Below are 144,179 nucleotides of genomic sequence, written 5' to 3' on the forward strand. Positions count from 1 at the left end.
GCTTTTTTCTCTCTGTACATGCATGTTTGAAAAGGAGTAGTGAGAAGCAAACCTTGAATAAATGACAACCAAGTCAAAATACCTATCTCAGTATTATATCAAGAGTCTAGACAGATCATTCAGGACAATCATGCTGTTTTGACAGGCCACTCATAAAATTATGTGATTTATACCCAATGTATTTTAATTAATTTTAGCAATGAAGCTTTGTATCAGTTCAGACTATCTGAAACATCCAAACTCAATACAGTCCAGAAGACCAAGCTTGGGGACTTCAGTGGAAGGCAGTGAGTGTCACTGGGAAAACAAGGCTGAAGATGTAGACTGGATGCTTGAGACAGTTCCACCTTCACATGCAACAGATGTCATCCACTCTCCCTCCTCAACGTAAATTCCTGTCATTGACTGTAGGCTGATCTGCACAGTGACATCTCTGCCCCAACGCTACCTTAAAATTCTCATTCAGGCTTCATCTCTAGTATAAGCTGTTGCTCCTTTCACTCCGAGCTCCAGACCTCTTACACTCCTGATTTATAGCAGGGATTGAACATATCATTTTCCTCAAAATTTCATTGACAGAGGTGGCTATTGAGCCCATTTCCCACATGCTCCCACATACAGCACATCAAGCTGTACGTGCAAGCATGGTACCCAGCCCCGCTGCAAGCCTGCTTCTGACTCACAAGTGCCAACAGCCTTGCCAGAGGCCAGCACCCAGAGCTCTGTGGCAGCAGCCCACAGGATCACACCCGCACCCCATGCCTCTCCTGCCTTGTTAGTGACCCAACAATACAGAACTAGGTGCTTTTTCCCCATCAGCTGACATCCCTCAGATGGAAAGAGCTTCATACTCCCTCTCCCTCCCCTGAAAATACTCCCCCAAAAAAATCCAAAAGGCAGGTGATTTGTATATATCTATCTAGTTATAAAGTTTCTACCAGGACAGCCAGTAATGCTTTAAAACTCAAGACACAATCCCTCCAGGACTTTTTTCAGTAGTTACTTTTATTAAAAAAATTAATGAGAACCAAAGTACTCTTCAGGCTTCCAGAGAGCTTTGTTAGGGCAGAATCAAAATTAACATGTTAGATAAACATGCTGCAGCAGTCATGTAAGCTTATAAGAAAAAAACCCACACATTTCCCCACACCGAGGTCTTTATTCTTCCTGCTGTACCAACCTGGTTTCTGCAACAGAAAACATCCCAGCCACAGACATTCACCCAGAAAGCAACCCACTAAGGTCAGCTAACATCAAGCTATGTTTCAGGAGACATGGATTCCAGGTAAATGGAAGGTAGATTTAAGTCTTTCTCTCTAAGAGTGGGAAGATTTAGCTGCATTAGATGGGATGTAAAACACAACTAAGAACTGAGGGTCAGAGAAATCGCAACAAAATGGCATTAATATATTTGAGCCACAGAGCAAGCAGGTTCAACAAGCTCTAGGTATCACTAACTATTTCCAAAAGGCTCACTTCTTCCAAGCTTATAAGAAACAACCCTCTAGGTTTAAAGAATTTAAAGTCAGTAGTCACTGGGTCAGTCCCAAATCTTCAATGCAGTATTTTTAGTCCAGGGATATATTAACAGCTTATGAGATGGTTAGAAATAATAGGCAAAAGTCCTATGCTTCTGAAAGCAGTAATGTGACACTGTGGAGAAAGCCTTAGATAAGGACTTCTGTACCCTGGGTTCTATTCCTGGCCCTGTTAATAGCCTGCAAATGCTCCTGGGCAAGTCATTTCAGCCCTTTTTGCTTCACTTTCATCTGTAAGGAGAGGGATAGACACATGGCTCCTTTGCAAAGCCGTTTGAACCGATTAAAAAGCATGATAAAAACTGACTTATATTTCTTGTTCAAACCCACGAGCTGTAGCTAAAGGCTCTGCGGTGGGCTTTGTGCAACAAACTGCAACACTGCTCTCAAAATATTTCTTGTGTTCTCACATATATTAGGAAGCAAAAGCTAGTGAGAATATTGTGCATTTTCCAGTTAATTGCAAGCCAGCAATTCAGTGGTTTTTTTTTCCAATTTGCAGTTTCTGAACAACTTTTAAATAGAGCTTTAGGCCATCATATACAAGTTGAAGTCTGTTCTTACTTATCTTTTGTGAACCCCTTAGTTCTAATCCACAGATCACCACTCATTGAAATCTATTATCCTAGACTTGTTTTGATCAACTGTTAAAGCAATACTCACATCCTCAGGGCAAGGAAGGATCATAACAACTTTCATGAATCTGTCCCACATTCAAAGCATTTCTAACAGTCTCTGAAGCAAGGCTTTTCAGGTTGCTAGTAGATGTACACATTAAAGGGCATAAAATAGTGGCGATTCCTGCAGATTGCCCTGGCCTGAATCAGCTTTGCTGACTTAACAGTTTACGCTGCCCCACACCCATTTCCCAATCCTGCTTATTCTGTGGCTCCACCATCTCTAGTCTCTCATCTATTCTCTACTGAGATTCTAGAAAAGGAATACTGTTCCATTACCTTGATCAGATCTTCAAGTTGTTTTAACTGTCATCTTCACTTTAGAAGAAGTCAGGGGAATCAAAGTCACTCTTCTGTCTCTGGACATCACCCTCACAAACAAACAGGAAGCCCTATATCAGTATTTCCTTCGCTACAACTTGCACCTCTCTAAGAAGCTGCCTCATTAGCTACAAAGCTCTATTCTGTGTTAACACATAATTAACAAGTTACTGTTATTATCACTAAGCACTCTGTGGCATCCCTTCCTCCATGCAGGAAGGTGATCTCTTCAAAGCAGCAGCCAACTCTTCATGTACATACAGAGAACTAAATATCATTAACGTTTAAACACATAATACATTTGAAATTCAGAGCAGCTTAGAAGATAGTCTCATATGATGAGCTAGCACTTGACAACTCTGCCTAAATTGCTTATGCTGTAAATGGTCCAAGTAAACTCTTCACCCAGGTCTTATGCCTTTCTGTTCATAATGTGAAGTTGTTCGTGGGTCACCAAGAGGTGATCTGTGGCCAACACAACCAGTCTAGCAAGCATTTATATTGTAGACAATTATGCAAAAGAAAAATCACAATATAGTTTAGTTCCACTTTCCATTCCTTCTCTTCCCAATTTAAATAAAGAAAAAGCTGTCTTGACAAAGGCAAAACTATCTTGGCAGTATAAATTGCAGCCACATTAGGAATACAAGATGGCTTAAAGCACCTCCACAGTGGTCAACACAATGAAGCCTTAATATTAGTTTGGACTTTCAGTCTCATTTTCATCACAGAACAGTGTTTTTCTTCTCAGAGGCTATACAGCAGCAACGGAGGCACAGGATGGCTAAGTATAACATTTTAAAGATTGACCTACAAAACTGAAATTATAGTGATCAAGTCCCAGTTGTCACAAATCAGATAGGATAGATTTAATTTTGTTATGAGAAGAGATATAGAGTTCTAGTCAAAACTGTTTTGATGAGTTTTCAGGCTTTCTAGTGTCTGGCCTTCTAAAGCGCAGCCAATATTAGATGAGAGCACTTTTAACTATTTTTCTACTCCATGCCTTGAAAGCTACCAACAAATGCTTACAGGTATCACTTTTTGCACCAGTAATTTATTTAGTAACCTCATCAAGTTTGTCTTACTCAGCATATGAAGTTCTCATCGTATCAACTCAGAGCATTTTTCACAAACTTCCACATAACCTTCTATAGGTTGCCCTCAATACATTTTGGCTAAGTCAGTGAGACTACATATTGGAACTGCTTATACACACACTCACATTCTTCCCATTTACACTAAGTTTTGCCAGACTCCCACCACTATGTCCTTAACATAAGCTACCACCTTAAGAAGCCGATTACAAAAAGTGGTTTTTAGGCCAAGAGATCATTGTGTTTCAAACTAGTTCAAGTTCAAGACTTTCTTAAAAAGTCTAGAGCCTGCTGATTCAAGTTTTCAATAAAGTTTTATTCTACTATCAGAAGCTTTAGATTCTTACATGCTTTAGGTGAAAACTAGTTCGTCATCCATCTTGACCCTTGAACAGGTTTTCAAACATTTAGACAGAGTACTAAAAGTTTGGAATATACCAGTATTGAGCAATTTCAGGTAACCTTGCAACACTAAGAATTCATCTGCTAGATCTTGGTGAAGAGAGAACAACTAGAGCAGTTGAACAGAAATGCAGTTAAACTATTAAAATACTACATTTTAAAGATTATAGATTTTCCATGATGTAAAAAATCTGTAACCATGTCACAGTAAATTCAGCACTGTTCTTGGATATGGTCATTCTTCCCATTCAAGAGTTAAAGCACAGTTCCACAATGATGCTATCAGAAGAAAAAATATTTTTATGATATGTACATGTAACTGTGTAGCTCTACAGAATGTTTAGTACACTAGCCTGGCAATTGTTGTGACAGCAACTGGCCCCAAACAGAGTAGCATTAATTCTCTTTCCCTAGGAAGTTCTTTCCACAAGAGCTTAACTTTAGTGTTTCTTCCCCTACTATTAGAGAAGGTGGCAAGAATTACTTTTCTCAGGCACGGAAAACAATCCTCCAACTGTTTGTCCAGCCATTCCTCATGGTAACAAAATGCCAAGTCTAAGAAGTGCTCTTTAACAGCTACTGTAAGATTTCTCATCCAATACGAACTTAAAAAGTACAATTTCACTGTCATTTACTTTAGAAGCACAAGTATAAACGTTTTTAAAGCTTTTTTTTTTTTTAAAGCTGTCACTTCCCGAAGTTACATTATACCTTCATTTGTCAGCTTTGAACAAGCTCCTGCCTAATGTGTTTTTAATTACAACCATTTATTTACATTTTATACCAGATAACACACTTCTGCTTTTCAGACACAGACATGGGCCCTGGTTCTGCAGGCTCCAAGTGCTCAGTTTAAGTAGGACTACGCACAAACCCACCTTTGCAGCATTAGAAGACTCCTGAGCGACCCTGCAAAGAGAAGGTATCTTCCTTACTGCTTGGATTTTGCCATCCATTTTATTAAGTGATTTCTGAAAAGGAAAAAAAGCACAACTAACTTCAATAATTTTTTTTTTTCCTGTTCTCAGGCTACCGGCTGAGCACCAATATGGCAAATATAATAAAGCAGAAGCCTCACACACTGCCTAAAACGCCAGCCCCAGGCAAACAGCATATTGGTGCATGAGCAAAAGGCAGTGCAAACGCGAGGGTGCCCACTCGCCAGGGACGACAAGCGTTCCCCGAGTGAGGGAGTTGCTAACGGGGGTGAGGAAGCAGGCAGCCAGGACATGGAAGCCGAGCCGAGCGGGCACCCCGGGCCAGGCCCGCCGCCAGGGCAGGGTTACCAGGGCACACCGTACACACAACCGGGCGCCCTCGCCAGCCGCCGCCCGCCTCCCCCGCCGCGCACGGCCTCGGCGGAGGGCTGCGGGCGCCGGGCCGCCTCCCGGCTCCCTCTCCTGCGGCGCTCCCCCCCGGCTGCCCGCCGGCAGGCTCCGCGGAGGTCCCGGCGGCACCCGTGATGCGGGCCGGCCGCTGACGGGCACCCGGGCTGCCCTCACAGAGCCCGCTCCCGCCGGCCCGCCCCTTCCCTGACCCACCGGCCTCAGGCGGGTCCGGCGGGACGGGGCGGCGCAAGGCGGCCCTACCAGGCCCGGCTCCCGCGCCCCCTCCTCACGCCGCGGCGGCGCCCGCCGCTGCCGGGCCTGCGCCTCGGCCCCGCCATCGCCGCTCGGCCCGGCCCCCGGGCGGCCGCCACCCCCCTGCGCCCGCCGCCCCGACCCTTATATCCCGCTCCGCCACCCCACCCCGCGCCGCGCCGCTCGCCCGCCCCTCCCCACCCCGCGCCCCATAGAAGCGGCGCGGTGATTGGCCGCGCCGCCGCCGGCCGGCTGTGTGGGAGGCGGCGATTGGCGGAGCGCGGCCGCCAGCGGCCGCCTCCCCGCGAGTGTGTGTCTCTGGCAGTGTCAATGGCTCCTCCTGCCACGGAGCAGCGACGGGCTTGAGACGGGCAGGACCGCGGGGCTCCTTTAAGAGAGGGATTTTCGGGGGGGCCGGGAGGGGGCCGCGGCGCGAACGTCCCCCACAGCCAGCGCTCGGGAGAGCCAGCGGCCGGCGGCTCCTCTGCCTCTCCAGCGAGCCGGCGAGGAGGCGGCAGCGGCGGCGGGACCCGCGCCTGGAGACCCCCCCCCCCCTTCCCTGCTGCCCGCTGCTGCGAGGCGGCCGCCCCGGGGCTCCCTCCTTCCCCCCCTCCCCGACGAGGCACCGGTTGCCGGAGGATTTCCCCCCCTCCCCTCCCGCCACCCACACGAGTCGGCAAATGAACTCGGTCCGAGCCGCCAACAGGAGACCCAGGCGAGTGTCCAGGCCGCGCCCGGTGCAGCAGCAGCAGGAGAGGAACAACGCCGCCGCCGCCGCCGGGGATCGGGGTAAGCCAGGCGCCGCCGCGCCGAGCGGGGGCCTGCGCGGGGTTCGCCGGCGGCGCTGGGCCCCGCCGCGCCCGGCCGGGCACCGGCAGGAAAAGCCCAGGCTGCTTCACCCTTGGCTCCCGCTCAGGCCGCGCTTTGTTTGGCTTGGGCTCTGCCCCGACTCGGGGCCGCTGGGCCCTGCCGCCGAGCGGGAGGGAGGGAGGCGGGGGCTCGGCCCCTTCCCCGGCCGCGCTCCCACGCCCGCCGGGGAGGGGGGGAGCCGATCGCCGCCGGCCCCTCGGGACGGAACGGGGCGAACGGCCCCCCCCCCCCCGAACCCCCCCGCCCCGTCCCCGGGGGCTGCGGGGCGGCGAGCCGCCTTCGCCCGGGAGGGCCGGTGCCTCCCCGCGGCGAGCGGCGGGCTGGGCCCCCGGGCCGGCGGAGGGGAGAGGTGACGCGGGAAGCGGCGGGGCGCGGGGGGAGCGGCGCCCGGGGGGCTGCGGGGCGGGGTGGGGGGGGCGGTGGTGCCGGGCAACTTGCGCCGACACCTTCCCCGCCGCCGTCGGCGAAATGGTGTCCGGGGGCGGCGGCCCGGGTCTCGCCGAGCCTCCGCGGCCCGCCGCGCCGCGCAATGTTTGCTGCGCAGTTCGGCGCCCGGCCTTCGGTTACAGCGCCCGGCGGGGGGGCGCGGGCCGCGGCCGATCGGCCATTTATTTACCTCAGCCACACCGCCCCCGCCCGCCCCCGCCGCGGCGCCCGGCGGCCCCGAGCCGGCCGGAACGGAACGGGGGGCTCCGGCCCCCCGCGCCTCAGCCCTGCCCGGCGGGTCCGCCCGCCGCGGTGGGGCCGGGGCCTAGCGTAAAAATGTTGACAATTTGGAGCTAATGGGGGAAAGCACCATTGTTTGAGGGGATGGGGAAGCGGCGAGGGGGGATTCCTCCCCTCGTGGAGCCCGGAGCGGGGTCGGGAGCGCTGGGGTGCGGGGGTGGGGGCGAGGGGGTGGCGGGCCCTGGGCCCTGGCACCGTCGCCCCGGCGATGGCTCTCGGGGGTGCGAGTGTGCGTGTGCTCCGTATGTGCAGGGCTGGTTTTTTTTTTTTTTTTTTTGAAGGCGAGATGGGGGTGGGATTGGAGGAGACATTTTGCATGTCTTATCTGGTGGATTGGATTTTAATTTTTTATGCATTGGCTGTCACAACTCTGGTATGATAAAGGAGACTGATCCGTGGTGCAGTTTTAGATGTACAAATGTCTTTTTAAAATAAAAAAAAAAGCCTTCATTGTCATCCGAATGTCTTTTGTTTGAGTATCTAGGATATCACATCGAGAACAAGGTATTTTAACTACGGAGACGCATCGTGATAAATATTTTAGTGCGTTTTATGCAATCAAAACATTTTAAGCAAATGAAGTAAAGAAAATTTAATCTGAGGAAGTATTTTTAATTCTCCATTCCTCCCCCCTCCCCTCCCTCCCCTTCCTTCCCCCGCCCCCCCTCGCACACATTGGTCAGAGCAAAGAATGTTACCCAGACCAGATTGCTGTGTATATAACCAGAGGATGTGATGTCTTATGCCCAATTATGGGTCTTGTGTAAACCTTCCAAAATCTTCGGTAATTATATAATTAAAATGACTTCTCTGGTATACTGACATTTAAAAAAAAACAAAAACAAAAAAAAAAAAACCCAACGAGAAGAACTTCCTCCTCTCAATGACATGCACCGAGGATTTTCATCATCAGTGTTCCATATGCAGAATATAGAATTTTTTCAACCCCGCAGTTTTCTTTTTCTTTTAAATGGATGAAAATATGATTTCTGAAAGGCATCCGGAAAGGTGTGCTTGTGGATTAAACGCTGTGATTATTCAGTTTTACATTGGACAACCTGTCTCAAACTGTTTGTATGTTATTTATTTGCTAAAGATACAAGCAGAAACTTTTTCTGTTAAAATATGAGGCTATAATTTGTTTGTATTACTCGGACGTTTTGTGGAACTCTACATTAACCTTTTTTTTTTTTACCACTCAGTGGTGATAAAATTGTAACAAAATCAAGTTCCACCGTTTGTTGAAATTACTGTTCCATATGGATCACCGCTAGCTTTTTCCTTCCATTTTTGAAGGTCAGTTGTGCTAGGTCTGACTTGCCCCAAAATGTGTCAACAGCGTTAGGGTCTTTTGTTACCGTTTTTTTATATCTACATTTGGGGTGTCTCTAGTGCAGTTCCTATTCCTATCTCAGAAGTTGCAAGGTCTGATCCACTATCTCTGGAAGCTCATGCCAGTTTTACCTGTGACTTTGATCGCTTTGTGCAGGGCTGTTACTGTAAAGGATGATGAATAATGCTACTAAATTATAAGCCAATGTACTAGGGTTAGACTATACCACACAAGACAGTGGTGACTTTTTTCACCTTTATTCCCAAGCAATGTAGGTCATCTTAAAAAAGGCTGTACAAAAGCAGCAGCGTAAGTTATTAGGAAAGGGTTTCTATTAAACTCAGATTTAAATTTGTTTAAAAAAATTGTTATTAGGTAATGTGCAGCTGTGATTAAATGAAAATTATTCTTTGTTATTATTAATTTGTTTCCTCCTTCATATTAGAGCACAGTAGTTATAAGTACAAATATCACGGAACAGAGTTGGTAATGTAGCACGTAGTTAATCTTTGGAACTTCTTGTTGTTTCATATCATTAAAGTAGATTGCTTAGTAAAACGTGTACTAGATCTTGAGCTTTATTTATTATTTAACGCTGCATAAGTAGACAGTGTTTTGCAGCTGTGTAACAGCTGTTACATTTTCACCACTGGGTAAAAATCAAGTTGTGACTCCTGTTATTAATAAATAGATTACCAGGAAAAAATGGTTTTATAAAAATCCTCCATCAAAGGTTCCTCGTAAGGGTTTAAAAATCATACAAATCTATGTTTTATACTGTGAAGCGATTCTTATTTTAATATATTTTGTATATGTAGTATGAATATATCCAATGAATGCAGAATCATGCTATCTATATTATACATTGAAAAACAATGATTGTGTACCTGTATTCTGATTGGTGTGGAAGGGAGATCATAAATGACTGCAGAAAAAAAATTTTTCTCCCCCAGACTCCCTGTGTTGTACAGCCAAGATAAGATGTCATCAGGATATACTTCCCAAGATGTTTTGCCTTATGTTCTGCTGTTCACACCTCCCTCCATCTAAATTAGCCACTCTGGCTACACTATGCTACTTCTGTTTTACCTTCTCCCTCCTGATCTCTCCCCAGTCACCAGTGGGGCTGCCAGTGGTTTATTCTGTGGGTTTGGAATTCTGCATGAAGGTTACAGAATAGATGGGCCCTTTCATTTTCTTTAGGACAATGGTCTACCCAAAAGGAAATCTGGACTGGGTGATGTCTGTGTTTAAATATTCCTGTGTTTGCTTATAGTGCTATTTTTTTTTACTTGAGGCTATAGGTTTGGCTACAGTTTTAGGAACAAGACAAGGTTAGACACTTACTTGAAAAAAATAAAATCTTGTCCAGAATGCAGCTGAAACTGTCAACCTCAGAGCTATCACATGATTTGTTTTTCCTTGTTTTTGTTCTTCTCAAAATAATAACTACATTAGTGCGTATGTGCTTCTTTATAACATCAGCACGTTACTGGATATGGTTCTAAAGAGGTTCTGAGCTTTATGTCCAGTATTACGTGCTTTTAGGACTGGATCCTGTATACTGTGAAGTACCAAACGTGTAGCACCATGGCAGCTGCGTCTGCCACAATCCTGCGCGTTCCTTTTACGTGGTAGCGGTGTCCATGTGACAAGGCAGTGAGCTGGCTCCGGAGCTGCCTGCGCCAGACGCTAACTGCTTTTCTTTTTTTTTCCCCCCAGGTTGATTTTTGGCACAAGTGCTGGTATGAGGGAAGGGATAACACTGAATGCCTGTGGGTGTGGTGGGACTGTGGCAGCTCCGATTTAGATTGGGTTAAGCTGGGTCAATACTGTTGGAGTTGGAGCACATTTAATACATACATCCTGTAAACCTCCCTTGCAAGTTTGCTTACTCCCCTCCCCCCCAGTTTATTTTCCAAAGAGAACAAGGCTTATACACCCGTACAGTCTGTCTGTCACTCTGCAACTTCTGAACTTGTTAGCTCCTTTCAGCCAGATTTGACAAAGGGGTGTGAGGTTCCTAAGTTTTGTGGAAATTATTGACTGGGCAGAGGAAGAAGACAATGAGGGAAAGACATTTATAACTTACCCTCTCTACCCATGCCAAGAAGCAGCAACCAGCTGGCCTGTCAGCACACAAGGTAATTGAATTAGTCATTTGTCTGTATAGGGGACATGAGGGTTTGAAGTACTGGGAGAAAGAGTAGGTTAGGCTGTGTAAGACACAAACATGTAGAAACTAAGCTCCAGTAGATTTCTTGCTCACAAAGCTTGAATTTTGTAATGCTGAGATAAATATCTCAGGAAAGTTAAGGAGTCTCTATTTGGCCCTGTTTCAAGTGCATGTGTGTAATATTTTTTTTTTATATATATGAGGACCAAAAGGCTTATATTGGTGTGTGCTGGGCTGTAACAGTAACTGCATTAAATGACTCTTATTCTGAAGCAAATGCCCAGACTTGCATCAAAATAACTAAATTGGTTTCAGTTTTTGTAGGATCATCCCTTATGGCAACAAGTCAAGAAGTCAGGCATCAGTTGTGCCAGGTGGAAAGAAATCTAATACAGGGTTTTCCGTATTCCTTAAAAGAGAGTTCTAGGCTGTGAAAAGACATATTTACATATAGATGTGTAATCCTTGTTTCTGCAATGACAAGTTTCCAAAGTCTACCTTAGAGATAAAAGGTTAGAATCTATAAACTTGGTACTTCAAGTACAACTTCTGTTTCCCAAAGCCTGATTCTGCATCATGAGTACAAAGGAGTGTCTGGGTACCTCTGTTGTCCTTCATGTAGGACAAGTGCCTAAATTTAAGCTAAAGCTTTCTATCTGTTTTGGAGCGATCAAAATCAAGCGTGTTTGTTCTTGGTACACGCAATAATGTTCATTGCCCATAGTTTTGGTATATTTTGGCCATTTGTAAGACCATTAACATCTGTTATAGTATCTCAGAAATAGCAAATCTTTTTTTATTTAGTTTCTGTGTTAGAAAAACTTTGAGCCCGATGGTTTAAGTGAAGAAGTAATGAAGTCTCCGACATCTATCTATTTGGTATCTTTCTGCTTTGGGGGAAGGTTATGCTCTGTGCCCCCCTCCTGCTCTGGTGCTTCCTGGGAGAATCACAGTTACGGAGTAGACCAAAGCTGTCCAACGTGTGTCGGGCTTTTACTGCAGGTGTGCAGGGCATTAAGCATAATAAACAGTATGTGCACTGGATATGGAAGATTTAATGTATATGCATAGAGTTGGAGCACTGAACGCTTTCTTAGCCCAGCAGCTGCCTGGGAACATCAGGCTTGCAGCTTGCTTTACATCGGCAGTTTCCTCACCAGCGTGGTAAATCTGGTGTGCCCAGCAAGCGCTGAATTTGCAGTGTCTGTCCAGAGGGACTGCCCTGCGTGTGTGTTTATTTGGCACATTAAGCACGCTTAACTCTGCACATGCACAGTGGTATCATGGGGGAGGCCAGGTGGCAGCCAGAGGGGGCTGCCGCTATGGCGAGGACGACTTGTTCGGCCCACCCTCTGGTCTGGGTCGCTTCTGTGAAAGGAGTGAGTACGCCCCAGGTGTGTTGTAATGTGGGTCACCTGTGGCAGAGCTTAAACTTCCTCTTGCAGCTTGTGGCTGGGATGTGTTTGGTCTGCTTGGAGGAGGAGATACTGTGTTTCTCAAATATTTCTAAATTGTGCTGATTGAATATATTTAGCCTTATATATTATAACAGAAGGGGTAGGAAGAGTAAATCAGAACTGCTCAATGTGTGGACAATAAAAGCAAAGAAGAGAAGAAAACATGACTGAGCTCACAGGAATAGAGAAAATGAAAGGTTTGTTCAGTTGACTTTGTCATTACCTAATCCTCTCATGTTTTCTGGTTGTTAAGTACTTCTGTTTGTTTTTTGCTTATGTGGTGGTTCTCCGTTCAGCACTTGAATAGGAGGGGAAGCATACTTGGTGATTTTTATTATTGTTCATGGTATTAAACTGTAGTATCTGAATATAGCCCAGGATTTTAGTCTGAGTCCTTCAGTTCTTGATGAAATGGGGTGGGGAAGAAAGCAAACTAAAACATACAGTGACATTACAGAACATCTATCAAAATTCTGCTTTTATAATATATTGCTACTTTTAAAAAAGACTTTTAAATTGTTGTAAAGGGGGAGAGCAAGACCTAGATGTAGATTCTGAAGTAACGAAGACACTCTAGAAAAATCTCCTATCATTTAAATTGTACTTCCTATTAGAAAGTTTAATGAACTTTTTTTGAGGTGATAAAAATCTCTGAATCTGAAATAGTTCTTAAAAGAGAACTTGCATAGTGGTTATTGTGGTTCTTCTCAATAACTAAGTGTTGCTGGTTATACTGCTGCCTGTTCTTAAAATGTTGTTCATCCACATGTAGAAGCTGGGAGGATGCAGACAAGCAACAAATGAACACTTTTAAAACATCCAGTTCTTTCAGTAGGCTTTTAGGGACTATTTTTTTTATGTTCTCCTCTGAGATACTTCCTCTAGTTGCATTTTGACAAGATAACAAAGTAATTTTAGAGCCTGGTTGCTAGAGGAAGGGGTCATCACCATATTATGCCTGCTTCTGGCCCCGTGTTCTTCTTCCCTGCCTTGCATTGGCACTTGTAGCTCCCTGAACCAGATCACCACAGAAACTAAGCCTCCAAAACACCCCGAATGGTTGTCAGCCGGTTTAGCTCTTTGAACTAACCGCAGAGATTGGTGCGTGTGTAAGAGAAGTGGTGGTCAGGTACGGAGTTGGGAGTGGGAGGAAGGAAGCGGGACTGCCCCCCATCCTCGCAGCTAACCCTTCGATGGGTTTAGCTGTCACGTGAGGCTGGAGCCTTGCGCGGTGACTGGCGATGGTCCTGGCCATTTGAGAGGAGCTGGGGAAATGCTGCTGCGGCTCTGTTCTATGATGTGTGCTGTGATACATACAATGAAACCTACTGTTCGTTGTACCAGAAACCTGCAGTTTCCACTCCGTTGTCAGGTCCCTCCTGATGTCTTAAATCTTAGAGTTCAGGCACTACTTTGTTCTAGGAGCGCGAACTGCAGCATAGTTGTTTTCTGCCTAGAAACATCGTCGCTGAGGCTAGGTTTGTTTCTGATAAGCAGCTATGCTTTCTTGATTCTACTTAGTTTACTCAGCAAAAGTGTATAGGAATATCATTCCAATACATACCAGATATTACTGGTATTCCAATATCAAAATAATAGTAGTGTTTATCTTCTTGCGCAACTGGTTCTGTGTTCCAAAAAACTGATTCAGCTGTATAGATCTACCATGTGAGTGCCAGTCTAGTGTTGATAGAGTATGCAAAGTTTTTCCTCAGTTTTTCTGTCCTGCTTGACTTCACTGAGCTTGGTGGGTGTTTGGATTTGGGTTGGTTGGTTGATGATGGTTTTTGCAATTATTAGTGAAAACTGGTTTAAAAAATGAACTAAACTTTTTATCAGACATTGCCCTTGGGCTAATGAAACACTGGGGGTGAACACCTGGGTTATTCTAGCTGTAGGCCACTGCAAGAATAGTCCTCCTTATGTCTAGAGAACTCTTCAGTTCCTAGCTCCCAAACGCAGCATGGAGAAACAAGCACTCCTGGGAATGAGGTTGGGAAGCAAAAGCTTGGTTTTTGTCCTACTGTGAATTGCCATTACAAGGCAAAATTAACAGCCATACTTGGAATTATTCCGCTTGTTTTAAATAACCACTGTCCAGCAGTTTTAAATAACCAGACGAGCAGAAGAGCTGAATTTGCAGTCTCATGGTCATCATGCTGTGTGCATGCTCTTCTACCAAAGGACTGGTTAGTATGAATAGGTCATGTTACAGTAACTATTTCCTTTTGGTGATCCCAGTTTGTAGTGTTTGGAAACAGCCTGTTTGCCTTAAGGGATCTGATTTGTGGGTTCTCTTCTGTTGCTTGTTTTCAGCTTGTACACCTAGAAGCAAAGGTTCAAGGGTTTAGTCTCTTGCTTTCTGAATAGAGGTGAGTTGTAGCTCTACAGCCAGTCTAAATTTCAAGCTATCTTTGTATTTGGACAGGTTATTGTGGGATGACAGGTTATCGTATGTCAGCTGATCTGTGGTATCTGATTCACAGTAATTGTTCACGTGTATGCTCTTAGCCTGTGGCAAATGGAAGGTAATTTGAGTTAGCTTGACCCTCTTTCATTACGCTCTTTCAAGGCACTCCCTTCTCCACGTGGATTGTTAGACTTGCTGGAGTGCCTTGGCTAAAACAATAATGCAGTTTCTGTCCCCAAGCTAGTTTGGGTGTATCTGTACAGCAGTAAGGTGAGGGCTTCACCACAGTTTCCTGTATTGTTGCTGTTTTGAGACCATACCTTGCTGAAGGAGTGAATAGCATGAAGAGGCTACCCTGAAAAGCAGTCAGATGTTATAATTACCGGGTGTGTTTTTCTTTAGCAAAACTTAGGAAAGCTTTATTAGTGCATTTTAAACTACCACAAATAAGTCATTTATTTCACAGTGTCTTGGTATACTTATTTCTTGTTTTTAAAGAAGTAGGTTTTACTTTGAGTTCTTTCAGAAGATGCTTGGTAATTGAAGTCATTCCAACACTGCGATAATGCTTTTGGATGTTCTAATTCAAAGCCCGCTGAAATTCTGGCTAGCTGAAAGATTCCCATTGACCACAACTGGCACTTGAATTTGATCTGAAATGACATGAAAGGTAAAACAATTGATTTTCTTTTTAGTGCTTAGTTCTTATTTGAAACTTGATTTTGCAACAGTAAATACATAGCTGTCCAGTCTGGTTCATCAATAATTATTAAAAATCTAAAATACTACTTAAATGCATATGGAAAAATACTTTTCAGTAGTCAGGTGTTGCCACCCTGTCTTGCTGCCTTACTGAATTTCTAAGACTCCCAAAGAGGAACTCAGAACTGCCTCTTGAATCTACTTCATTTCCCCTTCCCCCACAGATGAATCTGGTTAGTTAATTACTGCACTACTGATCCTATGTGTATATGACAAATAAATAAAGCTTCTTCCCCATTTTTCATTCTTATTTGGCCAATGAGAGGTTTTTTTAGGAGCTATTGGGTAATGCTTACAGTTCCCAAGCTTCTTTTACTTGGGAAAGTGAGTGGAAAAGTGTGGTGGGTTTTTTTTTTGGTTTTTTTTTTTTTTTTTTCCCCTTGGAATTCAGTCGTCTTAAGAAGACAGGCCTTGGTGCAGACTTGCTGTAGTCCTCTGAGAAATAAACAGTTGTGAAAGTTTGACGACATACTTGTAGAGAAAACTTTGTGCTGCAGAAGCACAGGAAAACTTTAGATTCTAATCACTTTTCTAAGAGCTGAGGACAAAATGGATGCTTTTTGGCTAAATAAGCCTTTCCTGACTGTTGGGAAAGCAAGAGACCAGAAATATGATCCAAATGCTAGCTGCTCAAATTAATGTTTGCTACTTCCTTAAATTGTTGCTGTCTTGAAGGAGGAAGGACAGCAACTTTGTTAAGATGGTTGTTGTATTAGTCTTTGGCAAGATGTGACACTTCACCTTTCTCTGAAGATGGTAGGATCTGTGACCATCTTTTTTGGCAGAAAAGTTCTGCCCCTCCATCTTCTTCAACAGTCATTGAAGATCAGTTATTCAAAATAAACCAGAGTTTACTCTGGAATTTCACTTGCTCTATTTTGACCTGTATTGACTGCAACTGCCCAAGCTGAGGTCATGGATAGGGACAGGACATAACTGAGCTCCATCCTTCGTGACCTTGGAAGTTGCAAGACTGAAGGTCTAGGGTGGTTGCAGTATATGAAAATGTGTAGCAGGTTTTCCATCACAGAAGAACCGTTTTGTTGAGATCCATTTGGAGCTTCCTCTCTGGTTCCATTTTTAACTCTCTCCAAAGCTATATAGTGATTGAGCCTCTAAGGCAGATGTTTCAGATCCATTGTTGAGAGAACCTCCTTCAACACAAGTTGTGCAGTCATTTGGCTAGCTAAGCATCAGTGGGAAGGCAGGAGATAAATGCTTTGGGCTGCTGTTGCTGTCTGGATGATTAGAAGAAGAATGGGTGTGATTGTGATAATGGGTAGTATCTGAATGACTTCAGGTGGTGTTTGATAACGACTTTGAACCCTTTCATATCTTGCCAAATTTCTTACCAGCAGCTGCTGATTGATCAGCAGCTTGTGATCAATAATCTGCTGATAGACTTGACAGTATCAGTATGGATGCTTGCCATTGTCAAATTTTACCTTAATTTAAAAGGTTTAAGTGACTGAAAAAGGCATGCCTGAGTAGGTTCAGTGGATGTCTAATGAAGCTCTGTTCTGAAGATAAAGTCGTCATAGTACATGTCAATGTGATGCTGGATTTCCCATTTTGTCTAATGGTTGAACATCTGAGCTTGTTAACATTAAAACTGTTAACAGGAAATAATGTTTTCTGACAGTTCCGTCTCATCTAAATCTATTTTTTAAATGCCAGAGAAGAAGAGGTGAAATTCTTCTGATTTTCAGTTATAGACAAAATAACCTCAATATGTAATTTTAAAGGAAAATATATTGGTCATGCTAACGTTGAAATAAGCACTTTATCTTTTAGGGGCTTCTTGCTTTAGTATAGTTGTTAGCTATGGTTTCCATAATTGGGCTGAAAATAAAACGTGAGTATAAAAAAAGTGTTAACTTACTTGTAAAAATGTGGATAATATGGGAAAAAGAAGAATGGAAAATTAATTTTAAACAAAATTTTATTTGAACTTTTCAATATTGATATTACGTGGTAGTCCAGCTTAAGATCAGTTTTCACATTCACTTCATGAATATTTCAGCCTATGCTTTTCTGCATAACTTTTTCACGAAACCAAAGATTTGAGCATGCACTCTGCTGTAGGTTGCTCTTACACTGATTAATATGGTGGAAGTTTAAAAATAGGTAGTGTATGGAAAAATCATGATTTCTAACTTCTCTGTTTGAAAGGCCTACCAAGCAATGCCTGCTATCCACTGATGCTCTAAGAGTGGATTCATTACCATGTTCTTGGGTACATCCCAACAGACTGACTGCATCGTTTGTTTCATTTATTTCAGTCGTCTTAATGACTAAGATCACAAAGAGTGCTATGAGCTGCCAATGTATCTTTTTCTTGTTTGTAAGATTTAGAAATGTTATACAGTTGTGGGAAATGAAGAACAGCAGCTGAAACACCGAGCGTGCTGAAATGCTAGTGAGTTGGGCACAGTCGTTTTCAGACTAAATATACTTTGGGTGCCACCCCAATGTTTTTTCTTTAGCAGCGAGGTTGGACTTCCTTGGACTGCCACTATTAGCAAACAGATAGAGTCTGTTGAAGTAGTACTGTAATGGCCGGGGAAGGCAGAAATTTTCGACTGTTTCTGTCACTTGAGTGGTGGAAATAATTACCACTTTCATAATGAGCAAGTTTAATGGGCAAGTTTTAAATAGTAAGAAAAACTGAAGAAGTGGTCTGTTTTAGAATCTCTGTGATGTTTTGATGCAGATATAGTCACTAAAATTATGTGTATATACTGTGTGTTAAACATTCATTATGATTTTTCTTAATATTTGCGTGTAGGGTCCTGTTGGCAGAAAGGTTATATTTTTCAGTAACATAAATACTGTGTGTGGATGATGGTGGCTGGGGGAACTGCTTGAGCCTGGTTAAGTTTTCTTTTGTAAGATTTCTGGGATATATGCTTTGTCTTTCCCCCAAATTTTTTAGTACTTCAGAAGTGGCTGAATATAATACAGAAAATGAATTTTAATTCCTCTAGTTTGTGAAATCAAAATACGGTTTGACAAAGGGGCAAAGCAGGATAGATCAGAATAGCAAGATTTGAGAACTTGGTATCCACAAATCCTACTTGTGTTGGTTTTGTAGATCAGTTTAAAAAAAAAAAAAAAAAAAATCGACCTGCTCCTTTTTTTATTAATACAGATAAGTAATACATTTCCTCCCAGGGCATGCCTCTTCCTCCCCCCATCAGATATTTTTCCACATATGTGGATACAAAATTCTTAAGTATCCCTTTCTCCAAACCTAGCAGTCAAAGTCTCCCCACCTAGATAAAATTTCTGTTAGTGAGAGTCTCTGTAAAAGACTTAATGATCTTAGGGATTTAAATTAAATAAGAAATTACTTTAAGTGACTTTTTTATTTTAAGAATAGACATATATATGTGTGCATATTTAATTTTTTTCTTTAAAGTGAGAGGAGTAATGGGGTGGTTCTTTGTTTCCTCTTTCAGTATTTCTAGTAATAGTAATGCAGTGGGTGGAGTGAGGCTAAGGAGCAGTTTCTAGTCCAGAAGGTTCCTGACTTACTGATCTCTTCGCAGAAATCCTTATTTTTGTATATGCGAAGAATTTACTTGGGAAAGAGCTGTTCAAGCATTCAGTGACGTAAAAAGATACTAATCAGTGCATTCAACTTTAATCCTTCCCTTCTGCCTGAAGGTCTTGTGTTGGGTTGCAGTAAATGTTGGGAAATGTCTCTTATCCCACCGTTTCTTATAGTGATTCTAGTGATGGTCTAGAGTAATTTCAGGTACTGGTAAAGGATCCCCTTTGTTTTACTAATTTGGATATTTGTCGTGCAGTACTCTTGTGTCTCGTAGGCTTTTCAGTCGTGTCTGTAGCTGTCCTCATCACGCACCTGGGATGTAGTGAAATACCATTGTTCTGACCTCAGCAGTGGGAAACGAAAGCATAAAGAAACAACATAACTTGTCCAAAGTGACCAGGGAAGTCTGTAAGCGTGGTTTCACTGTTGGTTTAAGCAGTGTAATTGCAGATGGCCACCAAAAGGGATTTTCTCAGTGGTGCTTTGCTTCTTCCTTCCTTTTGTTGTTTTTAGTGACAGTGCACCTGCACAGTCACTGGCCATTGTGTGCGGGCGCTGGTGGAATGAGGTCTGTACTCTCCTTTCTGGCAGTATTTATACTCTTAAATTGGTTTAACTTTGCCACAGATGTGGTTCCATGATAAAGCGCAGAATTGACCATGATGCTTTTGGGTTCCTGTGGTTGGTAGTCTAGTTTTGAACTATAGTCTCTCTTGGTACAATACCTGTCTTCTTTCTGGACTTACTTTACTGCTCAGCTTGTCCCAGGATAAAAACTGGATAGTTGAACTGGGAGTCGTTGCTCTCAGTTGTCACTTGTCCCGTGCTCCCAGCTGATCCCTGTTCAAGGCAGGGATCACTGAACGGCTCAAAATATGGTTGCAGTGGTGCTTTAATCTTTCAGGGCAGCATATTAAGGTAAACGGGAATTGCAGTTGGCTGGCTTAATTATGCTAGGCTGAAAACTGGAGCTGCTCTTGAATTGCCACGTGAGCTGTATGGCCATCTGTCATTGGGGCAACAACTTGTATTCTGAGGGGCAGCTGGCAGGGTTGAGGCTTGCTTCAGCTGGCAGGCTGCTTTTTTTTTTTTTTTTTTCTTTTAATTTGCCACTGTGTGTCAGTCAGAGCCCTTATTTGTGGGTAAGGAAGAAAGTAGGAGTTGCCTTAATTGTTTGTGCAATTAACTTAAAAAATCCCAATAGGAACAGTAGGCATTTCTGTGAGAATAAATTATGTTCATGTAACTTGTATTCTGTGTCCTTCTAGACTCTTTCTTGCAGTTTTGAGATATAACAATGATGTGACAGTTGTGAAGCCATAGGTGTGCCTGTGGGTGCACTGAACCATACATATGGCACAAGAAAATTATGCATTCTTACTAAAATACAGTGTTATATTGTGAAAGCACAAATACTGAAGGAAATACGTTGAGAGACAACCTACAGAAAGGATCACGTGGAAGATTCAAACATTTGGATTTTGCACTAGTTCTTTAGAAACTTTATCTTACAGGCTCCTGAATAAGGACGTGGGAACTCTTAATGGTATTGATCGTGTGGACATATTGCTGTGAGCAGAGAGAGGGAAAAAAAAACACTAATAACATCACTATCTGAGGAAGACTACGTGGTTATGAAAGGTAATGGTTGGGAAAACAAGTAGTTGGAGAAAACACTGCAGTTGGCAGTCAAACAATATATGGCTTTTAATTTGAAATGCTCTGAATATTTTTATTGGAAGAGGGGGTACTGTTCCCTCTCTTTGTTTGGTTGGTTGGCTTTTTTGTTTTTCTTTTTTCAAGACCAGGAATGGGTTGATAGTTGCTGAGTTTTGGAAAGTCTCAGGGACCCCAGGGTAGCATTTTACATCGGCTCTTGCTTAAGTCTAACTGCTATTACTTGTTCAACCCATACAGCCAGCTGATATGCTGGGGGTAGAGGGTAGGAAACAGCATAACTTTACTAATGGATTTTTAGTTCTCTGTCATAATCTGGACTAGTGCGGATGATATTCTGCTCTAATTTAAACTAGCTGCTGGCTGCTCTAAAAGGACCTTTATAAAGATGATGATAGCTGGTATATGTGTGTACTCTGTCCACTTCTCCCCGCTTCTCTAGCATATCCAGTAGACTAGAGACCATTAAAGGGAATACGTGCAACATGAATTTATTGACTTTGTGCTGGTAAGAGACACTGGTTTGGTCTCGGAATCTGTCTCAGTGTTGATTGTGCCTTTCCAATGTTTAGAAATAACTGGCAGGGCCCCCAGGCTGTTCAGGTTGGAGTCTTATGAACATGCAGTAGGATGTGTCTGAAGCATCTCTTCATTGCTACGTGTAGCTCAGAGAGCAGTCTGGAGTTAAAATTTTCTGTAGAGCTGTCCTGCTAAATTATGTCGTTTGCTAGGTGAAAGCAAATTTTTGATGGGAAACTTTTTTTTCTTTCAGATGTGGTGGAAGCATTTGTCTTTAATAATTGCTTCGGATTTCCAGGAAATTATATTTAGTTCTCTGTACTTTTCAATCTGAAAAATATAGTTGATTTAAAAGAAAAAATTTATAATGACTTGGAATAAAAAGTTACAATTGTAAGTACCAGAAAGGGCACTGACAAACTGTTGTACTCATTTATACTGGCAAAACGAAGTTCAGTGGCACTTCCAAAATTATTTCTAATGTAATTATTTCTGATAAAGGATTTTCCTGATATTGTCTGTATTTTGAGATTTTCAAGTCCATGACTTAGTTGCCTTGATTTTGATCTTTACTCTGGCACCGTGCTTCCTAATAGATACATTAGAGACAGCTTTATTTTGGCAGCCATGCTGTCTTGTCTGAGGCTGTCCCATTGCAGGGGGGCGAGGCTGTGGAGTCCTGGTATTACTTTTTTTTTTTAATGGTTTTTAACTTGTGTTTTGATACATATTGGTCTCCTGTCTCGTGTGTCATTTGTGGTGATGAGTGGGGAGAATGTGGTGGTGGTACACCTTTTTCCTTCCTTTCTTTTTATCTCAAGTCTCTTCTTTGTTGGGAATGCAGAACTCTCTGTGTTTACAGTGAGCAACTAGTTCACAGTAAGGTTTGGCTTTATAGAAGATGAAAATTCATTTTAAATTGCTCTTTACTCAAGGTGTCTGCAGCGCTCTATTTGCCCACTAAGGGCACCAAACCAATCTTTTTTGGCACTTGTGTCATTGGCAATTTTGTTGCTGTGCTGGTTCTAGAAGTTTTCCCTTTGTATGAGTTTTCTTCTATTCCCAACACTGTCATAGCTGAAGGTTTCCAGATCTCCAGCCGCAATCCATTACTTCTCATTAAAGGAAAGCTTCTCTCCTTTCCCATTTGTTTTTAAAGAACACAAAAGATATTTTAAAAAGGCTTTTTTCTTTTGCCTAAAAATCTAAGCTGAAGTAGCCAAACTGGTTTTTGTTTTTGAAATGCACGACTTCTTTTATTTTACTTTTTAAGTTTGAGGTCACTAGCTCTCAAGTGTGAAACGTGATTAACAAATTTTTCAAAACCTGTTACGTTATCTCACAGCTCTTCACTTTGTTTGCAGGAATGCTGACATTAATTAATGTCATTCATGACATTAAATTAATGCCATTTAATAGGTGGCACCACGTATAGCGTAAATGGTTCTCACCCTTGGAATATAGAAGATTTTCCTGCAATGAAAGATGGTTTTAGTCTTTTACCTACCTGCTGCTCTTAAAGTCTTGTTAGCATAATACTGTTTTGTGTATGCTTAATTATATGTATTCAACAGTTTACTGCCTGGCAGTAAATTGAGTCTGAGCTCTAAATATGACTCTTACTCTCCCAGTCTAGGTTGTTATAAATGTTTAATTTTTTTTCATTCTGGTAACTGCATTTGACTAGTGCACTTGATCCAGAAAGTATCTAATACGTTATTGCTGTACGCTTTACTTAGTACCAGATGGGAGCCCCAATATATATGAATTGCTTCTTTATATGTTTGTTTAAAAGTAATAGGCGTATATTGCTTAAAGGAGCTGTCAGCTTCTTCCCTGTACACAAGGCCTAGAGTTGCTTGTGGACTGTTTTGCATACATGGTGCCCATGTATGTACTTTGAGTGGTATGGGCTGCTATATTGTCCACGTCTCAGTTAAGATATTAGTATGACATATAGCTGTTACCTAGCACCAGTAGAGCTCTTTCTTTGGGGGTGGGAGAGTTGGTGTTGGGAAGAAGGTAGGAATAGCAGTTTATTCAGCTGAAACTACAGGAGAAGTTACTAGAAAATAGGAATTTATAAGTTTGTATTGCACAATTCCTCTCCTTCCACCTCCCCTTCAGGAGAATTGCAGGGTGTACTAAACAAGGAAAAGTGATTTTTTTCTTTTTTTTTTTTTCCCCCTCCCTTCCTTAGAGACCTTTATTTTTAGTTGCAATAGGTATAGAGGTCCAATATAATTCTTTCTTCCTTTTTTTTTTTTATTATAACCTAAACTCTGAATGGTTACTGGTTGGTTGTTTTTTGGGGTGGGTTTTTTGTGTTGTTGTTTTTTCTTTTCCTCCTCCATTTCCAAATTATTATGTCTGGTATTAGTCTTGCACAAGAATTTAGGTCTCGCTTGCTCCTCAGTAGGAGAAGAAATGCCACAGTACTCGTATTGATGACGATTCCCTTGACTGTGTTGGGTTGTTTACTTGGTTGGTGTCTCTCCTGTTTCATGTTCCACCCCCATGCTATTGTGTTTGGTTTTGTTGTCTTTACTGTTATAGCTGCCTTATTTTTCATGTACCATACGTGCACACTCAGATAATAAAAAGTAGGTGGATGAAGATATTTGGAAACTCAAAATTTTGAATACTCCATGCAAGTGAGGCAGATGATTTTTCTGCTGAAAAAAGACTTTATGGTATGTATTCCCAGCTGTGTCTACAGAGACTAGTTGGCTACTGCAAGGGGGGAGAGGTTTATAATTTTGCAATTAAGGATGGTAGGAGTAGAGGAGAATCAAGTGCAGGTAAGTGTCCTGACTCAGGGCAGGTGTCTTGTCCTGAAGCCTCTTTTAGTCCTTAAAAACTGAATGACCAAACGTAGGAATCCCAACCTCACTTGAAGAAGTCTGCTTTGTGGTCAAAAAGTGGAGGTAACTCAGTGGTTGGGTGCATCCCAGTGGGGGACAGAGATGCAAACGCAATTTGATGAAGAGGAAGAGGCAGAGAAGATCTTAACTAACAGTGTTTTATATTGTTGTCACTGATGAGTGGGTGAAGGCTAAATGTATCAAGCTTCCACTAGAAGGAACTGAAGGGAGAGAATCTTAGAAATGGGTGGATGTATTCTGGAGTGCGTTTATTTCTTTGCCTAAATGATTATAAAAGCAAGTCATATTTTAAGAAGTAGCATATACTGGAGAATTGTGCTGTGAAGGCTTCATCCTCTTTATTTGTGCTTTATGCCTTAAACTTTTTGAAATATTTGAGAACCAGCCACATTATTTAAAGATCAGATGGAAAAAATATTTCAGATTTCTGAAACAAAGGACAGGTTGCTTCTCACAGCTTTCTGTTAGGGTATGTGAGGAGAAAGTAAGCAAAAGATGAAGAGAATGTGGAAGAGGTGAGATGGTTTGGGAATTCTTTGTTTTTCATGTTGCAAAACATGATGATACTTCTGGAAAGGGATTTATGGTTCTTGGTAAATTAATACTAGCCATCTCTCCTTAACAGAGGTAGAAAGTTCTTAGAAGAAATACTTGTTCCTACTAATATACTAGTTTTTGAAGTTAGGAACAAAAAACCTGGTAATCAACTAAACCCCATAAAGCTAACCCAAATGGCATATTTATAGCATCTGGATATAGGATGGATATTGATATATGTGGAGGAAGAAGAGTAAAGATTGCTGTAGAAAACTTCTAGATTAACTTCAGAATGGTGCGACATGATGCGTGCTGAAGGTTAATATTGTAAAGAATTATTCTTAAAAATCTGTATTCTGTGTAAAATAGTAATAAAAATTACATGTGAACAAATTACTTCAATAACTATACTGGCATTTTTAATATAAAATGTTCAGTCTATAGAGTATGAACAGTTTGTTTTTTAAATTAGCCATAGTTTGAAAATAAACACTTCAAGAATTCAATCTGACACTTGTTTAGAATACATCTTAAGACAATTTCTGTGGCTATGTTGAGCACGAATATAACAAAGATGGCCAATATTCCATGTGCTCAACCAAAGTACAGGGAGAAACACGGCAAAGCTCAATGCACTTGTAAAATATCCTTGATACATAACTAGAACACTTAAAATATCCCAGTTTTGCTGGTGAAAAAAACAAACAATGAACAGCGATCTAAGGATGCTGTTCTGTATGGAGTGTAATTAATAGTTGGCAATTATTGTATATTTTAGTTCAGTGGAGGAAAATGTCCACTTATTTAGTAGGCTGGATTTCACTGTTCCTGACCCATGTGGCATACTTTGAGTGCACAAAATGTATTTTACTTGCTAAAAATGTTTTGAATGCTCGCGATTTAAGAACAACTCATGAAGGATTCTTTTCTTTTGAGTATTTAGTGATACTGAATCTGCTTGTGGCTATGCTAGAGCTTCAACAGACTGGATGAATGTAGTCGTGTAACGGGGCTTTTTATGCTTCCAAATGGATAGTGTCCTATACGTTCTGCATGCGTAGGATTTGAAACGTATTGTGATCTGTTGTACTGAGGTTGCACTCTATACTCTCGCTATCTTATGATATGCACTTGCCTGCCGAGAAGGTGGATGTGGCATGTGGGGTGGCTGTGTAAAAAAGATGGTATCGTCAGTCTGTAGATGCTTTGCATGCAAAGTTTTCCTCTAGGAAGACTTTGACACTCTAGAGAGGCTCTCTTTGAGGTAAAGATGCTAGATGGTCAATAAAAAGTGATGGTTAGTACTGGATTGGGGCTGAATTGTTGGCATTGATGAGTGTTCCTTGAAGCATTGCAGTTCTCCAGGATCAAATTATGCAGGAAAGGTGAAAGGACAGGAGCAGAACGAAGCGGGCTTTGACTCTTCTCAGTATTTAAGGTTCTTTCTTATTATCTAGTATCAAGGTGAAAGGACAGGAGCAGAATGAAGCAGGCTCTGACTCTTCTGAATATTTAAGATTCTTTTTTATTATCTAATATCTGTATGCACACATGCATAGCTCTTATTTTGTGACAGAGGTCTTGAACTTCCTCCACCAAAGACAGAACCTCCTGTAAGTCCTTTGAGAGTCTGAGATATAAAGTGGAATATTTTTTTTTTCTGGAAGCATTTTTTTTATACATTGAAAACATATCTGAGAGGTGTCTGTTAATGGAAGTAAATCTCTATGGTGATGTCTCAGTACTGGACACTTCCAACTACCATAATATTTTCTCAGAATATCACTGCAGATAGTGCAGTGCATCTGTCTGCTACTAGTGTCCATTGTGCCTATCAACTGGGAATAAAGAGTCATTCCATCATAGTTCATGCTCTGGCCTGTTTCTAATCTTGTGCCAGTATCAGAAATCCACACAGCAGTGACATGAAATAATTCAATGACTGTTAAGTATTACACTTCAAAGATAGCAGCCTGATTTGATGTCAGGCTTCATAGTTTTTTCAATCATGGTTTGACTGATGCACCAAAATTTCTTTGTGCTCCTTACTTGTTAGTCATCAATGGTGGCATATGCGCTGACATCTGGGGGGGGAAATACTGTCAGCCAGCTACTGTACAGTGACAGGCTTCTTCAAGGTGTAATCTGTATTTCATAGTACCCTCCCTTCTAGCCTTGCTGGCTGGAAACCTTAGGTTTCACAGGGTTTGAATAGTGCCCGCTTGTCCAGCCCTTACTTGGGGGCATAGAGAAGCCATGGGCTGTGTTTTTTCTTCACAAGTTTAACTGCTGCCCAAAGACCTTTTGGGGGTGGTACGTTTCTGAAACGCATGCATGCTTGTATGGCATCAAGATGCTTCTGTTATCTCTGGGCTGGAGTTCCGGAAAAGGCAGCCATTCTGTCAAAACTTCAATTGCACAGTAATGAGCACGGCTTTTTATAGTTTGCAAGTTCAGTAAAGAAAAATGTGGAATGAATGTGGTTAATGAAATTAGGGACTTTTGGTACTGAATTATCTCCTAAGTATTAGCACAAGGTAAAGTAATTCAGATCAAACACTGGAAACTGTAGTTCACTAGATACTCCTTTATTGTCACCAGCAATTTTCAGTGGTATTGAAATTCAAAGGAGTTCATAGAAAATACTTATTCTACCCCTGCTGTACAGCAGTGATGTCTGAAAGAAGCAGCAGTTGAAAGAATATAAGCAGCAATGTCTCTTAAACCCTCTCCACCTACTTTTGGAAGACATTAATCACTTATGTGCTCATGAATCAGGTACAGTATCTTGAGATGGAGCAACCAGTTCTGCATTGGCTCCATTGGTTTCAAGCAAGTCTTTGAGGGCAGAGTTCTTAAACTATGTGGCCACCATCCCAGATGATCAACTAGGAGAAAAGATGGCCGTAAGCAAGCCAGCAGGGATAGAGGGACGTGAACGTTGCTCACAGAATCCCCAAATGCCCCACAGTCAATATGCAGGTATAAGCCTGTGTGAGAACAAACTCAACATGATTACTTGTGTCCTAACTTTCTCCTGCTCTGATCTTGCTTGCAACCATGTCCACGAGGTCTTCAGAGTCAGTTGGGGTTTTCCCCCCCTGCTGTAAGTGTTTGAAGTGACTAACTTGGCTGTGTCTCCAGGTACTACTGCAAATTAATAACAGTGGAACAACTGAGTAGTTTATAGGTGTGTCAGATTGGTAAGTTCAGAACAGGTGAAACTGTGACAGGGTGACTTGATGAAGAAAACTGAAACTATGATGATGATTACAAAGACTGACAGAAAATAGGGCCAGGAAAATAAATTCAGTTTGCTGATGTTATATAACTGTCTTAGTGCAGCCTGTGGATTCATTAGTTTGAGAACATACTTTGCAAGGGAGAGCGATTGCGTGTGGCTTCACTTTTAGCAAATTGACTGTAATTTAGAATGAAGGTGTAGGAGGTTGAATATATTATTACTCTGGTTTTCTAGCTGGTGTGATCTTGTCTAGCAGGTGAGTTTTTCAGTGTGTTCAGCCAGCATGTGTTCTAGCATACTTCAGTTTACCATTGCAAAGATCCTTGAAACCATGAATTGGTGCAGTAGCACTTCTTGATTTTTTTTTTTAATTTTATTTTTTTAAATACTGAGAGCCAAAAATAATAATATGAAAAAGAATTAATAATCTCTTTTTGTACCAGGAGGATATTTACAGATTTGTACAAAGATGGTGTACCGTAGTAGTGTAAGTATTTCTTTCCAGATGAAAGATGGGGGGGGGGGGGGGGAGATATTTTGAAGATCACCCTTAAGTGGGTGGTGCTTGTAAGTCAAGTACATCATCCATCCTGGCACAAACAGAAATAACTGGAAGAGCACGAGACGGGGATAGGAAGGGAGTGGAGCTTGCCGCAGGTACCTCTGCTGAACACCCATCCTTTCGGAGCCGCAGGAGAGCTCAGCGTGCACAGCCCAGGCGTACGTACCTGGCGGGACTGCGAGCCTCTGCTCAGGTCGCTGTGCCCAAGGGGGCTTTACCTCTGAACAGAGGTGGGAGGTTATCCCTGCTCTGTTCCCACCCTAACACTTAATGTTGAAATCTTAATTCTCTTAAGGAAGGTCTGTTGGATGTCTTGGACTTGGTCTTGCTTTCTTTCTCAGCTCTAGTAGTAAGGGATAGATCTTTTCCTATACCTCTATAATCAAAGCTTTTATTTTTGTTATAATCAAGTTTGAGCAGTGTAAATGAGATCACACGGCCAGGCAGCAGTTTCCTTATTTCTGCGTGATTGTCTTCATCCCTGCTTTCCAGGGTAAACACAAATATCTCTTTCCCTTTTGGAAAAGTCTTTAATGTGGAAAGGTGAGGAGGGAAGCAGCTTGAGTCCTCCTGTTTAAAACTTCTGCAGATCACCTTTGAGATTGACCTCTTCTGTATTTTTTCTGTAGATACAGTTAAAGAAATTTCAAGTGATGTTTTGATCAGTTACCCATCAGCATTCAGTTTTGTAAAAAGGTTGCTACTGCTCTGAAATAGCTTTTTGTTACAGATACCTCATCAGTTGCTAGCCATTTAGCTGTTTGTTATTAAATAAACATCATGTGCTTGTAAAGTCTTGGTGATGTTTCACTTGCCTGGTCAAGTGTGTAGGAGTACCCTATGATGTTTTACAACCTAACTCCTGGTCAAAATGCTTGGTAATGGTGCTTTTTCCCCTCAAACCTCTAGACCAGGAAGATGATGAAATGAAACTAACAGTTGGGAAGAAATGAGGTAATGTATATGTTATGGAAATCTAAGAGAAGATGAAGGGAGTTTCTATAACTGCAGAACACTTTAACAAGTTATATTTTAGTACTTCTAATCAAATCTTTAAATTACTGTGCTGAGGACGTTTTGATTTAACCTAAAATATTCTTCTTATTCCTTCATAATAGGTTTCTTGCTGACAAAATATATTTTGATACAGATTCTTCGATTGCTTAACATAGTAACACTTGCCAGTGTAGAAAATATCCATGGTTATATAGCAGTGTAAGCTATGTAAAGCTGTGTAGTTTTACATGCGTATGGTTGGAAATACTATGGTCTGTCTTCCTATCCTGATGTCATGATGTCTGGGATTTTTGGATGTGGAGAGTACTCAGCAGAGTGAAAATGGGCTGAGGTTTTAGAGATGCTAATGTACTACAGATTCATGTTTTATAACATAGCATTCCTTGGGTAAAAGCAGTTGGATTGGAGCTTCAGTGTACTAGCGAGGCCATGTAATAGGAAGTCTAGAGGGTAAATACTTAAATTCTTGATATGTTTGGCAGGAGTGGGAGAGCTGTTACCTGCCTGATGAGAATGCTGGAGTCAAGCAATGAATGACTCGGTCTCTGATGGAACCTTCTCCCTTTGCTGACTACGTGGGTCGTCTGAGCTCCTGATGTAGGTCATCCTTCAAAAATGGATGGAACGGCCTTTTGAGCTGATCTTTTGCTTATTATCTTGTTTCAGCTCAAATAAGCCATATGGGCAAAGCCATGGCTGGCTTGGAAAGGGCTCACGGAGTTTGGAGACTCCACAAATTCTCCAAGCAACCTGTGCCAGTGCTCAGTCACCCTCATGGTAAAAAAAAAAAAAAAAAAAGGTCTCCCTATGTTCATATGGAATTTGGAATTTTTTTAATAATGTCCTTCCAGTGCTTAAATGCTTTCTCACCTTATTTGTGTAGAGCTGTAAGCTAAGTGAACTTTTGCAGTACTTTGGGCCAAAGAAGTCTTTGCTTTTATTTTAAATAATATTTGAGCAGTTTGTCCTCCAGAAGAGATAATTATCTATAAGATTATTTGTCATACAGAACTTATCTGCAGGTTTGTTAGCCATCTGTCTTGTTTGTAATATGATGTTCCTTCTTAATGTTAATACTCTTTATTCCTGCGGCCTTTTAAGGATATAGTCAGATGACCTAAAAACCACAATAAATGAATGCTGCGAAGTGGCAGCCCTCCTCAACCGAGGTATTGCGACTGATCTAGTCTGTTGATGTACTAAGTAAAATTAGTTTGGCTAAATGAGCGGTGTTTGTCTTTTCTGGTGGATCAGCATGTTTGGAACTGTTCCAGGGCTGTACACCTGTGACTCTTCTCTTAGGATGTATTTTTGTGTATATATCTAAATTGTCTGCAGAAGAATGCCTTGACAGCTATGCATGTGCAAACAGCTGCATTTCTGTTCTGCATGTATTTGTTTAACTTTTCATCAACACTAAGAAGTACTAAAAGGGACAGGATCAAACTGCATAGGCTTGTTGGGAATATGGGGATACAGGGGGAGTCAGCACTAGTCATGGGATGGAGGGGAACCTCCCCGTTGGGCAGCTGCCATGGAAAATCTTGACATCTTTTATTACTCTCTACTCAGTCTCTTTCCATTTTTTTTTTTCTATTCTTTCTCTGAAAAAAAAAATAATCAGGAAATGTAGGTAAAATAATCAGAATAGGAATTTAATGATTTGGTTTTTTTCTGCATGTGTTTTTGTCCACTGACTCTCCAGAGTGTCTTGGTCTCTCAATACCCTGCTTTGTGTATATGCCTGAGAGAAAATACGTGAGGCAGATGGACGGTGAGGGAACTGTCCAGACATGAAAGGAGAAGTTGCAGATTAAGATGGTCAGTTTTCTAGATTATCACCATGCCAAAAAATTAAAAACACTACTTCTTCCTCTTAAAGCCTCTTTAGGTCCTTGTGGCCTTGTAGCATCAGGGTTGTTTTTGATGGCTGTTTCAATCTGTATTTTAATGGCTTGCAACACAGGATTCTTGTGTATAGTGAAGGGCTTTGGGAGTCTGGAAGGGGCGGTGTTACGGGACTCTCTTCTCCAACCATAGCATTTCTCCATTGCTTTTTATTGCATATGTTCAAACAGCTTTTACAGTTAATGCATATTATTTTATAGTAGTTTTTAAAATAGAAATTTACCATACTGAGGCATGACAAATTATAGGGAGTTTGTAGGAAGTGTGGTGGGTCAGGACTTCATAATGGATATGGAAGAAATGACAAAGAGCCATTCTGTCTTGTCTTAAAATGGGTGAATATCCAGAACTATGGAAACGAAACAAAATCGGAGTTTAGGTGCATGAGAAGGAGAACCCATTTAAGAAAAGGAAAAGTTCAGGATTCTGCTGTAGGTATACAGAAAGACTGGACATAAACGGCAGCGGAGGGAGGAAAAACAGCCCTGTTGAAAACATTCAGCACTTCTAGAGATATTAGAAAATATGAAAAATTAATAGTTCCTTTCTGTTTTGTGACTTATGCTTGCTCTCAGGTAACTGAGCTTAGACTGCCTGCTTGAACTTTATTGTCTCTTAATGTTATTAAGAATAAACTTGAAATGCAAATAGCAAGCATCGCCTTTATTGGGGGCGGGGGGGGGAATCTAAGAGGTAGGTGTGGGTTTGTTAATTTTTTTTTTAGATGGTGTTCCCATATTGTTTAGTACAACAGAATTTTAGCCAAATTGGGACCATGAGAAAAACAGTTGAGTGATGCTGAGAAAAGAAGCTAGAATTTTTTTTTTTTAAATGAAATTGTCAGTAGTTGAAAATAGTTCATCAAGATATAGGGCATCATCTGCAGAGTTTTAAACTTGAGAGCATTCACTGCAAACACATCTCAATTTGGAAACTCTTAAATTAAACTGCCATTACATTTTACTTCAGAATTTCTCAGAAAAAAAGGTATCTGCAATTAGTGTAATTAGTTGCCAAAAGATGTAATTAACAGCCAAACACACTGATTTTTGCCCTCCACCCACCCCACCCCCCACCTTAGCAGTTGCAGCTGCTGGTGTTTTAGTCTCTGAAGTTTTACTGAAAACTGAGTTCCTGTGTCAAAATCCATTGTATATTAAAGATGTATTTTTTTTCTTAAGTTCGAATACACTTACATATATGTATAAACCCATGTGTAAGAGCTACTCACAATGTGAGATGACAGTGTTAATAGAAAATAGTAATGGAAATTTAATAGCTACTTAGAAGAAGCTTTTAGAAGTTCATTGATGCAGCATTTCATGCATGATACTGCTCTTAGTGGTAAAAATACATCATCAGTCTGCATCTGGCAGGATGTTTCCATTGCAGTTGAAAATGGGAAAGTTAAACACTAGGTGAGCATTGTAGAGTGGCTGGTTGTGAAGTGCTGTGGAATGGGCTGGGTAACTAATGTGTGTAGAATTTACAGTGTTTAGGTTTTAAAAAAAGAAGTATGTGTCTTTAAAAATGTGGTTTAAAAAAAGTTCTGTTTAGAAGGAGAGAAGACAAACAACAAAGGTAGAAGCTCAGATTAATATATCAAAACTATGCCATTTGGTTTTCTAATTAAAAAATCAGGATGTAATTCCCCACCACCACCCCGATGTCCAAGAGCAATAACTGTTGGACTGGGGTGTTTAGGAGATCCTTACTCTACAGGGCAAGGAAGAACAGAGTGTCCTCCCTGTGCTGCAATTTCCTTGAACATAAATACAAAACCTTGTTTCCAGCTTTCCTGATGTTTGTTTTGCAACACATGTTGGCAATGGAAAACAGACAGTCATGTTCTTCCAATTTGTATTTATATAATGTATTAATACTGTAAAACTTGGTAGAAAACCTATTTAGTCGTATCTCCCAGAGTAGAAGGTTTGAATGTGGATAGTTGTTCCCTGTATAGGGTTCATTTTCCTTCCTTTCTCAAAGCAGCTTGAGTTTAGGTAGGCTGTTGGCCCTTAGTACTACAGTATTTGATGTTGATGGCAGTTATTTATTTTTACTGTAGCTCTTAACAAATTCGTATCCGAATCAGAAGTTGCCTACTACACTGGTGTCTTATAGTTTGATGACAGTTTCCTTAACCCATCTTAATAACATACATGCTGGCAAATAAGTAATGAGTAACAAAGCATTTGCTTCCCGCGCCCTGACGATGCTTGGTTTTACTATAGTTCCACACGCTGTTTTCTCACAGTCGTTTCCCTGAAGCTAAACAGAACCGTGCTTTCCTGCTCTTGTCAGGCACTTTGGAGTTTGTAATTCAAGTAATAGAATAATAGGAACAGTCATTTAGAAAAGTTTTCACAGTAAGTAATGATTAGATAAGTCTGGCTCGGTGCATGCAAACCTTGCCACAGTTAGTCTTGTAAAATTCAGCCTTATTATACAAAGTACATTAGATACAACATACTTTTGACTGATCCAAGGATAATAAAGGCTTGCTTGCTTTTTTTTTGTGTGTGTGTGTTTCTGGCATAATTATAACTGAACAGCCTTGCTGAAAGTCAGGTTAAAAATAACTATGTACTGTAATAGGGGGTCTGTCTTTTTGGTGGTGGTGGTGGGGGAATCATTAGATCACCCCCAAATTATTGTTCTTTTATTCTGCTCCCCAGTCTGTAGTGAATTTATGTTTTCAGTGTACTGTTGCTAGTCATGTTGTTTATATGGTGGCATTTCATGGTGTTTGGGGGGGGAGGTGGTGTCATTTCAGCTGTGACCTTTGAAATACTCGTGTAAGTGTTGATTGTAGTACTTGGGCAGGAGGAGAACATAGCATGTATGTTTAATATCATTGTAATAATAAGTTAGGGGAAATAGCCACAAGAGGTAGTGGAATTCATATTTTACTTTTTGCAGTTCACACAGTTACCTTTTTCTAGCGACACGCTCTTGGATATCCAAAATTGTGAGGAGTATTAGCTGAAGGTGAGTTTTCCTCCCAGCTCTCCGTCAAAGTCACAAGGTCCAGCTTTTTGGCTCTGGATCGTTTGGTGTTCCTCTGCTTCTTCCTAGACTAACGGTTGGTGTAACTTGCCATCGCAGCTGAACATGACTTGAAAACTTTGCTTGGCACAAGTATGTGTTTGACCATCTATGCCAGGAGGGATTTCACCAGGAAACTATGCTTCGTAGTCTGTTGGCTTGTATTGTTTCTGAAGGCTATGTCAAAGTGTTGTCTGGGACCTATAAAAAGTCAAGAATCAAACTAAGATTTTCTTGGTGACCCTCTGTTTTCCTAGTTACATTAAATCATATTAAGTGCTTAAGTTGATGGTTCCTGGTTCTTGATTATTATTTTTTTCTTCCTCTGATGTAATATAATAGTAGGATACAGAAGGGGAAGAATAGCAGCCAAACCCACTAAGCTTTAAAGTACTATTAAGGTACTTATTCCTCCTCTTGCTTCTTTCTTGGAGGAAATAATACTGACTGTACGTCCCTCGCCTCCCAGCACGCAGAAAGAACTGTCTGGCCTTTCATCTTGGTTGCCTTTTTTTCCTTAGGTCTTTTGCCACTGCAAGACAGATCCGTGACTGCCTTTCCTTGTCATGATAGGCATTTCAGAAACTCTTAATTCTGAAGAACCTTAGGAAATTCCTAGTTTAGTATATCAAAACTGCTCCTTGACATAACTAGGTTCCAGCTGGGCCAATGTATTGATAGATGTCAGTCACTTCTGATTTAGAGTCCATATAAGGCAGATGGCTTTGCATGGCAAGTATCTCCAAATCTGCCACTACTCTTAGTAGCAGGAGATTTTTTTTTTTTCCTGCCTGTGTTACAACAGTGCATTGCAGATGTGGCTTATGGCAGAGAAATCTGTGGGAGGCTTTCATTTCCTGAAAATTTGGCGAAATGATTGTGCCCTGAGATTGTTTTATGGGAGTTATGCTTGAAGAGTTGCAATAGTGTTTAGTCATAATGAGACTTGTAGCTATGTGGATTGTTTTATTATACATAAACTTTCCTGTCCTTTCAAGAGCAGCCATGTTTCTCTGAGCAAGGTTTCTCTTAGCTTCCCACGCATCACCGAAAATCTCTGCAAATGGATCCGTTATGGGCCATAGAAAATTTGAAGTGTAAATTGTAGATGCATTTAGTGAAATCTCGGCATTCTCACTGGATTTACTTATTCCTATAATGTGAGTTTTCCCCCTTTTTTTTTTTTTCAACTATACCAGGAAATCAAACGGAGAAAAAATTAATAGTGTCATGCTCATTCTTCAGTTCCGGCAGTGCTAAAGGCAGTTACTTGTGCAGGATGAGATCAGGCTGGAAATAATTGCCGCCAAAAGTTAACAAAACCAGGAATTTACAAACTTCTAATTCATTCTTTTTGGAGTTTATGGGTATCAAGAATATCCAGACGTACTCTAATTAAAGAATGTAAGCTTCCTGCTTCATAGCTCAGCTACTCTCTGCTTATTAGAAATAACTTATCCTCACAAATATCTCTTATTTCACATGTGCTAGCTATGACATTTTTCTCAGAAAAATGTTATCTAGCCTGAGCCAGGCTGTCAGGCAGGATGGAAATACTGGTTTGTCTTAATGGCCATTCCATAAAACTAATTTGCTTAATTGTTCCAGCTGACCTGAGCCAGAGTCTGCCCTGTTCCCAATACGTAGGTTTTGAAAGGTGGTTTTCATCCTATCAATGTCCAGCCATTTTACTAACAGCATAGTTCAGGGAAGTGAGTTTGCTTGGGTTTTTTTTCTCCTTTTTTTCCCTCTTTTTTTTTTTTTTTTTTCTTTTTAAGTGCCAGTGACTGCTTGGTTCAATGATTTCTCTTTACCGCCAAAGTGCACGTGTTCTGGTCACTCTGGTCTTGCTATTGGAGAATCTTATAATTTCTTCCTGCCTGAGATACCATCTCCTGGCAAGGTGGGATTTTTGTAGGGAGGAAGAAGGGGGTTGGGTTTGGTTTGGTTTGGGGTGGTTGTGTTTTTTGGTTTGGGGGGGGGTGGGGGTGCTGTTTTCCATCACAGTAGCTCCAAGGGTATGGTCACAGGGTTGCATTCTCGCCTCTCTTCGGGCACCTTGAAGTACTGCCTGAAGTTAAGTATGGTGGTTGATGAGAAGCATCTTTCTGCTCTATTGTGATGCAGAATAAAATGGGAATACTTGAACCTCTTTCAGTGTGTTTTTATTGTTGTCCCTGGCTATGCTTTTCTAATGAGACAAAAGTTGATGTATTTCAGCCAAATGGGGGGATGACCTTCTAGACTGGTAACTTGACTGCTCTAACAAATGAAGTGATATGACCAGGTAGAAATTTTAATTAAATTGGTCCTAGTTGGAAACTCGAGTCAGTAGTCAGAATAGACAGCAAAAAAAATCAGCTTATAGTAATAAAGTCTTTTTTCTTTAGTATCACTCAGAAATGTTCTGAGGAAAGGGTCTTAAGCACTACATAGGAAAGGCTCTTAAACACTGTATATTCCTGAACCTTTAAAATCTACTTGGTCATCTTTTACACTGTAGCATCAAGGAACCATGCAGCAAGGCCACAGCTTTGAAAGTATTGCTTTATTAATGAGGAATGCACCCAAAAAGGGATCCTTGTCCCTTCTCAATGAAAGCTTGTCAGAGCAGGAGTCAAGCTGCCTATTAAGCAGGAAGGGAAGTTCTCTTAATAAAGTACTTGCAAAGCAGCCACCTGGAGATTTGTTGATTATTTTGCTAAATGTTATAGATGATGCTGTAATACACTTATCAGTTTCAGAAAACAGTATAATTTGAAAAAATACCGAAGGAAAAACCTACCTCCGTATTCTAGTTTGTCAGTACTATTGTTTGAAACATGCTGGTGCTGATTATTAGAGCTGCTTGTTCTAATAACAATTTTTTTCTTCCCTCTCTAAAATGAGTTATCTAACAAGTAGCTCAAGTATGCAGGTAATTGCACAATTATTCTGTATGTCTAATAAAAATGTGTATGTTAATGTTTGTTGTTGGTTGGGTTTTTTTATTTTGTTTTAAACATTCAGTCTTTAACCTGGTGTTAAATGTCTCTTTTGGGGGTGTGGTTGTGGAAATAAACTAAATTTTTCAGCAAATCCTAGTTATCACTTTCTGCTCCTGGCTTCTGAAAAGGAAAATAGTCTTCATAGTACCTGGAAGTGTTTTTAACTAGTGTTCACACATGGGTTTTGTGCTAGATGGCTTTAGACTGTGAACTCCCTAGTGAACAAGGTTCAGAGGTGTGAGTAGTTGTTGTGATGGTTGCTAATTTCTAAAGAAATATAGTTGGGGACAAGTTTTGGGCTTGCAGCCAGTTTCTTTCCCAGTTGTCTCCTTTCACTTTGTCTGCTTTGTGCCAGCTCTAAGAACTTAAGTTTTTGCCTTGAGTATATAAGCTGTATTTTTAGTATGCAGCATTTTCAGGGTGCTCACTGACCTAGCAGGCCTTTGAGGGAGTGTCTTCTCTCCTATCTGATTTGAGTGACCCATGTAAGGATTGCTGTACTGGGCTTCACAGTGTGCTGAGGAGGAGAAAAGATCAGATTCTTAGATAAAAGTTTAATTTCCATTAGATCCTAAGAATAACACAAAAAATAATCTGAGCCTTAAGAAACTCTCCATGTAGCTAGAAGAGGTAGTTGCTTTTCTCCTTGTAGAAAATACATTTAAATGTTGTAAAACTAACGTGAGCTTTTGAGCAAATACAGATAGAGTTGAGCGTCTGATCTGTTCTTATTCTTTTTAGGCCATCATGACTGCATGTCCTATTTCCAAAGAGCAATAAGCTGTCTCATTTGGGTATCGACGTTTAAAAGCTTAAAATGTAAATTCCAAAAAGATGCTCTTCGATTCTTGGGGTGGGGTGGTGTGGTGTGTGTTTTTATTTTGCTCTGTACAAGTACTGAGACTTTTAGACTAAAGCATAATATTTTTCCCTTTCTCAATTTAACAAATAATTTCCATACAGGAAAAATCCTAGGTATTCCACATAGTTTTTGCTTATCAAATAAACTGTTACAATAAGCTTGCATATTGTTATATGATACGTCTTTGGTTTATTATCAGTAAGAAATTGTATGTATATTTAAAATATCCTAGTAGTCGGTAATGGTTATTGTGTCTAGTTGTTGCTTCCCAGAAGGCAGAATCTCTTTCTTCCATATGGTGTTCAGTAAGGCTGATCTTTCTGTAGTCTTTAAGAAAGCGTACATTTTTAATGTTAGGTCTGTCCCCTTTCCAACCTGAAAGCCTGCTACTCTGAGTGGAGATCTGTCTCTGAATCTTTTTCTTGCTGGGTCTCTTCCAGTTCCAAACGGCCTTGACTCCTGTCAGAGATTAATCCTTCTTGTTAACCTGTGCCATCAGAACCTTACAAAAATACCACCTCTTAGATTTTATCTTTATGTGAGTCAAGCTGTTCTGGATATTGCTTGGAAAATACTGCAGGGTTTCTTTCCATAATGATAATTAAAATATATTACAGTATTTATTAAAGTGTCTTCTGTGTTAGTAGTAGATGAGTTTGCAGCTACTTCTTATTTTAATTTTTTTTTTTAACATAAAATGGAGTTGTTCTGTACATGCCTCCTGTTTCTTTTGGGTGTGTGGGGGTTATTTTGGGTTGTTTTGGGTTTTTGTTTGGTTTTTTTTGTTGGTTTTTTTTTGAAGTCCGCTTTGCGGAAGTGGAACGTGACAGTGAAAGACCACCAAAATCCTCTTGCCTTTAGGACATGTTGGGTCTGGGCTCAGTCAACTTTGCATGTCATCTTTCTCTGTTTTTAAGTTGTTTGGTGTGGGGTGTTTTTTTTGTGGTGGTATTCCAAGGTAGTGGCTCTCTCTTTGGAGAGAGATTCAGATAGCTCTCAAAAGAAAACAGTCTCCGTTTCAAAAGCAACCTGCCATCCATAATTTAAACTAACCCTTAAATGCTGCCCTGAATCAATGGAAAAGCTTCTACTGGTGCGAGATACTTTTGCTCTGAGATACGGAGTAGAATGTACCATTTCTATACTCATATCTTTCAGGTTTTTGTACTGTATCTGCTTTTAAGTGCCAGCCGCTTGTTGGGAGTGTTTGCAAGGACATAGGATGAATGTCAGTCACACTATTGATACGTACATTTATTTAACAGCTCACTCCCAGAGATTTTGCAACTTAAAGAAAAATGGTGGGTGGGTGTGTTCTCCTTGGTTTTTGAGTTGACAATTTGTTACGGAGATGTCTGTGTTTTTGCAGTTATTGTATGTGCAAATACAGAACTCCTGCCTTGTATTTCTGTTTTGTAAGCTATTTTGCCTTTATCACGCTCTCTTTTGTGTGCACCTTCCTCTTCTACTCCCTTAAACTTGTGTCGTCTTTTCTTCTCCATTGCAATTTTAAGCTAATCCATCAGTGAGGTAGTTGGAGCTGTCATCTCATAGATTGGCAGCGTGCCTTATCCGTGTTTTGCCAAATATATGGCAAGACTCGCTCTACCCAAAGCAACTGAGCTGTGTCAGTTCACATTTTAGTTGCGTTTCTCAGATTTTCTTCTAATTATGAAGATGGACAGTGTTGGGATTTTTTTGTCTTAATAGTTTATTATTTCAGTCTGAAATGGCACCAGTTCTACTTAAGACACTGTATGATGAATTCTTGTTACTATTGAAATTTGTCTGATAGGCAAGATGAATCATCACTTCATTCAAATAGGTTCAGTATGGGTTAACTTTATTTTTCAGAGGTGGTCTTCTAGGACCTGCTCTCAATTTGATATGGATTTCTCTATTTTAAAACTAGTTGGTTATGTTTCTCACCATTTTCTTCGTCTGGTCTGCAGGAGCAATTTCAATGCTGTGTCTCTTTGGGAATACCTGCCATCCCCAGCATTTTGCCTCTCTTGACTACAAATTGTTTTGTTTTGTTTCCCCCCCACCCCGTTTTGGGAAAATACAGAAAAACGGCACAAAAAAGTTAAATTGCAGTGTTAAAACGAAGTGATGAAACCTTATAGATTAGTGTATGAGCTTCCTCCCTTGAACCCCCCCCCCCTTTTTTTTTTCTGATAAAAGTGTAATTTTTTTTTTGAAGCTTTTATCAGCCTTACCGTCTTCACAACAGGTTGTCGTTAATATTTAAGACGACAATATTGGAAATATTATCTGAACACGTGTAAGGTAGAAGTGAAACCACATGCACGTGTTTTTGTAAAGAAGATGGTGCAGACATGATAAACTTTCTCTAGAAGTGATCTGTGTATTTTTTTTTTAAATAAACTATTTTGACAGTCCCTTGTCACTTTTCTGTAACTTACAATGTCTTTATGAAACACAAAGTTAACTGTGTACTCTTTAACATACACACTTAAAAGTACATACTTCCATAGCATTTGTGGAAATGCAAGACAGTCTTGACTGATCATAGCAGTTGACAGAGTGGCAGCTTAATTTTATTTCTCTTTCCCTCTGGAAGTACTTGTGCTTACTGGTCTTTCGGGAGTGTTAAAGCTTGTAGTGTTCCGGTTTCATGAGCTTTTCTGAACTATCACATAAGATGCTTCTTAATTTAAATTTAGGTTTTGACCTGTCAGTGTCACTAAGTTTTTAATTTTCAATGAACATGATTTTGTTTGAAATTATTTTAGCTTACTATACAATATAATTGGTGTAAAATATTCAGGTAAATGTTTATTTGACAGCAGACAGCTTAATTTAATCTCTTAAAATCTGCAGATGTATTGACTTGGTTAAAACTGTGACAGCATCTGGCAGTCATTTCAGCAGGTGTTTGTATGAGGATATTAATATTACACACACACTCCCCCAAATTTGTTTATTGACTTTTATACTTCCACCATCAACAAATGTGATTGTAATGCCTTTTATTTATGTTGTTAGATGCAGTAGCTGCTACTATTATGCTTTAAAATAGGGTTTTTCAAAATATTTTGGAGGCACTGAGGTTCTGTATTTCAAAACTGATTTTTCCACTTTAAAGCAGGCAAATGTCTGTTACGCGAGTGTGGTTTTTAGGGGAGGATTTTCAAAACACAGCTCTTGGTCTGTACGATGAGTGTTGTCATGTTGCTTGCTCAGGAAAGGGCAATGTGCAGTCTTCAGGAAAGAAATACTTCTCGGAAAGTAGTATCTGAAAGCCAGCACTGTGGCTGGCGTAGTCTGTTCAGAGCATATGATGGAGCATTTGGGAGGCTGAAAACAAGCACCGAGGCTACTTCTGTAACAGGTCACTTAGGACTGTCAGGTTTCCTGATACCGTTTCACTTGACAGTAACTACGCAGGCCACACTTGGAAAAATATAATCAGTTGTTATTGTAGAAATCTATGCAGAAGCTGGTCAGCCCCTCAGAAGCGTGACAAAAACTGCTGGTGAGAAAGAAGTCATCTAACTCACCTGACTCTCATTATCCTTCTATAGCCAGCAAATTACCTGCGTGCAATTAGCAGGTTCGTGGCAGGGCCAGGCCTGAGGCTCTCGGTTCCTGAAGCACTCTTCCTACCCGTGAGCCGCTCTCGCAATACGTCAGCCGCTGTCACGATATGCTCCACGTGCGCCGCCGCACGGACTGGTGCCTCCCGGCCGAGGCACCCGTCCGGCATTGCTCGGCGGCGACGGGCACCTTGGCACGCGCGTGCCCTGGGCACCCTTCTGCTTCCCACGCACTGCGTGGGTTCGTGCTTTCCCCGCTGCCCTCCTCTCGTCTTCCGTGCTGCTCAGATGGAAAAAAAAAAAAGGAAGATTTTAATTCTTCTGATACCTGCTGTGAATCTGAGTGAACGTCTGCATATCCCTTAATGTCATCTGTGCTAGAAGAGTGATCTTTGAGCGGGACTCCTGCCATCCTCCTGAATCCGCTGCAAGAAAATGAATACATTTCTTTTCTGCTTAGTCCTTCAGTGTTTCAGCCAAACTGACCTTTACTTCCATTTTCCCCCACAGGCTTCTGCCTTCTCTTTCCAGCAGTAATATGTTTTGTCCTTAGTGGCCTCCACAGGTTTATTTCTGAGGACCTGATGGGGATTTGTCTCTGCCCTTTTCATCGCCTACCGAGGGATCAAAATTCCGTGCTTTGATTTTTATTCTTGGTTTTTTTTTTGTCCCTGTTTTCTTTGCTTATTATGCTTTTGCTGTGTTTCATATGGCAATTTTGAACTATTGTACTGACCATCCAGAACAGGGGGGAAAACCCAGCCATTCTCACAGTCATTTTGTGTCTTCAATGCAAAACAGGGGAACGGGCTTGAGACAAGACGCTCAAAATCCCTGAGTAGCATGCTTCTGGGGGATATTGACAACAGAAATCATAATTACTGTATCAGATCTTAAATAGAAATAAGGGGTGCAAAGCAGATAGAGGCTGCAGTGTTTGAGTACGTTTGCTGTGAGAGGGCCTTGCTGTTGGTGGTGGCTGCCTGAATCCCTCCCGGCAGGGCCCGCTTCAGACCCCCAGCTCCTCTTCTGCCCTGGTGTGCGAGGGAAGGCTGGGAGCCCTCCTGTAGCAGCTTCTGTCTTCCACCTGCTGATACCTTGTTAAATTGGTAGGGTATTTTCAATTAGAGATGAAAAGAAACGGGAACAGTAGGCGACTGAATTGTTGAGTATGCAGTGGGGTCTACTCTGGGGTCAGTAACCTCCCGCAGGCATGCGATGCCAGCGCTGGGCCAGACGCTCCTTCACAGGAAAATGCACTGCAGTTCATCTATAAATGTCCTTTAGGGTCCTTTTAGGTTTTTTGCATAATGCATAAATACCCAGATGCTAGTGAGGTGTGTCGTGTAAGTAAAAAGTGGGGAGAGGGAGAGTGAGCTAGCTTCTGGCTGAACTTCGGGAGGTTGCTCTGTTGTTTTAAAAAGTGGTGGGGTTTTTGGTAGAAGTTTCACAGTTTGCTTCTGTCCTTAAAAACCTGTGCTGTTGCTGCAAAAAGGTTGGTGGTTCTTCCTTGTCGGATGGTCGTGTCCCCTCCTTGTGGCTGTGCTGAGCTGGACCAGCTGCTGGGCTGGCCAGAGGCGAATCATGGAGGTACTTATTGCAGGGTTAGTTTTCAGGTGGATTAATGAGCTGATGATGTTCTCCTAGATTGCCCCAAGCTGGCTGTGTGAAGTCGCACGCATGCCACCAGCTGCTAACTTCATCTTTTTACCAGCTTCTGCCCTCTATTTACATGTCCTGGCAGTGTTGTGATCTGTTTATGATACATGGCAGGGTTTGTAATTTATAAATTTCTGCTAAGATAGAGGAAAAATTGGGACCAGAAAAGAGTAGGAGGACACTGAAATAGCTTTTTCCTCAGAATTTTGTTGGCTAGCTGTCATTGATGTAGCAGCTTAGGCTATGATGGCATGCATAATCCTATATAAATACAATGTTTTGTAATTTATGTCAACCCCTCCCCCTCCCCCCCCCCCCCCCCCCCCCGAGAAAAAAAGGGGGGGGACGGGACCAAACCCCAAAAAACTTCAGGAAAATCATGAGATTAAGATCTTGAAATGCAAAGGAATCTTTAGAACTTAAAAAATTGCTTTTCTTTGTGTTTTACACAGACTGTTTTAATATTTGAAGGGGGGGTATGGTGGTTGGTTTTTTTGACATCAGTCTCTCTTCACCCTAATACATTCAGGAAAACTGCTTACTCTACAGTATTGCTTTTCTGGCTATCACTTTCACATTGTGTTTTACCTAGTTTAAAAACAAAAAAAAGCAGTTAAAGTCCAAGGATGTCCAAAATTCTTTTCTCACAGTTAAGCATCTGCAGAAAGTATACCTTGTACTTAAGTGGAGCTGGGCTTTAATTTATTTTCTAGATGGTTTTTGTTCTGGCCTTCTTAAAATTCTCGTAGCTTTATTATGTGGTGATAGTTGTAGGGCACGCAGTGATAAGTAATTATTCCTTGCTTGTTTTGAGTGTGTTCCATAAATATATGAACATGGAAAATTGAAACTAATGAATCAAAAATTTAAAATTGTACTCATCACACTTTCTGCAGTTTTTTTTTAAAGGGGAGGGAAAGAATATACTCTTTCTAAGTATAATTTAGGCAAACAGAATGTATGTATTTAAAGCTACCTCCATTTTACAGAAGGATTTGCATGCTGGCCTGGGCTACTCCTGAAATATTTGGGGGAAATTCTGCCTTGAGTTTTGTACTAAATGCCATGTTTACTAAAAGATTTCATGATAACATCTGGCTAATAATTGAAACTCTAGTGTTCCTCGTTATGCTGGTAGTGTTAGGTGAAAATTTTGAGATAATGATTGAGGTGATGGAATTAGCACAGTGAATTATATGCTTGCAGAGAAACTGAAAGCCTAAGGTTTGAGGCTTTTGTTGTTTTTGGGGGGTTTGGTTGGTTGGTTTTTTTGGTTTGGTTTTTTTTTTTTTAAAGTGGCTTTTGGTATACCTGCTGTGTACATATGGAGAACATAAGTTAATTCATGTGTACTTTCGCATGTAATTTTATGTATGCTGTGTATATTCTGATTTTTCACTAGAAGTTCTCTGTGCTACAAAACTACAATTCTAATTAGCAAATTTCCTTTTTTGTTGACAGATGATGATGTACCTGCAGATATGGTTGCAGAAGAATCAGGTCCTGGTGCACAAAATAGTCCATACCAACTTCGCAGAAAAACTCTTCTACCTAAAAGAACAGCTTGCCCTACAAAGAGCAGTATGGAGGTACCTTTTGTTTGTTTGCTTTTAATTGTAAAGTAAATCTTTACTGTTTCAAGAATAGGATGTTAATTAGTACTTTTCCTAAGTTACCTAATGACTGAACCAGTTCTTATTTATTTCATTAAAGGGTGCCTCCACTTCAGCTACTGAAAACTTTGGTCACCGAGCTAAACGTGCTAGAGTATCTGGAAAATCCCAGGATTTATCAGGTAATAAAATTTTGTACAAAAAAGGGGATGAGGGAGGAGGGGTGGAGACATTTTGCCTTCACACGACCCCCCCCCCCCCGCCCTGGAACTTATTTTTCCTGTCTGTTTTCCAACTAAGAAACAGTAGTGAAAAAACAACTACAAACTCATTCTGAACTTCAGATTTGGAAGTATGATTTTTACTGATTTTTAGAATCTGGTCCTTTAGTCTGCCTGCTTCACTGCAGGCATGCTGGTTTGGGTTTTTTGGTTTTGTTTGGTTTTTATTCTCCTCAAAGCACTGTGTAGTTGTATCCAAGCTACTGTTCGAAGCAGTAATGCTGCAATGGTGCAGCACTCTGACGAGGCTTATTCACCGTTTCTCATATTGATGTATTGTTCTGGTATATTGTTTAGAGTTAGTTTTGGCATGTCATTATAGCACTTCATTGTGGAGAGAGGGAGAGAGTTTGTATGTCTTTATAAATAAAAAATACACATATACCTACATACATATATGTACATATATTTCACACACATATACAGTATACTTACATTGTATAATAAACACATACATGCAATACATGTGTTTATAATTATATTGTGTGTCTCTGTGTGTGTATCTTTTTTGCGCACACACACTTTTTTTTATGTATGCGCATATATATACACACACATACATAGGCACACACATATCCTGCTTCTTTTTTCTGCGTCATTTTTCAGTCTCTCTGCTTCTACCCCTTTTTGTTTCCTGACACGCTCTTTAGTTCCAGGAGATCTGCTGTCACTTTTCCCTGGAAAATCAACACCAACACTTGCCAACATCCATTGATGTGGTTTCTGTTGCTTTTCTTGTTTTTTGGGTTTTGGTTTTGTTTTTTGTTTTTTTTTTTTTACTCCATGTCTCCCTTAATGTTGTGAATTAAAACTGAGCAGCTGGCACAAGGCTTTCGTCCGTTTTCATTGCTTCTGTTGAAGTCTGCTCTTCCTGGCTTCTCACCTTCTCCATAGCGTAGATTTTATCTTTCAAGCACTCTGTCTCTTCCCCCTCTCTTTTATTCTCTGTGCCCCCTCCCCCCACCCCCCGCTTTGATTAACTCTTTTAATTTCAGTAACTGTTTAAGAGTCATTTAGCCTCAGATTTGTATCCTTGAAAAAGCCAGAACCAACTGAACGTCAATCTGTGTCATTCTACTTCCAGTTTCATTTCCTGATTTGATATCTGAAGCCTTGTGCAAAGTTGTCTTGTCATACACTCAGTTTCTCTTGCCAGTTCTTAGTTTTTCTTCAAGGTCATTCGCTTTTGATGTGTTCTTCATTATGCTTTTACTAGCCTCCTTGCTTTAGTGAAGGTATGTAACTTTACTCGAGTCCTGTGCTACAAATTACAGCGTGAATGACAGTAATTTCCAAAGGAATTCTCCACGCTTTCGCTGCGCATTCCTTTTGTTACATTCTTGAGCTCATGTGGGGAAAGCACGGGGATTGTGGAGGCTTCTTCAGTGTGGAATTACCAGAGGAATTGTAAACAATGATTTTTATAAGTGTACTTTTAAGATTGTATTCAAATCAGTTGCAATCTAACAAGGGAGTGTCCTTCTCAAGCCATTTTCTACTCATCTCTTTCCCAGTGTGGATGACGGTTATTTTTTACTTTCCCCATTGAGTTTTTGAGATATTCCTCTAAATTTGTATGAGTATTGATTGGGGTGAGTTGCTCCCCCCCACCCCGGTTTTTGTTCATGTAGGTAATGATAGCTGTTGTAACTGGGTTGTAAGCATGAGACTTTCTGGATTGTCATCAGCGGAGATTGTATATTGTCATCTGGAACATATAGCTGTTTATTTTAGAACTGTAGATGAAATGGAGGCGTGGGACTAGAAACATAGGAAAATGCCTTGGTGGAGAACCATTCCGTTTTGTATGGACTCTGAGTTGAGGAAAATTTGGCGGAGATGAAAGGAGAAATGCCAGTCAATTAGAGTTTCCAACTGGAATAGAGCCAGTAGTTGGAAAAGCAGGAGACTATTCCTTATTTTAATACTGATTTCAGAATTAGTGCAGCTGAGAGAGAGTTGCTATTTCAAATTGTAAGGAAAAAAAAAATAGTCTCAGATACTGTCAAGAACACATTAGAATTTTGAAATATTGACGTGGGTTTTTTTTCCTGTTATTTGCAACCCTGTCCTCCAGTGATCTCTGCAGTGGACAATGAGTTCTTCAATCCCGAGACAGAAAAATTAATGAATATACAAGTATCTTGATGAGAAAGAAACACATTATAGAAAATAAGTAAATATTTTTTCACTTAAACTCTTTTAAGTAGAATACAAAAAATGGAAGAAACCAAAAATTTAGGTAAGAAAAAGGTATGATGGAGCTGTGCTGCTTACATCACAAATGACTGGTGAACCTACAAATTCAGCATTTGTTTGACATCTGTAGAAAACATTTACAGCTTTTAGATCTTATTGATCTAAATATTTATATCGTATGCTAATATAATATTTCTTGACTGACAGAAAGATTTAAATTCAGTATATTCTGACCGTTTCTGTAGGCTACCTCAACTGTAAACGTATGCTTCCGCTTAGTGGGATGTTTCAGTCTTCGGTGCCACTTGTCTCATCACGTCATTTTAATCCAGGATTTTAATCACTTGACATACTCTTCCGTTTTGTTTATTACTGCATAGGTTTTTTCCCCTCTCTTGCTTTCGCTACATTTGCATATCTGTTTTATACTGGGCAATTCTCGGTGACTTTTAACCATGTTTGGAAGGCTTCGGTTCAGAGACAAGTAATTTCTTTCTGTTCACTGAACTGCGGAGTTGCAGTAGATATTGAGACTCTAGGTCACTGGATCACTCGTTGATTGTTCCGTACATTAGGTACATGCACAGCTCATAGTTCACAGAACTTACTGCCTTTTTATTTTTTACTTTTCCTATTGATTTATAAGATATTGTTCTAAGAACACTGCATGCTATGTTTTCTGACATATTTCTACTTTTAACAAGAAAATATTTTTACTAAATGTCTCCTTATGGAACAAACGCTATTTGTCTCCATCTTCTCCACTAAAATGGACAAAAAAGGTATCCATACAAGACATAATTTACGATTTTGGATTCGTGGGGTAGCATTCTTGGTCGTTGTACAAAGAAGGTAATTCACTTTCAGACAGCTTTCCCTGCCCTTTGTCTTGGTATTACTATGCTAGTTTCTATCTACCAAATGATCAAAATTGAAACTGAATTAGCTTCACGCATATCCTGTGGAAACAGAATGACATAACCAGCTGTGTTTCTAATTTTCAGTTGTCTACTATATTAACACTTTATTAAAATCATAAATAGTTCAACTGTCAACTTATGTTAGGGCAAAGATAAAGATTTGTGATGACCTCTTGCACTTTGTTTTCATTTTTATTCTTGTCTGTTTTTAACACTTATTTGGAACACTGTCAATTTGTCAATTTTTTTTTTTTTTATAAGAGTATGCATTTCATACTTAACCTTTACTTTGTCAATAGGCATAAAGCTGTAAGGAGTAGCAGCACATGAATGCTTCTCATTTGGTGGCCAGACAAACCTTTAAAACTGTTTCGGCTTATTTTTGTAAACTGGGAGGAAGAACATATTGAATGCATCCTTGCTTTGACAGATTACTGAAAGATATCCGAAATGTGAAGTGTGAATTTATAAAACAAAAGCATGGAGTTCCCTCTTGGACCCAGAGGAAATTTTAAGTCTTCACGTTAAGAAGTGAAATAGCTTTTTTCAAATTATACTGGAGAATTCCACCTAGTAATCACTATATCGGTGATTTGAGTGGAGAAATCTTAAATCAACCCCTTCTTTTTAATTGAGCAGAAGGGCAATTTAAATTAAATCTCTCACTTCTACAGGATTTTTTGTGGGTGAGGATACCTGTAAAATCATCATCTTAATTTTGGAAGCAGTGCCTAAGTTTCCAAGTAAATACAACTTGAAAAATTGCAGGGGGTGGGGGGAGAATTATTGTGACTTTTTTTTTTTTTTTTTTTTTTAAATTGCAAGAAGTCTTTTGACATTTTCAAAGTTGGTCCCTGCCCCTTGCAGTAAGGGAACACATCTGGATTTCAGTTTTCATTTTGAGATAGGGCATAGGCAGGAAAATGGGAGTATGAACTATTGAGCAACGGGAGGCCCTCTTCAATAAAAAAATTAATCAAGGTCCTAACATATATACACTTAAAAAATTCTGCAGCTTGTTTAGGGAAGTGGCCGATTGCCTTGGGAAGATCAAATTTGTATGCCTCAGGGTTTTGTGTGTTAAAAGGAGAAGATATGTTGTAGAAGGCTTGTGAGGATTTACAGTCTTCTACTGTCTTAGAAGCTGAAATGCAGTGTTGTGAATGGAAGGCAGTATCTCCACATCTAACTGGAAAGCTACCAGAAAAAGATGAATTCAGAAGTAATGTCCAATTATCCGGTGATGCATTTCAAGGGTAATTAGGACTGCAGAATGAATTGCTGCTGCCTGTTTGACACAGGAAAGAACCTTTATATCTCCAGTGGAAAAGGACGTTTTTAAAAACCAGCATTGATCGTGCATGTAACATTTTTTTGGTGATGCCCAACCATGCTCACCTTATGGACTGCTGGTGTATGCTCCCCAAGTGTCTCTTGAGCATAAGGTCTTTCCAGACTACTTGCTCTTTATTAGTTTTGCTAACTTACTGCTTCAACCTGGCTCATGAGTTTGTTTTGTATTTTGAATAAAAATAATTTTTTAATCTGGCATTAATAATACTCCTGCTGAAGGGAACTGTCTTGGCCAGCTTCTGGGCATTCATTCCTGTCTCCTTCCTTGTGCCCATGCTAGCACTCCAGTAGCTTGCAATGAACTACAACAAGGAGCTGATCCATAAAAAAAATTAGTTTGGAGGAGAATGGGTAAGGATGAGGGGAAAAAAATTCTGGTTTATTCTGTCCATGATCTGTACTACCAACCTAAAGGATACTTTGGGAGGAAATATGTGAATGGCGAGACTTGTACCTTTTGTACAGCATAGATTTTTTTTTTTTTAATTAAAGTGGCGTGTACCTACAGCTTATGACTGTAAGCTGTGTTACTGTTGAGAGCAGCCATCAGTCAATCGAATAAATGCCCTCCTAGCATCTTAGAGGAAATCGGTATTTGTGAATCACCAAGGTGACATTCATACAATGGGGCAACAAGGAACAGGTTCAGGGAAAGTCACTGTAAAGTCAGTAATATTTCAGAATTTCTACTAACTGCTCTGACCACAGATGTAAGCATGACACCCTGGAAGAACAGCTTTTATCAGTTCTTTCATAGTACGCAGGTTCTGGTGCTGTGGTCTGTAGACCACAGTTTAGCATCTTCATAAAAGCCACAGTTCTGGTCCTCGCAGTTTACATCTTCTCTCTCTCTTCTAGCTGGAAACAACGTAGTTATTTGTGCCGCTTTGCCCAGGGAAGACTTGGGGCTTATCTTTTTTTCTTTTTCTCTCTCTCTTTTTTTGGTGTGGAGTCTCACATGGAAACTGTTTTTCAGAATGATATTTCCTCAAATTTACTAGGTCGTCTTTTTGATGGTCACTTTTAGTAGTCTTCCTGTAGTAGCCAAATTCACAATCCTATTGCTCCCTAGGTTCAGATATTCAAAGAAAAAATGAATAATGCAAGGGGCATTACATGGATGTAACTGCATTATGAATGTAGCAGGAGCTTTTAATGCCTTGCATACAAATCCTCTACATTTTGGAAGCTGTTCTGTATGGTTCTGCCTGAGAAAGGATCCTAAAGACAATAACCGAACAAGGGACCTGTGCAAACAGAGCTGCCTTGCTGTGGGGATACCTGCCACAGAAGGGTCTTGTGAGAGCACAAACTACAGGTGGGGGTTTCCTATGTGAACTGTCGTATGTAGAGTGCACACGTGCCCGAGGGCAGGGGTGTAACAAAGTGCACGCTGGCATCTCCGCGCAATGATATGGGAATGCCACTTTCTCAAACCTCTCTCAAGAAATACAGCATCTGGCAAGGCTAACGCTTCTTCTGGCTTAGATCTTTCATTTTGAAAGAAAGCGCATAAATGGGAGTAAGTGGAAGGAGGAGACTTTGGAATTATTGCTGGCTATGGGTTTCCTGCATCCCAGACGTCTTTTTTCCTAATGTGTTCATTGTGGGAGAACAAGGAAGTTTTACTAGTAATTTTTCCAGACAGTGACTATTTCTGAGTAAATCTGTTTGTGTTTGAAAACATTTGCAGAGACTTTGGAACTGGATTATTATGATTATATGGATAATGTGGGTTAATTGAACCACAATGAAGCTAATAACAGTGAGGAGCCAGTATATCTGGAACATGCACAGTAGCCTACTTAATGGCTGCAATTGTATGCAGATTGATTCCTCCAATAGAAAAGGTGAACTAAAAAGTTTTGAAAGAGGACTTGAAGCCTATAACTTCTACCTGACTCCAGAGTCAACCATTTACCTCTTTTTTTTGCCTTTAGATTTAGATTAAATGTACTTTAAAAAAAAAAAAAAAAAAAGCTGCTTTGAGATCACTGGCATTGTAAATGGGAATCTTTCAAATGGCAAGTTGGTGATCTATTTTGGTCAGAATTTGGGCTGGTCAAATATGTCAATAACCTTATATAGATTACTGTTTAATAGCAGCACCTGCAGAACAATATCTTCAGGAGAAGTTACCAGATGAAGTGGTTCTAAAGATCTTCTCCTACCTGCTGGAGCAGGATCTCTGTAGAGCAGCTTGTGTGTGTAAACGCTTCAGTGAGCTGGCTAATGATCCAATTTTGTGGTAAGTGAAAAGCTATTCCTCACTATCTTGAGATGTGCTCCACGAGATGCCAGTATAATAGAAAAATTGAAATGTTTTAATTAGTTGAATTAAAACCAATTGTATTTTAATATGTGTGGTTTACTTAAGTATTGTTTGTTACTCATGAATATCTGATTATGTGTGTTAAACAGGAAAACTTTTGATTCTCTAGTAGTGTAGATAATAGTTAAATAATGGCTGTCTTAAAAAATCAGTGAGGTATTCCTTCAGTAGCCACTCCTTTCCTTCTTCCCCTCTTTAACCTTTTTCAGGCTTCTGTGGGGATTGTGTTACTTGACACAAAAGAAACAACACATTTCTTAATGTTAGATGCAAGTTTTGTCTAGTGTTACTTAGATATTTTGTTTGTTTTGTTTAATGGTTGGATACTCGGGCTATTTTTCGCCATATGAATCCACCCTACCCCTGGGTTATTGAGAGCTTGGATAAATGGGATCTAAACTTGTAATTTTTTATAAGGGAAAAATAACATATGTTTCTTAGGCTGTTTTTTTTTAAAAATATTAAGACTAAAAGAAAAAATTTGAGTATAACAGCACAAAAATGCCTTTTTTTTTTTTTTTTTCCTCCTGTCCTAAAGACAGTTTAGGGATGTCTTGTCAGATGAATTATAACTTCTGAGATTCAGTGCCATACTGTAAGTCTGGGCTTGATATCAGCGGCCTCAGACACTGCAATTATTTATATTCTGGCACTAATCAAAAGAATCCAATTGTTGGGTGCTTCGCGTGCTATTTTCTTCCTTTTAAGCCACTGTAATCTGTCCACTGATGAACTGTTTTTGAAACACAGTGCATCATTTGTTCTCTGTGAATGCATTTTTTTCAGCCTTTTTTTGGCAAGGTGAGGAAGAGGTGGTGGCACACTTTGTCTTAAATTTTGTTTTTCTTATGTTACTAGCTTTCATAATTGTTAAAGCAATGCTGTAGTTAATATACAATTAGACTCTGATTCCACAAACAGTGTAACTAACTGCTTAAATTTCTTCATGGAAATTACATGTTGAGAACTCTTCCGCTTGGATCATGAAACACATGTTAAAATTAAAAAAAAAAAAAAAACAACAAAAAAAAACAAAAACAAAAAAAAAAAACACAGAAGTCAGTCCAACAGAAAAAATGTTTTGGAAATGTTTTAAAGTGTTTGGTACTGATCTTGGTCAAATTCACTGTCACAGACTGGCAAATGCTGTTGGAAAACTCCCAGTTTTTAACATTTGGTGTGTTATATTAAAATGGAAGAGTAATCAGAAATACATTAATTTTTCTTTTCTGCTTGACACTTCTGCTTAGGAAAAGATTGTATATGGAAGTATTTGAGTACACTCGTCCAATGATGCATCCTGAACCTGGTAAATTTTATCAGATTAATCCAGAAGAATATGAACATCCAAATCCCTGGAAAGAAAGCTTTCAGCAACTGGTAACAGTAGTATTCATTTATATTCCAATTTTAAGGATGGTTTATAAAAGTAAAAACCCCAACTTCTGAAATGCGGCTGACAATAGTAGTTATTTTGGTTTTAGACTTTAAGATGATGGGACTGACGAGGTGGGGAGAGATCCTTGTATTGTGTTAGGCAGAGGGATATCTGAAATGATTTCCTGTTTTGAGGCGTACTTCAGGGAGGCACATCACGGTAAAGTGGAGTGCTTGAGCATCCAGCTCTTCTATCTTGGGTTTGCCTCGTGTTCTGCATCACTAAAGTTCTGTGGAAGATTGTCATGGTCTGTGGCTTGCAAGTAAACTTCAAATACATTGTTGTTGTCATATATTACTAAACTAGTGTGCATGCTGGTTATCAGATTTGTATGCATCTTCCTTTAGTAAACCAAACAGTATATTGATAATATCACTTGGGCTTAAATAGTGATTTACGACTGACATGACTGGAGCTAAACAAGTTACCTTAAGGCATGTGAATGAACCTCTAATCCAAAGCGTCAAAGGTATTTTAAGAATAGGCGGGCATGATATTTGAAAAACATAAGTAAGGGAAATAGATATCAAGGTGAGTGTATTATACAATGCTGTGTGTAATTGGTTAATGAAATTCTGAGGCTTGTTGAGGACAAATATTTGACTTGGCTTGTTTGTTCAGTACTCGATCAAAAGTGAAGGTATAGGATTCTTTTTTCCTCACTATGTATAAATGCAGTTTGTCTTGTGGCAGTGCATAAGGTACACGAAGCTTTTCAGTCACTTTAGAGACTTCTGGCTGTGTAAGTAGGTTAGCCTCTTGGTTCAGTTGATCACTCTTAGACTTTTTTTGCTGTTGCCATTTCAAATTGCGTGCCTAATATGGGAGGTCAGAATATGCTCCTTGGTTCCTGGAACAAACCGATACCAGCAAATGGCTTGTTAATTAGGGGATTAGTAGATCTCTTGCCTGTGCATTCAGATCCACCTACCTATAAGCTTATAAACTATTTTCCTTGTTTCAGTACAAAGGAGCGCATGTAAAGCCAGGTTTTGCTGAACACTTCTACAGTAATCCTGCAAGATACAAAGGAAGAGAAAATATGTTGGTATGTTTTTACAGCAGTTCTTAAGAATATTTATATATCTTTGCATGGATATTTCTCTCTAAACTTGTCCCTTTTCTTCTAGTATTATGATACCATTGAGGATGCTCTTGGTGGAGTTCAAGAAGCTCATTTTGATGGACTTATCTTTGTTCACTCTGGTATATATACTGATGAATGGATATATATAGAATCTCCAATCACCATGATCGGTGCAGGTATTTAAACTGAGAGCATCTTTGTCTCAAAGTATGACTTGTGTTAATTACCACCTTAATTACAAAGATATTCTGGTGTATTAAATTTCCAGTATAAGTGCCCATCTTTCTTCATCAGCCTAATAAATATTTTCTGTACAAGTGTCGCTAACTAAAAAGCAGCTGATGCTTCAGACTGAAGTACCATTGTCTGCTTGTTAGTTCTGGGAGTAACTTATTTGTCTTTTTATTTCATTAGGAGAAAAAAATTGAATTTGTCAGAAAGTATACTCAGTTATATGACTGCAGTTGGAATTTTCAGGTGGTTCTTATGAAATTTGTTTATATATAACCTATCTCCTGAGTAGAATCCAGCAGTGGGAGCAAGCCCAAATTAGTATCTGTCCCATTTTCTTCAGCATCATAATTCCATCTTAAGGAAGGAAATGAGAGCATCCAGCAGAAACATTCTGAGACTGGAGGTTCTTTCTCTGTTCGTCTCCCAACTGTTCCTCTAAAGGAGAACCTTTATGGAGAAGGACATAAGACTTTCAGAATAGGAAAGGCTTAGAAAGTTAATGTAACTTGGCTGCAAATCGTGGTGCTTGTGGAGCTGTTTGCCTTTCCTCTCCCTACTGTGAGCATGCTAATCATCGGTAGCACAATAGCATAGCAAGAATTTAGACTGTTTTAATGTATGGTAGAGATCTTGGACCTCTTGCTCCTGTGGTGACCCAGAAGTGAATTGCCTGATGCTTGCTTTTTATGAGACACTGTCTGGGTTGGTGATTTTTTTTGATTGGTTGGGGTTTTTCTGGGTGGTGGTGGCTCTTCTTATTGTTTGTTTTGGGTTTTTTTGTTTGTTTTTTTCTTTTTTTGGGGGGGTTGGGGTGTTTTGTTTGTTTCTGAGAAATCCCTCTTTTCAGGTATCTATTTGTTCTGCATACCAGCTGTTCTTCAGTGAGCCTATTCTGGCACTTCTTGCCTGGGCTTTGCAGCCCTGGCAGTGAGAATGGTTTTGAGCAATGCAGTCAGATTGTTCTAGTGTTAGTCTTAAAACTTGTCACTGCAGACCTGCAAGATGCAGCTGTGTTGTACATTAGTTTTTCAGTTTATGACTATATGTCTGAAGCTAACATCCTGAACATCCCCACTTCCAGGGCTTTGGTTTGTGTTGTGGAGAGGTTTTGGAGCACAAACTGGATTCCTTTTGGATGAAACTAATCTAAGAGACGTGTTCCTGGAATACTCTTACTGCACTCCAGTAGTTTGTGTACGTTCAGTCAGAGGGACCAGGCTGGGACTAGTCCAAAGTCACAGTCTCTTCTACCCTCCCTGTCCTGCAACGCATGTGATGCGGATTATCTGATCCTCAGCACTATTTCACTCTGTGGTACCACTCCTGTTACGCTGCAGTGCTTGCTAATGCAGATGTGGCCTTAGACAAATACTGAAATACCCCCGGCTTCCGTTTCAGATAAGGGATGACATCAATAGATGCCAGTACAAACAGGGCAAGTCACATTTGTGAAGTGTTTAAAATCCAGAAGAAACTGGATCAGCACTGTCCTGAGATATAAAATTTCTCCATTACTTCATGAAACTTCAAACGACATCTTTGATATCTGGTTAAACTTTTGCATGTTTTCTGGCTCCTTTTAAGTTTTGAAAGGCCCTCTGCTTTCCCTTCCACTGGAATTAACCTAAGTTATTCAGAAAAACAGTTATCTTAACTACAGTTCTTTAAAACCAAGGGATCTGTATTGTGTATTTTTGTAACAGAATAGCTGTCTTAGGGAACAAAACCTCCAAGAGGAATCCAGAAATGCTAGATGTATTTATATTTCAGTTTCTGGCGCTGCTGACTCTTCACTTCCTCAGACTTTCTCGACTGAATGGTCAGTGACATTGTAGAGGGAGTCAATTTTCATTTGTCTGGAAAAGAAAACAAATTAAGGTGAACCACTGAGCCTTGGAGAACTACCTCTTCTCTGTTCAGTCTGGCATGCTTTTCAGAATGGTAGGATTAAGGCAGCACCAAATCTCTCCACAGTTCTACTCAAATTTCTTTAGTAGTTTCTTCTGCTGACTTCTGAAGAAGCACAACATTATTAGAAAGGCAGCTTTACATACCTAGAGCTTTCAAGAAGCTTCTGCTTTCTCATATAAGCAAAATGTTCTTACAGGATAATGCCTGGTGTTCTAGGTTTGTTGTTCTGTTTCATTTTGGGATTATTTATTTCTTTCCTTAAATCTAGGGAGAGGAGTCAGGTTCAGAAGGAGCCCTGTGGAGGTATTACTAGTACTGTGGCTTATCTGAACTGTCAAGTAGGAAGCAAGAGTAGAGGTCCTGTAAGGAAATCAATGCATCTGGTTCAGCGGACAGAAGTACCTATGAATTTCTTAAAAGAACTGTATTTTCCAAGGCTGGGGAGAGGGTGTCAGATGACTGCAGGAATACAAGCCTTCCATGGAGTCCTCATCTCACTCAAGACACGAAGTCTCTCATCTTAATAGCTGAGGTTCAGCAGTTGCACAGACAGTGTCCTGATCTGCGAACCTTCACTGAATATGTTTTTTCTGTATTTTAGGAGATACAGCTTTCATATTTTTTTTCCTTTCTTTTCCATTTGACTTAAATAATGTGCAAGTAAGTGAAAAGGGGATTATCAAAGGATTTTCCAATCAAAAAAAAAAATTAGTAAAAACAATAAGGAGAATTATTGTGATTTTAAGGGTAGAAATATCTAAAATGGTGGACTGTCATAATAGGTATTCTTTTACTTTTGAGTGTGAGAGAATTTTCACATGCCTAAACTCTTCTTTAAATACCCGTTCTGCATCTTTGAATTGAAAATTATATTTTAGACTAGTGTAGATCTGTGTTCTTTGCTGTAGATTTTACAGACTGCAAGATCTAAAAGGGCCTCTGCATTTTTTGCCTGATAACAACTGTTAACAGTCACAATTATTTCCTGCAGAATCTAGTTATTTTTCTATTAATGCACTGAAAAGTGAAATTATTTTATTCCTTTTGAGGAATAAAAGAGTTCTGAAGCAACATCCAGTTAATTTTTAATTCTTCAGGCAGTCCCTTATCGTAGAATTTCTGTTAAATTATTTCTAAATGGTCTCAACTTGGTCCTTAAACTGAGTATGAATTCCGATCCCGTGGAACATGACTCCCTTAGACTTCAGCAAATAGACTTCTTGGGAGCTCTATTTTGCTTAATTACAAAATTAGTGGCCCTTTTCTTTCTTTTCCCTTTCTTGTACCGGTTTCTCTCTTCTAAAGCGGTCTAAGCCAAAAGCTGAAATACAGATATTTCTCTGAATAATTCTTTTGCAAAGATTCAATAGGATGTTGCAGAGAATTTCTTTGATGCAGTTAGAATGAAACCAATGCTGAGCAAGTCCCCTTCCCTCTTCAGCCTTTTCCTGGAGGGGTCTAAATGCAGTAGTCTTACTAATTGGCATGTTCCATAATGGGCATTCTGGGACCTTCCAAACTCAGACACATGTAGAGTAACTCATGTGCTGAGAGGAAGGAGGTGTCTGTAGAGAACATCATCCAAGTGCATGGCAAGCACCTCCAAACACAATTCCACAAATCCCTCTGCTTTGTTTGATAGTATTTCAGAGCATCCAATGTGAATTGCAATTTTTCCTTGCCCCTCTAAGAGGGACCACAATTCTGATATTAATTTATGGCTCTCTTATTTCTTGTTAAGGGCTCCATTTATTTTCTGGTTTTGGTTCACCTGCAGTATCTGCGGTGCCATTCTTTCTCAGATGCTGAAGTATCCTGATGTCTGTATGCCAGTGCATTTGCACCATGGTGAATAGATAGAAATGTTACCAGGCCACAGAAAAGTATTTTGTATGACGACACAAGTCCTCATCAAAGCCTCTTGTAGTTGTTATCTAGCACTAAGTGAATAGTGGTATGAAGAAGAGCTAGACTACCTTAAAATATTTGCAACTCTGCAGTAATGAAAGCAAAGATCTGGCTTTTAGATAGTGAGAACAAGCTGGATAATGATGTAAATGTTGCTTCATTCTGACTGGCACCTTTCTGCCTGAGTGATAAAGAACAGGACATACCACTTGTCTGTACGAGTGTCAACAGACAACAGAAGAAGATCTGCTCGTGAGAAATCCTGTACGTAGGCTCTTCAATAAATTACAGAATTTAGGGCAAATACCTGTTTGTGTTTGTGTGTCTCAAGTTGGGAATCGTTTGAAATTGCTATCAGATAAGTTATCTACTATAGTATGTGAAACTTCCATATTTACATTTCATGTATTGAGGAAGGCTTCTTCTGTCTTGCATATTTAACGTGCAGTTTCAAATCAGACAAACTATCGTGCTTGTGAATGAGAATCCTTGAATTTATACCAATGTAAGACTGTTGTTAACTTGTGCTCCCTCTGCTGGCTGTTGCCATACCAATATAAACATTTCCTTCCCTTGGATTAAGGATAAAGAATAGAGCAGAGCCTTGCTGGTAACACAGGAAATCAAATTGCAGATTATGGGAACTTGCAAGTGAACCATTTTGAAACCTTCTGTACATACTTTCAGAAGTATAGTTCAATCTTATAATATAAGATTTCCTTCTAAAGGATAATGAGGATGTCAATTCAAAACTCTGAATCTTACATTTGAGAAGTGTGGGGAGGTCACTCGTAGGTCATGAGCAGATTACTAAGTAGTTGTTTAAATCGGTTCAAATTAGTGATGGAATGTGTGTATTTAGCTTTAATAAAAGGGTTTAGAATACCAAAATACATTGTATTTAGTAACAGAATTACAGTGCCTCTAGACTGGTATCCATGTTTAAACTGTTAATTCAGTTCGTAATAAGTAGTAGTCAAAAACGAGCTCTGTACAAAAGAGTATTTTTCTAATGGAACTAGATATTAAATTGTGCAAGATTGTCTTAGTTAAAGACTAGTTCCTTCATTGTCTTTGAAACTTTCTGGTTTAAGATTCTTCTGACATGGAGACTATTTATGTGCCAAGAATAGTGTTCGCTTTCCTTTGCTTTGAACAGAATTCTAGAAGTCTTTTGAGGCTCTCTTGTCAGTGGCATAAACTAAGACTTAATAAATGTCTTCTTTACAGCCCCTGGAAAAGTAGCAGATAAAGTTATAATAGAAAACACTAGAGATTCCACCTTCGTTTTTATGGAGGGTTCTGAAGATGCCTATGTTGGATATATGACAATCAGGGTAAGAATCTCAAACTTCAGCAGAGCTTTTAATAATTTCATTTTAATGCCTGAGCAATTAAATAAATACTACATTTCTGTGTTGTCTTCCTTTTTCAGTTCAACCCTGATGACAAATCTGCTCAGCACCACAATGCACACCACTGCTTAGAGATTACCGTGAACTGCAGTCCAATTATAGATCACTGTATTATTCGAAGTACTTGTACTGGTTAGTGGGCTTTTTATTGTTTGAAATTAACACTGTGTTTAAAATTACTAAACTAACCACAGCAAATGGAAGCAGCACACAAATTGATTATGATCACTATTGGCATATTTCATTTTTTGATGCAGGTGTTTAATACAGGTCTGCAAGCCTTATTTGCCTTGAAATGGCATTGCTACAGTGACTTCTTCATGTCTAAGACCTTTGTGATAATGTATGCTTGGTCTTCTCTTTGAATCAGTTTGGACTTTCTGGGCACTTAGTTTAAAACCTGAAAAGTGATAGTTTATATAAACTTACCTGGTTTTGGTATATATAGTTGTAGCTAGCAGGAGAGGGCATTTGAAGGGGGCACACATGGGACTTTTACATTAGGTTCATTGCAATATGCAGTATTGGGATTGATGGCATTAAAACAGTCATGAGCTGTAACTGCTAAGCTAAATTCACTTTCCTGTCAAGAGTGGAATGATGTGACATACTCAAAGTATGAGTTCCTAGCTATGCAGGCAGAAGAAATGCATAGTGTGGAAAGTTAGACTCGTTTTGCCATCAGAAATAATGAGGAATTTATACCGCCTGATTTGGGGAACATTGGTAGTCTAGATTCGGGAAAGAAAGGGTCAGAGGAAGTGGAAGTGAGAGGCTGGATGGCAATTCACAGTCGTCGGCAGGAAGATGTGGCAGTTTGCAGCCGCTAGACACAAGACATGGCAAGTTTAATGCGTTTGAACACAACCAGATGAAGTGGAGTTGGAGTGTCAGAAAGAAGAGGTACCAGAGAATTAAGATACTGAGTCTTTGCATGGAAATGGCAATCTGAACTTTATATACCTAAGTTCAGCTAGTGAAAGGGAATGGATCTGCGCAGCAGGCTGTGCATAAAGGTTGCTCAGCTCAACATAAAGGCAAGGAAACGAGATCTTCAACTAGATATAAAAATTACACTTTTCTGGTACTAGCTATGGAGGAGGGTATTCTGCAGGGGACTGTAATAAGAACGGTGGAAGGATTCCTTGTCTGTGCCTTGTCAAGGAAGGTATGCTCTTTTCTTGGAGGTTTCAGGCAATAAAACACTACTTCACTTTTGGTCAAGGCAGCTCTACGCTTTGCATCGCCATCTGTTTTATTGGAGACGTATCAGCTAATATGTGGAAGTGTTAAAAATGAAAAAAGAGGAACAAAGAACAGCTAGCTGCTCTCAGTATCTTGATTTATTTGTTTAATGCTAAATACTGGGAAATTGAAGTATATGAAGAAGATTTGTTCCGGAAATTCTTATATACCAATACTGGGGACCCTGATAACAAATGAGGGGAATTAGATTGGTTTCTTGGACCACATTCAGCTTGGTTATAAAAGTAGCTTGAAGAGCTGCATGGCATCATATTGAAACATGTGCTTACAGATAAGCTAGTAGGTCTTGATGTTTTTGTGAAAGTTGTTTATTAAAATTAAGCTCTGATAATTTTTTTTCATGACCACTTTTCATTCTGGAAGACTATTTCTGAGAATTTTGGACTTTTGCCCTCTTCAGTACTCTGGATTTCTGAATGTTTGCTGCATTGAATTGCTGCTTTTCTTCTCCAAAGTTAAAATTTCTGGTCAGTTGTGGAGGCTGTGTGGAGGCTGTACTATCATCACTTATTGATTATTAATTTTTGTTGACTTTTTTAATCCTACCAAGCCTTGCTATAACCTACTCAGGAAGTACTGAGCGTGTGTAAAAAGGGAGGAAGAATGGCAGTCTGCCAGAAAAGGCATTTACTGTTTCCAAGTCAGTGACATCTCTGAAATATTGATCCATAAGCATTCAAAACCTCTTTCCTAGCACATGCTTGATATGCTTTCTGTAGATCTCCTAATGGCATTAAAGCATATTTCTACTTTGTCATATGTAAAGTTCTTAATGTATGTAATATGTAAAGATGGGAGCTGTATAAGTGCGGGTGATTTAAGCTGGAGGTCTCTTGCTGCCAGTTGAAAGCATCTTTGAAATATTTTAAAATAAAGTTTAAATGGCAAGATCCTGAGTCTAGAGGTTCTATTGCATCCATTGTAGAGGAAATCTGTATTAGTCCTCACCCTGATAGAGAAAAGAAATAGTGGATGGCAATGTGCCTTTTTTTTAAGTATTGCTTCAGCGTGTGCAATCATTATATTCTGAGTAAACAAAATAAAGCCTAAACCAGTAATACATGTGCTTGGTACTCTAAAAGGACCAATTTCACACAATCAATAGTGAAGTCCAGTGAAGTGAGTCAGAATAAAGATTGCTTTCGTTTAAATAAGCAAAATGTGATAGAGGTATGCTTTTGGAACATCACACCGAGTTCCCAAAAATCCACAGTTCCTCACTGTCACCAAAAGACTTAGAGGAAAGGGGAGTGAAAGCAATTATGAAATACAAAAATGAGAAGTTATTAGCAATTAATACAAATAGGAAAATATGAATTGCAGGAAACTGTGGACCCCCCCCCCCCAAAATACAAACACCCAAACAAAATACCTCCCTGCCCCCCCAAACAGAACTTGGTAAACAAGACAAGATATAACATCTGTCTAGAAGAGACAGTGCTTGTGTCTTAACTTGGGGAACAAAGGGAATTTTAGCGGTGATACTGATCCATCATAGAATGGAAGAATTTGAATGGCAAAGTGTTGTGTAATTTTTGTTCCATATTTAATGAGAATAGGCAGGAATGATAAATGTGCTCATACCCTAGAGGGATAATGAAATACATTCCACTCTTGACAGTAACCATGGATGAGGTTAAACAGCTGTAAAAATAGACATTCTAAAATCATACAGGAGTTTAAAAAGAACTGGCCAAGAAATATTCTGGGCTCCTATTATGTATCAACAGTAACTTGAAACTTGGGTGAGATGGTGTATGTCCGGGGCAGGGGGACGGGATGGCATGGGGGAGACTATACAGGATGAAGTGTGGCAAGTAGTACTGCCTGTTGATCCTGGGTAGAATAATGAGATAGTAAAGGCGGGGGTTTGGTCAATCAAGAATTTAAAATTTGTGATTGAAGCAATTTAATGTGTATTTACAGAAAGTTATAATGGTTGCATCACGCTGTTAGCATTTTTGATTACTTTCTTTGACTAAAAGAAGGTAGCAGTCCCGGTATAATTACATAGATGCTTGAAAAATATTTTCCTTCAATGTATAGTGCCTTAAAACTTTAGAATTTTACAGAATTACCAGAACACACATTAAATAGAGGAAAAATAACTTTCAGGGTAATTTTAAATGGGCTTTTCTGTGGCTACTTCTTGACTTAAGGCTACTTTATCAATGATCTGCAGAGAAGAAATAAAATACCTATTGATGAGAGAGACTTGTAGACAATGATGACTTAGGGTAGTATAAATAACCAGGAGGATGGGTTGCTATGCCCTTTTTGGAAGATGGATGCTCAAACAATATTCACATTAGTGTGGATGAGTGTGAAGTTATACACACAACTCGTTTTTGTTCCTATTTTAAGTGATAAACCTCTCTCCTGAGAAAAGCTTAAAGAGTCATTGTGGGTAAACAGCTAAATATGAGCACTCGTGTAGTCGAGTGGCCAAAAGAACTGATGTGATCCTTAGTTATGCCTCTGGGAATATTGAGCAGAAGTAGAGAGGCTGTATTGCACCTCTGCTTAGTCCTGCTTCAGAATAAAGTGCTCTTTCCTGGTGACCATAGCAACGTGTTGAAAATTTAGAAACGGTTCAATGAAAAGTCCTAAAAGATAAAGCAGAAAAATTCAGTTGTAATGAAAAACATACTGACTGCAATTTGTTACTTTATCGAGGAGGAGGCTGAAGGAGTACATTGCTGGCACTAAATACGTGCCTGCATTGGGCATGGCATACACTGGTATAAAGAGAACCAGTAACTGGGTGCTAAAGCTGGAGGAATTCAGATGAGCAATTAAAGTGTAAATTAACAGGGTAGCAACTCTGTAACCAGCTAACAAGCTTTATGGTGGTTTCTCAGTTGTTGGAAACATTCAAATCAAAATTAAATGTGTTTCTAAAAGATATGTGCTGAAATTCCTGCTACTAGAATTGAAGCGGGAATTAATTCAGGGAATTATTATAGCCTGTATTATTCATAAGGTCAGACTAGACAATCAAAATAATTTCTTAAGGATTTAAAAAAAAAAAAAGCTCTGTAAATGAGTCTATGAATTATTAAAATATAGTCTTTGTGGTACTGTGCTAGAAGGTAATATGAAAACTTACTAATAGAGCATGTACTGGCTTGCTTATTTAGTGATGTTTAATTGCAGAGAAGGTGTGTGTTACATAGGCCAGATACCTTGAGGTGAAGTCTTACCTTTCTGAAATCACTGCGAATCTGCTATTGATTTTTAGTGGCCGTAGAATTTCACCTTTTCATACCTCATGGAGTTCAGGGAATCAAGCTGATCTGATGAATTCCTGAGCCGCTTGAGTCCTAGTTGCCTGAAAAGAGTTTGTTCTCTGGGTAATGGTATGGTAGCTGAAATCATCCAAGGAGCTGCAGCAAGGAGCTTTGTAATTCAGCTGGGAAGAGACCTGTTGGTTTCCGATGTGTAGTTCTGTACTCGAGATTGTGCTGTTTGTCTCTGGCTCATCTTTAGTTAGACAGTGTGTCTTTGTATGCTACAAAATTATTATTTGTTTGGGCTCTTTGAAGTACTGGGTTATGGAAGTTTAAAGGGAAGTAAAATAAGGCAGTAATTAGCATAGAATTTTATTATATTTCTGGTGTCCTTTGTCTGTTGTGAACAGTCAGTATACAGTGGGCCTAATGTAGGGAAATAAATGAGCGAGATCTTTCATAAGCATGAATTATTATGTAAACTATTGTCTATTCTGGCAATCATACACAGCTGTGTAACCTTGGCAGAGTGATTTTTAAAGCAACTCCTACCTCGGTTTTTTGCATCTGCAAAATGATGACAGTGTTTTTCTGCCTGTGGCTTGCAATGCTTTGGCACTGTGCATGCCGAATCTTTTTTAAATATCAGTTCACACTAACTTTTCTTGCAAAAGCACTGCCAGACTATTTATAAATACACTATGCTTTGAAGCTATGGTAACTGTACTGTTTTCTTCCAGTTGGCTCTGCAGTATGTGTTAGTGGCCAGGGAGCTTGTCCTACTATTAAACACTGTAACATCAGCGACTGTGAAAATGTTGGACTTTATATTACAGACCATGCACAGGTATTTTTCGATATCAATTTCTTTACTTTGATAAAATTGTTTAATGTTCTTGATTCCCATCTTAATTTACATTTTTATTTCTCAGGGAATATATGAGGACAATGAGATCTCCAATAATGCATTAGCAGGGATCTGGGTTAAAAACCATGGAAATCCCATTATCAGACGGAATCACATTCACCATGGACGTGATGTTGGCGTTTTCACTTTTGACCATGGCATGGTAACGTATATGTTTTCTTTTGAAGGAAGGAATATAGATGTTGTGTAGCTAAAGTCCTCAAATTTCACCTGTCATTGAAGAAATGTTTAGAAAAACATTTTTTTTATGTGAACAGATATTTTAAGATATGCCTGCCATTCTTCTCTTGCCCTTCAGTGGGCAACTTGACTTTAAAGACAATTTTAGCTGAAAGAGGTTTAAGCAAGCTTTTTGCAGTTGATTGGCAGCCTGTTAGATTGAATTATGTTGCAGTGACAAAATACCTCTTGAAATAGGATGTAAATGGTAGGCTTACATTTACACTATTGCTTCATTCTTTTTCCTTTGAAACGGAGCAAAAAATAAGGTGCTGGAAGATTTAAAAATGAAATAAAATGCTCTGGGGAGACTTAATCAGTCTTATTTTAATGTTAAATCTCTGAAACACGATATGTCCAGCTTCCCAGGGAAGAGGACTTTTCTAGCATGGAGTTAGTTGTGGAATTTTAACACAGAATTTAGTTTCAGAATTAAGGCCTTCTTTCATAAAAATGTTTGTTTCTGTGGGATGAAGGTGATAACTTCCAAGTACATGTAAAGTAGTGAGTAATGAGTTTGCATAGCCCTTGAAATAAACAGAATGGATTTTTGCCACTGAAATAAAAGATTATTTGCTGATCTGTTTTAGCAAAATACTCTGCATGTCTTCCAAACAGTGCCAAATCATTGTTTTTCCTGCTTGAATGACAAAGTCCCAATTCCCCCCACCCAGCTGGCAAAATGAGCAGTTTCCTTCTAGTCAGTCTTAAAATGGCAGATCTTTAAGGATGCTTTCCATAGAGCGCAAGAGTGTAAGAAATCAGGAAAGGAAGGCAAGAGACCGACGAGGATGAGTCAAGACCTGCTGGTCAAACTAAAGGGCAAGAAGGAAATGCACAGGCAGTGAAAGCAGGGACAGGTATCCTGGGAAGAGTATAGGGATGCTGCATGGTTGTGTAGGGATGGGGTCAGGAAGGCCAGGGCGCTGCTGGAGCTGAGCTTGGCAAGGGATGCAAAGAATAAGAAGGGCTTCTACAGGTGTGTCAGCCAGAAAAGGAAGGTCAAAGAAAGTGTACTGCCTTGATGGGCAAGACTGGCAAACTGGTAACAGTGGATGAGGAGAAGGCTGAGGTACTCAACAGTTTCTTTGCCTCAGTCTTCACTGGCAACCTCTCTTCCCACACCTCTCAAGTGGATGGACCGCAAGATGGGGACTGGGGGAGCAAAGTCCCTCCCACTGTAAGAGAAGGTTCGTGACCACCTGAGGAACCTGAACCTGCATAAGTCTATGGGACCTGATGAGATGCATCCCCGGGTCCTGAGGGAACTGGCTGACGTAGTTGCCAAGCCACTCTCCATGATATTTGAAAAGTCCTGGCAGTCAGGTGAAGTCCCTGGTGACTGGAAAAAGGGAAACATTGCACTCATTTTGAGAAAGGGTAGAAAGGAAGACCCTGGGAACTACTGACCTGTCAGCCTCACCTCAGCCTGGGAAGATCATGGAACAGATCCTCCTAGAAGCTATACTGAGGCACATGGAGGACAGGGAGGTGATTCGAGACAGCCAGCGTGGCTTCACCAAGGGCACGTCCTGCCTGACCAACCTAGTGGCCTTCTATGATGGAGTGACTACATCAGTGGACAAGGGAAGAGCTATGGATGTTGTCTGTCTGGACTTCTGTAAGGCCTTTGACATGGTCCCCTGCAACATTCTTCTGTCTAAATTGGAGAGATATGGATTTGATGGGTGGACTGTTCGGTGGATGAGGAATTGGTTGGATGGTCAGGTCTAGAGGGTAGTGGTCAACGGCTCAATGTCCAGATGGAGATCGGTGACAAATGGTGTCCCACAGGGGTCTGTATTGGGACCAGTCCAGTTTTATATCTTCATCAGTGACATAGACACTGGGACCGAATGCACCCTCATCAAGTTTGCAGACAACACCAAGCTGAGTGGTGCAGTTGACATGCCTGAGGGACGAGATGCCATCCACAGGGACCTGGACAAGCTGAAGAAGTGGGCCCATGTGAACCTCATGAGGTTCAACAAGGCCAAGTGCAGGGTCCTGCACCTGGGTCAGGGCAACCCCTGGGATCAATACAGGCTGGGGGATGAAGGGATTGAGAGCAGCCCTGCGGAGAAGGACTTGGGGGTACTGGTCGATGAAAAGCTGGACATGAGCCAGCAATGTGTGTTCACAGCCCAGAAGGCCAACCGTATGCTGGGCTGCCTCAGAAGGAGCGTGGCCAGCAGGTCAAGGGAGGTGATTCTGCCCCTCTACTCCACTCTGGTGAGACCCCAGCTGGATTACTGCGTCCAGCTCTGGGGTCCTCAGCACAGGAAAGACATGGATGGCTTGGAGTGGGTCCAGAGGAGGGCCACAGAAATGATCAGAGGGGTAGAACACCTCTGCTATGAGGAAAGGCTGAGAGAGTTGGGGTTGTTCAGCCTGGAGCAGAGAAGGCTCCGGGGCGACCTCGTTGCAGCCTTTCAGTACTTAAAGGGGGCTTATAAGAAAGATGGGGACAGACTTTTTAGCAGGGCCTGTAGCGATAGGACAAGGGGCAACGGTTTTAATCTAAAAGAGGGCAGATTTAGACTAGATATAAGGAAGAAATTTTTTACGATGAGGGTGGTGAAACGCTGGCACAGGTTTCCCAGAGGGGTGGCAGATGCCTCATCCCTGGAAACACGCAAGGTCAGGTTGGATGGGGCTCTGAGAAACCTGATCTAGTTGAGGATGTCCCTGCTCATTGCAGGGGGGTTGGACTAGATGACCTTTAAAGGTCCCTTCCAACCCAACCTATTCTATGATTCTATGAAAATTACACACATAAAAAGTACAAAATGTGATCAGAGTATGGTGAACTAAATGTCAAAGTAAATAAGGGATGCTGAAGTTAATACTGCTCACTGTCGGATCAAGTGTGATGTTCAAGATCAGCATGATTTCAGATTCCCTCTTGCCTTCACAAGGATACCACAGAATTTGATTATCTTGCTGTAGGTGTTGGATGGTGCAGGACATGGATTGTCTGTAGCTTTGGTGATAGGGAATAATAAACTGTATAGTCAGTTGCTTTGAGGGTTGCGTTTTTAAAGGTGCTGTAGATAAATAGGAACCTCTTCTCTGGTGCTGTGCTGCTGCTGTAATGAAAACCTCACTGCAACAGACTCGATTTCAGAACGCTGCTGAAGAACGAGGTCAGCCAAAGCAGTGGATATTTCATGTACTCTGGGATGCTAGTGCATATTCCCCGCCATACATTTTGTTCCTACCCTTACTACCTGACACGTGGCTTGCCTAGCTATGGCTAAATATATGCTAGGTTTGTTCTTTGGCACGAAGACCATAACTAGACCTGAAATGTTATATCCACAGATGTTCTTCTGTAAGTAAATGTCTTTTATCATCGAAACAGTAGTTTTACTGGTAGATCTTATTTAGTCCCTGAGAAAGATAATTAATTCTTGTAAAAAATACCTGTAGAAATGCAAGCATTAGACGTTAATGGCTTTGACTAGCTGAGTCCCAAGTGTTTTCACACTTTTGCAGACATAGCTTGGGTGTAGACTGGACCTCTGTTTTCTCGTTTCAATTTTCTCACTTTATCTTCTGACCTTTGGATCCACTGTTCCTTCCGTATCTCTCATGTATTTCGTCTTCCTGTCACCACCCCTCACCCCCCCCAATTTAGTATGTTCAGAGATCTGACTACAGTAGATAATAATTTTTAACTTGGACTCATTTGATGCTTGCTCCAAGGAAACTATGATCTACCATTTTAAAGTAATCTTATTCCTAAATAAAATGTTTATTAATTCAGGTACTGAATCGCTTTAGCTTTCCTGCTGAACATGAGGGTTTTCTACACTGTGTTAATGTGTTGGAGGACTGTTGGCTAGGTCTCAGATGCCTATTGAATTAAATAATAATCTCTTGTAATAAGGCATTTCTTTGGGGAAATAAATTGCCATAATTTTGATGAATGATTAATGCAATTAGAGCTAATAGATAACGTAGCAAGCTTTCAGAAAAATAACATGTAGTTTCGTCATGGATAAGAGGAAGAAGAGAAGCAGCTGGTTTTTGAAGATCAATAGTTTGATCCCTGACTGGCTGTTTTTAGGCTCACTAAATTGTGGATCTCTTTTCCCTTTGTTAGGATATCTTCCTTCCCTTGTAAGTACTTGTTCTGTTGCTTTAGTTCTAACCCAGATCTGGTCGGGTTCTTGAGGAGTGTTGGCAGTCTGGAAATAGTATTAACAGAAAATCCACTGTGGGTAGAAACTAGTGAGGCCTTTCCTCTTTCCACCCAAGTCGCTGGGGAGGTAGGGGTAAAGGAGCAATGCAGTGCTAGTTGTAGCTGTTTGATTTGCAGTTTTCTGGTCTCAGTGGAAGGTAAAGAGGTCATAGAGTGCTGTTATTTTTGCTGCTGGCATAAAATCTTCTTGTCAGTGGAAGGTCAAATGTGGTGGGATTCTGCTCTGTTAGGTGCCTCTTCTCCACTCCCTTAGTTCCATCCTAAGGAGCATATTTGTTCTGTGTTCGGCAAGATTATACCAGCCGAGAAGAATTCCCTTCTAGTGGTCTTCTGACAGATTTCTTTACATCATTTTATATTCTCTAGAGCTGTAGTTCTTTGGCCATTTTGCAAAGAGTAGCGGCAAACTTAAGATTGTCTTTGGTTTCTATTATTTCATTGTTTGGACGCTGCCACTGCCTCATTTAAGCAGTATTAACATATTGTATAAGTAATCCTAATCCGCTTCGGTGGATACATATATCCATACAACCCTCCAAGACTTAAACAGGCTCAGAAACATGTAATGAAGAGATTTCAGCTGTAGAAAAGCTGGTAAAGGAGAGTGCTTCAATAACTCTTGGAGGGGAGATGTCTGTATGTAGGCTTGAGGGTTAATTGGAAAGTCTGGAGCTGCTTCTTGTTTAAGTACTGAAGTATAAATATTAAATATGAGTATTGAAATATTAAAAAAATTTAAAAGCCAGACTGAATTCACTTGATTCATTTTAAATAAAAGTGTATTTGATCTATTGTCTTACGGGTGGAATACCTGTCCCATGCTGTGATCAGTGTGATATCACAAGCAAAATCGAATAGAAATAACTTTCTCCTTTCTGTTTAAAGGAAACACTAGCACACTAAAGAGAACATGTGAATAATATTTATCTCAGCTGCAAATATTTTTGAAATCTTTCTTAGTCATAAACTCCTTTGAAAGATTTCCCCCCCTCCCTCCCCCTTCCATCTCAGTCTGCTTTTGGCAGCGTCCTCTGTCCTGTATCATGCTAGCGATAGAGTTGATGAAATGACATCATTGGCAATATTTACATACTCTTTAAGTGACGTGGCATCTTTCAGATACAAATCCTACATACCTAAACAAATTAATGGATTTTTCTATGTTCACTTCTCTCACTTCCCTTCTGTTATTTTTGGGTGTGGTGTGGTGTTTGTTTTTTTTTTTTCCCCATTGCTTGTGACTGTGAAGTGGGATAAGTACATTCCAGTGCTGAATTCCTACCCTACATGTTCTTTTCCCGTGGGTTTCTGTGCTGGAGTGCTGGCTCTGAAAGGTTCAAGACTGCTTTGTTTTTTGGTTTCATGCTCTCAGACTGTTCTTTGTGTTTTGATACTTGTAGAAACTTAACCTCTTACTTCTGAACGGGCAATACCCTGATGTTTGCCTTAGTGCTGGTGCCAAGTGTTTAACAAGCAGGCATTAAAAATGCAGCATGGCATTGGCAGCCCTCAGTGCCTTATGCTGACCTCTCTTGCCAGTTGCCTGAGATGAGTTACCAGACATTTGTCATAAACTGTATTTAGTAGCTGTTTGCAAACAACAGAGAAATTCCGATTTACTGTAAGAATAAGCATAATTTTATAGTTTAAAGCTGAGATGTAGGCATAACAGTCTTCATTTCCATTGCTCCCGAATGAGAAACATAGCACTATTGCTTGTTTGTGTGGTTTTTTTTTTTGGTTTTTTTTTTCCCTTTTTGATGGAAGAAAAGTATAGTAGCATGTGTCTAAGTTGGGTGATTGTGACTAGTTGGCACCTCAGTCTTTTAAATACTACAAATCAGATAATTTTAAAGAAGTGTGTATACAAAGTCCAAAACATATGAATGAAGCTTATGCCAATTTCTATATAGACTACATAAAAACTCCATTGGCCTTTTGCTGCAGTAGCAAATTTTTCCTATGCGCTAAAAATAAAGGGTTTGCTTTGTGTCTTGAATGTGGTTTTCTTTATGCTGCATTTGGATTTTTATAAAATCCACCAGCTCTCGAATAAAGACCATTCCAGGCTTTGGGAGGCAAATTTTTATAAACATATTTTTTATGCTGTCAGTCATACTTGTTATTGCTATTTAATTAAGTTGATACAGAGTCAGATACTATTTAGCAGTTCGTTTCTTTATCTCGGTCTCCTGGGTTTTTTTTCCTTACCCTGTTGGGAATACAAGTGTCATTAAATATGTAGGAAGTGTTAAAGCTTGCACAATTTTCTTTTTTTTTTTTTTTTTTTTTTTTTCCTCCCCCCTCTGTCTCAAAGATCACAATGTTAAAGAAATGCAGAGGTGTTTCATATTACTGTTTAAACAATACAGGTATTAAAAAAAAAAAAAAGTCCTTTTAGAAATACATGGGGGAAAAAATTCCTCTGAAAACAAAAGCAGTGAGCAAAATCCCATCAGTTACAAGTTTTAACCCTAATGCATTTCAAAGCAGTTTTCGTTAGACTAGAAAAAAATGCAAAACCAAAAAAAATCCAAGTTCATATACTGACTTAGTTTTGATGTAAAAAGTCTTCTGAGCTTGTCCAGCTGCGCAGGAACCCTTCTTTGTCATCACGTCAACTTTTTCTGTACACCAAGTACTGTGTGGAAACATTATTACTTACCATTATTAATTACTTAACATTATTAATTACCATTACTGTGGTGTTTCTCTGTTCGTGATTACTTTCTCTGCTCAGATCTTAACAGGCTGCAGCGGTGTGCTCTTGCCCATGCTTTCTGGCACTGTAGCCATCATCTTGCGCCCACAGCTAATGCTTTGCCTGGTATTTTAAATAAATTTGATGTACAGAGCTACTTTTTAATGTTTGGGATTTTTCAAGCAGAAAGCTACTGCTAAGGTATTTTGAGTCTCCTTACACTTGATATTTTTGTGTAAGATGGTAGCTTTCTTCCACATGCATCCCTTATTCCTTCTTCCTTATTAATCACAGGGGGCTGCTCTTCTTACTAAGCAATCCTGGCACTGCCAGGTTCTGCGTTCTCCAGGTTCTTCTACTGCTACCTGATGAATTATAACCAGAAACCATCACAAAACACAAGTAAAATACCCAGCACGCTTGAAAATCCTTCTTAGAAGGAGGTGGAGGCAATATAACGCTTGCAATCCCTCTGTGCAGAGGAGGAGTATTGACCTTCCTGACCTTAATAGCTGCCTGGCAGGATCTCCGTAAAGGATCTGGGCTTGAGCTGCCCGACAGCTGGACGGAGCTTAAGAGCTGCAGGTTGGGCAGCCTGCCTGTGCTGTTAGGCAGAAGTGGTAAGAAAGGAACCGGCTGTTTCTAATGGTGTTACTGGTTATACCTGGAGCCGGCAGTGAGCTTTGGGTTTGCAAACAGTGTTAGTGGGCCCTATGGATAATAGATCATTTACCTCTATACTTAGAAACACAATGTCCTTCTTATTTCCTTGTTAACAAAGTGTTTGTTAACTTTCCAAGAAGAAAATGTTGTCTGAACCTATATGTGATTTCTTGGGATCCAGAAGTTCATAACTTTAAAAAAAAAAAAAAAAAAAGGAAGATGTCTTTGAGAGGATATAGAGGATATAGTTCAAAGGCACAACAGTGCCTTTTGAAGGGGAGCGGCTGTCATGGCTGGAAAAGATACCAGAGATTGCCTGGGGGCATCTTAAAGACTGAGATAAGTTTAGCCCTTCTCCCTAGGGGGGGTGAATTTGGGCCAAAGAAGTTGTTGGTTTCGACAGAGAACAGCATAGGAGATAGGCAGTCTGGGAAGGAGGTGGTGGCTCAGGACTGTGGAAGAGCATGTGATTCTGACAAACAGCAATTCTGTTGGTTTAACTGAATTCAGTTTAATAATTAGGCACACAGGTGGTGTTCAGACATGGTCTCAACACGTGCAGAAATATGCTGGGTTTAACTGCATCAGCTCCAAGTCAGCAGTTCAGCTTAAGCTGACTCTGCTTGAGTTGGACTGGACTTTTTAATGCAGTTTCTCTTTATGAATATTGAATGTTATAGGATCTTACCTAGCAGAAAGCCTTGACTTTCTGACCCAGCAGTCAGTCTTATAAAGGAATCTGAGATGTAGATTCCCCCCCCCCCCCTCCTTTTTGAGGAGCGCTTTTTTCACAGAGGCTTACAGGAAAATCTCAGTTTCTTCTGAATCAGCGGTCCTGCTTTTTTCAAGAAGGTAGGAGAGCAATCATTTTGAAGGCTCAATTTTCTACTTTTTGAAGAAATGATACTTATACTCTGCTGTCAGGTAATGTTATGGTATTCTAGGATGTAGCGGGTAGAGTACAATTAATCTACAGGTGCCTCTTCTGTTCCTCTCTGAAGTTGCATATTATGTAGATACACTGGGACACAAGCAGAAGCGAAAGAGCCTTCTCTTTCACTTCATTTCCAAGCCAGTTTAAAAGTTACACCGTATATGGCATTGTTTTCAAGAATTAAAGGTATTTGTACCAAAATTTCCTTACTATTGAATAACAGTGCTTGCTGAAGCTCGCAACGATATTGCTGACTGTGTGATAAAGGCTCTGCTTGTTTGCAACTTCCCCATGGCATCTGAAATGGCTGTGATGAAGCGCATCTGAAATACCTCTCTTCCCTCATCATGTTGCTGTAGTAGCAACGTATTTGGCACTCAAAGGGAAGATAACGTGTGAAGTAATTAAAAAGATACCAGACCATGTATAGCAATATTTTAATTGAAATTACGTATGCCATTAAGAGGATTAACCTTTATACCAAATTGTCTTCTTACTTAAGTTTCTCTGAGGGCTTTGTTTTAAGTGAAAATGAGGAAAAAAAAGTGGTTCCTTTTGGGAGAAGAGGTCCCAAAGACTGCCTGTTGGTGTGAAGGTGTATTTCTGAGGAGATCTCCTTTAGCTTCCCCTGTCTGTTCGTGTGTAGCTTCCTTGAGAACTCTGAAAACATCTTGACTCACTCTGAAGAAATGTAATCCTAAGTCCTTGAAAAAAATATATTCTGAATATTTACAGAAAGTAGGCTTTTTCCATTTGACTTTTTTATTTGTCACCCAGAGGGGCCCGGGGAGCCGAGCTGTGCACACTGATAGTACTTTTTTGGAGAACGTTTAATCAATGCAGTGCCTTTCCTGGCTGCAGCCCTCAGAGTAGGGAGAAGTACATGCTGTCTTGATTTCCTCGTTGAACTGTATGTATTTCTGCTTTTTTGTGATCAGAATATGTTTGATGAAGTCCCTGAGCAATTCACAGCACATGAGTAACACAACAGCGAAACAGAGTGCTTGCTACTTAGGTTGGCACTAACTTGAGTAATTTCTGTGTGGTAGATAGTAGAAACTCCAGGACTGAGGTGCTCGTGGTAGTAGGTCATGTGAGTACCAACACTGGAATCCAGTTACACTGGGCAGTAGGAGGAATTGTGCTTTTTTTGTAGTTTGCAAGTAAAACAAGTCTCATGATTAGCGAGACTAAGTAACTAACTTAAGTGGCTACGGGAAAAACAGTATTTGTGCGAGGTGCCTCGGAGGGTGACAAAGATCAGTGAAAGTCGGGTCCCTTTCCTTGTGGGTCAGATATTTTACCTATGTACATGTTATCAGTTCGTTAAGCAGGTAATATTTTGTGTGATGAGGACTGATACTGCTAAAAGTATAGCTGGAATCGTATAGATTGTGTATACTGTAGATGGCTTTGCAGAGCACAGAGAGACAGACATCTAGGAGAAAAGAAAGAACTAGGATTGGTTCACGTTATCTTTCAACCGTGTGTTCTTGGGTGTAAGGGACAGTGCAGTTTTGGTTGTTTGTCAGCAGCAGAGTGCTGCTGTGAATGTCATGTGCTCTGTTTTCAGTCTTGCCCTCTGCAGGTGCCCGCTGGAGATAGCCTGGGTTAGAGATTTCAAGAGCTTGCATCCAAGCCATCCACAAATTGAAACACATCACTTGGCGATCGTCTGCCATCTCCAATAAGAGATGCTTCCTCTTCCAGTTGTTTAGTTTCTGTTCTTATAGTTGGGCAAAATGGGCACATAATACCATTAAAGTTCACCTCAAAGAATAGGTTGAATTTTAGTATCAAAATGTTCTAAAACAGTGTCAGAAAAATGCTCTGAAAGGAGTGACACAGTTACTTTGCATGGCCATAGAATGAACTAGAATCGGAGATATCATCGGGCAGAAAACAACCATTTTGCCAGATGAATTTTCACGCGGACCAGTTCATCGTGCTGCTGCACGAGTGCTTGCTGGCATAGCAGAAGGAGCATGCCTGGGATGGCTCTGTGGCATGTCTTCCCCCCCCGCCATAGCTATGCTGTTTATAAAGCACATGTTTAAATATAGCTTTGTTGTAGGCCTACTACTACTCTTGCAGTGCCTAAGTGGAAGTGTACACCATTTTAAAAAAGCGGGGCGGGGGGGGAAGTTTACCAGTTGGTTGCTCAGACCAGTCCAGCCCTGGAAAAATTACTCATCTCCCACATCCATATCTATTTATTCTGTCCAGTTATTTCAAAGAAATTTAGGACACTTCTTCCTAAATAAATCATATTCTTACCAAATATATATGGTTCTGGGTCTGAAAATAAGGAGGTAGTCTTCTCCATAGCACTGTGTTTTTTATATTGGACCTATGGGCTTTATGGCCTTTGAAAGGAGTCTGATCCTTAGGCGCTGCTAAGGAAACCTGATATTCAGTCCTCTTCGAGGTGCCATGTCCAGAGTTGCCATTTTTTCTTGGTATTCCATGGGTTGTAATAAATAGCAATGCAAACACTGTCTTTGAAACAGTATTTTATTTTGGGGGGAAAAAATGATACAGTGGCAGTGGCTGTTTTAATTAGTTATATAAGTACTTACATATTGTCAATTTTGGTACTGTTTCCTTTTTAAATGAGGATTGTATTTAGAGGGGAGGGAGGGGAGGGAATAGCCTTCATTTGTAAAAGGACTTTTACAGGAAACTGCACGTTTTGTGTCTTAAGGGTTATTTTGAAAGCTGCAACATACATAGAAACAGGATAGCAGGTTTTGAAGTGAAAGCATATGCCAATCCTACGGTGGTTCGATGTGAAATCCATCACGGCCAGACTGGAGGAATCTATGTTCATGAAAAAGGAAGAGGACAATTCATAGAGAACAAAATCTATGCAAACAATTTTGCAGGTGTTTGGATTACCTCAAACAGTGACCCAACAATAAGGTATTGTTTTCCTCGTTGATATTTTACTACATAGAAGAGACTTGATGGGGATGGGGAAAAGTGCAATTTTATTTCATTTATTTATAATGAACTGTAAATACTCCCGTATATGTAAAAATGAGATTGCTGTCTGTGTTCGGTTGAACTGCATTTTTAATTTGCCTGTATACTTGGAAGTGTGTATTTCTCAAAGCGACAGAGCGTAAATTCTCTATTTTAAATCTGAATGTTGTACACTCCTAGACACTACATATGTGTATAGTATTGTACAGTGTATTATAATCATGTCATAATGTGGATACTTTTGTTTCTTAGGGGCAATGCAATTTTTAATGGGAATCAAGGTGGTGTTTATATCTTTGGTGATGGAAGAGGCCTTATTGAAGGAAATGACATTTATGGTAAGCTAATTTGCTTATTGCATCTTGAATTCTGAGAAAAATGAGTAAGTTGTATTAAATAACATTTTTGTTAACAGGTAATGCATTAGCAGGAATACAGATTCGAACAAACAGCTGTCCCATAGTTCGACACAACAAGATTCATGACGGTCAACATGGTGGAATTTACGTAGTAAGTGTTACCTACAAACAGGCATACAAACTTGTTTTCTGTCCATATAAACATTGGGAAAAGGTACTCTATGTAAAATGCTTGATTGTACTTACAATGATTGAATTTCTTACATTATAAACTAGGTTAATTGTAATAGACTGAAGCTGCTGCTGATATTTAAAAGATGAAGGCTCTTATGAATGTCACTAAATTATTTCTATTGTAGAGTTAAAAATTTAGAATGGGATAGAAGACAGAATTTCACCATTTCTTGGTTAAAAGCTTTTTAAAGGCTTAGTTTTCACAGTAGTTTGTCATTATTAAAAAAAAAAAAGTTAGGAATCTGTTCAGCTTTTTTGGAGTGTAATGTGTTTACCACTAACCTCAGAAAATATTTTTTCTTTGCCTTCAGGATGACATACATTGCAATTGCTGTACGGTCGTGTATTGTAAAAGTGAGGAATAAAGTGCAATTTCCAGCGTGTGCAAGGGCTCTGCTAATTGAACTGAAAAAGCTGTCAGGTTCCCTTAAGCCATATCAGATTTTGAGAAATATTTGTGTATCTTTCTGCCAAAAGTTACCTAAGGTTCAGCTAATGCTGCAAGTGTGCAGCTTCATCTGTTCATTCTGTAAATCTAACCAGAACAGCTTACCCTGACCAAGAATACTGTTGCTTTGCTTTAAGCACAAACACGTGGGAAAGATAGTTACCTTAAGAGACGTGCCAATGTTCTGTCAGTCTGGTGGACAGGGCTGGGTGTAGGTTTAAGTGCCAAGTGCCACAGCTTTCATCTGATTGCATGGCATGGGGGAGGTACCTTCTACCAACAGACTAGCAGAGATTTGCAAATATTACTGCAGAGCCTTGAAATACAATGATTTACATGCAGAGTGTTCTTCGTTTCATGGCAAACGTTCAAAATCATGATCTACTGTTACTTAAAAAAAAAAAAAAAAAAAAAGTGAAAATACATACTCAAATAGAAAAGAATTACTTTGCTACAGTAAAGAAGCTGTGTTGGGGAGGGATGGGTACAGCCAGAAAAACAGTATTGGCAGTTTGCAGGTTTTCTCAACTCTTAAATTGTCTTGTATTTAGCATGAAAAAGGACAAGGTGTGATTGAGGAAAACGAAGTTTACAGCAATACTTTGGCTGGAGTCTGGGTGACAACAGGGAGCACTCCAGTCTTGAGGAGAAACAGAATACACAGTGGGAAACAGGTGAGTTTTGCTCCGGGGTTAGAAGGGGGCCATAGAGAAGAAAGTTCTTCTGTGTTTTTATACTTCATTACTTTGGAACTAATAATTTAATTCTCGATGTGTTAGGTTGGAGTTTATTTTTATGACAATGGACATGGCGTGTTAGAAGACAATGACATCTATAATCACATGTACTCAGGGGTTCAGATAAGGTAAAATGTATTCTGATTTTATGTCAAAACAGACATAGCTTGTTTTATGCTCTTGTGTGTTTTTAACAGTTCTTTTCATTTTGTTCCTAAAAATAACTTTTCTTGAAATCCAATATGTCTGAATATCCTCTGCTTCAACTTATAAGAGTTATTTTACAGCCTAGAATCTGTGGCCCTTGAAGTCTGTAAAGCTAAAACATGTTTGCGTGTTTGGAAATAACTGTATTTTAATAAGATTTTTAAGATGAGAGATCTATGGGGCACTTCTGTAGAGGCGTTTTAAACGTTTGGCCTTGGGAGGTGGTAAAGTGGTTTAAATAATTCTTTGTTTACGTTTCTGTCTAGAACTGGAAGCAACCCCAAAATTAGACGCAACAAGATCTGGGGTGGTCAGAATGGTGGTATTCTTGTCTATAATTCTGGTAAGTTTGTTTTTCACATTTATCCAAAATTGTTTGTGTTCTGCAATATTACCTCTTCCCATTTATTATCCTTTTTGATTTTATTTTTTTCCACCCTTCCTTCAATTTTAGGGCTTGGATTTATAGAAGACAATGAAATTTTTGATAATGCAATGGCTGGTGTATGGATTAAAACAGACAGTAATCCTACACTAAGAAGAAATAAAATCCATGATGGAAGAGATGGAGGCATCTGTATATTTAATGGGGGAAGAGGTAGTTTTTTCCCTTACTGGCATATACTGAATATTCTGGATAAGAGTTTAATTTCAGATTAAGCAGTGTCCTTTTTAAAGTGCTCTTTAGAAACCTAGCTCTTGTCTTCTGAAGTAATAAAATAGTTATAATGAACATACACTGATGCTTTTTAGCCCTAATTACATCAGTAATACTGAAGTCTGTGGGAGGCAGAGAGGTAATTAATCTCATCCAAGACGACTGTTAGATTGCTGCTTAGGACAGTCCTTTTATCCCATCTGCTTTTGTAAGCTTTGCCATTTGACTGAAAGACAGTATTGAATTCAAGTCATGTAGCCAAAATCCTGCATCTGAACAGTTCGGGTTCTGCCAGTGTCAGAGATTTAGGGTAAAAAAAAGGCAGATCTTTAAGGAATCTCCTGTGTACTTGTAAATTTAGAAGTGGTTCTCCTCCGGAATCCCCTGACTGTTGTGTGTCCTGGTATCGGCTTCTGATATTTTGTAGATAATCACTTGCTGTAAATGAGCTTTAATTTTAAGTTAAGCATTTTAAAGTAATCCTGTCCTGCAATAACAAAAATGCAAGTTAAGCTTTGCTTTGGCAGACTGCTCATTTTAGAAGACAGGAACCAGAAAGATTTTGGAAAGTGAAAAGACTTAGTATTTCCTCAAAAATAAAACAGAGTTTTCTGTAATGGTGCATACGATCCCAAATTCTATTTGGTATACTGAAAAAATACACTTATGTGATTATACATTGAGAATGACTTTAAACTTGTATCACTAACTTCAGTGCTATTGGTGGGTATTCCCCGAATGAAAGGAATTAGCAGGATGATGATAGATGAGATCTTTTGAAAATATTTCACAGAATGGTTACAGGTAAGGAAACGCTAACAAGCTCAAACGTCATGTTTGTTGGTCTGTCACAGGTCTTCTGGAAGAGAATGATATCTTCAGGAATGCTCAAGCCGGTGTTCTCATCAGCACCAATAGCCACCCGGTGCTAAGGAAAAATCGAATATTCGATGGATTTGCTGCAGGTTTGTGTTGTTTACATCAAGTTTTGAAGTGTTAGAGCTTAGACCAAGTTCTTCACAAAGCTAACCTGACTTTCTTTACCCCACGGTATTTAGACACTTTAACAGAGTTTGGGATATCCTTCAGTGTATTCTAGAAATCATTTGAGAATTCAGAATTGTAGCCAGAATATCTTTACAGCAGTCTCTGGAATTACTAGCATGTTGAGAAACACCACATATTCTGCCTTCTCATTTTTCTGTGAAATACTTTTTCATTGTTGTTTTAGAAGTAATTGATAGAATTGTCTAGGACATATTTATAGTTGATCTGCTGGATGCTGGTTTGAATATTTTATCACTGCTTAAAAACCTAGGAAACAGAGCAAATACACATTTCAGAGATTTGAATTGCATCTCAAGTTCAACTTTCTCACTCCACAAACTTGAAAAATTATTAAAATGATCATTTCTTACTCCAAAAGAGATGAAAAATATTTAATAGTGATTTTTGTGCAATTTACTGTTTAATGATCGCAGTTGCATACGTCTTGCATTCCATTCCATTTCAACTAAAACTGCATTCTTGAGTTTTCTCCCGTCTTTCTTTCAGAAGAAGCAAGTTTTCTGAGAAGAGCCTCTAAAGGTGTTGTTTCAGTGTGGTGGGGGGGAAGGATAGGTTGCTGTCGAGAGCAGTCCTGGACAAATGACTTGGAAGACATGGGTTACTGATAAAAGCTAAGAATGAAAGAAATTAATTTTAGGTGCCCATCTTGAGAACTTTTTAAAAAAGATATTTTAAAAAGGGTAAGGTATGTGCACAAGAACTTTCAAATATATGTGAAGACGACAGCTTTAAGCACCCAAAAATCATATCCCCCTTGAAAATACTATGAAAATGGTCATAGTACCATTTTATTATCAGATAAACTAGTAGTGTATTGTTACTACCAGAACCCACGCATGCCAGCTGTAGCTCTTTGCAAGGATTCAACAGAAGTATTTGAACCTTAGTTTTATAGCAAATTACAGTGCAATTTCTAGCTATGTCATTTTCCTTTTTTCCCCTGATTTTATGATGGTTTAAAAAAAAAGAACAAACTACAGATCCTGAGAGGGGTACAAATGCACAATCACCAAGGATTTAACTTTCCCACTTTCTTTTCTCTTCTTTGTTCCCCTGACCCAATAAAGGTATTGAAATAACAAATCATGCAACTGCAACACTAGAAGGCAATCAGATTTTCAACAACCGCTTTGGAGGTTTATTTCTAGCATCTGGTGTCAATGTCACGATGAAAGGTGAGCCTGAGCCCTTGTTGGCTGTGTTTGTTCACTTTGCTTTTTTTTTTTTTTTATTTGATGCTGGGTTTTGGGTTTATCATACCTTTTTTTTTTTTTTCCCCCCATTTTTGGTTCAGATTTGGTACCACCTTAAGCTGACTTGTAACTAAGTTTCAGCTGAATGTAATAAGCCAAGCTAAGCTATCTTAGATTTTTAGACAGCCAGACACTTTCAAAGGTAACTTTAAGGCTTTCCTATCATATTAAAACTCTGTTATTAGCTCTTCTGTCTCAAAATTGTTTCTGAAGTGGTTACTGGTCTTTGGCCCATCTCAAATTCCAATTCTAAGTTAGTATAATGGAAAGTCTCTTTTGTCACATTTCTGGAAACAAATGTCCAGTAAAGAAACATGCCTCACTCGGCTTTTAGGATGTAAAAGCATGAATATTCACAATCCCAAATCACTTTTTTTGGAAAATAGGAACAGTTTACATATGTAAAGTTCCCATGTATAGTAGGGAAGTGTGCACGAGACAAGATCCTCTTGGAGGAGATTGGAGTAACAGTCTGAATGCCAGGCAGCTCCAGGAGGTTATTCTAGAAGAAAAAGGTTCCGTTTGCAGAATTTTAACCTGCTTGGCTGTATTTGTTATGCCTTTTCCTGTATATTCTTTACACTGCTGAAAAGACAAGCTCTGGCTCCCTGCTTCACAGCTCCTGGGCTACTGACTGCATCAGTCAGTGCTGTGATGGAGGGGCACTCTGGGACTTGACAGAAGACCTAGTAGCTGAATAACAGAGAGGATTATCAAATTCACCGTGCCTTGGACGCATCTTTTAAATGCTGGAGGTGGTCCGACCGAATTCCCACTTCCCTTGTGTTGGAAAGTGCGTTATTTTTAAACTCCCCTGGGGGGAAGAGCCATGCTTTTCTGCTTTCCAAGGGATGTGTAAAAGCCCTTACGGTGGACCAAGAGGCTTTTAAACGTTTGGGTTTCAGACTTCTCAACGGAAAACTTAAGCCTGCTAGGAAGGCTTGTTTCTCTAACCATGTATTCACAAACCAGTTCACAAAGAGTATTTAAATGAAGGCTTATCAGGTATTTTACGCAACGCGTGCAAAGAGGAGCAGTCTTTCTGGTCTGAGGAGCGCACTGCGCTGTCTGGGCATCTGCCCTGTCATCTGGCATCGAGGATTTGATGTGCTTAAATGCCAAAACTAACAAGCAGGCATAGAGCTAACTGTTCCTAATGGGTTTAGCCCTTAAAAAGAGGGGGGGTGCCCTCTGCTTTAACACCTCAGGAAAAAAAGTCCTTGATCCAGGTGTGTTAGTCTTTGGCTTCTTTTTTTTGTTCCCCCAACAGATAACAAAATAATGAACAATCAAGATGCCATAGAAAAAGCTGTCAGTAGAGGCCAGTGTTTATATAAGATATCAAGTTACACCAGCTATCCGATGCATGACTTCTACAGGTAACGGGTTCTTTTCCATCACCCTCAGGAAGGTTTTCAAATAAACACAGTTCCTCTTCTAGCAAGACCCCTAAAACAGTTGCCATATGCCTGTTAACACACAAATGTGTGCCCTTCCTCAGCTGCAACAGCAGAGGATTAAACAACTTCCCATTGTCTTGAATTTACTCTGGGCTTGAGGAAAATGTATTGTTACTGTGAACCTGAGCCTAAGGGATTGCACGGCAGAACTGCTTTTTCGAAACAAGCAACGAAAAGCATGCCATGAAATCCAAGTTCACGTAAAATTCCGCAGTGTTGCCGTCCTGTGCGTGCCCTTTTGTTAGTGCTGTTCTCCCCCCGCCCCCTCCCCGAGCACTCCTCTCAGCTCATCGGGTCCTGACTCGTGCCTAACGTGATGCCTTTGACTTCAGATGTCACACCTGCAACACCACAGACCGCAATGCCATATGCGTGAACTGCATTAAGAAGTGCCATCAAGGACATGACGTAGAATTCATTAGACATGATAGGTAGGTCTCAAACGAGCACGTTGAGCGGTTTTGACAAGGCAAGTCAAGTAGAAACTAAAGAGCTCTCTTTCTCCCTAGGTTTTTCTGTGACTGTGGTGCTGGAACACTGTCTAATCCCTGTACGCTTGCTGGAGAGCCTACACACGATACAGATACACTATATGACTCTGCTCCACCTATAGAATCTAATACATTGCAGCACAACTGAATTCCTTTCAGAAAGAAAGTCCTGCCATTCTAATATCATAACTGTTAAAACTTTTTTTTTGGAGGAAGTTATACTTGCCCATTTCTGCAGAAAGAGACTGTATTAAAGCGGATGTGTGAGGTGTTGACACTATGGAGCTCAACCTACCAAAAAAGAAAGTGGCAATATGTTGACTCAGGATAACAGAACTGGGCGTTTTAGCATTACTGTGTAAACAAAGACTTTGAAGGGACAGAAGTGAAGAAAAATAAGCTGCAATTTTGTACAGATACCAACTTCTGAAAGCTGGTGTTTTTACAAGTAGCATTGAAACGCAGTCCAATTTGCAGTAGTACTATTCTGTAGACAAGCAGCATTCTTTGTTGCTGCCTTTATGGACATGGGTACCAATTGCTTTTGTAACATGGTAAAAAATGTGAGCTAGCACTTCTGCATTTCTTTTGATTTTTTAACATTTATTCAGATTGAGAAATATGATTTTAATGCTTTAATCTCATGTAGTTTGTTTCTAATTTCAAGCAAAAAATCTTATTGTACTTGAATGTGTCCTGTTTTGTTAGCACACCTAGACTTGCTGTAACTGTACTCATGTCCCAGTATGTACGTTCTTTCTATGAAAGAGAAAACACTAATCTTAAATTATATCCAGCAATTTTTCTGGTGTCCTCTGAAGTTAGAATAATCTCCTTCCCTGCCCCAGCAATAGTCTGTACTCAAACCACCCTAACAAAAAAAAGCGAGTGTTTTAATGAGACTTCCTAGACTATAATGCACTATAAAACAAAGTACCCATGTAACTAAGTTTTGTGAATGAAATTTTACTATGTTTTAAAGTACACGGTAGAAAGTCTCCTCAAAACAGTCTTGTACTTTACTCTGTTCATAGTTTTTTTTGAACAGTCTGGACATTACTTACATAACCTGCTGGAAATCACAGCAACTTCCTGCTCTAATGAAGCTGAGACAAGTATATATACAGCCCTATACAGTTTCATAGCTTTTTTCCATTTATGTGTATTGGTGACAGTGGGTAATCAACAGCCTGAAAGTGTATGCATGTACCATAACATCTAGACTTAATATATTGTGGAGTACTCAATAACCATTATGTAGAGGGTAGGTAAGAATTAAAGGGTTTAATTTCCTAGGAAAGACAATGGAAAAATGGTCATTTTTAAAAAATAAAGTTTATTAGATCATAACGTTGTCCGATACCACCTTTTTGAGAAACCGCCAGTACCAAACCACTTGCATTCTTAAAGATGATTGATCATAGCGGTAAGTTTCTGAACAGCGTTTGCATCGCGTGTTGCGCCATCCACCACCCGGCACAGATACCTAAGGGAAATAACGCAGTCAGCTTTACCGGCCCCCGAGGGGCAGAGCCTGCCCTCCCTGTTACTCGCACAGCTTTAGAAGACACAGATGCCATTTTGTGTCTGGCGTGAAGGCTGCCAGCAGCCGTCGGTGCCCGATGCGGAGGCTCCAGTACTGCCATAACGTCCCCCCTCAGCGCCAGGCTTATTCACACATTCCTTCAGTTTGGCTCAGCACCTCTGCAAATTCAGCTCTTGGCCCTAGAGACTGGCACCGTGACCCAAGGCTTAAAATATTGCGTTAGTCATCATCTCTGCTGCCTCGTAGTCAGGCTTTAGTACTTCCCTCCCGCACCGCTTGTGAAGTACGTTTGATAGTCACAAAAATAGTTTTAACTTCCCCCTCTACTGCGAGGCTATGAGCAAAAGCCACTGCCCAAATTTTAAACTGGATGCCTGCTAAGCAATGTGCAACTTAAAAATGGAAAACCAAGGCCTTACCTAAATATTCTCAGTGAAATGGTCACTTTTTCAAACTCTTTCGCTTTTCTGTGCCCCTTCTGAATAACTTCCTCTGGAATGTCAGCAAGTCTTGCTGCGTTGAAGCCATAGCTCTTTGGACATGCTCCTTCAATGAACTTATACAGGAACGTAATTGTTTCCTGGCTTGGATCTTCACTCTCATTTTCAACCATACATGCCTAGAACGAGTAAGTTACAAGTCAGTGTATGTAATACTTAGACTAATAAATGCATGAAACATCACGTCCTTTTCTCAGGACACCTCTGTGACTCTGGGCGGAAGAGCGCAGAGACGCACGGGCGAGAGCCGCCCGCCACAAGGGAAAATCCTGTGCCCACAACGTGTGCGTGACGCTTACACCTACCATGTGACCGAGCCGCACGGCCACGTTGTGCGAGTAGTCCTCTACCAGCGAGTGGTAGTGTGTGGAGAACAGAGTCCGACACTTGATTTTCTCCGCCAGTTCTTTCACAACTGCGCTCGCTATAGCTGTTCCGTCAAAAGTAGCTGTGCCTCTGCCTGGGGAAGAAATGGAAAAGCAAAGACAAATGCAGTGCGTTGTTTGCCATGTATCCGTTTGTATTGTTCGTTTTTTCTCCCTCCTTGCTATGTGGAAGATTGACAAACAGCAGTGAGTAGCGAGAGCCACCGGCATCGGGGTGAAGTGACCCAAGTATTTACCCTGTAACAATCACACACCCTTCTGTGCTGCAGAAAGAGACATTTCTGCTCTCTTGAGCCTGGCTACTGGCTTGCTCAAGGTTTGCTGCAAGTAATTACGCAAAGGAAAGCAGGAAAGCTCAACTAGAAATATGCTAGTAACGATTGGGGGGTGGGAGGTGGTGTATTAGTTCCCAGGGCACCTAAGAAATGCATGTTTTAGATGCATTATCAAATGGCATTGATAGTGACGAGTTAAACACTAGGAGCGTTATGATAAAACTGCCCCCTTACCCAGTTGCCATTCAGACAGCCCAACAGCCTGGCAGCTAGTCTTTAATCTTAGATTCCATTTCCATCTATTACAAAATAGACTAATTACCCAGTTCATCCACAAGAACAAGGGAGTGCTCTGTTGCATGCTGGAGAATGCTGGAAGTCTCACTCAGTTCAACAAAGAAGGTACTTTCACCTTTAAAAGAAACAACAACAACAAAAAAGCCATGAAGTAGCCAAAGATCTGAAAACCACAACTCAACCCCCACTTAACCTGCGCTAGAGTCTTGGTCAAGCTAAACTGAAACTTGATAGCAAACTGAAGATGAACAAAACCACAAAGCTTTTTTCTTCCAGCATGAGAACGGTGTGGCTCCATTTGCCAGAAAAAGCAGGGTTTGGTTCCTTAAGAGTACAGGCATGGGCACAAGTACAATTCATTGAGTAAACAAGTTGAAGGCCACCTCATCTGTCTACTTTTAATAGCACTGGTCAGATGTGCCAGCTGGCCAAAGAGCGGGGCACAAAGGATGTGGGATGGGGAGAATCTTTTGCCCCTTCTTGCTCTTAAATGCATGAGGCAGGCCTAAGGTGTCTGGCTTTTCAGTGTGAAAAAGCAAGCAGAATAATCTTAAAAAAAAAGACTAAGAGCCTAGACTTATTAGTTTGGTTGTTGATATCATAAGGTAATGAATTACTCCAATAATTAAGGCTGTACTCGTATGTACTCTGCTTGAGTGAAGGATGACGGAAGAAATACACTGCTGCTACGGACTGAACATCTTGCAGGAGTTCCAGCAACCCAGATAACGCGAGGCCTGAAATTTAGACCCAAAATGGTTTTTCTGGCAGATTACAAGCAGAAGTACATACACAATTATTCGGGCCCTTGCACACAATAAATCCGCATCTATAAAGTCCAGATTTACTAGTTCTTTGTAGGGTTTATTCCAAATAATCACATGCAGCAGCAATTTATGTAATTTGAGAGCAGGCAGGTATTTAGTTCCTGCGCTCATGCTGCATGAGCACTGCTGTGCTCCAACATAAGGTTTTCAACATGAATTAAGAGGTGTCCAGCAATCCTGACTTTCTGCATTTATTTACAGAAATTTCCAGGATTAAATGTTTTTAAACAATGCTTAGAAATAACCATTTATTCACTTTAGAAAATAAACCCCTAAAATTACATAGGCAATTTTAGAATGATATTAACTTAAAAGTTACTTTTACAAAGCCCTGTTGACATCCCTTACAAAATGACTGCCACGGAACAACTTTCTCTGTGCTTTCGTTTCTACACAGTGTGGCAACTAATGCGTCAAAGGCAGATTTCAAAGCTCGTTCTGCCGTGCAGCGTTCAGCCTCATCATGTGAAATGTTAAAACATTTGTGCACGTATTTGGAAAATAGCAGCTCTCAGTTGATAGAAAAAAAGTTGAAAATGCTACATTTTTCTGCAATAGAGAGTGGTGGTCTAGAAAGGGCAGTTTTTATTTCTACCATAGGCACTTAAGTACTCCTCCATTTCTTTTTGTACTGAAAATAAACAAAATGGAAAATAGCTGGGCAAAGAAAGCCTTAATAAAATTCTCTAGCTGCAAAGAAAAGCCTTGATTTGGGGAAGTGTAAATATGTTTTTTTTTAATTAAGAACTCAGAATGATTCATTTCCAAATTCCTTATGTGCAACAAGTTCAGTAGGCTTAACTCCTTTCATACTCACTGACCCACATTTTTCAGCACAAAGATCACAGAAAATCTGTGCCCTCCTTAAATGAGTTGTGATAGTTACTACCACAGAAAGTATTTTTTGGGTTTTGGGGTTGGCTGGTTTTTTTTAGTTTTTCTAGCCCCATGACACTTTGCCTAGCACCACAGGCAGACTTTCCCATTCCAGTTGTTGTGTCATCCTCCACGTCCGTCTTCCTCTCCATGGAAGAAACAAAATACTCCAAGAATTGTCAACCACCGCTTCCAAGAAGGAAACCTGCCTCTCTCTCTATCGTCTGAAGAAATCGGATTTCAGACATAAGGCAGGCATTCTGATTGGAACAAGGGACCTCTAGTCCTTGCGAGAAGGTACAAAAACAACAACTCTACAACAGCTACCTGAACATCACTGTCCCATTCCAGAACATCTAGGAAAAGATACCTATGTAAGTAGAACACAATCAACTGTGCAATATCCAAAAAGATACTCCTCAGACTCGCATCCAGCTGGAAGGCAGGCTTTTAATATTAAAATTCATTAAAAAGTGGTCCTATGTGTCTGTCAAAAATAATGAAGGATGAGCATATCAAACAAATCAAGCAGAACTACAATCCTGTTTCTACTCTGAACAATGAGACAACAAATTAGTTGCCCAGCTCTCCCTGCAAAATCAACGGACTATCCCTTTCCCACTCACCGCTCAAAGCAAGGAAAGAAACTCCCTCCGTGGCAAAAGCACTTCGGGCAGCTGCATTTCAGAAACTCACCTGACATAATTCTGTCTGAGGCACCAAGCCTCGTAAATACTCTGTCGATGGGCGTAAGCCTGCAGACTTCAGCAGGTACGTAGCATCCCAGTTGAGCCATTATAACCAGGAGACCAGCCTGCAGAACAAAAGTTAAAACATTTACATTTTTACTATGTGCTTGGAGCTTCACTTCCACACAGAGAACGAGGGAATGAAACTCTATTTCCCCTAAAACAAAGACGAGAGTACATAAAGCTTCCAGCTGTTTTAACAGCTCCAGGCTGCAGCATCGTAATCTCGAGTAGGACTAACCTACTCTGAAAACCTTCAAAACACAAGTTATCACAGCAAGCGGTGTTTATAAAGCAAACTCCCTGTTGCTTTCCCAGTTGCCCCTGATGTCTATTCTCATCCTGTTCAACCTGCAGGAGCATCTTTTGCCAGATGATGGCAAGTCCTGGATAAGGCCGCTTGAAAAGATACTCTATCACTTTCTCCCAACAGTCTCTCGTAAGAGAAATAAAACTCATTCCTCACTAAAGTAAGTGACAGTAGGAAACCTACTTTCTAAACATGGGGCATTTTCGACCAGGTTATATTTTGTCTTTACAGTGTAATTGCTGTACTGTGCTGCACACCCTGAAGACCACTGCTGGGACCTCCTTTGACATTTATAGACAGCCAAGTCACGCGATTCCTTTACGCAAAACACGGAGGTACGCTGGAACATTCCATCTTATGTAGAGAGTCAGTCACCTGTCTCATGAGCGTAGATTTGCCACCCATATTCGGGCCAGTTACTAACACACAGGAAGCTTCACTACTGCTATCTTCATCTTTGCTGCCTATCACGATGTCATTAGGAATAAAATCATCCCCAAAGAAAGTTTTTGTAATGCATGGATGGCGCGAATTTTTAAGTTCCAGGAAGGGAGGAGCACTATCCACAGGCAGTAGAATTACAGGTCGGCACAGTGGTCCATCACCATCTTGACTGTAGTTAGCAAGGGACATCAAGACATCTATAAGATTAAGAGAAATTCCAGTAAGTCACGCTTTCACCTTTCTTTATTCATTCACTGGAATGCACTTACTCTTTGAATAGCATTTCTGTAAACACAATCTGCCATTTCCATTCCATTTTCCTGTTAAGGAAAACACCCAAGAAGTACTCCAGAAGAACAAGTAAAAGGTGGGGATATTCACAATGTCTTTCCTCATTCCTTCCAGATTTCCACTGATGTCAGATTAAAAATCCTCCCCTCTAGTTTTTAGTTTAAAGTCTTTAAAATAATCATCATTTCACTTCAAAAGCTATTTTTTAATGTACATGTATAAAATATTTTCTTGCATTGCTTTTTAATTTGGAACAAGATAAGTAAAGAGGAAATCCGCTTCTGTGACAGTGAATTACTTTGTTAAGAATCATAATACTGCTTGGAAGTTGCTAAAATAAATTTATATAAATATTAAAATTCTTCTGGCCTAGCAGAAAGCAGCAGCACAACCTCCCTCAAGCCTAGCTTTAAGGTTCTAAGAGCTGATTACCTACAAAACGAGACCACGTTACGTGATTTTACAGATTTATGTACAGATATTACAGCTGAGCCTGAAAGCTGCCTCCTTCCCTACCGCAAATCAGTTCAGTGCTTGCCCTGGTACTGTGGCGTAGCTAATGTGACTGCTTCCCAGCTCTCCCAGCCCACCCAGAGAATCCTTTCCTAGACAACACTCGCTGTCCGCCTGTCCTCCCTTTTCTGCCCCAGTGGCATTCAGAGAGTGCTTTCATTTTTCCCTGGAACAAAGACATCACACAGCGCCTCACGCTAGCAGAAAATGTACAGTACAAGAGTACGCCAGCCCTGAGAAGGGAATACAGGAGACCGTTCTACCCCAGAAATTTAAGGAAGACTTGGGCAAGTCTTCCTACTAGACTACCTTCTTTAAGGCAGCAACAATGACCACTTTTTTATTTTTAAAGGCTGCTGAGAAAGCAGCCTGCTCAGACGGAAAGGAGATGACTAGCAGGTTAGATTTTTATACCTCCATCTGTGTCACTGCCTTCATTTAAGAAACTACTAATCCATACACAAGAATCCTAGAAGCAGTGAGAGACCCACCAGGCTACGCTGAACGGTGAGAAATACTCAGCTGCACACCTACGCTCACACAAGAGGAATGAAGAAAGAGCTTGCAAACATCCAGACCCAGCAACTGTTCTGCCATTTACTGACAGGAAGGAAAGAGGTGATCACTGCTAATTATCAATCCTGTTATCACAATCAGAGTTTTTAAACTAGAAATTACGAGCTGGCAACAAGCCTTTTTTTCTTACCCAGATGCGATTTCACCATTTACTATACAGGAGCGTTTTTACTCTACGTCAAAATGAAGAAAACCTCTTACCTAACACAGCAATGCATTCCACAGCTGTCTGCCAGTCTTTGCTATTTTTATCAAAGTTGTAAAACAGCCGCCTCATACAGTCTTTTAGTGCTGCATCTCTGCGCTCTTCAGCATTAACCATCGCAGCCAGCATCTTCTCGATCTCCTTGGTCCAGTAACGCTTATATCCTTTCCTGGTTGACTTCAACTCATATTCCTCAGGCAAATTACGTGATATTGCACTTTCCGGTATTTCCATTTGGTATCGGTTTTTGCCTGCCCCCCAGTACAGCATGGATTTGAATCCAAGCAGTTTGCGTTGCTTATCCAGGTACTTGTGAAGATCTTCCTCAACAGCTTTAATATCCTGTAGTGCTTTATCATAATCGGGGTCAAAGCCCGCCTTTGGAGTAATCACTCCTGTCTTTCGAGCCTGGTTATGATCAAAAGCAGTATCCCATCTTTTAAGCTCTGCGCTCAAGTCTGGGAAGTGGCCGTCTGGATTTTTGGCTTTGCGGGTGACTAGCTGCTTAAGGACTTTAGATTTGAAGTCACTGGCAACTTCTTCCATGGCATCGACAATTTCGTTCATTACCTTAAAGCCCTCCAGCGCAGACAAAAAGTCAGCAATTTTTTTTTTACTGTATTTGATTTCTTCATAAAAGATGGCCCGGCTGTCAGGATGGTTCTGACTTTTAAGTGGTGATCCAATACTGTGAATTTTGCTGAGCAGCCTTTCAAGGTCAGGAAGTTTCTTCAGGTGCTCACTGACTTCAGACATTTTATCTGGCACTGCCAGAAGGTCCTCAACAGCATCTAAACGATCGTTGATGGATCTGGGATTACAAAGCGGAGCGCAGAGCCACTGTTTCAGGAGTCGCTTCCCAAACGGCGTACAACAAGAATCAATCCTTTCCAACAAAGTACCTTCTGTGGTTCCATTGGTTCCGTTCTGCAGGACTTCCAAATTCATCAGGGTGACTCCATCCAGCACCATCCGCTGGTCAGTTTTGGCAAAGAAACTACTTGAACTCATAGTTTTTGCAGTATCAATATCCACAGGGACGTACTCCTCGAAGTTTGCCAGCGATAACAGCTCCTGATCAATCAGACATTTTTTGAGATAGAAGACACATCCCCCAAGAGCCGACAAAGCTAATTCACTGTTTTCCCCAGGAGTTAATCCCAGCGAGTCACTCTCTGAAGTCAGAGATTTGATAACAGCGGGCAGAGGACATCCATTTTCAGAGTTCTGTTTCTCCTTGAAATATCCTTCTTCAAGAAGGACCTTTAGTGTTTTAGATGCATTCCAGAACTGGGAACCAGAGATCAGCCCTTCCTGTATGCAAGAAACAAGTGAGCCCTTCAGTATCTTCTGTGTGTCCACAGACAGGTTCCCCTTCTCGTACAGGACCTGCACAGGAGTGTAATGGGCTACTAAAGTCCTAAACCTCGAACAGTGCCGGTCATCTGAGAACTGGCCTACGTAAAACTTCCCCACCGACGTGTCAACAAAGCAGACCCCATAAACACGTTGTCCAGAGGAGTCTTCTTTCTCCTTAACGCACAGAAGGTATTTGTTATGGTTCTCAGAGGGATCGCAGTCCAGAACGCTGTAAGTCTGAGTTCCTTTGGTGATGATTCTGCATATTTCTCGGCGTACAACCTTGTCGAATTTTGTTGGGTGGGCCATTGACTTGTAGCGCGTTTCCATCATTTCGGGAGTTTCTGTTTGCTCAACACGGGCTACCTTGTAGCCTTTCTGCACTAGAACGTCAGAGAATCTGCCAAACGCAGTCTCTGGAAAACCGGAATGGGCCCAGGTACCTTTCATAAAGATCAGGCCCAACTCATTTACGCCAGTGACTGCATCCATATGATACAACTCGTAGAATTTTCCAACTTTGTAGAAAATCACAGCATCAAAGTTTTGACTTTTCAGCTGCCACCACCTCCGCATTCCTGGCGTACACTTGTTGAGATAGTCCTCAGGTACATACAGAGTACACGGGTCATAATTGGGGTCACCCTGCCGTTTCCTGTGCGCATCTTTCCTTTTCCCTTCCTGCAGCCAATCAAGCTTTTCATGTTCCCATACTGTGAAGCCACCGATGCCTCCACTGCAAGCATTTGCTTGAGATTCAAAACTTTCAGGTGCTGCAAATGACGTCAGTTTAGACTTGGCTTCTAAAGAAACCGTTGCTGCTCTCTTGGGTGTTTCAGAACGTTCATTTTCTAAGCTACTCCGTTTAGCAGGCTTGTTTATTTCTCTTCTCTTTCGTTTAGAAGGGACTTTTATGGGACTTTCTGCAACACTCTCTGCGTCTGTCTCTGTGTCAGTAGATTCATTTTCATCCACCCCACTACTAGCTTCCTCGCTGCTTGCCGCTTCTTTCACATCAGGCTTGAACTCGACGTCAGAGCCATCGTGATCACTGTCAGAATCCAACACTCTTCTTCTTTTGGCTTTTATGGCACTTTCCCTGCTCACTACTCGCTTATTACTCTTCACATCCTCCTCACTATTGCAGTCATCACTGTTGCCTGATGCGCTTTCACTCATCTGCTGGAAAAATAAATTATTTTACCTATAGAAAATTCTGGCTACAAAATAAAGTACCGCTGCTGCAAAAAGAAGCGCAAAAATGTGCAATAATGCAGTAGCTATGATACTTCAAGCAAGAGAGAGCAGAGCCACAGCCAATTCCTTTCACCTTCACAGAATTTAATTTTTTTCTGGATAACGAACTGCTACCGGCCAGTGGCATAATTACTCCTCTTTGTATTCTTTACAGCCTCATTCATTACTTTGCATAAGTGATGCTGATGAACAAAACATTTAAACTGGACAAAAGGCATATGGTATATGAAATTCAGCACAAAGGAGAAACGCCTCCATAAGCTAAATCTGTGCTGTAATTTCTTCCTACTGACCTATGTCAGAAATGTGATTGATTGGGTTTTGCAGCCTTTCAGTACTAGCCTATATGAGTTTTACCCATGATTTTTTTTTTTTTTTTGAGTTAACTACCTATTTCTACCTACAAACATACTATCTTATGGTGACCTTCAAGAAGATGGTGCATGTCTAGGAGAAAGAAAAGAAACTCCATTATTTGCCTTTTCCGCCTGAAAGTTTAAAGAACTTCAGTGCCAGTGCTGGAGGAAAACAGCAGTGGAGGGACTGTAAGGACTACAAAGTGCCAGTGCCCACTGCACTGCTGCCACAAACACAACACAATGCTTGGAGTGGCACCTGTCCCTCGGGGCTGTGTCACACTGGAGAAAGAGCAGATGGGCCACGCTGACAGAGGAGGTAAAGAAAACCACTATCCCATTGACAGTTTGCTCATACTATTTCTTTCCAAAGAAATCTATGCATATGGTGGTACTGAAATAATATTTGAATCAGTCACAATACAATGTGAATACAACAAAAGATCTCTTTTTAGGTACCCCACCAACAGATTGGTGTCAACACTACAATAATTTGTATTTTAGTGCTGCTCTACAAGGTGAGGGCAGGCTCCAAAAATCCAATTTAATGCCTTAAGATAAATACTCAAAAAGTTAGAAATTTCTACATTATGACAAATTAAAACTTCAGATTGAACTTAGGGGAACTTGGAATAGGAATAGCAGATAGAGAAGATAAAAAGATGCACCAGGAAAAAAGTACTTTATGAGTGAGAAAGTGGGTCAGCTGGGTTACCCAGGGAATGATCAATGAAGAGAGTTAGAGAAGTTAAGTAACTTCTGAGGTCAGTCTTTACCATACAGAACACCAAAGAGATGTTAGACTTTTCTTTCCAACTAGAAAAGGTGAGAGACCAGCAAATGACCTGACAACACACAAGCAGTACAAAAAAAGACATACGGATACATATGCATGCATGAGTAAAGAGCAGATAAGCTGTGATTACTGCACCAGAGAATTGCGGGATATACCAGGCTTAGTTCCAAGAGACAGCTTCTAATTTCTAGTGCTATTTCTGAAAAAGACAGCAAGTAAGAAAAATCTTACCTCCATTTCCTCCTCTTCCTCCTCCTCTGTGTCTGAAGGTTCACTGCATACTGCCAGTTCAAGCCGCTTAGTTTTATCTTTACTCATTGCATCGTCCGCTAGCACCATTGCTCTTTTAATTTCAGGCTTTGTACTATAAAACATACCTCCCTTCAGTGTCTCCCCATCTGAGGAACCTGTAAAACCACAAATGATTTGTCAGAAACTGAAGTTAGTCTAGCATTTAGCCAGTCCTTTAGTTAGTGTTCATACTTCACTTTTAAATGTATTCAGACAACTAGTGTAAGTTGTGTTGTTACCAGTCATTCCCACCACATCTTAAATATAGCAACCCATCACTCATTCAGCGTGATAAACTACCCCTAGAGAAAGTCTAAACACTCACAAATGAAATGCCTAACTAGTACATGAACTCTTGAAGAATTGCTTCTATTTCTGTAACTCATTACCACATCTGAATACTTCTAAGCTAAGCTCTAAACACCCTCACACTAACTATAGTTACTACTGAAAAGCAACACTTCATATGAGCAGCGCAGCAGACCTGACTGAGACCACAGGGCTATTTTAGCAATGACAGGTAAGTTCAGCCATAAAGCTATCTTCGAGTTGTGGGCATCAGTCATCTATGACATACACCTCTTGGCTAAAGCTCTGCTGGCCGTTCAAACGGCTCCTGTAAGTGCAGCAAGGCAGCCAGACCCAACACCGACCTATTAGCCAGATTAGCCGATCACCAATCACGCCGGCAATTCACCCTGACGCTGCAGGGTATCAAGCAAAGCCTGCTACTAATAACTGCACCATTCCCTCATCCTCTTTCATATCCCTTGAGCACCACAGTTCCTCCTCTCACTACCTGTACATAAACACAAAAGCAAAGCCAACCAATCTACAGACTAATTTCTAGAAAAGGTCCCCAAAGATGCTGAGATTCATCTTAATGCCACGCTCAAGAAATGAATGGTGTATGTATAACATATTATATATTCAACTTGGGGAAAGAAAGAAGGGGGACATAAGGGTACGCTATAGATGGGGAAGGGCGATTCCTTCTTCTGCTCTTGTAAGTTTAGCTGGCTGCATATGACAGTAGGATCTGCCTGAATAGATCCTTACACCCACTCTTGTGAATCCCTTCATACGCAGCTATTAACTGAGGCTTCAGCTCTAAGTCAATGGTAGACAAAAGGCAGCTGCCTTGGAGGAGGCCAGCTATCTCAGAAATGAGCCAAGCAGAATTCTTCCTCACATTCATTTCTTTGAGCTTGCAGTAGCAAAGCATGGAGTTACAAGTAGCTGCTTCTACAGGACAAATACAACACATTAACAAACCTCCATTTTAGTTTTGCAAGTGCAGTGAGACAATCTAAAAATATTTTGCATTTAATATTGAGAACTTAACAATGGCAGGAGAAAAATCTCATCATCTAATTTAACTGCATACTCAACTGTGCAACACCTGCATATTCACTTAACCAACTGGTGTGTAACTCCACTTCTTGCATGCCCAACTGTCAGAAGTCTAGCCCTGTGCTACCCATATTTTATTCAGTTACAAACAATAACACAATGCAAGAAACTTCTCCATAGTCTTACCCAAAGACTCCAACACTCTTACTTTGTATACAAAGATGCTTTTTGTCTGAATTTAAAAGCAAAGCATGTATTTTAAATATTTTTATTCTGTTGTGCATTAACCACATTTCTTGTAGATAAACCAGTGCTTCTGTGCTTAAACGTTTTTAACACTTCTTGTTTTTCTGCAATTTTCTTTTGGTAAACAGATCAATTCTCCTTACCTGTATTTGCTTCTAAGTGCAACTGCAAGCTGTTAAAATACATTTGATTCTTTTAAAATACCTTCAGGAAAGATACATATAAACCACGGACCAATTCACTTGCGTTAAATTAGGCAAACACTTAAGGTAATAACATTACCATTTTAATTTAAAACTAACTATGGCTTAAGTGCAGTACATTTAAGTATAAACAAGCCAAAAAAAGATGACTATATGATCACATCAGATGGAACTCTGACTTGTAAAAAGGAAGAAACTGTTTAAATTCAGTTGTTTCACTGACATCGTAAGCAAATCCTACAGTGGATCAAAAATACTGTATTACACCCGAAGTACTTGCTTGACTAACAACGATACAGTTTACAGCAACATGATTTACACATGACAGGTTACAGCAAATGATTTACAGTTTTCAGCAACAGTAAAATTACAAAACAAGGGGAAAACAGATCATGATTATTCATAAGGTGAGATTTATTATGCCAAATGTTGTTTTAATTCTTCATTACATTTGATATTCATTAGTTAGCTCAGTCATTTCTTCAAGATGACAAACACCAACTCTGCTCTATAACCACAAGCGCTACCCTAAATTCTACTACTCTGAATTCTCAAGTTCTGCATGTTATTAACAAAACTGTACCGCATTGCTTAAAAGAAAGAACACCACAGTAGAATTAATTTTAGTTACCTAATATCCTGTGCCTAGTATTTTGATTCTGGACAAACTGCGGTTCCCAAACAGCTGCTTAAAAAATGGGTTTGACATTCCTAATATTTTAAGGATTTCAGGGCTAAAAATTGAAATAGTGGATTTATCTTTTAGATCTTTTTTTATATTGATGGGAGACATAAAGGAAAAAACTTTAAAACATAAGCAAGCTTTAAGTTTGTGTTCTAATCTAATAAACAAGAGGGCTTAGTGTTTTGTGTTTAAAGAACTGTATAACATTAAATGCACCTGTGACCCTCAAAAACTTGCTTTCTGTAACTTACAAAGTACAAAACATGCTTTCCCACTCAATCCTACTCTTGGTTTCGCTGCTCTTTCTCTATGAAGAATACCATACCCTATACTCCAAGCCTATTTTTCCAAAACAAGTGGCATATTTCCATTTCAAAAAGTTTTATTTATATATATCTCTTACCTTTATATGGCCTCAGATATTTAATACTGACCCAGCCCCTTGTAGGGCTGTCATCAAAAAACTGTACGTGGACACGAGTGGATTTCCCCTTTCCTCTGACTATTGTTCTTTCAGTCGGATGGTTGTATATGAGACACGGCCACCAAGGATAACCTTCCATCTTGGCCCAGACCAAGTCACCAGGCGAATACTCACAGGAGACACTGCAAAGACAACAAATGTGTCATTTAAGGAACATAAACATTTAAAACAGCTCTCTTCATAAACATAACTGCACCCTGCTTCTGAGCGGGTTGCCCTCTGAAGGTCTTGGAAGGCTCCTAGGTGGTGCAACCTGGATTATACAGTCCTTCTATACTACCACCAATACTTCTCTTAAACGATTTTTTTAGGTTTGCTCCTCCAGCTTCTACTGGATCCCCACAGAGACAGAGCTTTATAGTCACAGAAGACCGGCTGAGGTCTGAAGGGACCTCTGGAGGTCATCTTGTCCAACCCCTTGCTCAAGCAGGGCCACCTAGAGCCAAGTGTAACCAGACTCTTAGAGGATTTCTTAAGGGAGGGGGAGAGAGTAATGGGGTCCAACCAGACATTAACTAGAAGACTGCAGACTACATATTATGAATTGTCAACCTACATATCTAAGACAAGTTTTCCTGGAGAGAGTAATTCTCAACAGGGCACCTAAAGGAAACGAGTAAGATTTCAAAAAGCCCTCAAGCTACAAAAAAAAGAGTTAATAAATAAAAACTCTTGTCTCCCCTGCAAAGCACCTGATGCAGCTTTTACGTGCTCGCTCCTTCTCCCCCCGGGATTTCAACCCAGCCACGGCCACGCTCCCCCGCCGCTGACTGGGGGTACTCCCGCGGGCTGTAGCCGAACCGTCAGCGACAGTCAGTCAGCTGACGCCGGAGACGCTTACCACCATGATACCGATGAGAAAGGAAATTTGGGCAGGGGTGAAAAGACGCATTTCAAAACGGCAAACACTAAAAAATAAGAGCCCTTCCCTGCAGGTGTCGGCGTTACCCCGCGGCGGCCCTGCCCCGCCGCCCCCAGCGCCGGCCGGGGGAGCAGGCCGCCGGCCGGGGGAGCAGGCCGCCGGCCGGGCCGGGGGAGCAGGCCGCCGCCCGCAGCACCGCACGCCGCTTTCGGCACCGCCTCCTCCGCGCCAAGGCCCCGCACGCCCGGCCGCCGGCGCGGAGCTCGCACACACGCACAGACAGACAGACGCACAGACACGCATCCTCCGGCGCTTCCTCACAGCCTCGGGCGGCCGAAAGCGCGGGGCTCGCTGCAAACCGGCCCCCCGCTCCGGGAAGGCCCCGGCGGGCCCAGGCGGCGGCGGGCGGCCACCGCCTCCCGGGGTGCGGGGCGGGGGGCACCGGCGCCCCCGCGCCCCGAGGGGTCCCGCTCCCGCCGCCACCGGCGGCAGCGCCCGCCCCGCCCCCCTCCCGCAACGGCCCGCGCGCGCTGCCGCGCCCGCCCCCCCCCCCCCCCCCCCAGGCAGGCCGCGCTCCCGCGGCCTCCTCTCCCCGCGCCGGTTACCTGGGGGCCTTGGCGGCCGCGCCGTCCCCTCCGCCCTTCTCCCCCGCCTCCTTGCACCGGGCCGCAGCTCTGCCCGCCGCGCCGTTGCTCGCCGCGCCGTTGCTCGCCGCGCCGTTGCTCGCCGCGCCAGCGGGGCTGGTGGCGGCCTCCCGGCCATTCTGCTCCCCCGAAGCGCGGCGGCGGGTCCCCGCGCCGGCCTGCGGAGGGGCGGGCGCCGGTGCCGCCGCCCGAGGCGGCGCCGGGGAGGCCTTGGGGAAGAAGCGGAGCAGGGTGCTCTGGCGAGACATGGCCACGGCGGGAAGCGCGGCCCGCCGCCAGCGCGCGCCAAACCCGCCACCGCCCGCCCCGCCCCCGGGCGTGGCCGCCCCGGCTCCGCCCCCCCTCCGGCGCGCGCGCGCTACCAGCCGCCGCTGGCGGGAACGGCCAGGGGGGCCTTGGGCCGGTTCCGCTGCGCCGCCCGGGTCTCCCGCCCGCTCCGCCGGCCCCGGCCACCCCGAGCCTCAGCCCCGGCAGCCTGAACCCCGGCCCGCGGAGGCGCTCCTCGAGCCCTCCCTGCCGGGGCCTCCGTGTGCGCCCCGCCTTCCCTCCTCGCCGCTGGCAGCGGGCCCGGGGCGCCTCAGGGCCTGCCGTGCGGCAGCGGCCCGGCCTCCTGCGCCGTGGTCTCCCCGGCAGGCGTTCCCCCAGTTCGGTAGAATCATAGAGTCGTTTAGGCTGGAAAAGACCTTGAAGATCACCGAGTCCAACCATTAACCCAGCACTGCCAAGTCCACGGCTAAACCATGTCCCTAGGCACCACATCTACCCGGCTTTTAAATACCTACAGGGATGGGGACTCAACCACTTCCCTGGGCAGCCTCTGCCAGTGCTTGACCACCCTTTCGGTGAAGAAGTTTTTCCTAATATCCAACCTAAACCTCCCCTGGCGCAGTTTGAGGCCATTTCCTCTCATCCTATCGCTTGTTACTTGGGAGAAGAGACCGACCCCCACCTCGCTACAGCCTCCTTTCAGGCAGTTGTAGAGAGCAATAAGGTCTCCCCTCAGCCTCCTCTTCTCCAGGCTAAACAACCCCAGCTCCCTCAGCCGCTCCTCACCAGACTTGGGCTCCAGACCCTTCACCAGCTTCGTTGCCCTTCTCTGGCCACGCTCCAGCACCTCGATGTCCTTCTTGTAGTGAGGGGCCCAAAACTGAACACAGCACTCGAGGTGCGGCCTCACCAGTGCCAAGTGCAGGGGCACCATCACCTCCCTGGTCCTGCTGGCCACACTGTTCTTGATACAGGCCAGGATGCCACTGGCCCTCTTGGCCACCTGGGCACACTGCTGGCTCATGTTCAGGCGCGCCAGCCACTCCTCCCCATGCCTGTAGCGTTGCATGGGGTTGTTGTGACCCAAGTGCAGGACCCAGCACTTGGCCTTGTTGAACCTCATACAATTGGCCTTGGCCCATCGGTCCAGCCTGTCCAGGTCCCTCTGTAGGGCCTTCCTACCCTCCAGCAGATCGACATTCCCACCCAGCTTGGTGTCATCTGCAAACTTACTGAGGCTGCACTCAATCCCCTCATCCAGATCGTTGATAAAGATATTAAACAGAACTGGCCCCAGTACTGAGCCCTGGGGGAACACCACTTGTGACCAGACAGCAAGGTCTGCCGTGATTAACTACAGCCCGTCAAACCCTGCTCCTTGTCTGCAGTGAGGCCATGGTGGTTGTTATGATTAATGTTGAGGTGAGATGAGCTGGGGCCTTCCCACAAAAACAGCCTCAGTGAAAGGGGAACCTGTGGCACCCCCACTGGGGAACTTCTTTCCCGCCTCTGCAGTGGAAGGCAAGAGCAGCGGTGTGGTGGGAAGAGGAGAAGCTTGGACAGCTGCTGGCCCTGCTGCCAGGCTGCAAGGTGGTACTTCTCAACCGACTTCACTGGCAGATGCTGAAATGAAAGAAAGCTGCCATTAAGAAATGGCAGCTAAAATAACAGGATCTCTTCTTCTGCCCTTCCTACCTGTTTTTTTTTTCATATTCATAGGTGAGGTGATGTCATTTAAAAGCAATTTTTTGATACATTAGATTACGATCCATTTCATGGTTCTTAACTGTTGTGCTTAAGCTGCAGCATTACAGAGCAAAAATAAGAACTTATTTAATCAGCATAAATCCAGAGAAAAATTATTTACTGTCACTAGATGTCTGTTAGCATAGCTTTTTCTTTCACTAAAATCGCCGTTTAATACTGCAAGCCAAAACTTCTCCTACCGTTCAGCACAACTGTAGCCAAAAATGTCACAGGCGCGCTCCCACCACCAGTAAAAAAGTGGAACTGCAAGGTAGGGATTTGACCACAAGAGGTCACGCAAACCCAAACGATACTGAAGGATTTTAAAAGCGTGTTCCTTCTAAAAGGATTATTTCCGTTTAATTTCGTAGAATCATAGAATCGTTTAGGTTGGAAAAGACCTTTAAGATCATTGAGTCCAACCATTAACCCAGCACTGCCAAGTCCACCACTAAACCATGTCCCTAAGCACCACATCTACTTGGCTTTTAAATACCTACAGGGATGGGGACTCAACCACTTCCCTGGGCAGCCTCTGCCAGTGCTTGACCACCCTTTCGGTGAAGAAGTTTTTCCTAATATCCAACCTAAACCTCCCCTGGCGCAGTTTGAGGCCGTTTCCTCTCATCCTATCGCTTGTTACTTGGGAGAAGAGACCGACCCCCACCTCGCTACAGCCTCCTTTCAGGCAGTTGTAGAGAGCAATCAGGTCTCCCCTCAGCCTCCTCTTCTCCAGGCTAAACAACCCCAGCTCCCTCAGCCGCTCCTCACCAGACTTGGGCTCCAGACCCTTCACCAACTTCGTTGCCCTTCTCTGGCCACGCTCCAGCACCTCGATGTCCTTCTTGTAGTGAGGGGCCCAACACTGAACACAGCACTCGAGGTGCGGCCTCACCAGTGCCGAGTACAGGGGCACTATCACCTCCCTGGTCCTGCTGGCCACACTATTCCTGATACAAGCCAGGATGCCATTGGCCTTCTTGGCCACCTGGGCACACTGCTGGCTCATGTTCAGGCGGCTGTCGACCAACACATTTCAAAGCATAATTTCCATTTAACTTATCATCTGTTGCTGTCATAAACAATCTGACATTTCCTCAGCTACACATATCTCAGACTGAAGCAGAAAAACAACTGCATTTAGTTTCCTGAGAATAGTCCAGGGGATTCCAAAGCACATGGACTGTGAAGTGCTTGGGAGTGGAGCACGCTACAGGATAACCCCCTCGGCAGGTATTGCTGTTCCTATCAAAAACGCTCACCAGGACTGGTACTTGCACAAGTATTTGGGTAGGACATTTTTGTCAGTTGTTTGCAGGAAATAGGCAACCCTTTTTAAATTTGTAACTGGAAAATTACACTCTGGTCATCCATCTGGGAAGTAGAAGCAGGGAGATGGGCTGAGGAAGGGAGGGGAAAAACTTGATAGAATGCTGAAAGCAGGCCCAGTCCTTAAAGATGAAGCCTGTTTTGAGCAGTCTCCTGATAGATCCTGGTAGCTTCTCTCTGGAGATGACTGTTGGCGGTTCGTATGAGGAATGAAGATGACAGAAAAACATGAAGGGTCATCTGAATTTGGTGGCCTCCTGAGCCACAGAAGTCACTTTGGTGTTGGGGTCAATTTTGGTAGCCCTGGGATTTCTCCAGGCTGGCAGGAATATGTGAGTCAGTCCTGGTGACTCTGCTGGAAGAGGGGCATGTTACAGATTTGGCACAACTGCGGAGGTCTCGAGAAGAGACTGTGGTCCTTGGAATTTACAGACCATGTGGTCCAGAAGCTTGAGCGAGGGGCCTGGAGCATGCACCTGTGGGAAGATTAATCCTTTGTTTTGCAGCTTTTCAATTTGTCCCATGCAATGATACCAGTTCTCCAGGTCTGTGGTGTCCTCATGTCTGGGTCTGGGCATTCCTCATTTATGGTGACAGCCACTTAAGAAACGCCACATTGGAAACATACCTAAGTCTGTATTTTAGCAAGTCTGGATCCAATGTCAGGCGCCCTCCCCCGGGTGGGGTAGCTCTGCACTTTGATATCCACAAAAATGGAGGAGTTAAACTTTGCAATACTGGATTATTGTACATCCCCTTTTCTCTGGTGGGATCAGGCTGGGGGAAACACAGATCACATCAGTATTTATCAGATAGCCTCTTATTATGCTGTTATTAATAGCAAGGGACTCATCGCACACCGCATCCACTTATTCCCTCATGCAGTTCACAAACATGCGCACTAACAGGTACCCGGGTGGAGCAAGAGTTGGGAGACCACCCCCAGCTGTTTACTGTAAAAGCAGAGGCATGTATTGATGTGCCAGGGGCTTTGAGGTGAGTGTTCAGGAAGTCCCTCCAGATGATTTGTTTCATCGTATATACGTGTATGTGTGTGTATTTTAAATAAATAGATAGATAGATAGATAGATAATCTTGTAGTTTTGCATATAGCAGCATTCTTGGATGTAGCCTGGGTTGTACAACCCATGGTTGATGCTAGCAGATTTGGACAGATTCGGTGGAGTCTCAGTGTTCAGAGTTTATCGGGTTTTGTGGGTTCAGCAGGACTGCTAGTCACTGGAGCTTATCAGTTCTTGGCAGACTTTCACATGCTACCGCTTGGCAGGTGATTTCCCTCTCTTCAGCCCGCTGTTTTCTGGTGCCTATTTCTCCATCCACACACATGCCTGTAGAGCCATTCACACAAACTCACGCAGAGGGGGCTTTTATGACAAGGTCTTCAGTTTCTCTCTAGTAAAATATATAATTCTACTTGTTTTTCTACCAGTCCTAGCAGGGTAGGCTATAGAACAATTAAAACATGGAAGTCTTTGAAGTTGTTTGATAGGAGGCTATAAAAGGTGACATTACTGAAAACATTATAAACAACTCCGTCCTTCCCCCTTTTTTTAAATATCCTCTTTTGAAGAGAAAACCATAGGGAATTGTTAAGTTGCTGTAGTGCAGACTTTACACCAAGCTCAGCTGAACACCGAAAAGTGCTGTATTTATCTTAATTCTTTTCCTCCCTCTCCCCCTGTCAATGCATACGCAAATACTCCCACACAGCCTTCAACTGTGCTTTTTAGCTCCCTAAGTGGTTCTGAACAATTTCCATTCTAGGAACACTGGAAATGGCAAGGATTTCGCTTTTTTCAAGATAATATCTCAAAATTTTTGAAACTGAAACAACTTTGGATATACCTTGCTTTACTAGATTATACAGTACCTTCTCTACAGCTGATACAGAAAAGGATGATGGACTGTTGTTAATGGTGGAGCAGGGTCCAAGAGCTAGCTCGCAGTGCAGTGACTCTCTGCTATACCTAGGCTTTCCTCTAGAGTTTCGAATGAATCATTTCTATCTCGGTAGATGCTGGAATAAGGAAAACACTAACCAAATAATTTTGAGGTCTTTCTGGAAAAATGAAATAATGTAAAACAAGAAGGATACCTAGAACAATAACCACAACAGAAGAGCAAAGTACACTTGAGGCCAGGTGCCTGTTTTTTTATCTTCTGTAGTGTTTGCTCTTTCTGGTATTCTTTGGAAGAAACATTTGACAGGAAGGAAGAGTCATTCCTCAGTTGAGGGATCTTGCTCTTGAAGTTGCCAGGTACAGCCAAGAGCAAACTGGTGAGGCTTAGGGAGCAGCAGGAGCAAGGGTGCTCCTGGCACAGGCGGTGCCCTCGCTGACCAGGATGCAGACCCACAGCATTGGAATCATAGAATCCCGGAATCACAGAATGGTTTGGGTTGGAAGGGACCTTTAAAGATCATCTAGTCCAACCCCCCTGCCATGGCCAGGGACATCTTCCACTAGATCAGGTTGCTCAAAGCCCCATCCAACCTTGGACACTTCCAGTGATGGAGCATCCACAACTTCTCAGGGCAATCTGTTCCAGTGTCTCACCACCATCATAGTAAAAAATTCCTTCCTTATGTCCAATCTAAATGTACCCTCTTTTAGTTTAAAACTGTTGCCCCTTGTCCTGTCACTACAGGCCCTAGTAGAAAGTCTGTCCCCATCTTATAAGCCTCCTTTATATATTGAAAGGCTGCAATAAGGTCTCCCTGGAGCCTTCTCTTCTCCAGGCTGAACAACCCCAACTCTCTCAGCCTTTCTTCATAGCAGAGGTGTTCCATCCCTCTGATCATTTTTGTGGCCCTCCTCTGGACCCGCTCCAACAGGTCCATGTCTTTCCTGTGCTGAGGACTATATCTATGATAGTCAATGTCAAGAGCAGTCTAGGAAATTTCACTTTGGTGGGTGTTTGAAGTACAAGATATGTGCGCTACCCCTCTTCATGTGTCTGTTGAGCAAAGTAACAAATTTGTCTTCCAGAGCTAACAGAAAGTTCCTAAAATGAGAAAAAAAGCCCCTGGCTATTATAGGGAGGATTTTTTCATTTTGAACAAAACTATAAGATTTTCTCATTCCAATATTCTGCAGTTGTCCCACTGGGACATATGTAACAATTTTCACTTTTCCCCTTTAGTATAAACACATTTTCTGAAGATTTTTTAATATCTCTTATTTTCATTTTTTGACACAAGACATGACTATGGAGGACGATAGTGAGTCTTAACTGTTTTTTATGGGGCTGCTGCAAATACCCAGTAACTCTATCAAAACCAAGTGAAAGCACTCTGGTATGCAAATAGCTTAATGGGGAGTGGAAAGAAGAGTCCACTGCTTCATTCAATTAATGCATGTCCTTTCTCTGAGGTTGACTTGAGCTGCTTTTATGCCCATAGAGGTGCGATGATCAGAAATAACCTTAAAGCAGTGCTAAATGCTTTATGGGCCTTACCTTGGTGGCAAAGGGTGCCAGACCAATCTCAGATTGTGAGGTGGAAAAATTTACAGAAATAGTTTCATCATGCTAATATAGAGAGGACTGAAGACAACGTTGACCTTTCTCAGAAATTCCCCCAAAGGAGAATTTAAGCATGAGATGTACGCTGTAAATAAGGTAACCAGTGAAAGGTTAAGTTTTAAGAAAAATACGGCCATGACAAAATTTTGATGAGTACTGAGGTCATTCTGACCTAAATATAATTGATCTGGTAGGCTGGTAAGAATCAGATATCCTAATACACTAATTTTGTGCAGGCTTGGAAAAATGGATATGTAAGGGTGTTGTGAAAGTGTGTTTAAAGGGCATTTTTTCCCCAGTGCTAAGTTTAATACTTCTCAGTTTCCCCCTCAGCATCCAGCATACTTAAAGGGCTAAGCATGAGTGTGAAAAGAAGTCAGCGACTGTTTATTCAGTAGCTCATTGTTCTGTAATTGGGTTGAGAAACCACCTTTATTTTAGCAACAGAAGATAACTGATTTCCTCTTTGCTTGCTTTTTGCATGTCTGCAGACATGCAGCTTCCTTGTACCAGTTTTAGAGGCAACTGTGTAGCAGCAAGAAATGAAGCAAGAAATGCATGTTTATCTAGGGTCCCTTTAATTACACAGTCTACAACTAAACCCTTTTTACTGTTTTTCTTACATGACAAAGCAGTAACAAGAAGAGATGAAATGGTAAGATTTCTGACTAAATGACATTTTAGGATGTTTTGTTTCCACTGTGTCTTCTTTTAGATGCAGGTCTGAAGCGAGATGAGAGCTGCTGGAATGGCATGTAGCAGAACTAGCAGAAGCAAGAGTTCAAAAATCAAGAAAAGTCTAAACATAACCCGTGAAATTGATTCACAACCAAAGCCACAGACAGACTACATCTCCAATGCAGGTGTTTCTCATGTGATACAGTACTGGTCCCTGCATAATAGAATGTCCTAACAAAATAGAAAGAAAAAAAAAGCAGGAAACAAAAGAAAAATGGGCCAGGGCTAAAGACGATCAAATTCTTCTCCATGGTTCCATCCTGCTCCCCCAGAGCAGGAACATTCATCTGCTGCTTTCATTGGGTTCAAGATGCTCCTGCTTTTTGAAAGTGTAGTAGCCACCCACAGTTATCCTGCTTCCTGCCTTCTGTTTTATTGTGCTTCTATTAATAGTAGGAAAGCTTGTGGGGTTTTCAATGATACAGTTTAATAATTTCAATTTGCAAAGAAAAAATAACTCATAAATCCAGAAAAACCAACTGTAATCAAACAGTCTGACCTGCATAGCACAGGGCATTGGATTTCCCTGAATCAATCCCTGTTTAAATCAGATAATCTCTTGTGGAAAACAAACAGTTTTGATTTAAAGGTTTGCAAAGACAGATCATGACAATGGTCTGTTAATTAAGTACCATGAGATATTTGCAGCTGTCGAGGCAGGGAACATAAATTTGAGCTGGATGGATAGGGTTAAGCAAGGTGCAGGTTTTTTCCCAGCACTGAATTAGCAAATTGATGTTGCAAAAAGAAAGTATTTGTATTTTGCATGACTGATGTTCTCTTACTTCAGAGAGATCACCTGTCAGCATTGATGATGGGTGAGAGAGGCAAAGGGAAAGCAGCCTGGCAATGAAGACCAAGCACGGTCACTGCTTGGAGAATTAAATGTTTCAGTTCTGCATCCCTGCCAGGTACTGCTCAGAGAGCCAAAGGAAGATTGGTTCCTACTAATTAAAATGCGGGGGGAAAAAAGAAGAGCCTTCTTGATTTCCTTCTTAAATCTATGACTTTGCTCCTTATGGGGAGCTGATCTCTTGCCAAGTGACATTATCACTAAATCTGGGAAATGTCTTCCAAAAGTTGTTTCTCTGAGGAAGGTGCAGATCGGGACGAGGATGAGGTGATGTGGGGCGAGGTGGTCTGTTCTGCTATGACACGGTGCGGTGTGTTGCAGACGGGAGGAGTGTTGTGCCCACTGAGCCCTGTCGACACTGGATCCATCCCCTGGCTGAGACCTCAGCCGACAACTGGTTTTCAGAGAGAGAGATGTAGTTTAACTATGAACCTTTGCTGAATGAGTATGCTTTTACTAGGAAATAATAACTGGTCAGGTTACTGGGAATTAATAGCTTATTAAAACTACTACTCTGAGCCCTTTTTTGCAGACTTCTTAATGCAGATGCTCTGAGAGGTCTCTCTCCTGAAGTTTCTGTTTTGTTAGCAGCTTTATATTTATGTGGATTTATTTTTAAAGTATGCGTACACTGAGTTGGTGGCAGTCAACAGTTTATTGATTGAAGTGAGTCTAGAAATTAATTTTCCACGTAATGGCCAGGTTAGGGCTTGTAAAGTAGCGCAAAGGGCAAAAGGTCTGAGGGACTCAGAACATGAATTCAAATGTTTAACAAGAGTTTCTTTTCATGAAAATCACTGCCTGGATGCTTGTGGCTTCACTAGAAAGCTGGTTCAATACATATTTCTCTAACCTAGTAGTTCACACTGTAAGATGCTTCAGTTTTAGAACACTGCTTTCTTAACGTAGCTTGGTTTTCACTATCACTTTATATTTCAGCAGCCAGACTTGGGAGCCACATAACACGACGCTTCCAGGGAGACAGGGCTCGAGATCTCTGAGATGGCAGTAATGACCTCTCCTTAAACTCGGAGAAACAACTTGTGCTTGGCCCAAGGTAAAGCAGGGATCCCTCCCCGGCATGTCTGCTGGAATATAAACCTGGGGAAACATGGAGGCTGAGAGCTCTCGATGGAGTTACCAGGGCTCTCATCCCGCTCATCCCTGTGATGGCAAAGACTCTCTGTGCCGTGCTGCTCCGTTTCCCGTACATGGCAGTGGCTCTGTGTGTCACCTCACTTGTGCCTCTCCATACCGTTTTTGCCATCCCTCACCAGCTCAGGACCCTCTCTGTGGTTATCTCCTTTTTTTTGCTGTGTGTACCATATCTCTCTTCACATGCTGGGGACACAAGGTTTCCCGTTTCTTTATTTTTTCCGTAAGCCTTCCTTTTCTCTACAGGCGTCTCCAATCCCTGCCAAGAGCTCCACTTGGTGCTGTTTTTCTTTTCTTTCTCTTTGAGAAGGAAGCCATGCAGGGTGCTAATATTATATGCTCCACCAAGCTGCTGTTCAAAACTGACATACGTAAGGGCAATGTTATGCTGTAAGGTGTTGATCTGTAGGCGGTTATCAATCTGTCCGCATTCCCCTCCTAGTTTTTACAAAGTTTTGACCACCATAACTGAACAGAAACAGCAGCAAACCCTGCAGACAAATACCACCACATTCGGATATAAAGTCCTGTTCATTATTTTCTGATACTGCTTTAAAGTTAGGCCAAAATATTGTCAAAGCATCAAATAATACAGCCGGTACTGGTCTCCTAGTGGGTACCTAATTGCTCTCATCGAAATCAGTGGCTAATATAATTGGTTTGGTACACAGTTTATTTGCTGATAAGTTATATTATAACCTGCAATCAGTTTAGTAATCTCCTATTGTAATTGTTAAAAGAAAGTAAAAAGACATTAAATGTATCTGGATGGCATGCTATTTCATGATACAGTATTGCAATTAAGCAGACTGGGGAACCAGTGGGGCAAGGGGTGATAGAGGGGCAATTTGCCTGCAGTACAGAACTATTAGATATATTTGTGCAGCTGGCACACACACCTTGGAGAGGCAGGGGATTTAAAACTAAATGCATTTCAGGTAAGGACAAAGGTATATCTTCACAAACTAGAGATAGTGCCAAATACACTAATTCTTTCCATAGATCAGGCTCTAAAAATGATTTCCTTTCTCAAGCAAGTTTCTGTTTTAATTAAAAAAACCCTAAGATTTATTGGTATCTGAAATAGGCTACTATATAAAGATGTCCTTCTCCACCCCTTCCTTTAATCGCCCGCTAAAGCCAGCAATTCAGTCATGATGCGGTGGCAGTTGTATCGCCATGGAACCACGCAGTCCTGCGCTGCCGATTGCAGTGGGGCTTGATGCAACCCTGCTGGTCTGCACTGAGCAAGACCGTTGTTTGAAGCTTCATTTTTAGGATCACTGCAGTATTTTCTCCTCTGTTTTCCTATGGAGAATTTAGAAGAGACGTGCGTAAGGCTTTTTGCCAGGACAGAGCAGGTAGCCTGCTATATAAAGTCACGGAAAGGATCTGCAGCCAGCCCTCGTGTGCTCATCATGAGACTGACATTCAGCCACCCACTTTGTGTGATCCCAAACACATGCAGGATGGCCGTAGCTGGTCCCCCTCCTCAAATACTGGACGACCCTGGTGGTATTCTTCCTTATCCAAGGGCTTCCTACGTTGCCTATGGGCTTCTTACATCGCTCTGCAGACCAAAGCCCAACTAACCCTTATGTTAGAACATTGATGGGTGTTAAAAAATAATGGACACCACCTATCTTCATTTTACGTGTAACACAGGTGTCAAAAACATATAAAGTAAATTGTTCTGATTTTAAAAGGACACTGAAAAAGTGCACAGTTTTAGAGGGTTTTGCCAAATCGTAGTGGGATAATTACCCATCTCTGAACAGAACTGCTGTAGCCTATGTGACTCTATAACCTGTGAACTGTGACTTTCATCAGAAATGTGAGTTCATGTGCCTGTGCCAGACAGAAAATATCTATATTGCTCATTCTGTAGGCACTGGCATTTTCACAAATTTGACACTGAGCAGTTGAGAGGTTAGACTAGTTGCATGGCAAGTCTGCTATCAGTGGTGCCTGAACTTCAAAAGTCAAAGCTTCTAGCTGTGACATTCATTCATACATAATTTAAGGTATAATCTCTATCACTAAATTTGACTTTTCCACAGGGTTACCAGGAGACGGGGTCTCATTTTACACACTACCTTTTCATTACTGTTTTTTTGTTTCACATTTAATGGTCTTCTGTTTGACACATTCTCTTTTCTTCATAGTTTCAGGAAGGTAACTTCAGCAGGAAGACTCCCACATCAGTGCTTGACTTGTCTATTACCGTATGTCTTGAATATCCTGTGTTCATAGTAATAATACAGTGCAGCTTTTGTACTAATAGAAGTACACCTAAATAATTTTCACATGTCTTGGAGCATCTGCTATCTCCTCCCACATTCTTCCTTAAATCTTAACACAGGGTCTCTTAAAGAAAACCCTGCTTCATAGTTAAACTAGCTCATCGAATTGATGCACTTTTTAAACACATTGATTTTTCTGTGAATGGAAAATGCACTTCATCAGTTTGAAACACTTTTGTATTGGAAAAATTAATAAACAGCTGAAGTATAGTTTGTTAATTTTCTGGGTGAAGTTTCTGTTCACTGTCTTTTTCTCTCCCCTCAGGCGGTGGCTTACTTACCTCTCAGCCAATTACAGCTGGGCAGTACTCGCAACGGGGAGTCATAATTTTAGAAGAAATTCTTGGAAACAGATGGCCCCGTATTTTTTTGGTGAGGACTGCTGAACTCCTTTAGTATCTAATTTAAGTAAAATCTGTGAGCTGACAGCAGGATAGGACTTATGCTATATTGCCAGCTTCAGGCATTAAAAAATAACAAGTTTTTAAAATGTAATGAACTTTTAAATTTGCCTTGTGATTTTTCAAGCTCCAAGTGGTCTAATTTTCAAACATTTCTCTGGAAGGATGAAAGCTAAGAACCTGCCTTCCTTTCAAATAAAAACTTAAATTCTCGTGTAATCCCAGGGATTTGGAAACTGGGGTTTCACAAAAAGTATCATGTGTTGTGAATTTCACGGAAAAAAACCCTGGGACTTGCAACTGTGCAGCTGACGGTACCCAACAGGGCAGTTCTGCACCCTCTCTAGAGTGCGTCTAGTGCGTGTGCCCATGGGTATGGGTACGCACATGCACATAGACACGTGGTGCTAAATTCAGAAAGCTGTCTTTCCCGAAGGGATCGTCTTTCCAGTAGTGTACGAAGGGTTGTCCATTTTCATGAACTGTCCACTGAGAAGGAGAAAGTACCTGGTGGTAGGCAGGGGGAGTCTAAGGGGGTAGCTGTACATCTTTTAATGGACCTAGCTGGAGTGGTTGAAAATGGCACAAGAACTAGGTACGCACAGCCACCTACCAGCTGGACGTTACCTTCCGCATCTGCTTCAGATGGAGGTAACCATGTGAAAACTCCAGTGCCAATTAATTTCACTGCAAAGTTAGACATGAGCTCAAATCACAGATGGTCACTGATATTGCAAAGATACAAAGGAATAACAGCGTTACTCTGCTGCTGAGGGACCAGGTAGTGACCTCCTGCACAAGCACCACAGTCATTCCAGGTGCCTGAAAAGCAGATCTACGTTTACATCTTGATTTCAAAGAAATATGCTTAGAATAAGTGCAAATTACCATTCGCCCATTTTCCACATCAGTTCTGAATATAGTCCCCAGTCCTTGGTAATTTGTTTCTGCTTGATTAATTGAGAGCAGACCAGCTTTGTGTAGGACAGGGATGACAGGTCACACTGTTGCCGTACCACGCTGAGACGGGGCACACGTAGAAACGCAGATCTGCCCCATGGTCCCCAGCATACTTCCTCTCGTGGTTGTGTGGGTGGCAGAAAGTGGTTAACGCCTCGTTTTCATGGTGTTGGTGCACTGTAATAACTGCAGCATCAGGACACTGAACCAGTTTCTTTCTAGGCTGCCAGTGCATTTTTCCTCCAGTTTAAGGATTTTATGACTACGATCCATGCTATTGCCAGAAAAAACAACAACTCCTTTCCAAGCATTTTTCCTTGTAAAGAATGCTGAGGCAAAGAAGATCAAAAAGGGAAAATAAGCCCAAAACAATAAGGGGAGAAAAATGCAAAAGGAGAGAACAAGGATCAGGGCATAGGAGAGGAAAAGTGGTTGAAAATAAAGAAGGGTAATCAGTGGAAGCAATGGAAACATGAGACTGTAGCTGTAGCCCTTCTGGGACACACCACCTCCTTAAGGCACCTCCCTGCCTTAAAAGGAGCTACAAGGCTCCAGCTGCACCTGAATCTCTTTGGTGGAGTGTTTTAGCTAGCTCCAGTACCTGAAATGAAGTATGTCTTCATGACTCACTCTAGAGAATCACAAAGCTATTTCTTAGTGAGCCAAATTTATTAGTGTAATCTTTGGGGTTGGTTTGTTTCCTTTTATTTAAAAGGACTGTTTCTTTTTTCTCATAGCCAAGCCAGAGAACCCTGACAGGGACCAGCAACACCACCTAGGATGCTGCAGTAGAGGGAGCCACATCATCACCATCCATAATCGTTAATGTAAGCAGGTTGCACTTACCTTGCTCCTCTGTGAACCTCTGTCAGCCAAGTGAACTCTCACTTGCTTGAGTAGAAAATCATCTATAGAAAGAAACGTGTACTGAACACTCAGGCCTCCTCCGTCACTACAAAGGCCCAATTTATTTAAACAATATAAAATCAGAGCTGTCCCAGCAAGAAACATAATCAAAGAGGAAAGTTGGTACACAGAAACCCACCCAAAAAGGTTTATTCTGTTAGATGGTTGTGGGTCACTTTGTCTCGGCTAATGGGCTAGATATGTTTTTCAACTACTTTCCAGCAACGTTGTGTTTACCTAGATATGCATTCTGTATTTCTGCTGCAGTGACCAAAGCTCTGAAGAAAAAGGAATAATTGCAAGAGTACATAGCAAGCTTTGTATTGGTTTCGTGATAGTTATTTTTCTGTTAATCTCTTATCTTCCAGTCATATGATGTTCTGCATGTTAGGACACTGGATAGATACCTCCATGTTCTTCATGCAGTAAGGTAAATTGAAAGAAATAATCTAATTAGAAACATGGTTTCTAACTCCAGTTGCTAAAGGTTTAGCATCACCACCAGGCATTAGTGCCTTTGAATGCAACAGTGACAGGTTCATACAATATTAATCATGGCTTTGTTACAACAGACAGAGGACATAAAGTTTGACATAGTTACCTGACCTGATAGGTAGTTGGTTTTGGTTTTTTTTTTCCCAAATGTTCAAGAACCAGACTTCTAAAGGCATTTAAAGATCAAAGAATACAAACAGGAGGGTCAAATGGTGCTTTCTCATATCTGTATGTACCTGTTTCTTAAAGGGCCTCTGTTAAGGCTGCCCACTGACTTCTGGAAATAGGGTTAGGCTTACACGTCACTTGCATGTTTTTAAATTGTACTTGAAGTGGTTTTACTAAGAGTTTGTTTTTATTGCCTAGAAATAAGCATCTTTTAAAAACAGGCTGCAGAATGTTCTTAGTTCAAGACTTTCTAATTTTTTATGTTGTTTTTATAATATTTTATGTCATTGCTCTTCAATTTTTACTTTTGCTTAATGCACAGGATGGACTAATTTCTTTCAGTATCAAAGGGATGGAGGAAGTATATTTCCCTAACATTAAAAGTATAATCGGATTCAGATTACTTCAGCTTTCTGGTTTTTGTACTTGAAAGTTAGATAAACTGGACCCAGGGGGGTTATTTTACTTTCAAAGGGAAAAGAAAATAATGTGTTTTTAAAAATTAAATGAAAGCGACAGGCTATAACTGTATCCTAGGTGGTATGCCATACATGTAAATGAAAAGCTTATGTCACTGGGAGTCACACTGCAGATTCAGGATACAGTCAGTTTGTTTATATTCTGATGACAGTGTTATCATTTAAAAATAGTTACTAGCTATATGCTGAACCTAACTTTTACAATAAATTATTGCTAGAAAGATGTTACAATACTGAGATCCTTTACGTGAGTTTATAAATTGTACTTTCTTATACCCCTACATAATACATTGAGACTATGGAATCTAGTTAGCCTGATTGCTCGTTATTTCCTCTCTCCCAGAGCTTTTGCTAAGTAAAAACAAACCATCCACTAATATTGCAGATTTTGTAACCTTTGCAGTCATTTGTAAAATTGAACAAAGCTCTAATACAAGATCACTTTCTAGGAAAATTCCAAGTTCACATAGTATTGTGAAGAAATAAGCAGTTTGGGGTTTTTTTTCCCCTGTTATAGTTGGTAGTATTTTTAAATCCTGCCAGTAAATACAGTCAGTAGTGTGTTCTTAATAAATGTTTTACATTTTTGCCTGCTTATGCATTTTGACACCCCTAATTTTTTGACACACCCCCCTTTCCCTAGTCTTATTGCTTTTGGTGAAAGGCAGGCCCGTTCATATTGGTACTGTTCAATATATCTCTAAAATTCTGTGTGGTAAATGAGAGCTCCCCTACCAACACTAAAGATCTTTTTTAATGTATTTTTATTAAGTAAAAGTTAGATGATTATTCGTTTTGAATTGTAGAGCAAGGTAACAGGAAAAAAAATGAAGCTAGGAGAAATTCTGCCTGACTGATAAATGATATTCCCTAGGTTTGCTAAGTAGAACATTAACGATGCATATGCATTATTAAATTCTGAAGAGTACATCACTGGCATGTAAATTTTCCTGAGGCATGTGGTTAGATCACTAAGTACCTGCATTTGTCTTTTGAAAGAGTGATTCATCCATAGTTGATCATGATTTCACACCAGATTTACGCTCTGTGCAATTGCCCCTTCTGACTGACTTTTTGGTCTGTATGTTGACAATAACCTTTTGTGACTTGGACACCTAAGAGTTTATAAGTAAAAATTACCCAAAGATGGACATAATATGAGGCGTATTCAGAGGTGACAGATTTTCAGATGTAAAGACGGGAAAAAAGGTATGGCACAAAGCAATTCTGCTTTTAAGAGGACTGATATCTAAAAGACAATTGCCACAAATTACCAAGTTAGATTCTAGTTTAGTTCAGTTTAATAGTATGGAAACAACATGAGCGATATGTCAGTAAGTATGTGAGACGAGCAGTTTGAAAGTCTGACTTTGTGCAGTTTAGAGAGGAAGAAGTGTGAATTGCTCTCAAACTAAACTTCTCTGTGCATTAATTACAACATTCCACTTTGATATTCGGTCAAGTAATAGAACACCTGATACTGTAGTACATAGCATTTTGTTTACAATTGCGAATAGAGAGATTTGTGTATATAAAGTTAGCTGAAATTTTTCGTACAAAAAATTCATTTGCTGATAATGCAATTTTGGATCAACTGGAACTACTTGCAAATTCACACTGGAATTTGGCCAGTAAGCTTCAGCCAACAAATACAGAAAACCCCCTACAATGTGAAACAGTGTGTTTTAATATAATTTATAATGAGGTGTGCCACTTTTTCATTTTAAAATAACATTTTATTTCAAAATTGAATTAACTATTTAAGATGGCATGAAAGCATATTAAAATCTAATAAAATAATAATAATGGATTTCAAAACTATTTCGTTTGACCTAGCAATCATTGTTACTTTCTGTTTTGATCAGGATGAAACCTCAGACTTTTCTTTTGAGTAGACCTTAAACAATTAGCTTTTAAAAATCACGTATTTGTTCAGCTTCTGTATTTAAATGAAGAATATATTTCTTTCTTCAGATTTCATTTTAGAAAATGCTCTGAGCTACCAATATACAAAATGCAGCCTGAATTAGGCTCTATCACTTACCTTCTGCTAGCAGACACATCAAATGGGAGGGGAACCTGGACTATTCCTTGCACAAAGCAATTGAGGAATAAAAGCATACAACTTAAAGGTGCTTCTAATTCTGAAGCCAAATGATAAGTGTGCTTAGTTCTCATGTGGTAACTCTCTATGTTGATGATTTACAAGGACAAGGAGGATTTTGTGAATTGTAGGAAAGATTGCTAATGGACATAATACGCTTGGATTTTCAAAAAGCCTTTGACAAGACTCCTCATGAAAAGCTATTAAATTAAATTTCCGTGGGATCAGAGGAAAGGTCCTTTCATGGTCTGAAATCTGATTACAGGATAAGAAGCAAAAGGAACGGCAAAGCTGTCACTTTCCAGGGTGGAGAAGGGTCAATAGTAGTGTCTCTTAGGAACTGGATGTGAGGCTGGTTTCATTCAACGTCTTCATCAGTGACCTGGAGAGGGCGGCAGACAGCGAAGTCCCCAGGGTTATGGAGATTAGCAGTCCAACGATGCACTGATGATGGGGAACTAAGTGAGGGGGTCAAAAAAGTGGCAGATATGCTTCAGTGCAGGTAAAAGTATAGTTAGTATATCTGAGTCATGCTTATGTGATACTGAGCTCAAAACAGGCAGAGCACTCGGGACAGGGCTCCTGCAGCAATCGCTGGCAGGCCACTGAAATCATTGGCTCAGCGCACAGCAGCAGCTGGAAAAGCAACAAAACACCATCAGAAAGGATCCTGGCAACAAAGCAGATGGTGTCTCGGGGCCACCGTGAAGGACCATGGCAAACCCACAGCTTGCACCCTGCGTGCAGGCAGATCTGGTCCCGTGCACCTCAACATGGGCAGCAAGGCATTAGACATGGCAATGAATTTTTCAAGGACGGAGCCACTGCCTTGCATGGAAAGACCAAAAAGACTGGGACTATTTGGTGCGGAGAGGAGAAGGCAGAGCGGGATACAACTGAGGTTTACAAAGTCACTACAAGCTGAATGGGGAACTGTTGTTCACCAAGTTTTGCAAGGTGAGAGCTGAGGGTCACTCAATGAAACTAGAGGGAGATGGGTTTAAAAGAGATGAAAGACGTACTGCTCTACATAGCAAGGTCCGAACTTCTGGAACTTGCTGCCCTAGGATGTTGTGGTTCTGATGCTCTCAGCAAGCTCAAAAAAGGCACAGGCAAACAGTCTTCAGCCTCATCAGCAGACACGAAAGGGACATATCCTCTAGCATCCACAGTCCAACAGCTGTGGATACTGAGGGAATGTGCTGCAGAAAGCAGCCAGGCTCAGGTGCTTTCCTTACATGGCCTCTCCTATTGCCAGTGCTGGAGACAAAGCATTTGGTCTAGATGGTCCCGGCAGCTGGACCCAGCAGGGATGTTTTTCTATTCTTATATGCCTAATTTTCAGTAAAGTATGGGCTCGTCAATTCCTACGGTACTAAAAGTAGCTTAGTAGAGCCATCACCCCGGCGCAGGGTGGGTTCAGTACCAGACTGAGGGATTTTACAAGTAGGGAGAAGAATAGAGTTGGTAATCGCTTACCTTCACAGGGTTCCCACACAGGAGCACAGTCTAAAGTTTTCTCATGTTGCCTTTATTTTATAGGGGTGAGAACAAGCCTTTTACTGAGATTGTGCGTGAAAGTCATGGAATGACAGTGAGTAGTTTGATCATGTTCATTTTCACTATAAAGGCTGAATCTTTCTGTCACTTCTCAGAAGTCCCTTCTCAGAGACAGCGGCAGTCCCTTCTGTCGTGCTTTTTTAAATACAGAATAAACTGAGAATTAGGAAAGACACGCTCCTGTCTGAGTCACCAGCCCTGTCCACATGATAGCTCAAAGCTGTATTGTGCTGGAAAGGCTCATAACTGTGGAAGCCAGTTTGAAAAGTACTGATTCCTTAATAAATAACGATGAGTAACTCCAGTGGAAAGGGATTGGGCTGGCACAAAACACCTCCCTTCTTGGTGTAAAAGCCATCCCACGATGTCAGATGCTTTGACTGCCTATGGGGTGCCAATATTGCCTGTAGGAGATAAAAGCAAGTATGCATTGAGGGCACAATAACATGGAAAACTAAGCCGCAGGGTCTTTATGTAAGACATTCAAAACTAATCCACAAGCCTCTAGAAAAGGACAAAAAAACCCTAGAGTTTATGATGAAAAATACATGTCAAAGGTTTAGAGCTCTAATATGCCTCGCTTTTCCACCGTAAAGCTTTTTGTGAAATTTCTGGAACATGAAGCCAGACACTGCTGCCAAATCTGCAGCCACAGGGGGCTCTCAAGTCATGAAAAAAAAGCTCTTTATTCCATTAACTTCTTTGGATTTATAGGATTACTGTGCTGTGGGCTGGCTTGATGCTAAGCACCCTCCCACAATTCTACTGGCTGTTGAGCGAACAGTCACCGGTTGTTTTCCCCACCGAAACAGATATCTCTGAGAACATCATAACTGTAAGACTTCCTACTCAAGTGATCTCTCAATGTCGCACCCCAGCACCTCCATTCGCACTCCTCTGTGCTGAGTGAAATGAGGGATTTCACAGTTTATCGACAAAGCTGCGAGATCCATGCTCAGGCAGACAAAAGCCAGGATTGCTTTGCAGAATCGAGCTACATCTTAGGGTGGAAATATTGATCTGGCAAAAGGAGTGAGGTGTTTCTTATAGCTTTAAATGTAAAAAAAAAACCAACAAAACCACCCAAAAAACCCAAAACCCTACACCTGAGTTGCACCTGGAGACTCATTAGCAGCCCATGCAGTGCAGATCACTGCCAAAGACTCCTCTGGAACAGGTCCTCGGTTATAAGTAAACCACTGTATTTTGCAGTCTCTTCCTCTTCCACGTGGCCTTGAAGCTTGTATTGCTGTAGATCTTTGTTGCTCCACTGATACACAGTACAGATGGTTTATATATCTAAGCCAGATTCTGCCTCATTTCAGCTTTTTTTTCCTCTTAACTTCTTCATTTCCTATTCCTCCAAACTGATGCACTTTCGCTCCCATTCTGTTTGCAGTTTTTATGCGTCACATTCTGCTCTTAGTTACAGTAGTAAAAATCTGGTGGTGTTGGATTGACACAAATTTAGCTGGTCAGAAGTGCTCTCCCGGCAGCTGAGCTGGGTTATTGGGGTTACTACCACCGGGTAGCCCCTTGGACGGATGCTACTGCCCCTGCAGTAGTGCTGACTTTGGAGCTGTTGGCAGGGTTGCACGTTCAATGACTCCCTAAAGTCAGATAACACAACTAAAATCTGCATGTTCAGTTACGCCTGCAGAGCTTGGAGAGGCAGTAACATCGAGGGGGAGGTGGTGATGAGCAGCTTCAACAGTAACCTCTTACCCAGCTGGAGCCACAGCAGCAAATCTGGCTATGGCCTACGCTGCTGTTTCCCTTCTTTCTACTTTTATTGTTTATCAATTTATTTCCTTCATTACTTAAAAAAAAAAATGTTCTGAATGTCTTTCTCTTTCTTTCAGCTTCTTTTCTTCAGAAGTGCAGCCACAGAACTGGGGCTGATGAGAGAGAAGAAAAAATAAGTAGATACACATACACATACAGATATATTTCTGTTCCTATTTGTATTCCAGATCCTTTTCCATGACTTAGTTCTTCAGGTTTATTTTCTTTTAACTCCCTGTTAAGGTTTTCTTTATTCTGCAAGCCAATAGTATACCAAAGGTTATATTGAGTTCACTGTGTGATAGAGACCTCAGTCAGTTAAATGCCATGGTTACTTCTAATAAATCAGAAATGTGCATATTTTTAGTCCCTTGAGAATACACTCTCAGATCACAGATATTCAAACCTACTACTGTTAGCTGATTAGCAGCCGAGCAATTAAAACAGCTTTGCCCAAAGAGGAAAAAAAACCCACACTTAAAAAAACGACTTAAAAGCCTTTATTAATTACAAAAATACTTCAACGATTTAACAGATGAAAATAGTAACAAATACCAAAAGGCCAGATGATGCCTCCAGTTATACCACATAAGTGAGTTTAAAAAATGGAGATGAGCCAATTCTATAAACCGAGAATAAAGCAGGCTGATAACGTTATGGCTCAAAGGGAAGAATGGGCTTCATTAGTTCTAGTTTTCTGCAGAGTCCCGGCTTTTTTCTGCTTCTAGCTATAACCGCATAATTGTTCAACACAGTTTCCTGACAGATTCAGCCCTTTCCCTTATCCCCATGTGTACTTCCAGGGCTCTTTACAGAGAAAAATAATAGTTTATCAAGCTATGCAACATTCATGAACTTTCAACATTACTTTGCATTACATCCACATATTGCATCCCCTTATTAAATGACATTCCTAATACACAGTGGCGGGAATAAGATAATTCGGAGCCCATGCGTATCGCCAACAAACCTTCCATGGCTCCGTACTCAGTAGCCTTCTGCCATAGTCCTACTTAACCAGTGAAACTAGCAATGGAAAATAGAAACCTTTTATTTTTGTAAGAGAGGAAGCAAGAGCAGCAGGATAACCTGTAATATCTACATTAATTTGCAGGGCACAGTGACTTAGTGAGCAGGCAGGGCTTACCACAATTATCTGTTCCTGCCTTTTCACTGCTCTTCACAAGGGTGGTTGTCACTAGCTTCGCTGGGATCGTGGCTTCAGGGATAAATGTGAAATGAAGATGCATACTGGAGTTCACCCTCTTTAGAGCACATTTCAGGCTCTCAAGCATATCACATTGCAGCAGTCTCTTTAGAGCTCTTGTTTCAGGCCCTCAGGCAGATGACATTGCATCAATTTTGTATTTTAAAGCTTTTCTTCTTCCTTTAAAGCTTTCTGTAAGGGCAAGAAACATGCCATTTCTTTTTTTATGAAAATGCAGATTCTGATGTAATCATAATGCGCTGTGAGCTGAAGCCCAAAATAACTGTATTATACTGCCTTGGCCATAAAATTACTGAAGGATTTACTGTATTCCCTAGATGTTCCTACAGAGGAACAGCACCGCTAGCGCAAGTGCTAACATTATTTTAAGTCATTTAAACAGTGCAGGGATTACAAAACTGGGTAAAGTCTCCCGCGTACGTCGCACTGTGTCAGCTCAGATGCTTCTGAAGCATTTCAGTTCAAGGAACCCCAGATTGGCAACCGTGGGATGGTCCCCTCTTCACAGGGGACGTTTCTTAGGGAACCTGGTAGGCCATTGTCCTCCCATCCTCTGCGACAACATTGAGGATTAAAAAAGAGCCATGCCATCATAGAAAACCCAAGCCTTTCTTTGCAGTATACCTACGGAGACTTCGATCGCCTCGATGGTGTTCTGCGCATGCCCACCGGTGTCAGGAGTGTTCAGTGCTCAGTGAAGCAAGAGATCAAAGGTTTCTAGGAACACAATATTCACTCTCCTTTGGTTTTGCATACTGCTGAAAAATGCTATCCCACATCAAGGAGGCACCCACCAAAACTATATTTTTTGATTTTTGTAAGTGGAAGGACTCTCTAGTTCTTTCAGATTCAAATCTGGTATTAATGAGTGCTGACAGTTTGACTTCGCCAAAACTGGTGTTCAGATTCTTAAACTATTATCTGTATTTTACATTGCATTGCACAGAGTAATTTCAGCTTAATTATTTCTGGGATGTGGTTTAAAGAACTTGTAAGGGGTATCAACCACAATGTAGATTGTTCATCACCTAAAAAAAGAAATATCATCTGTATGGGTGAGAAGTTATTTGGTTTAACATTTTACAGAACAGAACAGAACAGGTCTAATTCTCTTAATACTTTACATTTATAGAATCAGCTTTGACATAATAATTCCCCTCTATAGTAAATCTCTGATACTTTTTTCTGTTTTGTTATCTGCTAAGAAGGAATTACTGGCTAGGTCTTTTAATAGTTTAATTCATAATACAGTTCAAGCTATGATTTTTGTAGGGGTGCTGCGCTACTTTTGCGAAAATAATTTAGAGACAGAGTTGGTAGCCAATCTATGTGTCAGACAAAGAAAATAAATGTAGTTAAGACATAAAAATTACTCACCCAATGAGTCCAAACATGTTCTTTAAAGGTTGCATTTTATACTCACAGGGAATTTTGGGGGCTAGTATTTTTAGTCTTCAGGTAGCTTCTACTGGACAGAGAGAATTCCTCACTGTTTGGATTTGCTAAGCCTGGCTCATATTCCCTGAACAGAATTTGAATAACATCATAATAAAGCAGAATTTGCCAGTTGGATACAAGAAGATGTATAATGGGAATAAATCACAAAAAAAAAAAAAAAAAAAAGTGAGCACCAGCAAATAACAAATTTGAAAATGCTCTCTGATATTAATATGAATCGCTAGATCAAGAGACCATGATTGCATGCATCTGATACCTCTTAATCCTTAATTGCATTTAATTAAGTCAATTGTTTAGGAGCTCGCTATACCTTCTCAGATCCTCAGATAGCTGCCGCATGAGTTCTAAGAAGTCTGAGTTCATAAGTAACTTACCAGGGTTAGTCTTGCTCTCGCCAAAAGCTTCAAAACTTATAGAAATATTCTGGTAGATAATTTCTATCAGTGGGAAGCTCTTCACTCTCTGAAACCTGTGTGATGGTCATGAATATCTGTTGTAATTTTGTGACTATCAGTGCTACGTGTGCTTGTCTTGCCCAGCTGGGTCTTTTTCCAATCTGTAAATAGACTGAGATTCAGGGGAAAAAAAACTTCCAGAGGCACTGGGAAAAAAGCCCCCATTTTCTGAAGTATCCAGATCTACGGTATGAAAACTGAGCAGGGAGCTATAACCATGATTCCCCTCCCTCAGCTTTTGTTTATAACATTTCCAGTGTTAGAGCTGGAATTTGTGCAAGCAGAGCAGGAAAAAATCGATTATGAAATACCGTATGAGATGGTGCAAAGCCCGTTGGACACAGCACATAAAATAAAAGGATTTTATTCTTTCAGGAGAGAGCAAAACTACTCAGATCTGCAAATCCTGCACATTCACCCAGCTTTCTGCTCTCCGGAGGATGGTGGATACCTGTGTCGTGCCCTTGTGTGGAGTTGGGACATGGCTGGACCCAAGAGCTCTGCACATCTCTGGGATCTCGCAGTCGCAGATTGCGCACCTGTAAAGGTTACCATTCTTCCAAACAGTTTTTATCTTGCTACAATAAATCTTGTAATTTTCAGGGAAATCTAGTTTAACTTCACCCAATTAATTTCTTTCCCTGTAAACTGTCACAGAGTAAAGCTACATTTTTTTCCCTGATTTTCAATGTTCTTGTATTTCTCACTCTGATTATTTCAGGTTTTTTCAGCACAAAGTGTTTTAAAACACCATGAATAGTACTGTTGGTCTAAGAGAAGCACCGAGGGTGATAAGGAGAAAAAATATGTTTTATCAGATAGACATGGAAAAACAGATAATCTTTCAGGCAATTAAAAACTGGCTAAGTGTTTTAATGAAATAATACTTTAGGTCTCCCTTGGGAACCTAGGATGACTTGAAACCAGCTGCGGTTTAAATTCACTCATGAATTTAAACAGTATAAAGAGGCTTTGAGCAATACTAACACATCAGCCCCTGTCATCCCAAACGTTCGTTTTCCACTGCAGGATGATTATTATTCTTTCTACTCCTCAAAGTTCACTCACTTATCACCTGGCATCCTTTCCCCATGATTTTATCCTCTTTGCCTGATTTTATTCCTCTTATAGACAGTCCTTATATATGACTTGCCTCTCTTTCTTAAAGTTAGTCTGATAAAAGCATACTTAATGTGTGCAATACATTATTTTTACAAAACATTATTTTAGCTTTGCATTTTTTAAATGATGTTCATAAATGTGCCCATTTTGCTGCTTTATTTCTCTTGCCTTTATTCTCTCCTCACCTTTGAGGTCAGTGTGTTTTCTTAGGACGGCTTGGTCTCTCTGCCTATACATAATGTACCACTGCATTTCAGCAGCTTCAAACCTTTACATTTAAAAATAACGAACTCTCAGAGATACCGAATGGCTTTCAGCAAGAGAAATATCACTGGAAGCTGAATATTTTTGTCTACAAAAGAGATGCAACACCAATTTAAATCTCTCATACACTCTGGTATCCATTGTGCCTCAGCCCTGAGCTTACAGATTGGAATTTGCAGCTAATGAACCGCATGATAACTTTTGATATTCCCAAGGTATCTAGAGGTGACTGTCTCATGGCCCATGCCAGGAATCATCAGTCTCTCCACCTTTACAAGGGCTAATGGCTCGCAGACACCTGACATTCAGCTGTAGGAATATGATATTTTAAACTGCTGCCTTTCTTTTCCATTCAAATTCTTACCCCTATCAATTGAATGTATGTATGTCCATTAATCAACAAAACACACAGGATGAAAAACGATTATTTTTCCTTCTGCTTCTTTTGCAGAATCGAGTCCATTTGTCTTATGCTTGCAGGCTCTGGACAGTTTAATGAAGTGTTGACATGTACTAATGATAGGCAGAGAACTGGAACACTTCAGTTCACAGGGTTACTGTCTCCTCATTTCAGATTGAGGAGATCAGCGTACTATAGCCAGGACTTTAAACTACTACAGGCAAAATACAGGACGTTTTGAAGCAGGCTCTTCAGAATTTTTGAGCAATGAGAAAATGGAATTAATATACTACAGGGATTTTACACATTTTTGCAATATAAAATTGACCACCTGTGATGAGAAGCAGCAATGAGTATATGAGGCAATAGGTGTCTGCAGTACCTTACAGAAGAGTTAAAAAACATCAGTTAAAGTCCTGAGGTTTTCTCAGTCTGATTCCACTATTTGAGCCAGTTTGCAGAGCTTTGCCATCCGTGGTGTCACAATGGCTACAATGAAAACATGTTATAAACATAAGAGGCATAATTATCAAAATAAATAGCTGGATGGGCTGAATTATGCTGTTTCTCATAGCTGCAAATGCAACATACACCAATCCCAAACTTGTGTAAACTCCTTGACATACAAAGATCAGGTACAGATTGGTTTTGGATCAACGTCAGAAAATCTAGACTATGATTATACATAATTTTTTTGACCAAGAAGTCATACAAGAATTTGTTTATCAGATGCAATTTTATGTAAGAATTTCAGTTTGCTACAGTTTGCTACTAAATTTTGCTGAAGTGAAACATTGACTCCCAGGAATTATTTGCATGGCAGGTAACATGGGCTTATATTGAGAAGTAGAATTTAGTGGGGGATCTCTTTCAGTAATCTTTCAGGAAGCTCTCCAAGGTGATTTTTCTCTGCATAGAAGTGCCCATAGGAAGCAGCTTGCTTTTAGCAGAACTATGCACTACCAGCAAAGTGCTTGTGCTGCAATCACAACATTTGGATTAAGCAAGAAGACAGATTTAAAGTTCTGAGTCACGTGAAGAGGCTTATGTCCCTGCACGTTTCTTTCTTGCCACTTGTATTTGTGAAGAGTAAAAACTACATAGCCTAGCCACAAAAAGATTATGTGGCACTCATTCAGAATTGCCAGGTACTTTGCTATTTTTCATGAATTGGAGAGCGTCTTTGCCTCCAGCAGAGCATGTGGCTTGGAGACGACTATTAGCAGTCACTTCTGGGCACCCTCCCACTTATAGAAACACCATTTTACATCAGAAGGCATAAGACAGCACGTCCTCTCCTCCTATTCTGCTGCCAGAAGCAAATTTTGCTTACCTTCCCGCTCTGGTTACCAGACCAAGGTGGAGGCCTGCAAGGTGGAAGACTTGGAACAACCAAGAGAAAAAGATACTACTAAGCTGGGTTTGCCTTACCAGGCCTACCACATGAAGAGTCAAAAGTCAGCTAGTTAGACACTGCAAGTGATGCTTTAGAAAGGATGCAAAGAAGTTCATCCCCATGCATTATTGCCACTGGGATGGAGTGACTCATCTTCCCCAAACCCGTACAGGAGCTCTGCCCTCACAGAAGCATCCAGGGTGCAGAAATCTGGAAAAAAGGTGTGGTAACTTATTAAAAGTCTTTGCAAGAAGCCCTGCTCTGCCTTCCAGACACTCTTCATTTACCATCGGATGGTATTCACTAAAAGGGAATGTCAAAATGAGGTCAAGTATTTTACCATATTGCGGAGGTGACACACATTAGTTAGTAAGAGGCAGCGTACACAAACTTAGAGCAGGAGAAGCTCTGCAAGTATTGCGCACTTTTCCTCTTCTAGGAGAAAATATTGTCCCTGCCAGTGAGTACAAATGCCCTCCCCCTCAGCTCCTCCTCCATATCTGCTCTCCTACTCTGAGTTCTCCTCCTTTCTAGCTTTCCTTCTGATGATGATTTTTTTTACCTTTCCTCATAAAACCCAAAAGCCCATGTCTTATACAAGCTGACCTACTTCAGTGCTTTCACAATGAAACTGAAGGCTATGAGGGCAAAATTACACCTTTTAGGAAGTTTAGAAAAATAACTTTGATAATTAAAAGGCAATTGCAACATAGTACTTAATTGCCTGATATCTTCCCCAGCACTCCTTGACCACAACATACTTGACACGTAAGATTCAATAGAATCATAGAATCATTTAAGTTGCAAAAGACCTTTAAGACTGAGTCCAACCATAAACCTAGCACTGCCAAGTCCACCACTAAACCATGTCCCTAAGCACCACATCTACTTGGCTTTTAAATGCCTCCAGGGATGGGGACTCAATCACTTCCCTGGGCAGCCTGTGCCAGTGCTTGACTACCCTTTCAGGGAAGAAGTTTTTCCTAATATCCAATCTAAACCTCCCCTGGCACAACTTGAGGCCATTTACTCTTGTCCTATCGCTTGTTCCTTGGGAGAAGAGACCGACCCCCACCTCGCTACAGCCTCCTTTCAGGCAGTTGTAGAGAGCAATAAGGTCTCCCCTCAGCCTCCTCTTCTCCAGGCTAAGCAACCCCAGCTCCCTCAGCCGCTCCTCACCAGACTTGTGCTCCAGACCCTTCACCAGCTTCGTTGCCCTCCTCTGGCCACGCTCCAGCACCTCGATGTCCTTCTTGTAGTGAGGGGCCCAACACTGAACACAGCACTCGAGGTGCGGCCTCACCAGTGCCCAGTACAGGGGCACTATCACCTCCCTGGTCCTGCTGGCCACACTATTTCTGATACAAGCCAGGATGCCATTGGCCCTCTTGGCCACCTGGGCACACTGCTGGCTCATGTTCAGGCGGCTGTCGACCAACACCCCCAGGTCCTTTTCCGCCAGGCAGCTCTCCAGCCACTCCTCCCCCAGCCTGTAGCGTTGCATGGGATGGTTGTAACTCAAGTGCAGGACCCGGCATTTAGCTGGTAAACTGTCTTTCCAAAGAAACTTACGTTTCCAAAGAAACCTTATGCATCACAGACACTGAGAAAATGGAGTAAAAAGGTAAAGTGGAGTTTCATTTCATCAGCCTTCTCCCTCTGATGAGTTTCTGGGATGGAAGCTGAGTTCAGTGTGATGCACTTACTAGTTGTCTCACTCCTAATCTGCATGTATTTGCTTTAACACTCGATTATTTCCTTGATGGAAAGAATGGTTGTACTTTCTCCTTCCCCTTTTTTTTCCATGACTGAACAGGATTTAGCATGGAATCCACCAATACAGATTTACTACTTGGACCCACAGAGGATGATTTCAGCGAATGCCTGCTGTGGGGCCTCCTGCTCTTTTAAGGGTACGTGGCCAGAGAGTGCTGAGTGAAGCAGTTTTTGTCTTACTTCTCTCCTGCTAACTGCCAAATGTATTTTTAGCAACGTGTCTCGCTGGCCCTGCCAACTTCATTCTTAGTGAGATCCTAATAAGTGCTGGCTATAGCTCTGGGACCATGGTTTCTGCTTTCAGGCAGATTCGGCTTGTCTGCTAGAGCCTGACTACAGGGAAATGCATCATGCTGTCTCAATGGCAGGTTGACAGTTTTTCAAGCACTTCTTGAACCTGATTCAGACAGAGCTTACCAGTGGGACAGCTTACACTGCTCCTGCCAGCAAGGGGAACTCGACAGGTTTCTTGCACCCTGGGCCAGATCCCACCTGGGCATTCATCTTCTGTGCAGTGAAGTCCTGCTGCTTTCCCCTGGGCGGCCAAATGGTAGGGTCATAGCCAGGGCAGAGCAAGAAAGGTATGCACCCTGCACCCATGTGGGGGATCTCAAGAGGAGGGTTACATCAGGACTTCTGTAATTGCTGCTGCCTAAACAGCAGGCTGAGCAGGCAGTAATGACAGAAAAGGTGGCAAGGCTGGGGGTCAGAAAGAGGGAGGGGAGGAAGAGAAGAAAGTGGGAGATGTGAAAGTGCCACATATTCTCCCCCACACTCTGGTCCTGTGCCCAAATATCATCCATCCTCCCATGTTACCACTGCAAGTAAAAGTAAGGGGAATATGGTGCGTCCAGGCTGCACAGCCCAAACGTGGCTTTGATTTTTCCCTTCCTTCCACCACATACTCAAGCTCATTCCCAGGCTGGGCCGAGGGACACACCTGGCTGGGTCAGGCAACCTGAGGCAAAGGGGCTGTCCCTGGGGTAGCCCTGTGTTTTCATCCCAGCTCTTTCACCACACCTGGGTGTTGTATAGGGTTCAAGAAAGGCAGGAGTTAGTAAATGATCATTATTAGAGTATAAGTATATAGTTATATATAGTCTAGTTTAGCTAGGCTATAGTTTAGCATATAGAAGTGACCATTATAGGCAGCTCAGGTCACCTTTGTTTTAGTTAAGCTGGCTGGCAGTTATGGGATCAGAAAATATCAGAGGAACAAGATAGAGAACTGAGGCTTTGATGGGCAGAAGGGTAGGAAAAACAACCTGACTACCAAGCAGCTGACAAACATACATTTTACTTAAACTGAGATGTTGCAATCATAATCCAAATGCCTTTTCTAGTTCGAGCTATTTCATAGCCTTGAGTTGGATAATGAAAGAGAGGGCTGGCACTCCGACTGTACCGCTCTGACCCTGAGCAGTGCTCATGCAGAACTTTCTGCCCACAAATTTCCAAACTCTTCTTGAAATGCAGTCATGGGACTTCAATAAGGCAAAACAGCGTCAAAATAGGTAGTATCCTTGTTAGCGTTTCTTTGATCTAATCTCTACTCTTGATTTTATGTATCTACCTTTCTTCTTTTACATTTGCTTTTATTTTCTTTCTGTATTCACAGAATCATAATTTGCGTACAGCAGTTCAGCACATGACTGCCAGTGTCACATCTGTATTGGATTGCTCTTTATTTACCCATTCTGCTGCATGATTAGACAGCAGAGTATGATTTTTTTACCTGTTACCATGAAAACCTCATCTTTGGGGATAATTCCCTGAATTCTTGACTTTCCGGCTTGTACCTGGAATTCCACAGTGAGACTGTCACAGGGCTCTGATGGCTCCTGAGCTAACGCAGACAAAGGCGGCCAAGTGGGGAGGAACAGATGGGCTTCAGGGGGTGGGGAAGTACCCAGTCCACCAGTGTATTTAACACTTGCAGGCTTCGGACAGAGTTTGTTTCATTCCTTTTCTTGTTCTGCTAGGCTTTCAGTGCATTAGTGCTGCTTTCCTGTGCCCAAGAGACTCTTTCCATTAAGATGTTTCATATCTTGAGTTAGAAGACAAGTCAGAAGTGCCTTACTGACCCTTCCCCAGCCAGGGCTGCAGTATGCTTCCCCCGTTTTCTCATCAAATCCATGCTAGAGGCAGCTTAAGAGTGTTTCAGAGCTGAATGAAGTGTGCGCGTCCTTTGCAGTCCTTAGCTAATGTCCAAATGATTAAATCATACCTTGTAGTTTCCTGGGACTTGGTGGAGCTCACAAAGTCCTCAGCAGCTGTAACTTCCCACTGCTGAGTCAGTAGCTGCCATGAACCTTCCTGGGATTCAATCTCCCTGAGTGGATCTTCCTAATTTTAGATTTGCATATTAAACAAAGACCCAGAAGCAGGCTGCAGTAAAGGCGACCTGCAGAAAAAGCACTGCATCCTCTCTAATAATCTGTAATCCTCATATTTGTGGATTGGGTTTTCCTTGCCAAAACCCCCATAGCTTTAGCGCTGTGACACTGGCTCCTGGACTGTGTACAGAGATGTGTTAACTACATTTTCTGTAACATCCATCATGTGCTGCTGCTAGCTCTGTTGTTTTTGCCTACCAGTACAGATGTTCCCTGAGCTTATCAGGAAAGGACTTACTACTTTTTCACTGCTCTCTGCTTGCTCGTATCAACGCCCTCTTGTATTACGTTCTTCCTTTAGTCTTTTATTAGTTGTACTGGGAAGACCGTTTTGACAATCTGCAAGATTTGGATTTGCTGCCATTTTGCAGTGTCATGTGTTCCTGGATGACAATTCCTGCAAATGCATGGACAGGTTACCTGCATGGAGAGGTAGGTCCAGGAAGGGTATTCCAGACATCCCTTGCCTCGTGATAAAGCTATCTTTGTCAAAATGCAGTGGTGTGCAACACTTGTGCTCTACCCAAAACCCCTCCAGAAGGCATGTTTGTCCTTGGCTTGTAGAAGCATGCCCCTTTTAGCTGAAACTGTCTCAGCATGGGATCAAGTATCCCAACTCTACATTCAGATCTTACATCTTCTCCTTTATTGAGCTCAGCTTTATTGGGAGGCAATGTACCTCTTCCCACTATTAATCTGCTTCTTCGCTGCCCAGCACAGATTGTTGAGAAATTGTGCTCTCTGCCCGCATATGCTGTCACCACTGGAGCTGATCATGGGCTTAGGAGGAGTGGAAATGTTATTTGGAAGCCATTTAACTCACTGCTTACAGCCTCCCGTTTGCCAAAGGTAGCTAACAGCAAGTCCACACCATACGGCCAGAAGAGGTGGTGGCTGAAGGTGCCCTCAGATAATACGTCTTTCTCTATGCCCAAAGCTTTTGTAGAGTTCACTTCCTTCCCCAGCTTTCACTTTGATTGCTGTAATCTCACCTATTTCACAGTTTGATGTCACATCTGGAGAAACAGGCAAATCAAAGAGAATGAGCAGAGCTCTGGAAAACCTCAGGTGGCAAAGTTGGAAGTTTGAGACACGTAAATGGTTAGGCAAAATAGGTCACGGAATTATAGAATCACAGAATATCTCATGTTGGAAGGGACCCATAAGGATCATCAAATCCAACGCCCGAAAGGGGGAGGGGGAAGAGGAGAAATGAGTATAGTTTGGCATCTGTGACAGATTTCCATATGCAAAAAGCAGGGTTCAGACTCACACCCACCAGCAGGCTGCTGAGGGCCAGATATTTGTCCTTGAGCACTGACTGAGTGCCCCAACGCTGAAGATTAAAGCTAGAGATGTTTATGAGTGGATGCAGGTCTTTCTGAGGCGCTTGCTGGAACCAGATGAAGCTGCCTGTGTCAGCAAAGCCACTGTCCCCGTGCTTGAGGATGCCATACAAGGTGCCTCTCGGCTCTTGGCTGAGTTGCGGGGAAGGGCCCTACTGTAATGACCGTTTGGTTTGAAGAGTCCTGCCCCGGTGACACCGTGCACTGTCCCTTCCTGGCTTGGATGCCAAACCGTCATTTCTTCTCCGTTTCTTTCCCTTTGCCTCCAGTTGAGTCCTATCCTTGTTTTTTGGGAGAAACCTTGCAGCAATCAGGCACGTTTATTTTGGCAGTACCATGCAGAATTTGCACAGAGCCTGCTTCTTGCCAGCCCAGTTTTTTTTTTTTATTTTTTTAATCAGGTCATGACAAACTGACTAATCCAAAATCTTTCAAGGACAAAGTGGTGGGGTAGGAGGCTATGACGTGCTGCAGCTATTCCACAGCTGAGACTAGTTAGGCCACAGAATAACTACAGCTTCTGTAACCAGCCTTCATGTCCATGTTTCTAAACTGAACTCCTGCATCGGTAGTGTTTTGAAGATAATGATCGTTAGGGTTTTATTAGAATAATTTGCTCGGGAAGGGTTTTAGTTCATTTCACTATTGCTGTCTAAATGTTGTAATGCATGGTATTTTATAAATACTTCAGTAGGAAAGTTTATAGAAAAAAAGGGTAATTTTTACAACCATTTTCCAGAACAGTAAAGAGAGTATTTTCAGCAACAAGTAACAAAAGCACCGAGTACAGACAATTGAGTTAGTTAAGAAGTCTCTCTTCATGTCAAATAAAAAGAGAGTTGTTATCTTTCTAAAAGGTCTCTTGACTGCCAGTAGTGCTTATTTCAGCTTATTTCAGCTGACAGTAATAGCAGTTTTGTAAACGTAACTTAATTCTATCCAAATACTTGACTATGTAGGGCCAGGTCACAAGGAATGCTGAAAACTTTCTGTGTTCCTATGACCGTTAATAAAATTAAGAGCTATTCATCTCCTTTCAAAAACTGGACCTTGAACTCTCCCACATGCAAATTTGCTCCAATTTTTCTTTTCATCTTGAGAATGGGTCATCTAGCCAGTAACTCCATCGGCTTGAAGAATGTCAGCAACAAAGCAGTATAATTTACTAATAATAAGTGATACCAGAAGTGCATGGCTCAAGGAAAAGGAATTGAGGCCCAAAAATGGAGATGCAAAACAAATAAAGATAAACAGGTTTTGAGCTGGAAGTCTTCCCTGTGTGGATTTTCAATTCAATTTTGCTGTGAGAGACGCTACCAGAACAGAGATTTGTAATTAAGGTAAATTGTCTGGGAGAAAAAAAAAGTTTTCAATAGTTTATTCCTGAATTAAAGAAATGCTACTTGCCTGGGCAGCACTGATTCCAACGCTTCCTGTCTTTGAGGTTTTGTAATCTGAATATTCTTCTAAACAGATAATTTAAGCTTACGTTCCTGGAATGCATGTCCTTTTCTTAAAATGAGATATGTGAGATGCCATTGATAATACCTTGAGCCACGATTAGAGTTTGACGGTTACTCCCTAGCACAGATCTCTGTCCCTTCAAAAAACAGATTAAATAGTAGTGAGGGTGGGTGGCTGCTTAGAGATTAAGGGGAAAGGAGTAATACAGAGCAAAGATGCAGGATAAAGGAGTTAGCATCTTTTTAATTTAGTTTATTGGTGGATTGCTCCAAACAGAAATCCTTCAATGATACAGTTTTCTCTACACATTGCCTAGGGACTACTTGTCAAAGCAAGAGTGATCTTTGACGGCACCCTGTGATACTGGTGAGATGGAAGGGAGCCAACTGGGAGAATGAACTATTTATGCCTGCCTCTGAAGAAGCTCCTACTTCTTCACTTTGACTGGGGATCTCCTAAATTCCTTTGGGCCAAGTTGAGAACTAGGTACGTCACTTCAGGGAAAATGGCAGTGACATATGAAACACAGAGCTCTGAAAAGATGAACATGATATTTCAAGCATTTTTGGTTTGGTTTCTTTGCTTCTTTGCTTGACTGCATTCCTCAGTAAATGGGACACAGCTATATCCAACCTGTTAGAAGTGGCTCTCATAGCTGTACTTTTCCATACTGTAGCAGTTACATCATTGACGATAGCTCTCATGCAGCTAAAAGGTGGAGACGCACAAGGCAGGCAACTAAGACAAATGCAGCTGTTGTGCAAGGGATTTATTTTCATCCAGTGCGCACATTGTAGTGACTGTGTTTTCCAGCAATACACTAATCACCGAACAAAACGCCGAAGAAGCTGGTCGTTTAATTTTAGGACCAAAATCAAATGGATATATACAGCCCCAGGTCGCACCAGGGATGGTAACAGAATTGGGCTCCTTTGTTTATTTTTTTAGATTTGCTTATGAATTTGGCATTTACTGAACTCTTCTTCTGAGAACAGTTTTGCAATGTGAGTTCAGGATCCTGTTTTATAACAGACTTTCTGTGTGATGTGGTAAAGAAGACAGTTTCATACTTAAAAGGGAAAGGTTACTGATCTTCCCTACAGGGGTTGCCAAGACTGTTCATTTCCGAGTTGCTTACGTGTTATTTTGAGGTGGTTTCTACTGTACACAAAACATTATGAATTCACTGAGATTAGCGTGTATTCAGAAAGAGATGCTTTTCAAGTTTTGCTAAGAGATGGAGAACACAACAGTTTTAGCAGGACTACATTTACCATATCGACTGATATTCAGCTAAACAAAACCAATGCTGGGAAGACTTCACTGATTTCTCTGAATTGTGTGTGTCAGTGAACTGACCTAGAATTTCCAGACACTCTTCTTGTTTTGATGTCATGCTTTAGTTATAACTTTCACCATTTAAAAAGCAAAGTCGATTCATTAACCATCAAAAACAAAGCAAGAAGCGTGCATGTGCTGTAGCAAATTACAAATACTGAGATGCTCCTTGCCATAGAGTTCAAAGGCAAAGGAGGCAGATGATACAGAAAACAGAAGACGCAAAATTATTTGAGTGTGCATTACATCATGATGGCTTGTGTAATTATGGAGATTAGCAGTGCTGCCTGCTGGGAATGACTGACAGCTCCCCCAGAAGACCATTGCTAACTGCTCGTACATTCGCCAGATGTAACAAATAGCATGCAAATCATCTGTTCAAGCTGTTTGTTCCAATCCAACACCTGTTGGTGGCATATCCTGAAAACATCAAGCATCCCATGTGATAGAAACCAGTTTTTATGTTTTCTTTGGTTTTATTCTTCCTTGGTTTATAGGCATGAGTGGAGGAAGAGACATTTTAAACAGCAAAACCCTATCACAGAAGTAAGGTAACATCAGAGTTCAATGCACTGAGTTCAGTGCAGTTCCTTTGTGTGCACCCTTGCTGCCATAGCCGCCTTCTCTCACAAACTCATTCCCTCTACGTCTCTCCCCACCCCCAGACCCCGGTTATATTCAGTACTCCATTTAATGTCAGTATTTTGTTCATATTTGGTGTTTGATTTTCAGATTAATAATTTCTTCTTGGTCTTCTCATAGTGTTTATCGTAACTGTATCCAATGCTTTAGAAGGAGTCAATATGCCTTCATAAAACTCCTGTGAAGTCATAGGAATGGAGTTGCCCTTCTATTAACAGTATCAAAGTCCAGGGAACTCAAACTCTTTACTTTTGCACAATCAGTATCACCAGAAAGAGTGCACACACATAAAACAATCAGCAAATTACACCCAGCACACTCCTTTCCTTGTTGACATCCCTGACTAAAACGATTTAGACCACAATCAAAGCAGTCATGAATTGCATCACGCTTACACTGCTATTGTGATACCCTTTGCACAGCCAAGAAGCAAATTCAGAGTGTGATTCTTTCCATCAGTGCAAAACTTCCATGTGTCCCCGTTTCATCTAGCATAGTGTTTATGCTAAGCCTTTGCCCAGAACTAATTTTTTCCTTCTTGCACATAAAGAGAAAATAAAACGGCAAAACAGAGTTACACTCTTGAATTCCCTAGCTTCCTAAAAGCACCTTCTGGATAACTGCATCGTGTCAGTGGTGTGGAATACCAGCTGTCTGAAGCTGCCAAGATGTTTTGGGAATTACCCCACAAGGACATGCTAGAGAAACTGGCGGCAAATCTGGTGTTGAGGAGCATCCTCCACAAAGATTGAACTCCTGATGAGTTAACATGTCTTGCTTGATCTTTCAAGTTTCAACGCTGTGCTACCGGATTTCATCTTAAATCTTTAAACAGAAATATTCTGCTACAGTTTATTCTTTCAAAAAAAGCCATTCCTGTCATAACATTCATTTTAAACCAAGATGCTAACAATTAATATTGCAGTCATATAGGCAAGAGCTGATGGTTGTTGTTTTCTATGATGGCACAGATCTGGTGTCAGTTTTCCTTAACCAATGACTCAAGATTTATGGTAGTACAAGTGAAAGTAGGATCTAATGTTTTAATGGCTTTACATATTGCGAAGCAGTCTTGTAAAAAGTAAAGAATTTGTGACAGAATTATTTGAAGTGAAAAACCAGATTCAGGCTTTTAGGCTCCAGAGTTGGCACGTGTATGTCCTGCAGTAAAGGAATAAAGTCACCTTGCTCTCACCTACTGCTTTAAATAAAAGATAGGAAATTCTAACTGCTTTTTTAAAAACCTTAAAGTATTAAGACTTCTGCTCTCCAAATCAGTATGTTCACTTAACATGCAGTGAGCTAGACTTGAAAGGTCACAAGGTAGCACTGAATCATTATCTATTTGAGAGAATTAAGGGATAAGGGGGAAAAATCAAGTCTATTTTTAGCTTTGAAATTTATGGCCATGACAGCATCTGGCCAAATGAAAGTGATCTGATCAAAAAGCTGAAAGGCAAGGATATCTATCCTTCATGCATCTTTAAAAACAGTACAAGCCAAGATGTTGGAACCATAGGGAAGAAGTTAATCTTACCTTCAACTAAAAGATTTACTAAAGCCAGTGGCAAAGAATTTAAATGTTAACAGATCAATTTCTCTTGCAGAAATACAATTCTACCGATTCTTTTACGTTTGTTATTAATTTACAGGCAAGGTTCCATAGAACAGGCAATTTAGGATGGGAGCAAAGCAATTTATCTTTGTATAATAAGACCGCATGAAACTATACAGCCATTAAGAGCTTCTGTGTGGCCTCCAAGTTGTAAGATTAGGCTCCTTTAAGTAGCTAAAACAGTCAAGTCACTGAGACTCTCCTATCCCACTTCCCCCAACCTGTAAGGAAGAAACTGCTTAAGTACTTTATTATAAAGAGTTATGTCTGTGTATAAGGCTGTATATCGGGATGCATTTTTAAGGAAAAGCTAATTCAAAGGAGGTTTGAGCGCAGTGAGAACTGTGGTCACTTTGATATGTTGTTAAATAAGTGCCATAATCCAAATTTATTTCCCAGGGCGGTTCTGTCCCCTGCACTTTTGCTCCCTCCCCTGGGTAGACAGTTTCATTATTTTAGTAGAAGTCAATTTTCGCAGGGAGCCATGGCCACAGAAGTACGTTACCGTCCAGAAAGTTGGAAGACTAGGGTCAACACATGAATGCAAATGCTGATCTCAACTCTACTCAAAGGGAATTTCTGTGGCTTGTTGATGGTACTGACTTGGAGACCTGCATTGTTAAGCAATAGCTGCTGCACTATCAACTAGACAGAGCTTTTTGAAAACCTTGCAAAAGATATTTTTTCCCTTCATTGGTGCAGACTGCGAACCCCAGATTTGCTCAAAAAACAGATTTAAAAATAAAATCTCACGTGAAAACATCTTGTTTCCCTAGCAGATGTCTCTATGTTGGCCTGCATCATGGAAACGCCACGCACCAGCAGCAGGAGTGTGGAAGGGTCACCAACAAACCTCCTGCATTCTTCACAGAAGCAGGGGAAGAAAGTCTTTAAGGAGCATGGTAAGCAATAGGATCTGTTGGTCAAAAAAATTACATTTGCAATGCTGTTAATCTTAAAGTTGTGGGAGAACAGGATCCATGGCTGTCTATTTTGGACCAAAATTACACAGAATTTCTGTTTGTTTCTTCTGACATCCTTGCTGTAATACCATGTTTAGTCTTTCAGCGATGAGCACTCTGGCAGTCCCAGATATTGATGATGTTGTTTCTCTGATGTCATAGCAATTTATCTCATGTCTGGCTTGTCTCATCAGATTTCCCTGTATTGGAAGAATTTTTACTGACTAGGTCCCCAGCAAGCTGAATCCTGGTGGACAAGTTTTCCATATCTATATTTCTTCCCATCATATACCAGACATAAATCATTCCCTTACCTGACAGACACTTCAATTTGCTTCTTTTTTTGACATAATTTTCACATCCAGGCAAACCTTCCCCAGTTAGTAGGTTTATTTTCATAGCACCACAGCAGTTACCAGTATTTTGCCAGATTATTTGAGACTTTATGTCTTATAAGCACGTGGGCCTCTGAAAGGCATTGTCTGCCCATCAGCTGTTGTTTCTGTAACAGGCAGGCAATGCTTGTATGGCAACTGCAAGGCATCATTAACTTCTTGTTCTCCATGCTTCTTGCTAACCTTTGGTCTCCAGTGGCAGATGCTAACTTAATCTCTTTAGCCGCAGTGCGGTTACAAAGAAATTTTGTCCTCAGCATGGATCCCATGCTTCCTCCAGGGCTTATTGTGTTCAAAGCACAGGAAAAACAGAAACGAGGAGGCTAAAATACAAGGTTAGCTGAGCAGTTCCCATTTCTCGTTCCCGTTAGGGCTGGTGTCGTTTCAGTCTCTGCATCTGAGAGACACCTATAGAGATGCACATAAGTGCAGTGTCTGGTGAGAACAGGCACAAAAATTCCCTCCATTGTACCTTTGTGCTCATTACATTTTGCGCTTAACTGTTTCTGCATGGTCTGCAATGCAGAATTGTAGAAATAATTTCTGAATACCCTGTTAAAGGAAGCTACAGTTAGGTTAACCAAAAAAAAATATTGAAAGAGTCACCATTGTTACAAAGTGCTCTCTCTATGGACACGTATATGTATAGAACGAAGATAAAGGCTTGCACGCAACACACTGAGTGCTCTTGTATCTCACACTTTTGCTATAGAAAAAGAAACTCATGCTGGATAAATGCATCTCTTTTTTCTGGAACTGTGCTGATGTGTCCACATGACAATATCCTAACAAAAGAGAGAGCAGGAAGGCCACTTGTGAACACGTTATATTGCTATAGCACAAGGACATTTGCTAGGTTAGCATATGCAGCTTTGTTTCCAGATAATGATTATGGTATTAGTCTGTGATGTAAATTTATATGGCACCATTTTAGAACAGTTTCAGATGGAAATGGAAAATATTTAATTCCTGGTTGTATGGGCATCCAGAAGCCCTAAGGGCTTCTAGAGAACCTGAACAGTGGATTTAACAGTGCAGAAAAAAACAGGTGTAGCATACATCCAAAAAAAGAAAAGTAGCTTTCCCCTTTCAGTGTAATGGGTCAACGATAAAGCAAGTTAAGCAATGTGATGGTAACAGAGTTTTGAAATAGCCTCTTTGAAAGGTAAAATTTTTAAGTGAAACATCTTATCTTAGTGAACCCTTTTATTTAGCTTCTTTATGCACATCCTCCCCCTGCACTGATACAACAGAAAATTATTTTTACAATTGGAAAGCTTAAAAGTATCACTTCTACAACTGCTTTCAGGAACAAGAGAGATGCCAAGGTGTTTTGAATGCTGATTTAATGTTGCGAATCTGAAGGTTAGTACTAAGTGGAAGCAATCTAATCCTTGCTTAGAGAAAGAGGTTTTTTCCCCCCTCGCATCTCTAGAAAATGAAACCTTGCCCCGCTATTTATCCTTTCAACACTTCTTATCAGGTGTTGAACTGTACTCAGTTCAGAGCTGCCGCACTCATTTCAAAGACACAGTCTGTGTTCAGAGCTGAGTTTTTCCTTCCATACACAAGACCACGCAAGTGTTACAACTTTACTAATGCCACGAGTTTAAGTCATCTCAGCTCATAATTCCCGAATTGCCTTTTTTCTTTATTGCAAATTCAACATTATTTTTTCATCTACTGTTGGCATCGTCTTAGAGAAAACCTAGGCAGGTGCCGCTCCAGTGCTCCCTCCTTCACTATAACTTTCACTTGAGATGGGAGAAGCTGCTGCCCTAGTCACATCCCCCTCCGTGCTTTCTACGCACACACTCCTGTCCCCCATCTGCCTTTATACTCCACTTGCTTCCCTTGCACTACCCTCCTGTTGTATACTGTATTTCTGCCATGCCATATGTCCTCACACATCTTTCCAGTCTGGATTTTGCCATTTCCTTTTTCTTTTTTTTTTTTTGGCTCCTTGCAGCTCCATGGCCATTCCCTTCACTCAGCACCTCCCTGGTGCCCCTTGTTGCCCACACACCCGTGTGTCCCCTGTCTCCCTGTCACACTTGACCCCGAGCATTAACTGCACTCAGATCCAGAGGTGCAGTTGCAGCCTGCAGAGGCATGTTCAGGCTGCTTCAGGTACCCATAGCCCTTCAGCTGCAGCAGCACGGGGCACAAGATTGTCCAGAAACCAAAGTATCCTTCAAGGGTTCTCAAAGGCTTGCAGCTTATAGTAACCACCATGAGGCTGCCATGGCCCTCTCGTTAAAGCAGCTCAGACGTATCTGCCTGCTCTACAACACTGCATTTCAGTCCCAATCCAGACATACCCCTAAGGGGTACCACCTTTCCTTGGGGGTTGATAGGCTTCACCTCCATTTGAGAGCGATGGCATCTAACCCATCTCCGAAGGGTGCCTCACCTTACACTGGCAGCAACTACGAGGGTGAGGATGCCTCGTGATTTCAGTGCCACAGACAACAAGGAGTGGCAGCAGCCACTTCGAAGAAGAACAAAACAGCTGCCTGAAAAAAGTTTACACCTCCTCTTAGTGTTATTTTTAGCTTTTCCAATAGCCCAGGCAGTAAAAGGGGAACAGACCGGGGAAAGAAGCAAGACAGTATTTCTAATGGACAATCAGATGGTCCCCCTTTTATAGTGTGCATTCATTTAACAAACAGGTTATATATAAATATATATGGTGTTAGTCTGTCCTTCAAGTCAAATATCCAATAGCTTATTATTACTGCTCATGATAGCGTGTGGGTGCGCCTTGCTCTCCTACACAAACTTCCACATCCGTACGTAAATCTTTGAAGTAAATGTTACATGTTGGATTTTTTTTGTCTATTACTATGGCAGAATTTTGCATTTGATACCTATTTTATATTTCAAAATATGTAAATATTTACCCTGACAAACTAGCTTAAGGTAGAGCAAGATCTGGCATGCATGCTTTGGATCTTAGTTTCGAGCCACGGCAGAACTGGCCATGAGCCTTTCTGTGGGGCTGAACTTCGAGACTCTGCTTTGAAACAGGATCCCTCTCCCCGAAGAATTTCGATTGTTTATGTTATGGGCTTTTGTTTCTACTACTCTGTAAAGTATACTGCTAAGTCTTCGCAGGAAGTGTGAAGATATGCCACCTCCAGAAGCGTGGAGTACCAAATGTGTGTTCTTTAAACACATCAACAAGATCAGGAAACAGCTGCAGAGACCGGATCGCAGAACACAGCCAGGCTAAATGAACAGCCACTCTCCTGATATAAGTTCTTCATTAGCTGACGAAGCCAACTTAAGCCTACTATATCCACTTTTAACTGCAGATCAGACATGAGAAGTCTAATTCAGGCAAGCTATAAATTACACTACATGCTCATTCTTTGTCATGATCTCCAATCTGTTCCTCCGGTGAAATCTTGGAAATATTTCTTTCACTACTATATTAAGCCAAGAAGATGGTATGGATTTTTGTGCAAGTAATGATCCATTTTACAGGCTTATGAATCTATATAAATGCTGTATTATCAGACTGTAAGGTCTACCTTCTAAAATGACATTGTCCAGAGCATCAGATATTCCAGAAGAAAACAATGTGTCTGCTTAGGCCCCGTACAGTTCTTGAGAAAAACAGGATTTCCTATTGCAATGCCATCTTTGACATTTTCCTGAGGTTTTAGTATTAAATATAGCCAGCCTTGCAATGAAGCTGTCTCAGTCTCAGTTTTTCCATATTTAAATGTTCCAGAAAGTTAGCTTCAAGATGTAGTAAGCCTATTCAGTGGCACCAACAAGGTCAACTGTATTTTCCAGTATGTATTAAAGTTAGGAAAAGCCTTATTAAGCTGTCTTATCCTGCTAAAATCAAACCCAGCTGCAGGTGCATGCTCCCCTAAAAAATATACTACAAGTCTGACCTTCTCATTCTCCATAGCCAATGCTAGCCCGTGCACAGAGGGACCGTGAACTTGCTGGTACACTGACTGAGAGAGGAAAGCACAGCACGGAGAGGGACATTTGGGCAGAGCTGTACTACAAATTGCTCAAGCACAGTTCTCCAGATGCTTTTGCCCTGCAAGGATCTCCTCCAGCTGCTTGTTTTGTACTCACCCACAGACCTGTGGTCTGCATCGTCTCCCTTGCCAGTTTACACCAGAGAGAAATTTCTCCATCAGCCGCAAGGACAAGCAACTAGTCTGAATTCATTGCACCTCTGGCCTCCTGCAACTCCATTCCCATGTTCCTAATGCCATGCGGCCGATGTAGAAATGGGTCCTCTGCGTTGCTGAGCCAGGAGCTTGTGCTTCCTATTTTTGATTACCACCATTTCCCTGGCTTTTCAGATGACTTAAAAACATGATTTTCTTTCAGGCTGCTTCCTCACTTAATGGACTCAGTACTAGGCACTGACCACCCTGTTCACCAGACAGCTCAGGGCTGCAAAGGAGCTCTCTCCCAGCAACAGCGTTCACAGGGCGAGTCACGCTCCATCTGATGCTTGTACTCCATCTGCGGGTCCTGTTACGGGCACCACAGCAGCCTGCCCTGTGCGTCACATTGCCAGCCCGATGGACTAAGAGCACAGGCATTAGAAAACCTTTGCAGCACCAAGAGAAATTGGATGTTTCCTAGTTGGCTTACCCATCCCCACTTGGGGTTTCAACTCCTGCTTTCAAGACTGCTGCTGATAAGGCACCTC

General features: G+C 41.3%; 2 protein-coding genes across 4 annotated transcripts; one reads left to right on the forward strand and one right to left on the reverse strand.

Moving 5' to 3' along the window:
• Positions 1-5,926: 5,926 nt before the first annotated feature.
• On the forward strand, positions 5,927-85,421 carry FBXO11 (F-box protein 11). 2 transcript variants are annotated; one of them, XM_082306093.1, is made up of 23 exons: positions 5,927-6,404; positions 44,832-44,959; positions 45,084-45,165; positions 51,840-51,984; positions 53,319-53,448; positions 54,471-54,554; positions 54,637-54,769; positions 59,877-59,983; positions 60,082-60,193; positions 65,298-65,404; positions 65,490-65,627; positions 76,914-77,131; positions 77,447-77,532; positions 77,610-77,704; positions 78,787-78,909; positions 79,015-79,100; positions 79,446-79,522; positions 79,634-79,777; positions 80,692-80,802; positions 81,973-82,080; positions 83,429-83,537; positions 83,951-84,049; positions 84,128-85,421. In XM_082306093.1, exons 1-23 carry the CDS (start codon positions 6,296-6,298, stop codon positions 84,255-84,257), a joined length of 2,661 nt encoding a protein of 886 aa, XP_082162219.1. In that variant the 5' UTR covers positions 5,927-6,295; the 3' UTR covers positions 84,258-85,421. The 2 variants fall into 2 exon arrangements, with proteins under 2 accessions (XP_082162219.1, XP_082162220.1); XM_082306094.1 differs by having other exon boundaries at positions 51,843-51,984.
• A 10-nt stretch (positions 85,422-85,431) lies between these two features.
• Positions 85,432-100,572, reverse strand: MSH6 (mutS homolog 6). 2 transcript variants are annotated; one of them, XM_082306092.1, is made up of 10 exons: positions 100,402-100,572; positions 98,854-99,056; positions 95,904-96,079; positions 91,901-94,442; positions 90,251-90,516; positions 89,513-89,630; positions 87,139-87,228; positions 86,461-86,615; positions 86,075-86,274; positions 85,432-85,595 (listed from the first exon to the last, which is right to left on the reverse strand). In XM_082306092.1, the coding sequence occupies exons 2-10, from the start codon at positions 99,011-99,013 to the stop codon at positions 85,514-85,516; spliced, it is 3,789 nt and encodes a 1,262-aa protein (XP_082162218.1). In that variant the 5' UTR covers positions 99,014-99,056; positions 100,402-100,572; the 3' UTR covers positions 85,432-85,513. The 2 variants fall into 2 exon arrangements, with proteins under 2 accessions (XP_082162218.1, XP_082162217.1); XM_082306091.1 differs by having other exon boundaries at positions 91,901-94,445.
• Between the last annotated feature and the right edge of the window lie 43,607 nt (positions 100,573-144,179).

Source organism: Platalea leucorodia (genome assembly GCF_965183815.1).
Source record: "Platalea leucorodia genome assembly, chromosome: 3".
Taxonomy (NCBI): Eukaryota; Metazoa; Chordata; class Aves; order Pelecaniformes; family Threskiornithidae; genus Platalea; species Platalea leucorodia.

Excerpts from the sequence above, each read along its gene's own strand:
- FBXO11 (XM_082306093.1), top strand. The coding sequence starts at position 6,296 with ATGAACTCGGTCCGAGCCGCCAACAGGAGACCCAGGCGAGTGTCCAGG. Across the intron at positions 78,910-79,014 it reads GAATACACAGTGGGAAACAG|GTTGGAGTTTATTTTTATGA; the intron begins GTGAGTTTTGCT and ends TCGATGTGTTAG. Across the intron at positions 84,050-84,127 it reads GAATTCATTAGACATGATAG|GTTTTTCTGTGACTGTGGTG; the intron begins GTAGGTCTCAAA and ends CTTTCTCCCTAG.
- MSH6 (XM_082306091.1), bottom strand. The coding sequence starts at position 99,013 with ATGGAAGGTTATCCTTGGTGGCCGTGTCTCATATACAACCATCCGACT. Across the intron at positions 87,229-89,512 it reads CTCAGACAGAATTATGTCAG|GTGAAAGTACCTTCTTTGTT; the intron begins GTGAGTTTCTGA and ends TTTCTTTTAAAG. Across the intron at positions 86,275-86,460 it reads CCGTGCGGCTCGGTCACATG|GCATGTATGGTTGAAAATGA; the intron begins GTAGGTGTAAGC and ends TACTCGTTCTAG.